At 32.1% G+C, this 144,179-nt stretch overlaps 7 protein-coding genes and 1 pseudogene across 24 annotated transcripts; 4 read left to right on the forward strand and 4 right to left on the reverse strand.

Annotated features, from left to right (window-relative positions):
* The first annotated feature begins 9,438 nt into the window (after positions 1–9,438).
* Positions 9,439–20,170, forward strand: LOC100790686 (lycopene epsilon cyclase, chloroplastic). Its single transcript, XM_003533727.5, has 11 exons — positions 9,439–9,965; positions 11,211–11,376; positions 13,467–13,602; positions 13,730–13,840; positions 13,918–14,020; positions 14,652–14,795; positions 16,888–16,995; positions 17,271–17,367; positions 17,447–17,575; positions 17,827–17,959; positions 19,861–20,170. Exons 1-11 carry the CDS (start codon positions 9,660–9,662, stop codon positions 20,024–20,026), a joined length of 1,599 nt encoding a protein of 532 aa, XP_003533775.1. The 5' UTR covers positions 9,439–9,659; the 3' UTR covers positions 20,027–20,170.
* Positions 20,171–21,502: 1,332 nt separating this feature from the next.
* On the reverse strand, positions 21,503–32,305 carry LOC100802177 (serine/threonine-protein kinase tricornered). Its single transcript, XM_006586960.4, has 13 exons — positions 31,818–32,305; positions 30,488–30,662; positions 28,534–28,617; positions 28,161–28,402; positions 27,833–28,076; positions 27,282–27,361; positions 25,893–25,977; positions 25,378–25,509; positions 25,161–25,274; positions 23,537–23,584; positions 22,980–23,070; positions 21,965–22,021; positions 21,503–21,888 (listed from the first exon to the last, which is right to left on the reverse strand). Exons 1-13 carry the CDS (start codon positions 32,126–32,128, stop codon positions 21,860–21,862), a joined length of 1,692 nt encoding a protein of 563 aa, XP_006587023.1. The 5' UTR covers positions 32,129–32,305; the 3' UTR covers positions 21,503–21,859.
* A 7,566-nt stretch (positions 32,306–39,871) lies between these two features.
* LOC100802708 (protein ALP1-like) lies at positions 39,872–41,802 on the reverse strand. The gene has a single exon (XM_003534881.5). It carries the CDS (start codon positions 41,654–41,656, stop codon positions 40,073–40,075), a length of 1,584 nt encoding a protein of 527 aa, XP_003534929.1. The 5' UTR covers positions 41,657–41,802; the 3' UTR covers positions 39,872–40,072.
* Positions 41,803–43,254: 1,452 nt separating this feature from the next.
* Positions 43,255–58,199, forward strand: LOC100803232 (uncharacterized). Of its 3 annotated transcripts, XM_006586963.4 has the most exons (16): positions 43,255–43,588; positions 45,289–45,835; positions 45,914–46,187; positions 47,119–47,414; positions 52,055–52,231; positions 52,769–53,076; positions 53,209–53,518; positions 53,598–53,692; positions 53,789–53,848; positions 53,936–54,024; positions 54,474–55,010; positions 55,254–55,328; positions 55,580–55,650; positions 55,744–55,801; positions 56,462–56,720; positions 57,104–58,199. In XM_006586963.4, the coding sequence occupies exons 2-16, from the start codon at positions 45,423–45,425 to the stop codon at positions 57,829–57,831; spliced, it is 3,750 nt and encodes a 1,249-aa protein (XP_006587026.1). In that variant the 5' UTR covers positions 43,255–43,588; positions 45,289–45,422; the 3' UTR covers positions 57,832–58,199. The 3 variants fall into 3 exon arrangements, with proteins under 3 accessions (XP_006587026.1, XP_006587024.1, XP_006587025.1); XM_006586961.4 differs by having other exon boundaries at positions 43,256–43,588; positions 52,769–53,518; XM_006586962.4 differs by having other exon boundaries at positions 43,260–43,588; positions 52,769–53,518; positions 53,601–53,692.
* A 6,994-nt stretch (positions 58,200–65,193) lies between these two features.
* LOC100803764 (protein phosphatase 2C 53) lies at positions 65,194–69,394 on the forward strand. 3 transcript variants are annotated; one of them, XM_006586966.4, is made up of 6 exons: positions 65,194–65,471; positions 65,561–65,630; positions 66,133–67,048; positions 67,151–67,486; positions 67,763–67,868; positions 68,529–69,394. In XM_006586966.4, exons 3-6 carry the CDS (start codon positions 66,263–66,265, stop codon positions 68,867–68,869), a joined length of 1,569 nt encoding a protein of 522 aa, XP_006587029.1. In that variant the 5' UTR covers positions 65,194–65,471; positions 65,561–65,630; positions 66,133–66,262; the 3' UTR covers positions 68,870–69,394. The 3 variants fall into 3 exon arrangements, with proteins under 3 accessions (XP_006587029.1, XP_006587027.1, XP_006587028.1); XM_006586964.4 differs by having other exon boundaries at positions 65,561–67,048; XM_006586965.3 differs by lacking the exon at positions 65,194–65,471 and having other exon boundaries at positions 65,478–65,630.
* Positions 69,349–77,030, reverse strand: LOC100804295 (mitogen-activated protein kinase kinase 2-like; annotated as a pseudogene). The gene is made up of 9 exons (XR_005886517.1): positions 76,779–77,030; positions 76,560–76,650; positions 75,063–75,197; positions 71,533–71,757; positions 71,256–71,438; positions 70,943–71,172; positions 70,515–70,559; positions 70,300–70,425; positions 69,349–69,726 (listed from the first exon to the last, which is right to left on the reverse strand). The product of XR_005886517.1 is annotated as a mitogen-activated protein kinase kinase 2-like (transcript).
* Positions 77,031–84,280: 7,250 nt separating this feature from the next.
* LOC100791216 (cleavage factor CFIM-25-like protein) lies at positions 84,281–88,835 on the reverse strand. 11 transcript variants are annotated; one of them, XM_041004802.1, is made up of 9 exons: positions 88,417–88,835; positions 88,258–88,303; positions 86,293–86,386; positions 86,131–86,204; positions 85,965–86,051; positions 85,779–85,889; positions 85,218–85,288; positions 84,627–84,648; positions 84,281–84,505 (listed from the first exon to the last, which is right to left on the reverse strand). In XM_041004802.1, the coding sequence occupies exons 1-9, from the start codon at positions 88,596–88,598 to the stop codon at positions 84,485–84,487; spliced, it is 708 nt and encodes a 235-aa protein (XP_040860736.1). In that variant the 5' UTR covers positions 88,599–88,835; the 3' UTR covers positions 84,281–84,484. The 11 variants fall into 11 exon arrangements, with proteins under 11 accessions (XP_040860736.1, XP_040860732.1, XP_040860731.1 ...); XM_041004798.1 differs by having other exon boundaries at positions 84,281–84,521; XM_041004797.1 differs by having other exon boundaries at positions 84,281–84,524.
* A 33,177-nt stretch (positions 88,836–122,012) lies between these two features.
* Positions 122,013–125,970, forward strand: LOC100791750 (uncharacterized). 3 transcript variants are annotated; one of them, XM_014761971.3, is made up of 6 exons: positions 122,077–122,280; positions 123,204–123,249; positions 123,938–124,054; positions 124,288–124,414; positions 124,493–124,610; positions 125,637–125,970. In XM_014761971.3, the coding sequence occupies exons 2-6, from the start codon at positions 123,240–123,242 to the stop codon at positions 125,697–125,699; spliced, it is 435 nt and encodes a 144-aa protein (XP_014617457.1). In that variant the 5' UTR covers positions 122,077–122,280; positions 123,204–123,239; the 3' UTR covers positions 125,700–125,970. The 3 variants fall into 3 exon arrangements, with proteins under 3 accessions (XP_040861340.1, XP_014617457.1, XP_006587030.1); XM_041005406.1 differs by having other exon boundaries at positions 122,013–123,249; XM_006586967.4 differs by lacking the exon at positions 123,204–123,249 and having other exon boundaries at positions 122,079–122,280.
* Positions 125,971–144,179: the final 18,209 nt, after the last annotated feature.

Below are 144,179 nucleotides of genomic sequence, written 5' to 3' on the forward strand. Positions count from 1 at the left end.
TCTATTTCTTTTTCTCCCCTCAATCAAACACAACTTAAAAGTAATTTTTTAAATACTACACACTATCGCCATGATGATAAAAAGTAAAATAAAATAAAGAAAACCATAAACTTTATTTTATTCAAAGAGAAACATGAACTTTTAAAGCAATCGATAGATGTTTGTAACTTGTCGTGCATGGTGCCATCATGGTTCGGTGATATCCTTTATTGTAAAGAAACAAACAAGTTTAATTAATGTTATCATATATCAATCAATTTTCTCTCTCCAAATTTTGTAAATCCTATATAATCTTCTTCTTTTATCCAAATCTATTCTAAAAAAATCAGAAAATGTCAATCAAATGTAGATGATAAAACATGAGATCAACTTAGATTAAATTTAAAATTATAATTAAATAATATATATTTTTAGAAATGTTACTAACATTATTTTGAATACACTCTCTTTATTGATTAAAATTTATTAAAATCACAAAATTGTATAGATGATACCTCTTATTTGATGACTCTGTCTTTTAATTGTGTAATTTTTAATAAGTTTAATTCATGAGGAAATGTGTTATTTTTTATTTGAATGTAATAGAATCATTATAACCGATTAAACTTAAATATATATCTTATATCTAGGACTTGAATCAAATATTTGTAATTAAATTAAAATAATTCTAAATCAGTTAATTCACATGCTATGATATAATTAAATCATCTAAATTCTACACTTCATTTTACGATCATATCAAATTATTACTCTTTTCCTAAAATTTTATCAAAATCAAATCACAAACACCCGTATGAATAATTTCTAACCAGAAAAAAGCGGTGAAAAACAAAAACAAAAGTAAAAAATAGAAACTTTATCCCCGTCGTTGTTGTACGTACAAACAGCACACAACACAAGCAAAGTTCGCAAAGGCACTGTTTGGAGTTTGGACCACGAGAATTGTCAATATAAAACTGAGGCCGTTGGATGCGACTGTTTGGGTCGACAGTCACACACGGTTTAGTTTGGATTGTATCATGGCTTTTTATTATTGATTAAATTAATTTCTTTTGTCTTCTAATTTATTTATTTTTGATTAATTTAATTCTTTAGTTTTATTAGATCTTCGATTAAAGTCCTTATTATCAATTTTGACTAACAATGCTAAATGTGGAATCATGTAACAATAATGTGTTATTCTATTTTTTTTACATAGATAAAAATTTAACATTGTCAATCAAAATTTCTGTTAAGATCTAATCAAATGTATTTTATTAAGACGATTTAGATAAACTTAAAAAAAATTATCAATCAGAAAAAAAAGATAAAAATTAAGAAAAATGATATGAATGTTATTTTTTTTAATATTATCAACACCTATTATTTTTTTTATTTCTCTCCCTTTTTTCACATCATATAATTTATAATACTTATATCTTTTTCCGTCTCACTACGTGAAATATAACATCTATACCATATATTATTTTTCAAACTAGGAGGCTTTTCTACCTTTACTGATTTATATTACATTATCTTAAGTACTATTGTTTTTATCGTATTACTATTTTTACTTTTTTGTTGTTTAAAATACAAGTGACTCGGTGTCATATTGGTATCAAAGCTGTTATTTAGTTTTGGATAGACATAATAATAACAGTTTTGTTAACAAACTTTCGATAAAATCTTTTGAGGACTTCTCTTGAAACTTTAGATAGCCTAACAAAAACACAAAATTTGTTGTTTAACAAAATACAAACTTTAGAAAATAAAGTTAACGACATTTTGAATATTCTTAAATCTAAAGAACAACAAATTCGTTTTTCCACAAACAAACTCGATAAAATTACAATGCAGCTTTCTAAACTTGATTTAGGAAAGACAACAAGTCAAATCTCAACCAAATTCGTTTTAGCAAAGCCTAGAAAATGAGGACAATACCTTTTACAGTAACCTCACAAAGAGTTTCAGGACACAATTCTATTACTGAATCTATAAACCAACATCCTGGAATCTTTGATAGATTCTTTAGAAGAACAAACTCCTGAACCAGACAACTGGAACAAATAGTAGGTATAGAATCCAATATTGATATTGGATCAAATTCTAGGATAGACTCTCTGAATCCTAGATAATTATACAATCTAAATTGGTTGGCTTATGATAGAACTAGCTTATACAGATACAGAAGGATTGATGATTTTCATCTCCCTGACGGAAGACACAAGATTATCAAATTAATCTAAAAACAAACCTAATGACAACTCCTTAATACAAATAGAAGATATGTACACCTAGGGTTAATTGTCATAGGCGTCAGGTCTCTAACAAGATCTTTCGTAGGAGCTACAACTTTTGTAGTCCTTTTTGATCAAAGGTTCAGAGATAATAATTCTCAGGCCATAATAGGGATGATAGAAATAGATCTAAACCAAACCGTCTCCCTAATTTATATTGCCCCTAATTACACAATGAATCATAGTGATTTCATACAAAACATAAACCTAGAAGTCCACACAATAGGTTTTAGAAGAAACTTTGAGGGACATAACTTACACTTGGATATTACCTTCACTGGCAGAATAAGTGATCAAATATCCCCTAGATATAGGATAAACACTAATCCATTAGTGACAACCTTTGATGGAATCCAATTTTTGCCACCCGAAATCTTTGATTCCTCCAGAAACCAAAACAATCAATGGCAAACACATATTAAGGCTGGATCTTCTAGGAGTGCAATAACCACTCCTGGATCAGCTATAATAACAAACAAAAGAAATAGTCTTTCAGTAAGATTTACTGATTATGAAGACATACAAAATCCCCCAAGAGAGGAAATGGAACCCTCTAGAATGTTTATGATGAATCTATGACATTGTTCATATTTCGAATCATATATTCCCTATGAGGAACATAAACAAACTGAAACCTCTTCTTTAGAAAAAACTTGCCTTTCCCCAAAACTCCTTAAAGCAGTTGAAAAATGGGAAGAAGACAAGAAGTGTGAAGGACAAAGTTTTATAAATAATGAAATAGATTCCGATGACACTAACGAAGAAAACGAATATGTTTTCAGACAAAGATTATTCTCAATGATAGATAAAGAAAATTCTGATACAGAGAATATTCAAGATTTACTTGAAAAAATCAATTTACATGAATTTTATGAAAAATAAATAAACTTCAAAAATACTTTAGAAATAAACTTTGAGATTGATGAAACAGAATCACTAGTCTCTTTTCCTGAAACTCATAAAGGTCTCATGGCTGATGCTTCTAGCTCAAATTTTACCCCTCAATTTGATTATATTACGGAAGACTACAACATGGGATTTCCCCCATGAAAAAGTTATCACCCCAATAGATTTAACTCTAGGAGATAATATAAAGTCAAAAGGGAAAAGGCTACCTATAGAACCGACATTTAATATGCCATCTCTTTTACTAAACATAGGAAATATTGACCCCCAATTACTTCTGAACTACATAGAACAGTGGACTTCTGCTGTTATAAGAGACTATAGAGTAAACCATGAAAGTCATGTATCCAATAATCAAGATATGATAGCAAGAGCCGAAACATATCTAGGAGATATAGCTAGAGCCTATTGGAAATGTTTCAAACAAACTTTCCCAGAATAAATCAAAACAAACCTAGTAGACCCTGGTCCAAATATCTACAATTTCTGTAGCCTAATACAAAGAATTTTTACAGCCCAATCTATAAATGATGGAAATACCATCAGACAAAAAATTTATCTAGGTAACCTAGAAAGACTCTCTATAAGTTATTTCGGTAAAATAAAAGAATTTACCCAAGATTACCTAATGTATGCCTCTATAGCGGGAGGATTTACAGATAAATCTTTAGAAGGAAAATTATTCTTAAAACTCCCGGGTAAATTAGGATAAAAAAATTAGAGACAGTTGGAATGATGACCAAATTGACCCAGTCATGAATAATCTAACGGTCAAAAGCCAACACATAATGAAAGTGATGGAAGATACATGTACCAACATAGCCATTAACAAACAAATAAAAATAGCTGATTCAGAAATTTGTAAACAGATTTACACTCTTCAACAATACCATAAAGAAATTAGGAGAAAAAGACCTCAGTACAGACCTCCCAATAAACAACCTTCTAGGAAAAAGAATCCAACCCGTAGGTATTCAATTAGAGCCTCTAATTCTAAAAAACCTACAGTTAACAAAGAAAGACATGTTAGGAAACTTAGAGATAATAAAACATATACAAAACAATTAGAATGCTATTCTTGCCACCAACCAGGACATTACTCTAGAGATTGTCCAAACAAAACCAATCTATTTACAAGAGAAGCATAATTGATAAAAAGCTATAGGATGAATCTTATTCCTATAGATGAGACAGTCTCTACTGACTCAGAAATATATTCAATAGTTAGTTGGTCTGACTATACTTCTGAAGAAGAAGAACTCAATAAAGATTATAAAATCTTAAACGAATTCACTAGAAATGAGTATGTGAATCTATACCCAGTGGATGACAAATACAATCAATATGGAGAAATCCTTGAAAATTTGGGATATAGCCTAATGTTCAAAAGAGAATTAAATGATTGTGAACATGAAATACAATTCCACATAGGACCAGATTGTAAGGAATGTCATTTCTGTAAAAGATATCCCCACAAAACGTTAAGAGCTCACATAATTTCCTGATTTTAAGAAGGAAAATGGTTCTAGAAACAAAATTATGAACAATCCGATTTCAACTTTGGAAATCAGATTAAACCAAATGAAAAAACAATAGATTTTCTCTACGAAAATTTGAAAAAAAAATAGAAATCCAAACTTTTCTGAAGAGCATACAAGTGGGCTTATGGCACTACAAAACAAAGATTGCATCCCCATAATTTGCAATAAAAAGAAAAATAAAAGCCTACATATTTTGGTTAAAATAAATTTTCCTAAAATAAATAATTTTGACCAAACCGAAGTAATTTTGCAAGCTTTGGTAGATATTGGTTGTTCTTTTACTTCCATATGCCAAAGTATTGTACCCCAACACAATTGCTTTAAAAGTAATATAATAACTAAAACTAGAACAATGTCTGGAGACATAATAACAAATGATACAGAAACTAGAAATTTCACCATTCAATTATCTACAAACTATGATATTTTCGATAACAAAATCTTTATAAATAAAGTAGATGTTGTAGACTTGCGACCTACCAAAGAAACAATGATTTTAGGACTTGATTTTATCATACATGATAACATATCAGTTACCATTACAAAAGACTACTTATTAATTTCTACAAACTCACAAATGTCACCTATAATAGACGAACTCACATCAGAGTTATGAACAAAGCATGGTGATGCCCCCACTAATGTTAATGTTAGTGATCAATGTCCTTGTGACACACCAGGAAGCAGCAAAATAAAAGAATCAAAAAATTATGGTAGTATAAACGCTCCAGAAACATGTGACACATCCCATGATTCTTATCATGAAAGTATTTTAAAAAGCATAAAAACAGAAATTGAGCTACAATATGAATTATCTATAGCAGAATTTGATTATAATTCTGTCAAAATCATCAAAATTATAACTTTTGATAATATGCAATAGATTATAGGCAAATTAAATAGAACAAATATAATAGGAGAAGACCCTACAAAATATTGGAAAAAAGATCCTGTTATGTGCAAATTAGAAATCATAAACTCAAATCTGATAATTAAAACTAAAGATATTCAGTATGGGAATTTCGAACAAGAAGAATGTAAAAACCATATAAAAACCCTCTTGGATCTAAAAGTTATAGTACCTAGTACTAGTCCTCATAGAAGCCCTGCTTTTATTGTTAATAAACATTCAAAACAAAAAAGAGGGAAAACTAGAATGGTCTATAATTACAAAAGGCTTAATGATAGCACTTACATAGATGGATACAATATTGCTTCTAAAAATGTGTTGATAAATAGGATACAAAAAGTTATATGGTTTTCAAAATTTGATTTAAAATCAGGATTTCACCAAGTAAAGATGCATCCCGATTCAATAAAATGGATTGCCTTTTTCTGTTCAGAAGGATTATTCAAATGGAAAGTAATGTCTTTCGGACTAAAAAATGCACCACAAATTTTTCAAAGAAAAATGGATAATATTTTTGGAAATTACAAAGAATTTAATTGTACATATATATATAATGTACTCGTCTTCTCAAAAACTAAAGAAGAACATTATCTCCATCTCAAACAAGTTCTTCATTTATTTAAAAAATTTGGCCTAATTATCTCAAAGTCAAAAATGGAAATTTGCAAAACTCATATTTCTTTCCTGGGAACAGAAATAGGAAATAGGAAAATAAGGCTTCAGCCTCATATCTCCCAAAAAATTCTTGGTTTCCCAGATAAAATGGAAGACATAAAAACCCTGAGAGCTTTTCTAGACCTACTTAACTATGCAAGAAATTTTATTAAAGACTTAGGGAAATACATAGCTCCTCTTTACAACAAAACATCTTTGATGAAACAGAGAAAATTTAATACAGAGGATGTAAAATTAGTTCAGAAAATTAACAAAATGGTTAATAATTTGTCATATCTTTCTTGACCATTAGATTCTGACTATTTGGTCATAGAATGTGATGGTTGTGAACAAGGATGGAAAACCATCCTAAAGAAAAAGAAAGATAAATATGAAAAAATTCATGATGAAGAAATCTGTAGGTATACTTCAGAAAAATACCACACAAAACTACAGGTATACTCAATTTCTACAAATTACGAAGTAAATGCCATAATAAATGCTTTAGAGGGATTTAAACTCTTCTTGATTAATAAAAGCGAAATTACCATAAGAACCGATTGCGAAGGAATAGTGACTTATGGTAGCCAACAAATAAATACGGATATAAAACCTCACAAAAGATGAGTTTTATTCCAAGAGTATGTTTATCATAACGGAATAAAAATAAATTTTGAACACATAAAAGGAGTTAAGAATGTTGGTGCTGATATTCTTTCTTGTTTTGCAGGGATACAACAAGATGAAGCCTTGTAAGGTCTCTTACCAAAATATAAAACAAAAAATGAAGTTTGGCAATCAGGATTTACCTGTACTTACAAACGAGTTTCACTACCCCGGTAGGGAAGCTATCAACGACAAATTCAATTGCCTTATTGATAATATTTGGAATATTCCAAAACATACAAACAATAATGAGCAATTCATTTGTTCAGTGAAAAAGGCATAATTTGTGCCTTATACAATTTCTGCATAGCAGATAACCAAGGAGTCCCTCTCCTTACAAAAGCCTCTCATTTTGGGAAAGGTTATACAACTTTTGTCCTGTTATCAAGGCCCTATAAAGGTATTTATACCAATTTTAAAGACCTTTCCCTTGTAAAGGAGGGTATTCAAAGCCCAATTTACAAAAGGATTCTATTCAAGGGAAGAAGCAGAAAAAACCCTTGAACTAAATACCACAGATATAAATAAAATAAAAAAGGCCCTTGAACCAAAAAACACGACTATAGTCATAAATGCTGACCAAACCAAGACCAACCACAAAACCTATAAAGACTCAGTCAACCCAAATATCCTCGGACCAATAAATGGCTTGAACATAGACAATTTCAAGAAAATACAAAACTTATTGTTTAAGGTACACAACAATCAAACCCAAATTTCGGGTCTCTGTATAGGCGTGCATGCTTATTTCAACCAAAAATTTTGTATGCACCAACAAAACCCCATTCTGCGAAGACAAAACCAATTGTCCTTGCAAAATAAAATTCCTTTTCAGAAAAGCCATATTAGACCTGGACCAGTTTAAGTCCTTTGGATATGAGGACTTAGCGATTTCCACAAAGAGTCTACTGGATTATGGATGTTTGGAATCAATCTTGATTCCTCCATCAGATAGATTTGAAGGATTTAAGCCCTCAATTAACGAGGCTATTAACCTAATATAGGCAGAAATGATGGATTACATTGCCATCAAAATGATAACCTGCCTGAGCAATTTTTTTGCTCAAAATTACCCCTGCCATGTCATGAAACTCCTACCAGAGGATCATATGCTCAAAATTACCCCTGTCATGTCATGAAACTCCTACCAGAGGATCATAGAAACTTTTTTCCTGTTTGTTCGATGATGAATATGAAAGAGTTGGGATGTACAGGGTAATACACAGTATTAATACAGACTCATGAGGGCACAAATACAAGGATACCAATGGTTCTCAGAATTAGACAAATGAGAGTTTGACCTAATAAGAGAAACTCATGACACACAGCTCTTCCATCCATCATACAATGGGAAGTTCTTCATTCCTTTCCTGGTTAATCACAACAACAAATTGGTTCAATTCTTCCAAGAAGAGAAGAAAGATAAAGAGATTTAAGAAGCTAGTGGATGTCATGGACAACAAACTCCTCCTTTTCCATCCATTGATCTCTCAATGGAAGACTCATCAGACATTTTCTGTTCTGGAAATATCTAAGACGAAGAAGATGTTACTATTACAAAATCAGCAAAGAGTTAAATACAGAAGCATCCTGCCAAAAATATAGTTGTAAATTCAAGGTGGGAATCTTTACTGTTGCAAAGACTCTGACACTAGTGAACAGTAAATGAACAGTAACTTTACCGTTCTTGATTGAAGGGGCCTTTGTCTTTTTCTTTCCGTTTTCTCTATATAAAGGGTCTTCAATTGTAAACACAAGATAGATACTAGGAAGACTAGTGAGAGAAACAGAAAGGAAAAAAGTTTGTAATAGTGTTTTGAGCAATAGTATCCAACTTATTTCGGGATCTTTCCCCTTTCCCCCCTTGATTTTTTCGTCAATCTGTAAGTATAATATCCACCGTATCTGGCTAAATTCTTCGAAGGCACCCTAAAGGGGGCCTTAGTTATCTTCATTTAGAAAATGTGAATATAATTTAGAACCCAAATGTTTACTTTACTTTTGGAATTTTTTTTGCTTTGTTTTTCGAAACCTGAGATTTGTAAGCCTGCAAAGGTGTGTCCTTGATACCTGTTTTTGGAAAGCAATGGAAATCCTTTATGGTTAGACTCGTGCTTGAAGGAAAATAAGATCATCGAAAGACTCAAAGAGTGTGGACTAGTAAGGATCTTTAGTACTCGGCTGGTATCATTATATTTTATATTTTTCTTAAATGAGATAACTTATAGTATCAATTGAGGAGTCTTCTCTATCCATCTAATTTGATATTTTCTTTAGCTTGCTTACTCTTAACTATCTATTTTATTTATACCATATATTATTTTCCAAAAAGTAATTTAACCTTTATTCTTTCTTCTCGTAGACTTTTCACTCTTCCAACGAATCGTTTCCGATAAGGCTAGCATTCTTCAAAACCCGCCCAATCAGAGAACGCCACGTGGAAGTTTCGGATGGCTGTTAAACATGTACGCAAATTAAAACGAAGCATCGCATACCATATCCCTCTGCAACATAAACTCAAACTCAACCGTTCACACACACACTTAGCGTGACACCAAGGACGTCGTCGTTTTAACCCTCGACTTGCCGTAACGTAACTGCAGAACGCAACGACTTGAATGAATGCCATGGTGAGGAAAAAGGAGTGACAAAAAAAGTATTATTACTATAAAAAGCAGTGTCGTATACTGAAAAAACGACAACGAAATGGAGTGCGTTGCGGCGAGGAACTTGGCGGCAATGGCGTTCTGCGTGAGTCCTTTGTCGTCGAGGTTGAGGCTGCGGAGGAAGAAGCTGTGGAGAAGACGAACCGCGTCGTCGTCGTCGTCGTGCGGCGGCCGCGGCGTGCGGTGTCTGAAGGTGGAGGCGAAGGCCGGGAGCGAGAGCTGCGTGGCGACGAAAGAGGACTTCGCCGACGAGGAGGATTACGTGAAGGCCGGTGGCTCCGAACTCGTTTTCGTCCAAATGCAACAGAACAAAGCCATGGAAATGCAATCCAAGCTCGCGGATAAGGTTTTTTTCGGTTCTCTCGCTTCTGTTTCTTGGATTTTGATTCTTGTTACTGTGTGTTGAATGTGGAGCTTCGTTATGATCGGTTTTATGAGGGTTGGATGAATTTTCGTGAAATGCTTTTAAATTTTTTTTGGTTGAAAATTTAGTGGATATTGTTTTAGGCTTTTTTTTTTCGCTGTTAGGTTACTGTGGACTACATTATCAGATATCAATATATACTATCCAAACGGCAATATAAATTTTACAATTATTTTAAATATATGTAGGTTACAATGACCTGTAAGAAGTAAGATTCTTTCTTTTTTAAGGCGATGCAAGATCGTCTTGATATGAATAAAATTTCATAAAACATAAATAGTAAGTATATAATTATAATAATCCGAATTAATAACATACTTTTTGAATATTACTAAAATTAAAAATAAAATATAAATCATTGTAATGATAAATTACTTCCTATTAATTATACAGATTGAAATATTACTATCAATTTCATTTCTTTCTCAAAATCATCTACGGAAAAGACAATTTCCATTTTTAGTTCATCAAGGAACAATGTTTTTATGCTTTTATATTATACTTGTATTGTAGTATTTTTTTTTTAAAAAAAAACTTGAATACTTCACCTATATGTATCGAAGTATCCGAGAGTATTGGTATGGGATAGAAATACATGAAGCAAATTAAGTAGGTCATCTTGAGAAGCTAATAATAAAAAAGTGATTGAGTTTTTTTTTTAATATAAGGAATTGCGTTAGATTTCTTTAGTACATACTGATATTTGAGTTGTGTGGATGAAATTGAGGTGTGATGGGTTTGGCTGTGATGATCTTTTTGTTTGGTGAGAGTGATGCCATTGTTTAGTCGTGTGGATGAAGTTGAGGTGTGGTGAATTTGGCTGTGATGATCTTCGTGTTTGGTGATAGTGAAGCCATTGTTAAGTCTTATAAGAAATGCTAGTAACACACACTGTTTCATTGGCTGAAATTTATTGAAAATGATAAAATTTGGTAGGTCTCATGTCATATTTAATAGCTCTATCTTCTGATTTTATAGTTTTCAGTGAATTTTAACCAATTAAAAAAGAATGTGTTTGAAAAGAGTGTGCTAAAGACTCGGTTCCTAGCCCTCCTTTTAGTGTTATACACATGCACCGGTTTTGATGGTTATGAAGATGCTTAAACTAAATTGTGTTTTTGGATTTATGTTTTCTTACCGAGAACCTGTTGATAACCACTCTTGCAGTTGCCACCTATAGGAGATGATATACTGGATCTAGTTGTGATTGGTTGTGGTCCGGCTGGTCTTGCTCTTGCTGCTGAATCAGCCAAGTTAGGACTGAAAGTTGGGCTTATTGGTCCGGATCTCCCTTTTACAAACAATTATGGTGTGTGGGAGGACGAATTTAAAGGTATCGTTCTTGCTGCATCATTCTACTGATATCATCTTTGTATCCGATATGCTATTTATTTAAAATATTGTCTCGGCCAACCCGAATCAGCCCTAACCCATATGGAATAGGGCCAAAATGCCTCGTGGTCATGTGGGTTAGCGATATTAAGAACAATAAAAAATTAACAACAGACTTGTCTTTAACAAGGGAGGTCGGTTACTTGTATCACTTAACATCAATGGATTAGTCTCCTGATCCAGCTGGTTAGTAAACACCGTATTCTTTGACTCAAAAAAAAAAAAAAAATCAATAGATCCGATCAAAACCAAATTCTCATAAATATAAATATTATTTACAAATAAGATTTCCTATAACATACTGGTTGTTGTTTTATTGGCTTCACATGACTAAAAACCATACAATTTTATTCTCTTCGTGTGGCTATTTTTTTGTGCATGTTCAAACTGCTCTAATAATTTTTGTCATTTTTACACAAAAAGTGTTGTAACAATATCCCTGTTGAAATTATTCTGTATCCCATCCTTTCTTATGCTGCCTCACAACCATATTTTCTCATCCTTTCTTGTTCTTATGCTGCCTCACAACCATATTTGTTTTTTTAATCCTCTGGTACATTGTTTCTGCTAAAGATCGAACTCGGATAGTACCCGAACGATCTAATCTTAACTTCAACACATTAACCACTTGTGTCCAATCATTTGGTTCTTCACCACCTTCTTAACATTTTCATCTTAAATTCCATCTTAAAATTCAACATTCATTACTATAAAATATAACCCGGTGTGTAGTATTATGATAAAGTTTCCCTTTGAGCTTAATTAGTACTTTGTGGTTGCTAATATTCCTTTATGTATTTCTTCCTTTTAACAATCCAATTTGTTATATAAAAAAAAATCCAATTTGTATCTTGTACGTGACATCTTTATTAAATTTCCTATTGTTTTATACTATTGATCCCATATACTTAAACTTAAACTTGTGGGTATGACATCTTCTATTTTTACCTCCAAAGCATTTTTCTTTTGTGTCTTGCTAAAACTTTAATGCATATACTCAAACTTAGAAATTTGTGATATCACATCTATCTAAGAGCTCAAGCTTAGAGCTAACTTTTTATTTTCCCTTGAACCTTCAATTAGAATTATATCATCTGCAAATGACATACATTTAGGGATAATCTTTTGAGCTAACTTTTTTAATAGTAATTTTGTAAACTTAAGTTATAAGTTATATATGTCTAACAAATTTCATTTAGGTGGATAAACTTCACTATCCACTTATATGAAAAGAGAATAGGGTAAATTAGAATTTTGTTCCTCCTAATATTTTAAATTCTTTGATTTTCCTGAATTTTAATTGTAACATTTTGATCCCTTAGTTTGATAAATTGGTAATTTGATCCTCCTGATAGATTATTAACATATAATTTTGATTAGTTGAGTTAATTATAAATTAATTAAAATTATTAATTATTTAAAAATTAATAAAATATTATTAATAATCCTAATTCTCCACTACACTGTGCTCCTCTTCTTGAACGCAAATATCTCTTCCACCTTCATTGTCACATGCAATTACCACATTAGGGTTAATAGTCTTCTATTAAAATTTTCTAAAAGATTAATAATTTTTATTTAATTTATAATTAATTTAATATCTCTAATAATCATAATTATTATTTATTAGTTAATAATCTATTAGAGGAACTAAAATCATAAATTTATAAAACTATAGGATCAAATGTTACAATTAAAAATTAAAATGACCAAAATCATGGATTTAAAGGAACTAAAATTACAATTTAACAAAAAAATAAAAAAAGTAAAATACATTCATAACTAAAATCAACTTCTCCGTATTAACTTGTGGAGAAGTTAAATGAATAAAGCTATAAAAGCTCAATTCATTTTAGTGGAATTTCTAAATGCTTATAAATTCTGATGAGCTGTAAAACTCTGATTTTTTTAGGTTTTCAATTTGAAGTTTTGACATTTTGCCATAAAAAGCAAGATTTTTGTCTTTTTGACAGATGCATACTTGCTTAGTTGATATAATGCATTGATGAACACAATTCATTATAATTTCAGATCTCGGACTTGAAGGTTGCATTGAGCATGTTTGGAAGGATACCATTGTCTATCTCGACAATAAGGACCCCATTTTTATTGGTCGTTCCTATGGACGTGTCAGTCGGCATCTGCTTCATGAGGAGTTGTTAAGAAGGTACAACCGTCTAACTGTTGATGATATATTTACTATCACTGTTAACTTGCTACTTGTAATTTAATTTCCTAATAACAATTATTTTATTTATTTTTGTAGATTTTTGATTCATATTAATTTTCCCTAGGTGTGTCGAGTCAGGTGTCTCGTATCTTAGCTCAAGAGTAGAAAGTGTTATTGAGACGAGTAATGGTCATAGTCATGTTGTCTGTGAATATGACGTTGTAGTGCCCAGCAGGTATGACAACTCACATGCTTCTAAAAGTTTTATCCATTTATCTATTATATATGGAAACTTCTGACATGTTATTATAGGCTTGTTACTGTTGCATCAGGAGCTGCTTCAGGGAAACTGTTGCAATATGAGGTCGGGGGTCCAAAGGTTTCTGTCCAAACAGCTTATGGTGTGGAAGTTGAGGTTGGACGCTGGCTCTATGTTCTGTTTCTAAGTTTAGTTTATAGGTTAATGCTAGTATCGTTAAAAATATCTTGCATATTAACATTAATTGTTGAGAATCCTTTCTCATATTTCGTGATCATGAAGGTCCACATTTGTCCTCTCCTGCATCTTTTTTTATTTTTTAATATGTGACCTAAGAAAATTGCTTGTTTTGTGTAGTTTATATTAGTGAATTGTTTTCATTTCCATTTTTGGTAACAAGCTACTGTTTTCATTTCTTTGACTATTTGGTGTCTATACATTTTCATTAATAACACAGTTTATAAGTATGTTTAAACCAGACCAAAATTGGTGCTTCTTTTTGTGATACCTTTTTAATGCCGTTAAATTAATTAATATAGATCTGTTTAAGCAAATCAATTATTGGAGCTTATTTGCAAAGTGCAAAAGGGCAATATAAAAAATAACAGTAGCATTTTTGGTAACAAATCAAGAGGGACTGTTCCTAGGTCAGGTAGTATTTAAATATTAGTTTGTCTTCTTCCCTCTCTCTAACCATATATCGTGTTTATATTTTTATTAAAAAAAATCTAAATACATATGACGTAATAGTTTGTAATAATGATATTTTTTTTTGTTACAATATCAGGTGGAAAACAATCCTTATGATCCAAATCTGATGGTTTTCATGGATTACAGAGACTACATGAAGCAAAATGTTCAATGTCCAGAAGCAAATTATCCAACATTTCTTTATGCAATGCCCATGTCCCATACAAAAGTGTTCTTTGAGGTTTGCTCCATGTTCTTAAGTTTAGTGTTTTTTACATTACGTGTTACAGTTTTGTTAACAACAACAACAACAACGCCTTATCCCACTAGGTGGGGTCGGCTACATGGATCAACTTCCGCCATAATGTTCTATCAAGTACCATACTTCTATCCAAATCATTAAGTTTGAGATCCTTTTTGATAACCTCTCTTATAGTCTTTTTGGGTCTTCCTCTGCCTCGAATTGTTTGCCTTCTCTCCATCTGGTCTACTCTCCTCACTACAGAGTCTACCGGTCTTCTCTCTACATACCCAAACCACCTAAGTCTATTTTTCACCATCTTCTCTACAATAGGTGCTACTCCAACCCTCTCTCTAATAGCTTCGTTTCTAATTTTATCCTGTCGAGTCTTACCACACATCCACCGCAACATCCTCATCTCCGCTACACCTACTTTATTCTCATGTTGGCTCTTGACCGCCCAACATTCTGTTCCGTACAAAATCGCCGGTCTTACCGCAGTCCGATAAAACTTTCCCTTTAGCTTGATCGGTACCTTTGCATCACATAACACCCCCGATGCTTTTCTCCATTTCATCCATCCTGCTTGAATGCGATGATTCACATCCCCTTCAATTTCTCCATCATCCTGTATTACAGACCCAAGATATTTAAAACCGTGTGACTTGAGGGATAATATGGGTCTCCTATTTTCACCTCTGAGTTAGAAACCCTCCTTCTTTTTGTTGAACTTACATTCGGCATTCTCCGATTTGCTTCTGCTTAGGCGAAAACCATGTGTTTCTAGAGCTCGTCTCCAAGTTTCCAACCTCTCATTCAACTCCTCCCTCAACTCTCCAAGGAGGACTATGTCATCTGCAAAAAGCATGCATCTCGGCGCTATCTCTTGGATTTGTTCCGTGAGGACATCCAGAATTAAGGTAAAAAGGTAGGGGCTAAGGGTTAACCCTTGATGCAAACCAATTGTGATGGGAAAATCGTCTGACTCTCCACCCTGTGTCCTAACACTAGTCGATACCCTATCATACATATCTTGGATAGCTCGAATATATGCAACCCTAACCCCTTTCTTCTCTAGAGCTTTCCACAAAATCTCTCTAGGCACTCTATCATACGTTTTCTCCAAGTCAATAAAAATCAAGTGCAAGTCTTGTTGGTCCATGCGATATTGCTCCATCACCTGCCGTAATAAATAGATCGCTTCCATGGTCGACCTTCCCGGCATGAAACCAAATTGATTCTCAGTAACTTGAGTCTCCTTTCTTAATCTCCGTTCGATCACTCTTTCCCATAATTTCATGGTATGACTCATGAGCTTGATTCCCCTATAATTTGCACAATTTTGTATATCCCCCTTGTTCTTATAGATTGGCACTAACGTGCTTCTCCTCCATTCCTCCGGCATGCGTTTTGACCTCATAATTTCATTAAAGAGTTTGGTGAGCCACTCAAGACCTCTATCTCCAAGAGTTTTCCACACTTCAATAGGTATGTTGTCTGGCCCCACCGCCTTACCGTTACTCATTCTTTTCAACGCTTCCTTTACTTCCTGTTTCTGAATCCGACGATAGTACTTATAGTTTCGGTCCTCTTCTCTTGTGCCTAGATTGCTAGAGTCATATCCATATCCATCATTAAATAAGTTGTGGAAATACGCCTTCCACCTCTCCTTGATATCTTTTTCATGCACTAAGACTTTGCCTTCTTCATCCTTAACACACTTTACTTGATCCAAATCTCTAGTCTTCCTCTCTCTACCCTTAGCAAGCCTATATATAGATCTTTCTCCGTCCCTGGTTCCTAGAGCTTGGTATAGTCCGTCAAAAGCTTGGGCTCTTGCCTCACTCACCGCCTTTTTGGTTTCATTTCTAGCTATCTTATACTTATCCCAAGTTTCAGAATTTCTACACCTAGACCACTCCTTGAAACACTCATTTTTTACTCTAACTTTGCTCTGAACACTTTCATTCCACCACCACGATTCTTTACCCCTAGGTCCAAAACCTCTAGATTCACCCAACGTCTCTTTAGCCACTTTAATAATCTCTTGTTACAGTTCTGTTAACACTTTATGTAAAAATGCCAATTGCAGGAAACCTGTTTAGCATCAAAAGATGCTATGCCTTTTGATTTACTAAAGAAGAAGCTCTTTTCGAGATTAAATACAATGGGGATCAGAATTAAGAAAACTTATGAAGAGGTAAGATATTGGAAATGCTAGGCTTGATTGTGTTGATTTTACAGATATATATAAAAGGAGAACACTTTTGGAGTTGAAATCCTGTTCTTTCCCTTCTTAGTTGTGTTATCCTCTTAGGCTCAGTTTTCAGCTATCCTTTTAGCTTGACATTATAATATTTAAACAATAATATGATATGTACAAGATCTTCTAGTGCATCTAAAGCATCTTTTGTGCCTGAATCTGAATTTTGAGTGCCCAAAAGAAATTTCCTTTCATCAATAAATTTTATGTAGGAATGGTCTTATATCCCAGTTGGTGGATCCCTACCGAACACAGAACAAAAGAACCTTGCATTTGGTGCAGCTGCCAGCATGGTGCATCCAGCTACAGGCATGACTTTATCACATTTTCATTTCATGGATATGCTTAATTTAATTTATTGCCATTCAATATCAGTTTTTATCCACAGGGTACTCCGTTGTGAGATCTTTGTCAGAAGCTCCAAAATATGCTTCAGTAATTGCTACTATTTTGAAAGATGGTCATGCCAAGGACATCATTACTCAAGAAAGAAGAAAGGAGAATCTATCTATGCAAGGTAATCAAGTATAGTCATTATCAAAGCCTTAGATGTAAAAGTTACTCAGTTTCTCTGAAATTGCATAAACTATGCTTATTTTTTTCTTTCCTCAATCAGTTACTGTCTAGCACAAAATTGTAGATTATTTTTATTTTTATGATATAGATTGTATGTATATTACCAAAAAAATTGAGAGCTGACACTCGGACTTGATGACAATGTGAAGCCCTTTTACTTGTATATGCATTTGAATTTTCTTTTCCTTTCAGCTTGGAATACACTTTGGCCTCAAGAACGGAAACGGCAGAGAGCATTCTTTCTTTTTGGATTAGCCCTAATTCTGCAGCTGGACATTGAGGGCATTCGAACATTCTTTCGTACTTTCTTCTGCTTACCTGATTGGTATGGTCTATTTTTTCTCATGTTTTTTATTGATTTCTTGGAATTTGCTTTATAATGTTTTCCAAGTGTAATATGACTAAAAACACATGCTTAATTTTTAAGGAGATCTATATAAACGAAATTCCCTAAGGCCTATATAACCTCTTTGGATCTTCATAAGGATCTAAACTTACGTGTGGACAAGATGGCCCAAAAATATAAGGAAGGTAGCAAAAGAGACTCATGCTGAAATAAGAGATTGTTTGCCTAAGAGGAAAGAATCTTGGTTTTTGACCGCAAATGTGTGCGATAAAGTTAAGGTTAAAAGGAAATGTTATGAAGTGGGGTCTTTAGGTAAGAATGCTGAAAATTGGAGAAAATATAAGGTATCTAAGAAAGAGACCAAGAATGAAGTGAGCTAAGCAAGAGCTAGAACTTTTGTCAGGTTTTAGGTACCAAAGATGGAGAAAAATATTTATAGGCTTGCTAAATGTAGGGAAACAGGGACAAGAGATTTGAATAAAGTGAAATGCATAAAAAATGGAGAAGTTAACTTCTTGGTTACGGAAGAAGATATTAGGAAAAATGGAAGAGTTAATTCCATGTGCTATGTAATTGAGGACATGAATTTGATTTTCACTCTAATAAGCTAAGCGCTAGAGATAGGACCAAAGTTATATATTTCATTGTAGAATTTTCAGGAGCATGTGAAGAGGACAAATAATGACACAGCAGTTAAACGGGATAATATACATAGTGACATATGGAAAGACCTACGAGAGAAAGGCATTAGTTGGCTCACAAAGCTGTTTAACGGTATTATGAGGTCTAAGAGAATGTCCGATGGGTGGAGAAGAAGAACTTTAATCCCTATCTATAAGAACACAAGAGATACACAAAGTTGTGCAAATTATAATGGATTAAGCTCATGAATCATACTACGATATGTGGGAGAGGGTAATTGAGCAGAGATTAAAACAAGACTTATATTACCGAAAATCAATTTTGTTTATTATCTGGGAGGTCGACAATGGAAGCAATATACTTGCTACAATAATTGATGGGGTGATATTTGAGAAATAAAAAAGACTTACGTATGGTTGATTTCGAAAAGATATACAACAGGCTGCCAATGGTGGAAGGCTCTGGAGAAGTGAATCATATATGTTGCCTATATTTGAGCAATCAAGGATATCTATGAGAAGGTTAAGAGTATAAAATATAAAATAACTACAGATTTGGATCAAGAGTCAGTTTTGAGCCCGTTTTTTTCACCTTCGTGTTAGATGTGCTTACTAAGCATATTAAAAGATGGTGTCACGAGGCATGCTTTTTGTGGATGATATGATACAGATACAGACACAGTCCTAGTTGGAGAGTTGAGAGAGAATTAGCGAGAAGTTAGAGATGTGCAGACAAGTTTTGGAAGCACATGAGTTTCAATTAATAAGAGGTAAGGAGAGTGTAATATAAGTTTAGAAGTGAAAATTGAAGACTATGCCTTACCACAAGTCACCCTTGCCGGAGTTGACGTTTTGTTTCAGTGACCAGAATTTGTCGCAAGGATTAAACTTCATTTGAAATAGAGGCTACAAAGTTAAAACATCAGTTTTGCTACTTCATTGGTGATCATTATAGATGATACTAGAATGAAAGCCACATGTTTAACTCATTTAGATAACTCTAATGGGATTAACTGGGAAACATCTTGTAAGATGGATTATGGTTATCCCATCTCAGTTTCTAGCAAAACTTGTATTAATCTACTTGAGATTAGATTTTGCTTTCTCGTATTACAACTTGAAAACCTGATTTCATTGCTTATTGCTTAATCCCCCAACGCCCTCCCTAAACTTTTGGGATAGAAATTGCTTTCTATATCTACTATAGAATTATGGTTAAATGTTTTTTTTCCCTCGCAGGATGTGGCAGGGATTTCTTGGCTCCTCCCTCTCATCTACAGATCTTGTATTATTTGCATTCTACATGTTCATAATAGCACCAAATAACTTAAGAATGGGTCTAGTCAGACATCTACTTTCGGATCCTACTGGTGCAACTATGATAAAGACTTACTTAACGATATAGTACGTTTCTATAACTTATTTATTCCCCACCCTAGGTACCCTGTATTGGGACACGGGTTAGATTACTATAGGAGCCTCAATAGTAGTTCGTAGATTCTTGTATAGACATACATATTTTATTAAAACCAGAGATATGTTCTTATGATTTTTATATCCCATCTGATATTAAAGTGCACTACGTTTATTTATATTTTATACGCTTCTTTTAGCTCTTTCGGTGATAGATTACGTTCTCATCTGTCTTTTTTTTTCCCCTCTGAAGAAGAACAATCATTTCTGGTTTATGAATAGATAATTTGACAATTAACTTTCACAGGGGTGCCTTTACTTCGCTATATACACATCCCAGTATTTATTGTTATGACGAGCATGAACTAATGTGCAAAACAAATTATATCTTCAAATCTAAAACTAAACTTACGATAAGCAAATCGGTCAATTCATGAATCCTTGCTAAGTGCTAACTCCACATCCCCGACCAGAACTTAGCTTTATACCTAAAATAATAATAATCTACTTCTAATAGCTTTAGGAGTTGCAAAATGTCTATGAACAGACTTCGTGATCATGAAGTCGTTACGAAGAAAGCAATGCGTGTCTGAGGCTTTAGCTCACCTGTTCAAGATGAGTCACCCATAGCACACACTATATGAGGGGGATCATCTTCCTCCCTCAGGTATGCAAGTATTTCTACATATTATTACTCTAATCGCGTCCATATAAAGGATTTTGGTCCTATGTGACTTCTCTTATTGGTAAAAGTAGTTTCATAATATTTATTAATTTACTAAAAAAAATGTAAAGCACTCGTAAAAAATGAAAATGAAATTGTTAATGGATATTTAAAAAATTGCAACATATTTATGTTGCAAAATATATTATGTTCATTTTGGGAGACGTCTTTTCCAAGTACATTAAACAGTGAAGTGCTGTAAAATAAATGGTAAGGAAAGCAATCGAGCCTTTAGAAGTTTAGATAAAGAAAATTTTGCACACCATCATTTACGTTGACGTGACACAAGCAACGAAATCTGAAGTTGTACATTGCCGCCAAATTAGGATTTGTTTGGATAAATTTTTATATTTTTATGAGAAGAAAATAAAAAAATAAAATTAATATTTCTATAAGCTAAAATTTATGTATAAGTTAATTTTAACTTAGGGAGAAAATTTATTTCATTTCTTTTTATTTTCTTCTCTTACTAGTGTTTAGGAAGAAGTCTATCCAAACAAAGCCAAACGTGAATATAATAATTTCATGTAACATCCATTTAATCAAAATCATAAATCAGAACAAGAACAAACTTGATATAACTTGATTTGGTTATTATGTCAGCATATTACATTCTCATAACAACTTGACCTGCATCTAATTTGATGGAAGCCAAATGTAGTTTGAGTCAAGATACCTTTGGGGGAGTAAATAGCTTGCTGAACTACTGAAAAAGGAGGATTGAGGGAAAAAATGGTCAGAATATGCGTGCCACAAGGGATTGCAGATGTTTCTTTGCTAACCTTAGCACAAGTGGTCACAACCTAGTGACAAGTTTACAATTACATGTACTTTAACTTAAAAACTTTCACATATACTAGAGCTACCAGTGATGCATATATCCCTGTACACTAAGGTGGTTGTTGGCACTGAAAGTAAGGCAAACCTGATTGAAAAATAAGCAGGCTTGCCCACCATCATGTCCATCTATTTGCTGCACAAGAAGGTACTATACATGAAAATGGAAAAAAAATAAAAATAGCTACTAGGGTCACTGTTCACAAGCGAAAAGGTGTTCCAAGAGGGTGCAACCATCTATGATTTTGTGATGTCCATTGAGTATCAGGCGGAATAGCTTACTCCAGAATCACCTAGAACAAATGGTTCAGGTAGAACAGTTTAATTATCATCCATTGAGGAGGAGTAATCAAAGTTAGGTCCCCTTACTCTGCGTGGAATCCACAGATGTCCGTTTTGGTGACAAGCTCCCTGGATCTGTATCGCCTTCAACAAAAAGTCGTATAATCTTTTTTAGCTATAAAATTTGTGTAAAATGAAATGAAATATCTCATCCAACGTTTATGCTTACTTGCTATGCATACAATGCATGTTGAACATGCCATTGTCATTAATAGGAAAACTTGGAATTTGGAAAAGAAAAGTCAATTCAGCTACTTGAAATAAATAAAAAAGCTCAATGTAGCAAGAAGTAATTCCTATATGGCTATATATGACTATATCACATTAACACAAGTTCGCATGTAGTTGTCAAATTTCATTCACTTATGGACCAATTTGATATTACATAACCACTTTGATGATATTGACGTACAACCTTGATGTTGCAATAGACAGGGGATCAATGTGATATGAGTATTCTTTAGGGAGTGTTTGGAAGTGGGATTTTGGAGGAACAGAAGGGGAAGGCAATTTTTTATTCGTAAATTAAAAGAATATTTATTAGAAATGGAATTTTACCCTCCCCTCCCTTCACTAAAAAACTCATCTATCAAAAATACTACCTCACTGCCTTACTAATTCTCTCTTATTCCTACGAGTATAAACTAGTAGGGCACAAATGTTACTGGACTGAGCTTGAGCCGTAACAAATCTCAACTTCACAAGTCCTATATTTATTAAGCTGAATGCCACCCATCACCATAAGATGCCGTGTATCTGAATTCCAGAACAACTAAAGGTTAACTGGGTTACATATTCATACACTAGTTTATTATGTAGGTCTGAGGTCTCTGAAGCATATTGCTATACTTGTAAATCTAAGAGTCATTTTTGGCAGATAAGATTCATCAACTGATCTCATGCACGAATAGGAAATGTTACAATTGATAGAAACAGAAGATAATGCAGCACTATAAATTGATAGCAAGTGGTATCAAAGATTAGGACATGACAAGGGAAATGGAATTGTAATAATTATACTTCCGGAGAAAAAAATACCTACCATTAATAGATTGGTGCATCATCCCCTTGACAGCAGCAAAATTCTTATATGTATAACCAACAAAACTGAGATCTTGAGAAGTTAAGAGCTTCTGCGAACAAAGATGATACAATAAACTGTAAAGGAGAGAACATAGATCGATGTACATATAGCTTGGAACAACTATAACTAATGTTGTCGACCAGGGAAAAGCGTAGGAGCTAATGAATTAATGGAAAGCCACATGAAGCAAATGGATCATTAATTTATTAGCATTTTTTTTGAAGAATCATCAACCTTGAAAAATATGCCACATATTTAGAAATAGAAAAATATTGAGATGTATTGTTCCTTGAGAACCAAAACAAACATCCCAATGACTGAATTGGAACTAAATGTTATGTGTAAGTTCCATGGAGGACCAATGATTATTACGATGGTATAAATATTCTAAAGGAGATGGAATTTTCCACTTCAAATTGAATCATACTTAAAACTTAAAAGCATACATCAGAGGCAAGTTAATTGACTATTGACTAACAAGTCTTACTATTCTTTCAAGTAAATAAAGTGTCTACCTTTCTGAAGGGTCCAGATCCAGATCTAGTTGATTTTGGTTGTTCAACCTGTTAACACAATTACAATCATGTCAGAATTCCATTTTAAAAAATGGTAATCATCTCAGGTAAAAGCAAAAGATATGACAATCCATGCACACATAAATATGAAAGTATAAGCGAGAAGGTAAATTAACTAACAATTATTTCATCCATACTGTTTCTGAAAAAGCTCATTCTATAAAGGCTTATACATTAAACAACTGAATTTAAATGATTAAAACTTACATACCAAAATACACAGACAAAACCTCTTCTACAAATATCAAGCATGCAAGCATATTATCATATATCATACAAGCATGTCATTCTAAAAAGTAGGGGCATGGTTATAACTTCAATTTTGTTAACTGGAACTGCAATTAAACTATTAGTCCAATTGCATTTTCGCTATTGGTATTTTGATTTAAGCATATTAATTCCTAGCCCTTTGTGATTTTATCAAAAATGGAGACATTGCAAACAAAAGAAATGGTTAGGGGTTAATATGCTGAAATAAAAAATATCAACAGCGAAAACGCAACTGGACTAAAGACTAGGGCAATTGCAGTTAACGAAATTGAAGATATAGCCATGTCCCAGGTCTTCAGAATGACATGCTTGTATGATATTTGATATTTGTATACGATATGTTTGCATGCAAGGGGCTCAGCCTGACGGGGGGGTAATGAGCACATGTTGAAAGATCTAATGGAATTTGAGTAATATATCAGAGTGGGGAAATGCTTATCTTTCATTACTTGTTTACAGAGACAAGAAGAAAGGGAAAGAAACACCATATAACCCTTAGAGGGAAAAACATTAGACCTTATTGTGACATCTCTAATTCAGGGAAGATCAGAGATGAAGATAGCCTAGGTGCAAAAAAACAAAGCTGCTAAATTAGGAATGTCTACCTGCTTATTTATGAAAAAGGTTGTTAAACTCATTGTTATGTGAATATGAATAGAAAAGGAAAGTTAGTCAGATACTGTTAGTGAGGATTTTATGCTGTTGGATAGCTGCCTATAAATAAAGCATGTTGCTGTATTTTAAACAGAAAGATTAAAGAACTGAGTAGTGCATAAAATCCGCTCAGTTCTATAATCTCTTTTTCTCTCGTGTCTCTCTCTCTATCCTTTGTGTTCTCTTATTCCCTCTTCCCCATTTTCTTTCTCTTTCCCACCAAATTCCTTTATCACCCATCCCACAATAAGCTAATTGACAAGATAGTACAGGCTGAATGCATCATGAAGCACTGTAGGTACTAGGTAGACAACAAAATGTGACCAATGCATATTTTATTTTCAACAAAAAAATGTTATATTTTAACAGACAAACTGAGATTAATTTGCTGTTGTCTGAATAAAGTAGAAACATAGCTCAAGGTTCATTGATAATCAAGGGAATAGATAGGCACAACTGTAGAATAAATAATGCATAAATCATTATAAGCCCACCACCACTTCAATGGCACCTACTTCTCTGGTTAGGAACAAGCTGAAAGGATGAAGCAAATTCATAGAAGTCATGGATACAAAACATACCACTGGTATAGACATGGCACACTGATCAAAAAAGGAATTCAAAAATCATAATATCTTACCTCATCAAATTTCATAAAATTCTGAGTGTCAAGCTCTCCATTGACTTGTGGTTTAAATGCTGCCTCCATTTCATAGAGCCTGTCCCACATGACATCTTTGAACCAAGGATGAGCCTGGTCAATTAAGAACCGGTAGTATTATCAAGGAATACTATGACTTAACAGTGAAGTATTGCAGGAGAAAAAAAAGAAAGAGAAAGAGACACATTTTACACACTTTAATTTCTTCTGCTCCTCTAGTACCAAGCCTATGTGGCACACCGGAAAGCAACCTGCATATTAGATCCTTGGCTTCGGGTGTCAATCTGACCTCCTCTGGAAATTTCAAGTGATTTTTCCAATGCACAATCTGAAGATACTCATCACCAAGGCAAATGAAGTAGAACATAATTTCAACTGTTACTGTTAATGCTTCTAAAGAAAATAAGGCACTTAAATGCTAATGAGTACCATGTCAAATATAGTGAAAACAAGGAGACCGGCAAAATAATTATAAGAAAATCCCAAGACAAAATTTAAGCAACAATATTCTAAGTCAACAACATAGAGTAAGACTTGAGAATCTACGCCCAAAATTTTAAAGCATAATAAAGAAAAAAATACCCATTAGTAGAGTTTATGGTTTAAATTATAAAAGTCCATTGAAATGTCAAATAACTAAATCATACAAGACTAGGGAAATAAGAACTATAAAGCAGAATCATGCTCTTTATATGTGTGCAGTTTTCTCACCTTTCTGCATGTTGATACAGGATCATCAGAGTAAAACGGAGGATATCCAACTAGCATTTCATACATTATAGCACCAAGAGACCACCTGCAGCAAGTTAGAACTCTGTCAACAGCAAGGACAACATTTCATTCAAAAGGACATTATTCTCTTTAAGCAAAATATATTTTTACACGGGGCACAATTTTTTTTCAGGTAAAAAGAACTATAAAGAATATAATAATCTAAGATTAAAACCAGTAAAACATTCTTATGAATAATAAAATAGATTAAATCTCGAAGAACAGCAGAACATATAGACCAAATCGTTATAGTTCTTGGCCCATAATAACTATGGAAATGAAAAGAAGGCAATATTGATCAATAAATTTGGCGCTCAGGCTATTTAATGTTTATTCAAAGCAAGTGAACCCGGTCTTGAACAAATTTTTCTTACTAATCACCAAGCACGTAAGAACAACTAAGCAATCAAAATCCTTTTTTTTTATTCTTTTTACATCCAATTTATGTGGTAGAAAATCTTTATCCTCTATTAACTGTCATCTTTCTAATTATCCAAAATTTACTTCCTTCTTTCCATTAAACCGAGTTTAATTCCTACTGGGAATCACATAAACTGGCAAAACATTCATATTGTTAGATAACAAGCCAGCCAAGTCCACATGCAAATGATTATCCTTTTTATATCAGCAGGAAGATTCAATTTCAGAACTTGATAGTGAATATTACAAAACTAGGAGGATCTGAAAGCATCATGCCTTTTATATAAGATTTGTACAATCAACTGCAGAAGTGGTATCGTTAGTGGATTTATATGCCAATATCAAGTTTCCTTTGAATAAATATGAATAGTTCATTGGATCTATTAGACATGGACAAGGCCTTATTCAACCTCAAAAGAAAATTCAAGAGAATATGATTCCCCAAGCCTACTATTTGGAATATGCACATAAAATCCCAAATGTCATGACAAATTCTTAAAACTGGACAGGAAAGTTCCTTTTCTGAACTATTTGGAATTTAAATAAGAATAGAAAAAAAAGGCTACATAAAAAATTATGCTCTCAAATTTTTGCCATTCATAGATCATAAGGAGCTTCGCTGATTGCACTCTGGTTTAACTTTCGTCCCGTTTACATATGCTAATAAGCAAAAACATAGTGCTTGACACATTAACTTATTCCGGAACAAGCCATTCTAGGGTCTTTAATGTTTGGAAAGAAACTTAGAACCTTGAGCTTTTCTACTTCTCTTAATCACATAAAAATAAAAAGGTAATGCAAAGTGATATCTGCATTCACTTCAAAATGACAAAACTATTAACACAAAAAATGGATAGATGTAACCCAAATGAAATATATATATATATATATATATATATATAAACATACCAGTCGCACTCCACACCATAACCCTTTTTCAGTAGTACTTCAGGAGCAATATAGTCTGGAGTTCCAACAGTGGAAAATGCCTGCCATGAAACAAATAAATAAGCTGGAGAAGGATATGCATGCAAACAGATAAAAACATGATCAAGGTGGTAAAAATGCAATCAAAATTAGCATTTCATGCACGATTACTGCACAAATTCGCTGACCATGAATAAGAAACATGAGACTTCTATGTAGTTAAAGAGCTAAGAATTTTACCATTATGCACGACATCTGAGTGCCAAATAAACAATTACAAATCTTTCATTCTTTACTTTGATCCAAAAGTCTACATATTGACTAAATTGTCCAAGAATGGTGCTGCCATGGGGTTAGAATGCTCATGCAATAGATGGCACATGTTCAAGTAGCTATTAGTTAAATATACTATCATTTTGTATTATAGATCAATTAGATATTGGCATATTGCTATTACGAATTTGTAAGAAATCAGAAACAAGAACCAGGAAATCATCAAATACAACTTCTGAGCATGGGCAGACGGAAATTACCAACTTCCTCCTGTTAATTTGCCAATGTTGAAGTTGTTCAAGGGGACTTTTCCAGCGCCTACCATTTCTGCCATTTGGCAAGGCTCCATCAACATCCATGGTATCGTTCAAGTTCTCATCATCCAGGATTTCATTTTCACTAATAGATGATAGACTTGAGCAGTCAAGTGGCTTGCAAAGACCAAAATCAGACAGCTTCATGTGACCATATTGGTCCAATAGAAGGTTGTCAGGTTTTATATCTCTGGGGGTAAAATCAAAGAAACTTGTGATGGAAAATTATGATTTTAAGAACAAGACTTTAATTTTAAGATGTAACAATACCAACCGATGAATGTAGTTATGTTTATGAATAGACTCTATGGCAATAACGCTTTCAGCAATGTAAAATCTAGCCACAGTTTCAGTCAAAGTTTCTTCCCTCATCAACAAAGTCATTATATCACCACCAGGCAAATATTCCATTATGAGATATAAGTGTTCAGCATCTTGAAAAGAGTAATAGAGTTTCACAATGAAGTCACACGCAACTTCTGCAAGTACATTCCTTTCAGCTCTAACATGCTCAACCTGTGATGGAAATGAACCCGATGAATTAGAAAATGTTCAAATCAGATGATGAAACTTAAAAAATTATTCTAATAATAACTTGAATGAAAAGAAAAAAATTTCATTCAATTAATGAAAATATGAAAACTCACCTGTCCCCTGCTGAGCATTTCAGACTTTTTCAACTTTTTCATGGCATATATATTACCTGATTTCTTTTCACGGCAAAGCCTTACCTGTGAAACCATAAGGAATCTATGTTTTATTTCTAGCGTCCATGATTAGCTGTCATTTAGAGAATCCTAAATGTATTGGGGTAGGAGAAAAGCATAAAGAAATCCTAAGTTATTGCTGGAATGCATAGCTTTTATTTGTTCATTCTTTTTATAATACCGTGATATTATTTCCAAAAGAAAGATTTCTGAACTAATAAGAATAATTGACTCTCCAATTCCAATGAAAATTGAAGTTTATACAATCCTCAGTCTCATAATTTCTGTTAGATAAATATTTGTTACTAATGGATAATTGAATGTTTCTGATAAGCACTTGGGGAACTCTCCCTTAAAAGCTAGCTGTCAATGGAGAATCAAGCCTCTTAAGTACACTCCACTAAGCATCTCATACCACTCGATGTGGTCAGTCCCTTCATAGGTAGCTCTTAGAATTTGGGTTTGTACCGAACTCAACCCTACAAAAGTGACTCAGAAGATGAGGGTTGTCCCTACTTATATACTTTAATTTGGTCATATCATAATCTGATGTGGGACTAAATCACCACCCTCAAGATTGAAAATTGCAATTAAGGCAACTCCCGATGAGGCCCCAACTAAGGCGGGCTTGGGGGGGGCCTTAATTAAGGCAACTTTTCAAAAGTAGCTCTTTCTAAGACATTGGCAACCAACTCTAAAACCAATTGATAAGCACCCAAGCACTTGGGGAACCCTTCCTTAAAAGCTAGCTGTAAAGGGGGAGAACCAAGCCACTTAAGAACTCCATCAAACATCCCATACTACTTGATGCGAAACTTAGGCACCCCATAATACTCAATTTCCTATCAGTTTCAGTGTTCTTACTATTGTAGACATATATTCTTCTTGTTTTCTTTTTTCCTTTTCTGCATGTATTAATTAATGTACTTTTGTGCTTTACCTTGTATTACCATACTACTTAGTAATATAAAATAGGGTATTAGAGGATAGTGTAATTTCAGACTCCTTCACACACATTAGGGTTTCTATGGCAATGATGATGATAGCTACTGCTTGATGCAGCTCATCTTCATTTAGTCCTCAAGTCAAGACACTTGTTTCTTGGAACATTTTACCATAAATGACTTTCTGAGTGCATCCACATATGTTAACAATGGAGTATAAGGTTGGTTGGGTGGTAAAAGGAGAAGGGAGGGAGGGAAAGGTTGCAGGGTTCGATTCCGCCCGCTAACAAAAAACTAGCAATTAACAATTAACATAAGCCGATAAAAAAAACATCCACTAACAACGAGAAACACCCTGATTTTGCATCAACATTAGAGAACATCCTTGCCATCGCTATTGTAACCGATACACCTTCAACACCGTGTATTAATTATCTATTTTATGCCTTTCAGGTTTTCCAAACTAAGTGATTTCTTTTTTGTTGAGAGGATAAGAAAGATAAAAAACAAAAACAAAATTGCATGAGGAGGGAAACATCATTGCAAGATCATGACTTTCTATTCTCTGAGAATGTAGAAAAAAATGGAACCTAAACAAGGTACAAACTGAAGTGTAATTTGATACATTGCTATATACGAAATGCATGTACAATGGCCCACACGGATGCTTTTGCTATGCAGCCCGTCCCCCATAATCAAACACCATATGAGAAATTTTTTATTCCTAAGAATATTGATTGCTCAGAAATAAACAAAGGAAACACATAAAAAGGGTTAGCTCTTTCAACAAGGAGAACAATATGGTAAGCATTTTATTTTATTACGATTCAGAAACGTTTAATTGGGTATTATCCATTATCCAGATTATAACCAAGTTACGTCAAATACCATGTTTAAACGTCAACAAAAAAATAAGGCCCTACTATTAATATGATTGTATATATTTCTACCTCCCCAAAGGCTCCCCTGCCAATAATGGTTAGAAGGTCAAAATCATCAACACATATTTTATGTCTTTTTAACCGCATATACTCGGTTTCCTTGAGCTCTAAATCCTTCAATAGATTGATCTGTTCATCTTCTGGTACTTGAGAAGATGCTAACTTCTTCTCTAGCATTAACCGCCTGCAAATAATAAAATCATGCCAGTATCTTAACAGGGTACTTAAACAAATAAAAGGCAAAACAAGATGACTAAATAAATGTAAGCCCCTTCATTGAATGTATGACTACTTTAGAAAAAAGAAATACTTGAATGAAAAATAAAGCTTCATATAAAAGTACACTGCAATAACTAAAATCATGTTTGTGTGTGCATATGCATGTACTAGAGTGTCTGTCAATGAATTGAGAAAAAATCGCAAGTCTTGTGTGTTTAAGTGAGTGCAAGTACACGTGTCTGTCGAAAATAAGACTCTGCCAGAGGGCCACAAAATACACAATTAAGCACATGGCATGGGCCACACTAGTTATGTACAGAAATTATGACTTATGAGGACATTATACACTGAAAATCAAATTTTATAAATGCCCTTTCAATATATAAATGAACATTTCGTGGCGACACAGAGCATGGGAAGAGAGGACGCATAAATGCTCATGATAATCCATGCTAAAGTGCTCAGAAAGACAAATTACTTTTTCTTTCAAAAAAAAAAAAATCCCAGAAAAGCTGCATTCTCCTCCAGCTCATTCATATAATAATGAGCTGCAAGATTCCTTGTATGCCAAATTTATCAACAAAACCATTTCACAATTACAATTAATCAACAATATTAAGCGTGCGGGGATCACAACCTAAAGATGTAACGATTTAACAAACAGCCACAGCTTCCACAAACACATACACATTGGCATGCTGGTATTAAAAAATTTACATTAATAAATCAATAAATATGACAATAAAACTTTGTCGCCCTTTGCGGTACTACCTGACAGCCCATAGCTGTATACTATTATCTGATTCAAACAAGATTGTCTCTTCTCTTTTAAAAGATACGCATGATCAACACAAAAAAAAAAAATCAAAGAAGGGTGCAAAAAGGAAAAAGAAGAAGAAGAAGAAGAAGAAAAATTCCATCAGAACATTTCCAGCATAAAGCAAGGGCAAAAATAGAAAGAACCAAGAAGCCCCCCACAACATGCAATGAAATAGAAACGATCTTAGCATAAAAAACAAAATAACAATGATAATATAAGAAGGCTTGTTTGGCAAATAAGAAGAAGAAGAAGAAGAAGCAGAAGAAAAATAGAAGAGCATGGTGTTTTGTTTATTACTACCTCTCCTTGCGTTCTTGGATGTGCTTCCTCTGAGACCTGTAATGATTCTCAATGAATTTCTTAGCTGCAGCGACCCTCTCCAAGGTCATGCTGGAACCAACATCAACATCTCCTTGTTGTTCCTCCTCTTCCTCCACCGCCACGTCATCCTCCTCCTCCCTCACATGCACCGATTCCCCCGCCTTTTGATTCTCCATTCCCCTTCTAACCCCTTTTTTTTTCTTTTCTTTTCTTTTCTCTCTCTTTTCTTTCTGGTTTGTGAATTGTGAACACAAATTGAGAGAGGCTCCAAAAAAAACACACACACGCATGAAAGGGAGGGAGGGCTATGTGTGCCTGTCTCTGTGTGTTGTGTGTTGTGTGTTGTGTGTCAGACAAGTGTCGAGTTTTAATTGGGACTATGTTTTTTTGGGTGGCTTAGTTTGGAACAGACCGTGATGTCGATGAATCCGAGGTCTACAACGTTGGATTCTCTTTCTCAGGTGCTACAACTGTGGGAAATTCCGTACCGTATTTTTCTATCGTTTTTATTTTTATTTATTTATTCCTTTTGATGTTGATGCTTTGTTTTATTTTTTCCGGAAATATCTCGCAGTTGATATCAAACGGAATTTTTTTTGGGTACACATATTAAACGGAATTTAATGTAACATGGGGTAGGTTACCAATGCATGGGATCAGTTACTTGAATAGGGTGTTGAATTTTATAAACCCTTACTACAGTACTAGTATATTGCTTTTTTCTTATTTTTACGATTCACAAGAAAAAAATGTGCTTTAATTATTGTTCGAAACATAAATAAAATTTAATAAAAATTTATTTTTACTAAAAATCTTTGATTCCTACATATATAAATAAAGAAAAAACATAAAATAGATTTAATAACAAGAGATATAAGTAATATATATGAAAATTTATAGGCTTAATCACTGTTATTGTTATTGTATAAACAAAATGGAAAGTGATGTTTCCAACTCAGCAGACCAAAATATGAGAAAAAAATGTAAGAGTTTTTTTTTCTTTCTTAAATTTGGCTTAATTTAGATAATGCAAGTAAATTATCTTTGGAAATAATCACTTAACCGGTGTGGATTGGCTATGTGGGGTTTATTTTAGTTTAATTAGTAAGTTCAAAAGAATTTTATTTTACTCTTTAAAATACATCTTTGTCAACTTAAGTAGAATTGTTTCCCTAATATAAAATATGATTGGGTCTCGTGGACATATTGGTGAGTAGGTGGTTATTTTTTTCTCTCCATAATGTCCTTATTATAATAACTAACTGGAAAGATAGAGGGAGTTGTTTGGGGGCAACTTTTTAAAATGCCAAAAATATGGGAAGATATGGAAATAACCTTATAATCTTAAGATTATAATTTCTTCTCTCAACTGCATGTCTAGACTGAAAATACTTTATAAAAATAAAGCATCTCAAATAAAATAAAACCAAAAAAAGTTACACACAACAATAATTCTCAAACAAAAAGCTTATTGTATACTTGATGAAAGACATGTTTTTACTTTTGTTTTAAAAAAAAATTGTGCAATTGTAAGTATATTTATTGTATTCTTAATAAAAAAATGTTATGTAGACCTTGAACATACACTCTGTATTGTATCCTTTTAAGTTGTAAAAATAATATTTTAATTACATAAATAAAAAAAGTTAATTTTTAATTCAATTTTGTTATACTTTTTTGAGAAAATAAAATGATAAAAAAGAAGGCATACAATTTTGTTAAAAAAGAAGGCAATTGCTTATTTGGAAGATTTAAAATTATCTTTATCTACACTTTATTAAAGTTATATATATATTTTAATTTAATGCAGTTCAAAGTATATTTTTAGCCCTATAAAAAAACTAAATTTATAGTTAACTTTAATATTAATGTTAATTGAGCGTATCATAAATTAATTTAAGTTTACATTTTAAATGTTAATTCTTTTTCTCCAATCTCTATTTATCATGAGATATTTTAATTTCACACAATTTTTTAAAATATTTAATTAAGCTGTCTGAAAAACAAATTATATTAGTGTACACATTAATGAATGGTGTCGATTTAGACAATGTTTTATGTATTTTAATAAGGTGAAATTCATTTTAAAATTTAATTATAGTCTTTATTTTAATTGAAATAATATATTTTTTAATTTAATACAATTCAACGTATATGAATAATTCACTTTAATTTTGACACATTATAACAACTAATTAAATCAGCGTTGTATGAAAATGCCAAAATGGTATTTTAATAAGTTAATTTTGTTAATTAAATAAAAAAGGCATTCATTTGAAATCTGGGTTATTGTATGCTTAATGAAAGGTATATTTCTACTTTTTTAATTTATGCAATTCAAAGTATATTTATTATATCCTTAATTTTAAAAACATGTTATATATATCCGAACATACACCCTGTATTGTATTCTTTCAAGTTGTAAAATAATATTTTAATTACTTAAATAAATAAAATTTAATTTCTAGTTCAATTTTTAAATATTTTTTGAGAAAATAAAATGATAAAAAAGAAAACATACAAATTTATGAATTTACTGATTTCTGTACAAAAAAAAAAAGAAGTCGATTTGCTTATTTGAAAGATTTAAAATTTCCTTTATCTAAATTTGATTGAAGTTATATTTTTTAACCTAATGTAATTCAAAGTATATTTTTAGCCCTAAAAAAAATAAATTTTTAGTTAACTTTAATTTTGTTTCAAATAAAAATAAATGATTCACTTTAACTTGATTTATTTTTTTAAAATAATCTAATAAAAAAACCTGAAACTTTTGTATTATTACATTTCTTTTTGCTTAATAGAAGAGATTATTAGTTTCTAATTCAAATATTCAAATATATTTTTTTTAAAAATAGTCACTATTTCTATACTGATAATAAAATAATAAAACATCCCAAGTAAAATAACAAAATTAAAAAATAATTTGCACACAACACAATCATTCTCACACAAAACGTTTATTGTATGCTTAATGAAAGACATATTTTTAATTTTTTTAATTTATCCAATTCAAAGTATATTTATTATATCCTAATTTTAAAAAAATGGTTAAACATACACTTTGTATTCTATCCTTTGAAGTCATAAAATAATATTTTAATTACTTAAATAAATACAATTTAATTTTTAATTCCTTTTTGTTATTTTTTAGAAAATAAAATGATAAAAAAGCAAACACACAAATTTATGAATTTTATGATTTCTATATAAAAAAATTGATTTTATTATTTGAAAGATTTAAAATTTCCTTTATCTACAGTTGATTGGAGTTATATTTTTTAATTTAATGCAGTTCAAAGTGTTTTTATCCCTATAAAAACTAAATTTTTAGTTAAATTTAAAATTGAATGTTTTTAAGTATGAGGTGAAATTTTTGTAGTTATAAAGAGCAAATAAATAATTAAACTAATTTTTTAAAATCAAGTAAATTAAAGATATTTAAATTTACGGTAAAGCTTAATTTTATTGAAATTAAAAATTTGCTAATATCAATGTTAATTGAGCGTATCATAAATTAATTTAAGCTTGCATTTTAAATTTTAATTATTTCTCTCCAATCACTATTGATCATGAGAAATTTTAATTTCACACAAATAAATTTATACCGAAAACATTTGTCAGCATAATATTTGTATATTGTATATTTATTTCTTCTTAAGCAAGGATATTGTTTCCTCATTTCACAAAATTCAGTTTTTGGTAATCTCTTTTAATTCGGATACTTTATTTTCAAGTTGGCCTAATTTAAGAAAAAGAAATAAGATCTCAACTTAATGGTATTCTTGTTCCCATTCTTCTCTGTATTTATCATTTTGTTTTTGCTTAATATTTAACACTCCATCTTATTATTGTTAATCTGTGAGATTATATGATAGATTATAATGAAAAATGTGTACACAAAATAAAAGTAAAAGTAATTGTAATTATATATTGTTATAGATTATAGATATATATGATAAACATTTAATATACACGTGAATTGGATATATCAAAATAAGCAAAATATGATTTATATTTTAAATAGTTTGATACTTGTATTAAATTGTTAATAATTTCTTGAGAGAATCAATTGTGGAACATATGTCAATCTGGTTGTACTTAGTATTATTTGACGTGTGAGTAGTATTGCTTATATAGATTCTTTCTGACTTATTTATTTATGTTGTTCGTCTTTTAGATAATTTATTTTATTTTTGTTATATGGTCATTCTTTATTTTTTATTTCTTGTATTTTGTCTTCATATTTATTTCTGTCCGTTGATTGTTGATTTTCCATATCTTTATGTTACCTGTTGAATAAAGAAAAAATAAAAGATATATAAGATATAAAGAATAAATTGAGCAAGAAATAACTCACCAAAAAATGTGGTTGATAAAATCTTTAATTCTCAAATTGGAAAACTCTTGTTGCTTGAAATAGGTGTAGTCTCTCATTTGAAGCAATGACGCAAGTGCTGAACTAAAAAAAAGGGTCAGGTTAATGAGTTTAAAGAAGGGGATAACTTGATTTTAAAGGAGAAATTAAAGAGAGACTCAAAGAGAACATAAGATATATAATAAACGGAAAGTACAAAAAAGAAATTACCCCCTATATCCGTTAAATTCCTTTGGATTTAAGATTTATTGAACTATTTTAAGAAGGTTATGATATGGATTAAACTAAAAATGCACCTAAAATATCAGCAAAAAGATGTAACGAATGAGGAAAAATAAGAAAAATATGACATGGATTAAATATATAACAAAAGCCACATTCGATTTGGTATCCTACAACATTCAAAAAGAAAGAATGAAAAAAAAATAAAAATCAGATATGATCATGCTCGCAAGTTGCAGCATTTGCATGTTCTCTTATTGGCTTCAGCAAAAAATAAATTGCATGTGCAAACTAAGGCTTCAAATTATGCGTTTTGCTTCTGATATATATAACAAAAAAGAGGAAAAAAAGTGCTTTTCAAGTAAGAGAAGGTTTGTAGTGATAAGCCATGAGGACATGACTAGTTAAAATCAATTCAACGTATGGTAGTGGGCTAGTGGCAGCAGCATGACATGTGAAAAGGCTTTTGTACGTGTGACAGTTTTCAAAAGTATTGAAGGGTGAAAGTGGTTGTACGTTGTGTGGAAAATGTAGTTATAAAATATAGAAATAAAAGAGGATTAATTAATATTCATGTAATATTTAATATTATTAAGGATAAAATAATGTTAAAAAAGTGGAGATAAAAAAATAGTCAGTGCAAATGATATTTTCTTTATTTATTGTTATAGATTACAAAAGAAGAGTTATATCACTATCAATTGTTATTTCTGTTTTTAATTTTTTTGTTACATAATTTCAAAGGAAAATGTTATTTGTAGATTAAAAAAGAGATAAGTATAAGGTATAATTAATAATCTAATGAAAAATGATTAATATAATAAAGAAGAGCTATATTACTATCAATTGCTATTTCTGTTTTTTTTCCTACATAATTTCGAAGAAAAATGTTATTTGTAGTTTTGTACAATAAAAAAGAGACAAGTATAAGATATAATTAACAATCTAATGGAAAGAGATAAAAAAAATACTTTATGATTATTATATAAATAACAGTTAATTTCAAAAATCTAAAAGTACTTGAAATTCTCTGACTCTCCTTACCCAAAATTTGAAACAACATTGAGGTCAAAAAGGTAAGTGGACTGTGCTTGGTCAAGCTACCTGCACTGGCACTGCGTCACAAACACAAAATCTAGTAGTGTGTGTATTCTTTTATTGGTCAAATATAGATTTTGAAAAACAAAAAAGAAACTTCACATATGCAAGTGTACAAATTATAGCTAAAATTGCATCAATAACACGGTGATTACAGTGTGGAAAAAGAAGCGTACCAAAACAGCAAAACAAGAAGCCTACCATTTTGGGATTTATCATGGAAATAAAGTTAAATTACCTTAGTGTCCCTGTATAATACATTTCACTCCTTTCATATACAGCTTGGTTATATATACATATATGATATGCCAAACACATCTATGTAATAAATATCGCTGCAACTATATACTCGTATTGGACCATAAAATATGGTCTAGCATGTCCAAATTCATAGTTTCGTAAAACCATGTTAACAGGTTTAAAACCGATAACACAAAGAGGTAGGATGACCCTTTAAAATAGTGCAATGGTAAAATATATTAAAAAGTATATAAATTTACAATCTAAATAAATTCATATTTTTGTTAAAAAAAAAATTATATTGATTTTTAGATTGAAAAAATGGGGGATAGAAACATTCAGTTAAATTACATTGGCATTTAACAGCAGTAATAGTCAACATGAAATTAACTAACAGTAGAGTCAAAATGGCAATGCACACGGACTTACTTGCCATGACAGGATCAGAGACCAAATCATGACTTCCATACTCTAAGATGCAAGAACTAGAAGCATCCACACCCTTCCACACTGAATTTAAATAAATACAAATATTCATGCACACAATCGTATCATGTACAACTATCAAATATGAAAGTATAATATCATACAAGCATATCATGATTCTGAAAAGTTGGGACATGGTTTTTTGTTTTATTCAATTACGAGGTATTTGGAGTTTCTATTTGACACAGTTAATCTCCTTTTATTAGATTCATCCATTTTAAGATAAAATAATACTTTCAATTATAACTTCATTTTCAAATTAAGAATCTAACTACATAATTTGATCAAGGAGCTTAAATACCGAATTATTTATGCTAGTAACTTTTTGGTAAGTTGAGACATGATATATATCTTCAATTTTGATGACTGTAATTGCCCTAATCAAATTTGCTAGTATACTACATCATACATATCATTCAGAAAAGTTGGGGAACGGTTTTGGTACCCTTCTTAACTCAACTTGATTACCCCTTTCTATTGTATCATATGATTACCGCTTTATTGGTCCAATTAAGAAGGGACCAAGACCCCTTCAAGTGTTAGGGTACCAAGAAAGAATTTACCACTTTCGAAATGCAAAGATGCTCCAAAAACTATATCACCATACTTTGTAGGGACCAATTCAGGGAGAGCCAGAGACACAATTCACATGTTCAAGGCATTCTCTAGAAGACAAAGGCTGCAAGCAAGAAGCTATCAGTGATTTTTTCAACAATAACTAATCAATTTCATTGGAACTTCCTTGAAGTGAGTTTGCACCAATCGTGAGTGGCAAGATTGCTGAGTCACGAGTGATTGGTCCCCGCACCCCCAAGTCCCAACAATACTCCCTAGTAGACAAAAGTCAAAAAGCACAAATCGAATCTTTTTGGGTCAGACATCATTGTGGGACAGCACAACACGTATTATGTACATGGCAGTTCCAAACATGGAAAAAAAGAAACGCGGTGGGATCAATCAATAGGACATAGTAGCAGTAATTCATGACAATTCCACAACAGCCGAAAACAATTAATTTGCGGCTTAAGCGAGAATAAGTACGCAATATAAGACCAAACCAAACAAAATTCCGCTAGCCATTAATATTGTACTATAATCTTTGGTGGTTATTATGCTATTTTAGTGTAAGAAGTTTGGCGAGTCTTGTCATGCAAGCTTACCATGGTTCAAAGATGAACAGTTATATTGAAACTCATGTATCCATGAAATATGAGTCTTGGGTTTACTAATTGAAGATTACTTTGGTTTTGAATTTTGATTCACTTAAAACGATATTTTTTGCTTTAATTTTTTTTTAAAATTCATTTCAATATATGATACTGTATTACTATTTCAATATGTTCTGTTTTGTTTAGCCCATATCATATTTCAAAAAATATCATCCTGATCTCTAAGTCATCAACGATCATTTTAACAGAAATAGAAACTAAATTGAACAAAAAGCATTATTAAAAAAATTAAAAGAAAAGAGAGTCAGGTCTCATAGTAGAAATTGAACAAAGTTTTTGAATCTTCTTCACTAAGAAAATATGTTGATATTCAATAGCTCAAATAGGTTTAAAAAAGAATTGTCTAGATATATGTTGACATTTAATATTCCAACCATGGCTCGAACATAATTGATTTAATTCCATTTCTCATCAGACAAAAATTCTCTATACAATCAATAGTTGTTGTATACAAATGACCATATTTCAATCTATGCAATCCAGTTAATCTCTAGTTATTCAACGTGACATAGCGAAAAAGAATGAGATAGTAGTAAAGTTCTAAAAAAAGCAAGAAAACCCGAAAAGAAGAACCTAGAAGACTAGAAAAAGCCAGTCCCAGCCCTCCCATGGTGCAACAAATAGTGCGCAATATGATCCCTGGCCTGAAGGGAAGCAGAAGATCGTATTCCATTTTCCGGCAGCATCTCATCATCGAAAATCTGAAACCTCCACTCATCATCCATTTCTTCATTCCTCATCTCACAAATATTATGCAAAACGCAACACGCGCCAAGCACAACGGGCAAGTCCTGAAGCTTCACTTCAGTTCTCTTCTGCAGACACCCCCACCGCCCCTTCAATCTCGCAAAGGCCTCTTTGGCTACGCCTTGAATCTCTTCAATCTTCTCATTAAACGCGTGCTGGGTCCACGTCAGATTCGCGTGCGTGTACGGCACTAGAACCCAGTCCATAAGCGGATGGCCTGAATTTCCAACGATCCAAACGCCCTTTAAGTTCCCTCTGCTCGCTCTCTGGAACAACGCGCTTTTCTCCAGAACGCGATCGTCCGGCATCGAACCTGGCCAACCGATGCACACGTCATTGAAAACGCCTTTTGAATCAACCACGCCTTGAACCGTTATCGAATAACTCGTCTTCTGGTTACGCTCCGTGTGGCGCTTGTTGAAATACGCGGAGACGCTGATTTTCGGAGCGATTATTGGAACGTGCGTTGTGTACATTGCTCCTCCTACGTTAGGTATTCCTGAGATTTTCTCGAACTCGTCTTTGATTTGCTTCGTTTTTTCCTCGTTCGGCCATTGCAGGAACTTCGGCATCAGAACGGTGCGTATAGCGGAGCAGACTTCGAGGACGAGCTTGTGACACGTGGAGATTCCTAACCCGAAGCGCTTTGAGACTAGCCGGAGCGGATCGCCGGTGGCGAGCCGCCAGATGCAGACGGCCACGCGCTGCCGCACCGGGATCGCGTCGCGGAGCATCGTGTTTTTCTTCGTCACCGCCGCGTCGAGCTCGTCGCAGATCATGTCGAACGTGCTTCTGCTCATCCGGAACCACCGCCGGAACTCCTCCTCCGGGAAGTCCTTCCGGCTGATCTTCTCCCACCAGTCCTTCGACCGGTCCTTCACCCATAGTCTCCTCTGAACCGTCGAACCGGGTTCCGAATCGGTTCGAGGTTGAACCTGAACCGAACCGGATTCATATAACATAACCGAACCAGTTCCTGTAGCAGCAGCAACCGCGCGACGAGCTTTTTTGGTTATTGTTTGTTCGAACTCTTCTGACTGCGCGTAATGGGCCTCGAATTGGGCCTTGTAGGTGTTCATGGCCCGGGTCTGGTTCTCGAAGTTGGCGTTGTACATGTTGCGATGCTGTTCGTACTCAACTTTTCTGTTCCGTTCCTCTTGAATTTCTTCCTCGTCTAACATAATCAGCGAAGCAAGTAAGTCCTTCAAGTTACTTTCACTGTTCTCGTTATTATTATTACCATTATGCCCTTTTTGTTCTGCACCTCCACCACTACCTTCTTCTTTTCTGTTGTTACGCTTTCTCTTGTTGTTGCTGTTGTTATTGTTGAGACTGTTGTTAGAGTCTGTGTCTTCGTAGAGGTTGTAGAAGTGAGAGTAGTCCTCTTGGGTGAAAAACGGGATTTGGCTGATTTCCATGTGGTGTGTTTGGTTATGGAGATTGTTTTTTTATGAAAGCATGAGATTTAGCGTTTGAAGGGTTTGGGGGGATTTTTATAGAGGGAGAGAGGAAGCGTGTGCGGAAGTGTGAACGCGATGTGTGGGGTTGCTTTGACGGTGACTCTGACCTGGGGCTTTGGATTTGGGAGCATAAAACAATGATTATATGAGTCTCGGGAAGCGTGGTTTTTTACGCGGTTGGATTGGTTTGGGGGGTTCTTTATTGAACAAAAGGGAGTGTTTGTTTTGGAATTTTGTGGATTTGAAAAACGTTGGAGAAAGGAAAAGGTGCACTCGGAATGGAAGGGAAGTGGAGTAGTTTGGCTTTCTTTTTTTGAGCTTTGAGTTGCCACGAAGGAAGCCTTAGAAAGAAAAAACAATAAAAGCACCAAGCAAGCAAGGGAAGGAGTTGAGAAACGAGGGACTTTTGTTTCTTGATTTATTTAATTTATGTGAGATTCGATCAGGTTAAATGGAATGAGAGAATACAATAAGAGTAAATGTATGAGTAAGACAATTTTTTATTCAATTATATATATATATATATATAATTACAAAAAGTAATGATAATGTTGAGAAAATAAAAAGGTGATGGTAGGATGATGCTACTAGTAATTGTTGCAGTGATAAAGATAATAGTATCACTAATGATAATCAAAATATTGATAGTATGACATTAATTATTATATTAATAATAATGATGGTCACGGTAATAGTTAGAATAAAATAATTAGTAATAATAATATTGATTGTGACAACAATAGTAAAAATGAGCTCAGCAAGGCTATGCAACATCTTCATCTACATTGGTTATTTTGGATGGACTCTTGTCCCGTGGGAATGAAACACCACTTGTTGTGAGATGCTAGGGGTGTTTCTTTTGTTAGGGTGTAATTTCTTTTCTTGCTTTCTAGTTGTTTAATTTCCCAATCATAAAAAATAGTAATTTCTTTTTTTAGGATGCAATTTCTTTTCTTGCTTTGTAGTTGTTTAATTTCTCAATCATAAAAAATAGTAATATATATAAAAATAGTGGGACAATGATCAAAGACGGATGTAAGGGGAGAAGGGGGCCTTGTTCCCCTCCCTCACCACTTTTATAATATATGACATTATTATGTAATATGTATATACATTCTTGTATTTCTAATTCTATATATGTATACCTTTTTCTTTCACATTATATATGTATAATCATGTAACTAAAAAAATTATCCATTAATCTTTTATGAGATTGTATGTTCTAAAGTTTTGTATAAAAAACATATCCACTTTTACATTTGGATCGATGGAAGTAAAATTTGGATCTAGTTTTGTATAAAATACATCTCTCCTTGTCTGTTCCTCCAAAAAGTTAAGAATCTTAAATTTAATTTTATCAAAAACAAGTGCATGAGCTCTTGCGTTGTGTTTGAAGGATTAGCATATGATTACTCCACCTTAAAATCCATGGCAGCAAGCATAGGAACAATATGCTCGGTCTTATTATAGAAATTCTTAAGAAATAGTTATTACATTTCTTTTTATAAAAATTATTTTCGTGATGAGAAATGCTAAAGAGGCCGACTCACTTCCTCCGGAAAAAATAGCGACCCAGTTAAAATAATATTTTAAAATATTTTTCATTTCCAAGTTTACCCTTCTGCCACACAATCACACCCTCTCAGCCCCGAACCCAAATCACACGAATCCCTTTTTGAGAAGCCGCAGAGGAGAGAAGCGGAAGATACAGTCAGAGGCGCCGACGAGCATTTAACCCTTCTCCATCCACGCGTTGACGAGCTCAGCTCAGCGAGAATCGTTGTTGGTAACGAACAGAGCCGCATGATGTCGCCGCCGATGTCGTCGACGAGAGGAGCGGTGAAGGATTCGACCCAAACCCCACATGTTCGATCTCAGAATTGTTGCGAGGTATTGGATGCAATTGTTTGGTGAGCTGAGATAGCTTATTCGGTCTGGGGTATATCAAAAGGGTGACTAATGGTTCTAGTTGTTGTTAAGACTAAATAAATATATTACATCTGGTGATCCCCCCCAATAAAACTAGCAAATTTGACCCTATTCTTTCTTCATTAAAAAGTAACTAAGATAGTTCAAGTAAATGACAAGAGGGGTAATGTGCTATGAAGTTTTTGTATTATCACTCTTAAAAAGTATATATTTTATTAAAATGATATTTTGTCCTGGAGATTAAGTTTAAAATTGAGGTGGTACACTGTACAGCGAGCTGATAAGATTTGTGATATAATAACGAGGACAAGCTCCTCTATAGAGCAGAATGGAGAGGTATATATAATGTAATTTTATCCAATTGTTTCATACATTTAATGTAAAATGGTGCTAAGGGCAATACTTGACCATGAAGCCTTTTTCTTTAGTGAGTGTATATTTTAAGTAGCTTATATAAGAATGCTGGTTCTGATGGTCTATTTTTTTCCTCTGCATTTGGAGATTTCTGTACACTTGTTTTTGTCAGATATGTAAATAATTAGTTTACATGCCAAATATAATAACATATTATTCCTTTTTAGTTGTTACTTTGACGTAGATGAGTTGGACTAGGATAATGATAGATTTTTTTTTTTTTGATCAGCCAAAATAGATATATATTAATTAAGTACCAGGGGTACTAGAAAATACATAGACAACTCAGGATTGGTCCCTATGCAGTTTGAACCAATTCTGAGAAATTAAAGATAATACAAATATTTGCTTGATTAAGCTATCCTATACTATTAGAAATCCTTCTCTGATATTGGATGACCATTGGTTGAAATGGATACTGAAATCCTTCTCCAAATGTGTGAGCCATGTCCATAGCAAGAAAATTGCATCATCTAATATTCTGTTAGCATTGAACTTCCCGTTGGAGAAAATCATGTCATTTCTTTGCTTCCATATGGTCCAAGTCAATGCAAGCCACCACCACTTCCATCTACTAGACCTCTTTCTGTTTTTTATTCCATGTATGTGATAAAGAAAGTGTTGCCTTGGGTGATAAGGGAAAGCCCCCGAGAGATTCACTCAAGACATTGATTCCGACCAAAGTGGAGATATTTTGGTACAATGAAAGAATAAATGTGCTGCGTTTTCCTCCTCAAATCTGCAGAAAGGGCACCTTGAGTCGTCTACCTCGATTTGCCTCCTCCGCTAGTTTGACCTCGTCGGGAGCCTATCTCTTATGAGTCTCCATGTGAATACCGAAATTTTTGAGGGAATTTTAAGCTTCCACAGTTCCTCAAAAGCCCCATCCAGGTTCCCATCAGCCTCTTCCTCCCATAGAACGCAATAGGCAGATTTAGCCGTGTATTGGCCACTCGGATCTGCCTTCCACACCCACTGGTCGCCTTGCTGAGCCTGAATCCTGATACAGTCTACCACCCTTAGGATAATGATAGATAATTGAGTCATTCAGACAAACTCTTTGTGCTGTGTTACAAACCCTTAGCCTTCGATGAATTTTAAAATTTTGTGTTCATCATACAAATTTAGGGTGCTTCTGAGCATGAATCTTGACTTTCTATCCCAAGTCTTTTACTGTGCACATGAATATTTCTACATTACAGCCTGTACAGTTTGATTATATCGTGTTATTGTTTTGATTCTTTCAGGTACACGTCCAATTGTTTCCCTTGTAATATAGATTTGCCCTTTATGTGCTTTAGTCAGTATAGTGCTACGTCTTTGTCATGCACCAATCTCTGTTCTGTGTATTTGGCTCAAGAGATGTGTGGGAATTAGTGCTATGGCAACATCCACCAAGTTTGATATATCTTCTAGCAGCCCAGATAGACCATTGTACTCTGGGCAGCGTGGATCCCACATAGTTCCTTCATTAGATAGATCAGGTAGCTTCCGTGAAAGCATGGAAAGTCCAATTTTGTCTTCTCTTCCAAGCATGTCAAGAAGCAATTCTTCAGCAACACAAGGGGATGTGGTGAGCTTCTTCAATTGTGTTCGTTTTAATCTAAAGTTGGTGGCTCCAGAGCATAAGTCTAATCGTCAAATAGATTATAAACGACTTGTCGGTGCTGCTTTTGGAATTTCTCCTGATGAATCTCCATCTAGTTCTGCCAAAGGCAAGCAACTATCATCCCCAGTACCAGAAGATATCAAACGACTCAGGGATAGTTTACACACAAGTTTTAGGAGGGCAAGGTAGTTCTCTCATTCTTTGTATGTTTTATTACTGGCATTGAAGTTAGAGCTGTTTAATAACATTGTATTCTTCAACAGGGATCGTGCTAAAATGTTTAGTGAAGCATTGTCTAGATTCAACAAAGATTTCCAAAATATAACTTCAAAGAAAAGGTCTCGAGCTGAAACTTTTTCTAATGAACGTTCTAGTTTCGCGTTAAATGATCGACCAGTCTTGGGAACAAGTACAGGTAAGGTTGGAGTTCAAGGTCATGCAGTCACAGGTGGTTTTGAACATGACCAACCAAAGTTGGAAGAAAGAACCAAAAATGTTCCTAACAAGCGCACTCGAACTTCTTTGGTTGATGTAAGGGTATGTGTCTTTGTTTTCTTTGTGCTTGTGTGCTAGTATCAACACAATATTCCATTTCTTTTTATGCCTCCTAATATAACTTATTCAGTTTTGTGCTGTTCTCATGTAAATAAGTTGTGGTTTTAAGTAGTGTTTAACTATTTAGACATCCCTTAGTTGTAATATTCAAAGTGTTTGTTACATCTGTGTGATATGGAGTCCTGTTTCAAATTTGGTTTAACAAAAGTTGCTGACTCGAACATTTTCCTTCAATTCTTAGAGATACCACCTAATGTGTAGAAATCGATTATGAGTTCTTTTGAACATATACATATAGGGTAGGGATCAGTTACTCCAGGATTATCTCCTACAGTTACTTTGTTCAAAAACTCTTTGTATATATATTAAATTTCATTAATCTAACCATTAAATATTTTGATAATTGATATTATCTCAACAATTATGCACACATAATTTTAGATAAATCAGACTTATAATTGACATTTTCTTATATTTTAAAAAGTGTATATGTTAAATTGAATTTACTTAATGAATTACTAAGTGCTTTTTAAAATCTTATAAAAAATTATAGACTTGATCTATTTAGTAAGAACTTTTATTTTTAATGGCTGGATTATAGAAATTCAATATATACAAAGACTTATTGAATGGAGTAACTTGATCCTCACCGATATATTTATATATATATATATATATATATATATGTATGTATGTATGTATGCATGTATATTGGATGTCTTTCATGAACTCTAGGTTTGTTACGCGTGTCTCATTGCTTCTATGAAATTGTCAAATTACAGAGTATGGCTTGTAGTTGTAACTTTACAACTTCATTTTTACTTCTCCTTATATGGGAGAGTCTGATTTCAGATTACCTTGGTTTGCTTTAAAATCTGTTGAGCAAAACTGACTTGGGTTTGATAAATTCTAGATGGATATACGGACTAATTCTCTTGTCAGGCCATCTGGGACTGTAGATAGAGATAAAGAAATACGGATTGCCAATAGTGTTGTAATTCAGGGTGAGGAACGAACTTTACCAATTGGAGGTGATGGGTGGGAAAAGTCAAAAATGAAGAAGAAGCGTTCTGGCATCAAACCAGACGGGCCTCCAAATATAGCATTGACAAAACCTGTTAACCTTTTCCTGGAAACTAAACATGGAATGCAACAAAGACTATCCACTGATGCTCGATCAAAATTGAGTAATGATTCTCATTCTTTCAGGTATGAATCACAAATGTATTTTGTATGCATTTGTACTGTTTGACATAATTAGCTTATTTGTTTTTCTATCTTGTGCAAGTTTGCACAGGCTAAGTAGCATTAATTATCTACTTTTAATTAACTTTTATCAATTAATTAATTATGTTTTCTTAAAAGAATCATGAATGTATACTCTAATATTTATTGACCCATCTCTTTATAATCTCTCTCTTTCCACTAAAAAGTTATCACTAATTGTTTTTATTTTACGGCATCTCCATTAAAATGTAACTAGCTCTTTAAAGTTTTTCTTTTCAAATTTTTAAACTCATGTGCCGAAAAAAAAGTAATACTAGTATACTGGATTAAAAAACAAATACTGCAATCTCTATCTACGGTTTTTTGAAAAGTAATATACTGCAATAAAAAGCAAAAAACCAATAATGGCTGAAACCTATTTTAAAAAGTAAATATAAAATAATTTTTATCTTGAAAAGTCTACAATTTTTTTTTTTTATCGTACAGGAACAACGAACAAATTAAAATATTCTAAAGAAAACATAAAAGAACTAGTTACATTTTTATCTCTTGACAAGGAGATGTAGTAAAATAAAATAAATTAGTTGTAATTTTTCAGTAGAAAGAGATAAATTATAAAGATGTGATTCTATAAAATAAATAGGAGAGATAGATTATAAAGAGGTGAGTTTATAGTAGTAAAGTAAATAGGAAAGATCGGTTATTACTTCAATCAAGAAAACATAATTAATTAACTAATCAATGTTAGTTAAAAGTGAATAATTAATTCTACTTAACCTGTGCAATTGCACAGGATAGAAAAATCCTTAGCTTATATACGCTCTTTTGCTTCCGTACAACAATTTATTAGTGTTGATTTTAATCAGATATTTCATTTCCTTATTATTAGCCGTTGATACAATAATTTACTTGATCGAAAATTGTAGGATCAAGATAAGATTGGTCTATCTTTTAGATAGTATATTACTTATATATATATAGGTACACATGCTGTAAATCATTCATTCAATAATACAGATTTTAACTATTAGCAAGTAAAATGATAAATAAATTAATTCATGGCTTTTATATATGAAAATGAAAAGGAAAAACAAAAAGATTAAAAGGTTTGAAGATTTAGGGAAGTAGCAAGACGTGCATAAGGGGAATATGTACTTATTTCTTTTTTTCCATTTATATATTTATGTATCAATAAATATTCTGCCCCATTACCCATATCTAGATTTGAATTTATGTAGCAATATATATATATAGATTTTGGTTAAATTAAAAATATGGTCTCTATTCCCAACACAATTTTTATTTTAGTCCTTATATAGCCCTACAAATTGGTTCCTACAAAAAAAGAGGTTTACAAATCTATACTTGCTTGCCAAAGTTAAAATGGTGTCAAGATTTTCTTTTTTCTTTCTTTCATCTAGGGACCAAAATGAAGTGTTAACTTTTTCTAGGGACTAAACCTTGTCAAGGCCCCCCCTGCTTGCCCCCCTTTTGATCCGTCCCTGACAACGCCATTTGGCACGGCTATCACTCTTGGCCATGCATATGGAAAATATTTTGTTACAAGCGATTGAGTGACAAAACTGTTACGAAGAAGGAACTGAAGGGTGAACTAAAGGAAAGGCCCAACAGAAAGAGCACCAAACCTGGGTACCTCAAGGACTACCTCTAACGGCCTTGATAACTGACCTGGCTACCTTGTCTCCCTCTTGCCTACCAATTCCATTTCCACTACATTCTGTTATTATCCTGTTTCTGCAAAGTTCCAAATTCTGTTATTTGTAATTTTGCTATAAATATAGGACTTATGTAATAAGGCAAGACAATGAAAATGACCAAGTTATTCCCTGCTTTTGGTTGCGGGAGGTTATTGGCCCTCAAAGTCCAGGCTCTATCCTTGTGCTCTAACATTCTAGTGCTCTCGTTGAGCTGTTCTCCATGGCGGAATTCACTTGTTCAAAGGTGAACTCCGACCGATTGGAGGATGCCATCACCAAGCTTACAACCCACCAATTATCCCTCAGCGAAACCCTGCACTCCATGACCCTTAAGCTCAATGAGCTCATCCACAAACTTCATACCCCTGATTCACCTAGCCACTCACCCTCCTCGTCCACCGCTATTCCAACCCCTGTGTCTCCATCTTCTGCGCACCGCATGAAGCTCGAAGTACCAAGGTTTGATGGTACTGAACCCTTGGGTTGGATATTCAAGATTAACCAATTCTTTGAATATCATTCAACCCCAGACCATGAGCGCCTTACTATAGCCTCCTTCTACGTGGAATGTAGAGCTCTGGCTTGATTTCAGTGGATGACCCGTAACAGTCAACTCACTTCTTGGCCAGCGTTTCTTCAGGCACTTCAAACCAGGTTTGTCCCTCTCAATATGAAGACCCTACTGGGGCTTTGTTCAAATTAACACTGCGTAGTGATGTACAGTCATACCTGGCTGAGTTCGAGGATCTGGCGAACATAATTGTCAGTCTTCCGCTGCAATTTCTTCTAAGTTGCTTCATCTCAGGCTTACACCCCGACATTCATAGGGAGGTGCAAGCTCTGCAACCTCTGACACTGGTGCAGGCGGCGAGCTTGGCGCGGTTGTAGGAATAGAAAATTGTGGATGGTCGTCGTTCTTCCGAAGTAGACCACCTTAATTTCCTTCCTCCCCTGTTCAATCGTCTCCTTCTCCTTCTGCCACAACTTCTTCCTTGTCATTGTTACCGACACTACCGAAACCACGTGCTTCGCTACCCATTAAGCGGCTATCGCCCGAGGAGCTGACCTTGAGACGCGAACGTGGCCTTTTCTTCAACTGCATGAAAATTTCATCGGGCCACAAGTGCGCCTCCAAGGCCTTTCTACTCATTGCTGATGACGGTGAGTCTTTTGAAGACGACAATCCTTCATTGGAGCCCTACTCGACCCGCCTGATACCGCGACCCGCTTCAGGCCCAGATCAGCTTACATACACTTTCGGGCTATTCAGCTCCCGAAACATTACGTCTCGTGGGCCACATTGCACTGCAACCAGTGGTGATCTTAGTGGATGTGGGGAGTACCCACAACTTCATCCAAGAACAACTGGTGCCCCAATTGGGCTTGTCACCATGCCCCACTGCCCCTCTTCGTGTGATGATGGGAAATGGGCATCAACTTGACTCTCACCTACTTTGCAAAGCTACTCCAATACAAGTCCAGGATATTACCTTCGTTGTTGATCTTCATGTTTTGCCATTGTGTGGTGCAAACCTCGTCCTAGGCGTACAGTGGCTTAAATCACTTGGCCCAGTGCTTACGGACTACAATACTTTATCTTTGAAATTTATTCGCGATGGGTGCATTATTGAATTCCAAGGGGAGACAAACTCTTCTCTTCATCTTATCACACCACCATAACTTTGCAGGTTGTTCCGCAAAGAGGGAGCCAATGCATATTTCCACATCCACAATACCTCATCAAACCTTCCTTCAACCCAAACAAACATTGACCACCTACCATCGACAATCCAGAACCTCATCGCCAAGTTTGCACCCCTTTTTTAGTCACCATCATCATTACCTCCATCACGACCCACAAATCACCATATCCACCTACTCCCAAACTCTGAACCAGTGAATTTAAGGCCATATCGCTATCCTCATTTCCAGAAACAGGAAATTGAAGCACAGGTAAATTTGATGCTACAAAAGGGACTTATTCGTCCTAGCATCAGTCCCTTCTTGTCGCCGGTACTCTTGGTCAAAAAACATGACGACATTGACTCTTAGGGGCGGTGCAATGAAAGTGACTTGGGTATGATGTTGTGTCTAAGTCTCACATTAAGTTGTATGAGATGCTTGGTGGAGTATTTAAGTGCTTGGCCCTCCCCCCTTGCATCCCATACTACCCGATGTGGGACTTAGGCACCCCATAATACCCAAGTCCCTGTCATAGGGCAGGTTCAAGTATTGCCTTATAGTGAATGTAATAATCATATATTCATATGTAATTGTTGATTATATCTTTGATCTTTAATTCTTTATGTCTCATTTATTCAATGCCAATATTTAGATTAATTAACGGAGCAATTTATATCAACAATTATTGTTAAAAGTTTGTGCTTTAGAATTTAGATTCAATATAATGATGTGCAACAATGCCTTTACTCATTCATTGTAAACATTGTATTTTGCAAATTAAAATTTTAAATTACTTGTTTATCTAGTATCAGTATTAGCAATTTATTACCGGCACTACACACATCTAATGCTAGATAATAAGTACTTGAGTTGATGTAATAAGAATCACATATCATGTGTTAGGATAGATTGTAGCTCCCTTATTCTACCAATGATAATTTATTGAATATAACACAAAGATGGAAATGAAAGAAAATAAATGAGCAAGTCGGTGGAGTTTTATCCACATATTGTGTTAAATGGTGAAAGGCTTCAAACCCATCTGTAGCTGAAGTAACAAGATAATATAGTTAGGAATTGTGCTCAATTCTCTCTGATTTCAAGGATCTTTGATGGAAGATCTCATGTGACAAGATTTTTTATTTTATTTTTAATTCCTGTTGATTATCTTTTTTAAATATAGGCTATCATATTATACTGTCATGTATCTTTGGTTTATAGGTCGGCTAATGGAACTGTTGGAGCTGTAAAATCAGATGGTGTCTCTCAACAATCAGGGTTGGGCATACGTGTCTCTACCCCAAGAAGTGACCTAGAAAATAATTCTGCTGTCAATGATAGGCGGGATCGTCCTGTTAATTCAGACAAGGAAAGGGTGAATTTCAGAGCTGTTAATAAGTAAGCAAACTGGAGCCCATTTCTTCTTTTCATAATTTATTTCTTTCAAAAAGAAAATTACTTTTATCATTGTAAACCTTTTTCTTTCTTTCTTTCATGTTGCTTTCTCCTTGATTTCTTTGTTTTGATGGTTTGTTTATTTGCTCCGTTTCTATTAAGGATCCTAATGTTTTATGATTAGTATTCATAGCTCTTTCTTTGTCTTGAGATGTATCGTATAACTGATAACTGATTAGGAGTTTTGAGATAAGCAACTGCTTTAGGATAAGATTAGGTGTTTGACTTGCATATGATGTAAAGCACACGGTCTTTGTAAAGGGGTAAAGTGGTACCCCTTACAAATATGATGAAGGATGGGGTAGCTTTATTATGTTGATGTTTATCATTCGTTGTTTACTTTTTCTTCTCTTTTTAAGGATGATTTCTTATCCTGCTTTCCCTTTGTAATTTTCTAATTGACTTAATAAATTTACTCTTGATAAAAAATGTAATCTATAACTGATTTTGATTTTGTCTCTACAATTGTTCTGTGCACAGGGCAACTGTTCGCGATGAATATAACTCAGCGAGCCCTAATTCAAGTGCAAAAATGAATACAACTATTCGGGCGCCACGAACTGGTTCAGGAGTTGCCCCAAAGTTGTCACCTGGTGTCCATAGAGCATCTGTTCCGAATGATTGTGAGCCCTCGCAATGTATGACCAAGCCCCCTGCCAGTGTTGGCACTAACAATCGCAAGCGTGTGGCATCCGCACGATCATCTTCCCCACCTGTTGTCCACTGGCAGAGGCCACAAAAGAGCTCCCGTACTGCCAGAAGAACCAATTTTGTGCCCATTGTATCAAGTAATGATGACTCCCCTGCTTTAGATTCTGTATCTGATGTGACTGATAATGATCTTGGGTTGGGATTTGTCAGACGTTTGGCTGGCAATTCTCCTCAGCAAATTAAATTAAAAGGTGATTCTTTAACTTCAGCTACCTTATCTGAAAGTGAAGAGTCAGGGGTGGCTGAGATTAAACCAAAAGAGAAGGGAAGGAAACCAGAGGAGATAGATCAGCAAGCTGGAAAAAATGTTCAAAAGGTTTTTAACTTGGTCCTTCCAACAAGAAAAAATAAGCTTGTCTCTGGGGAAGAACATGGTGATGGTGTTCAAAGGCAAGGTAGGACAGGACGCAATTTTCCTGCTGCAAGGTCACCAACGCCAGTGACATCTGAGAAGCTTGGAAATATAGGGACTGTAAAGCAGCTTAGAAGTTCAAGACTGGGACTTGAGAAGAGTGAAAGGTTAAAATACTTGTATTGCTTAGGTTTGACAATTTGTTTAGGCACACATATTAAAGCTAATGTTTGTGATTCCATGTAGCAGGGCAGGTCGTCCACCAACCAGGAAACTTTCTGATCGTAAGGCATATGCACGCCAGAAACATTCAGCAATTAGTGCATCAGCAGATTTTCTTGGTACTAGTTTCTGCTTCTAGAAAAGAATAATGATCTCAAGTTTTCATGTGTATAATACAAGTATATCATTAGTCACTTTTGGGTTCACTGTTTTAGTTGGGTCAGAAGATGGACATGAAGAATTATTGGCTGCTGTAAAGGGTGTTATCAACTCTGGTATGAATCTTACTAAATATTATCTAGCTGTGTAGCCTAAATACTTTTTATCTGATGGAGTAGTTCTGGATTTTCTTATTACTGCAGCTCGTGCTTTTTCCAGCCAATTCTGGAGGCAGATAGAGCCTTTCTTTGGTTTGATAAATGAGGAGGATATTGGTTACTGGAAACAGAAGGTACTAATTTTTTCCCTATCGGTGATTATGAGTTTTGCTTTTCTTTTTAAGAGTATGTGTTAGATCAGTGATTGGCGTGACTCTTGTCACACTTCAATTATGGTGCTTTCGTTTGAAAGAAAAGGTAGTTTAGTAATGCTTTGGATTTGTGCTGGTGTCCATAATCTTATAGCCCTGATGAATCCTTTGGTTGATTATGGTTTAGAATTTATTGTTTTTACTATAAGTGTGTGCTGATTCTGTATGGAACTATGGCCATTATATTATCAGTTTGATACGCACACATGCACCCATGGTTTGATATATATTATGTAATTACCAACCAATCTTATATAAATTATAGTTTCATTAATACTGGAGTTAAAGCATGATTTTATTGATCTGAATTTCTTATACCTATCATGGGAATAAATTATTTAAATTTCTTTAATAATTCATTCTTCTTTCAGATAAATCTTGAATCAAGTGGATTGATGCCAAGTCCAGTTCCTTCATATATAGATGATTGTAAAGCTGTTGCTAATGGGTTTGGGTTAACTGGCTCTGAAAGAGATTTTGAACCTGGTGATCAAATGGGTGCTGCAATTGTAGCAGAACAGTTACAACTAGCTAAAGGAGATTCTAATGGAATTTCCCTCTGTCAAAGGCTAATATCTGCTTTGATTTCAGAGGAGTGTAGCAGTGAAAGTGAAGATATCATGTTTGATGCATGTGATACTGAATCTGAGGCAGATGGAGACTTGGATCACCATTCTCAATCTAATTCTCATCTTGCTTTTCATTCTCCTTATAACGGTTATAGGATAACTAGGAAGTCAGGACATGATGAGACTGAAAGTGATATAGTTGATATCCCATCAACTAGGTTAAATTCAAGCCAGAACATGCCTACCTTGATCTGTTCAGAGTTGCAATATGCCACCTTGGGTATGAATGAAAAGCTTCTCTTGGAGCTTCAAAGTATTGGAATTTCCCCAGAATCAGTGGTTAGCTTACTTTCTTAAGAATTTTTGTGCTGTTTTTCATGAAATCTCGATATTGGGGAACTAATACGAATCTATATCAAATTTGATTAAACTATTTTGTTCTAGTTTATTCTGTAGTTCCTTCAGCAGTCTACTCATCAATAGACCTAAAGAATTTATTTCAAGATGTTTTGTCTGTTATTGTATAATCTGCTGCAGATTAAGATTAGTATGCACTTATTGTTCTTACTTTTGTTTTTCAAGCCTGAAATATTGCAAACAGATGATGAAGGAATTTGTGAGGATATCACTTGGTTAGAGGAGCATTGCCAAGGACAGGTATCAACTGATGCTGAAACCAAGCTATAATGTTCTGACTTCTAATCGTCTAAATGTTCTTTCCCCAATGTTCTTTTTTTCCATCTGTTATGTAACTTCTCTGAAAATTTACATGTTGCTTTCCAAGTATTAAAGATACAGATCAGGTTAAGATCCTGATATCTGATTTATAGATATAATATAGAACCTAATGAAGTTGTTTTTGATCTTACATAATTCGCCTTTTGATTTTATTTTCATATATATTGTAGATCTCCAACAGGAAATGCTTGCTAGATCGGTTATTGAAATCGGCTTCAGTGACAAAAGAACTTCAAGAAAAGTAAATGTCTACCATTTATTCCCTGATTATTTACTTAATTTTAACTTATGTGGCTCATAGGTCTTATTGGAAATTCAATATCTTGATTAACAGGGATTTTGAACAAAATGCTCTTGACAAACTTGTGATGATGGCTTATGAGAAATACATGGTAACCTTCTCATTGTTCAGTATCACTTTTTGCATATAATCAGGTTTACAGTTTTGGAATAAATTTTTTGTATTCTAGTCAACTATCTCCAAGAGCAAGAGTTTTGTTACACTGTTACCATAGTTGAAAAGGCTGGAGATCTTTATACAACAGTACTGGACAGGACAGTATTTATAGAGTTGAGCCATGGTCTATAAATTTGATTATCCAGGTATAAAAATGGAGGAAGTAGGTAGGACAGAGATCAACAAGTGTATAGGACCATGTTCTGTTGTATAGTTGTGTGTGTAGCCTTAAATGCAGGTGCTAGAATTTATCATACTCATAATAGTTTGTGATCTAGATTTCCTAATAAGACTTGAATGGGATGTTGAGGTAACAGCAGCATGAAAACTTACCATACAACTGTAAATGTCATACCCTGCCTTTTTAATTCAGACTTGTGATATCTTTGACCTATTCTTATTTTAGTGTTCACTTTTATCAGAGAAACCAAACTCCATGCCCTACCTTATTATCTTGCACGAAGTAATTTGAATTGTCTAGGAAGAAAAGTTGAATACTCCACTACATTAATAGATGGTACTATCATATTATAAAGTGTTCCTACTTTATAAATAGGTTGCATGGCTGAGTGAATTGACAATAACTGATTGGCAGGCTAGCCGGGGTCCTAGCTCATCAGGTGGGAAAAATGCAAGCAACAAAATCGCCAAGCAAGCTGCATTGGGATTTGTTAAACGAACATTGGAACGATGCCAACAATTTGAAGATACAGGCAAGAGCTGCTTCAATGAGCCTTTGTATAAGGATATGTTCCTTGCTGCTTCTTCCCAGCTAAGTATTGTTCGGCAATTAGATGGCATAGAGGCTGAATCCACAAAACCTTGTGCTTCCTTTTCTCTGGAAGCAAGAACTGGTATCATCCTCATTTCCTTCTTGAATAAATATTCTAATATACTTTTTCTATCTTAGCTGTGTTCTGTTTGAGCATTTTAGCCAAATTTCTTAGATGGCTAACTTTATATGCCATCTTCTTGTGGACTTGAACCCTTTGTCCCCAATTCTGTCTAATTAAATACTGCCAACTAAAGCAAAAACATACAATGTACTGCCAGCTAAGAGAGAGGTAACTGCCAACTGCCAATATTTTATTGGGTACAAGATTGAGGTGGGTGTGGAGCAGCAGATGATTGGAGGCCCTTCTTTATCTTAACTGTTATATCAAGTTCCATGCCCCCTACTTTTGCTCCTGAGCACAGCCTGGAATTTGATATTTAATTCGTGTTTTTCTATCTGCAGCTTCCATGGGTTCACAGCAGAACCCTTCACAATTTAGTCAGAATATGAAAAATCATGATCTCGATTCATCAGATATTCTTCCTGCTATAAATGGTTCATCTGAACAAACTAGTGGGAAGGAAGATCTGTGGTCAAACAAGGTGAAGAAAAGGGAATTGTCCCTAGATGACGTTGGCGGTAGCATTGGTAGTTCAAGTGCTCCATCAGGTATTGGAAGTTCTCTATCAAATAGTACAAAAGGAAAGAGGAGCGAGAGAGACAGAGATGGAAAAGGACAGAGCAGAGAGGTGCTATCCAGAAATGGAACTACCAAAGTTGGTAGGCCAGCAATATCTAGTGCTAAGGGACAAAGGAAACTCAAAACAAAGCCTAAGCAGAAAGCAACTAAGCATTCTGTTTCTGTAAATGGCCTCCTTGGCAAGCTATCAGAGCAACCTAAAACAGCTTTGCCTTCCGTTTCAAAGTCTAACGAAATGTCTACTAACAGAACTCCCAAGGAGAAAGATGAGTTTGGCATGGGTGAATTTGATGACCATGAACCTATTGATTTGTCCAACTTGCAACTACCTGGAATGGATGTGCTTGGTGTTCCTGGTGATCTTGATGACCAAGGTGCTGATCTTGGTTCATGGTTGAATATTGAGGATGATGGATTGCAAGATCATGATGACTTTATGGGCCTTGAAATTCCCATGGATGACCTTTCAGACTTGAATATGATGGTTTGAAACTGCTTTCTTTGTATAGTACTGTTCATTATACCAATGACAAAGGAAACAAAGTACCTTTAAGAAATGACTAGTTACGTAGGATGGTTTTATGGCTAATCCTGCTCTCAATTAGGTTAATATATATTCTTTGGTAGACTTCCTTCTCCAAACTGTTTCTAATGACAGATCCAACTGTTTTGGATTTTGCTAGTATTGACGTTCACGACTTCCACTGTAAAGTCTTTTTGTTCTAGGTACAAGTTAGTATTCCTAGTGATTGTATGTTAGCAAACACTGTATCCTGGTTGTAGCTCTTATAAATCAGAGAAAAGCCTTTTGTACATACATTTAATTTTTCTAATAAAATCAGCTTTCATTTACTGAAATGATCTTCCAGGCTACTCTCCATATAATCCCCTCCCCCTCCCCCTCCCCCTCCCCTGCAGTTTATTTTGGTACTTGTGTTTTGCAGGTTCAGTTTCTCAACATGATGCTGTTCAAGTTGTTTACTGGGCTTCATCCAGCTGTTCGTGCAGATTTCCCTATGAGGCTTTCCTGGAAATTTTGGTATATATGATGTAAATGTGACCATTTTGTGTTTTCATCAGATAATGAGTGCTGCTCTTCACTCTGGACAGTTGCTGTCCTGCTTATGATTTGCATATATGACAGTTTTTGGCTATCTATCATCACTATGGCTATCTAGTGACTTATTGTTTATTGGCTGCAATTCCAAAGCTCTTTTTTCCCTGATCTTGAAATAATCTATTTGTAGAAGGTTGTGCCGAGGAACTTTCGAAGATTGCAATGACATTTTGTTGAAACTTCAAATGTTCTTGATAAGATCAACCTTTTTGAGAAATAACTATGCCAGGGAAATCTATCTATCTTCTACAACTTCTACAAAGGAAGTTTTTTTTACCTATGATTTGTTTTTTTTTTTTATAAATAGTAAACACTATTATTTTTTTTTGTATTGTCAACATAAAGTATATAAGTGGGAGACAATTCTTATTCTATGAGTTAACTTTTGGAGTTGAGTTAGGTTCGAACTTACATTTTAAGATGATATCAGAGTTTATTTTAAATTTATTAAATAAGTCATCCATCATATTATTCACAAACTAAGTCCTAAAAAATGTTATTAGGTTTGTATTGAAAAAAATCAAATTTCACGGTTAGAGACATTGTTAAGATAAAGTGTATAAGTGAGAGATAATCTTAACTTTTTGAGTTAATTTTTTGAGTTGAGTTAGATCTAAATTCATATTTTATTATTTAATAAATAATTATTTTGAACAGAAAATATAATTCATATTTATTATTTAATTTTATTCAAATCTTAAATACTAAAAAGTTATAATAATAATATGAATTAATTACATAAATCTTTTCTTTATATTAACACTTATTACCCTCAATATCATTCCTTTTTTCAACAGTACTTTGGGCCTCCTCCTGCAAATGACACTAACGTTCTGTTTGATTACTATTTCTGTTATAAAAAAAATGTGTAAATTACCTTCTTGTCCTATTCTTGCAAGTTCCACCAGGTAACCTTATTCTCTTGACCATCTTCTACACTTCGTAACTTTGGCACACTCTTCTCGGGGATGCATTTCCCTTATCTTCTTTCCATGGTAGCAATGGCCACTGCAACGCTTAGTCCTACTGATGTTGATAAGTTCTCCCACCTCAAATCTGTCGTTGTTGCTTTGAGCCAAATTCAGTCCTTACTCTTTCTCTTTTCCAATTTTCTGCATCGCTCATTTGCATCCTCCCAATCTTGAATCTGAACCTCACTTTTTTTAATTCCTTTTTTTTTTGTGTTCAACGCAAGGAAGGAAAAGGGAGACATGAATTTTAAATTCGAAAAAGGTTTCTCCTCTACTGGCGAAGTCAATGTTGCCACCACCGGCAGCACCGCTGACGATGTAGTGATGAAGGGAGGAGTGATGAGCTTGTAGAAAATGTTATTTGTTTTTGTTTAGGGTAATATGAATTCAATTTGCAATGTTACTTTTGGTTGTTTTTTCAATCATTTGTTTAATTGCATTTGTTGAATGGTTACTAATTGATACACTGCAGTGAAGGAAAGCATGTGTATTTGGTTCCTGATTGATTATGGAGACAAATTATAAGTCCTGTCTTTTTTCCCCCCCTAATTTGGCTTTTATTATATTTTGGTTTTTGCCTCTCTTGAAGAAAACACAATAGAGTTTCAACTTGCAAAGTTTTTAGCTTCAACATGGAGAAGATGAGAACATTTTTGGAATCATATTTTATTAAAACTCAAGTGCACGTCACATGGAAGCGGCTCTGTTAACTAATTGGACGAGGTTAACATGACAGGGATGTTTGCAAAGTCCACATTTTAGATTGGTCGACTAAATCCGGTCTATGAATTAAATGAATTTTATTTTCAAGTCTGTATCTGATAGGGAAGCATATAGCAGCAGACAAAGTGCAGGAGGTGCAAGCAGAAGCAGTGGCAGGGAAGCATATAGCAGCAGGAAACAAAGTGCAGGAGGTGCAAATAGAAACGAACAAGAATAACCAAATAGCTGAATTCTGAACATTCTAGAAATCACAAAATGCCAAATTAGTTACATAGAATTCAGTATATATAGGACTATGTAATAACAGCATGAGGCATGAATGAAATTAGCAAATTAGTCTTCTCTCTGCTCTTCTCTGCTCTTCTTCTTCCCCCCTTGTTTCTGGAGGTGCTGGCCTCGAACCCAGCATTATCAGCTTCTATTCGTAACAATTAGTGCTCTCGTTTGTCCTCATGGCCTTCCGCAACCTCGACAAGGCCCTTGCTCGTCTTGACAATGTCATGCACTCTATGAACCTCAACCTGGACCAGCGTTTCGTCCGCCATGCTCCTATGCCTTCCTCCACCATGCCCAAACCCACACCGATTTCTCACCACACCATTTTTGTTCCTGCAAAACCCTGGTTCGCCCCATCACCGTCTGAGGACCCCGCCGGTGCCCTGTTCAAACTCACTCAGACGGGTTCAGTGCTCACTTACCTAAAGGAGTTTGAAGACTTGGCTAATAGAATTATCGGCTTGCCAGCCCCTTTCCTGTTGCCTTGCTTCATCTCAGGTTTGACGCCGAAGATTCGCCACGCAGTCCAGGCCCATCAGCCTATGACTGTCGACCAGGCCGCCGACCTTGCGAAGCTCCAGGAGCAGCAGATGACAGACCTTTGTCTGCCTCCACATCTGTGACCCCCACCCCCTCGTTCCACCACAATTCTGCCTCTTTTGCCATCACCACCATCTCCGCCACCCATGGTGAAACGCTTGACGCCGGAGGAACCCACTTTCCGACGAGAGCATGGGATGTGTTTCACTTGTGATGAACGATACCTTAGAGGGCATTACGGCGCTTCTAAAGCTTCCCTTCTGGTTGCTGAAGATGAAGATTCCAATAGCCTTAATACGGACCCAGTTGACCCGACCTTGGACCTGAAACCCACACCTAACCCAGACCCAAAATTCACACCTGACTCGGACCCAAAACCCACATCCAACCCGGACCCGATCCATTCGGCCCAAATTAGTTTGACCTTCTTCTCGGGTGATTTAGCACCGAGAAATTTGCGCCCCGCCGACCTTATCTCCGGTAATCGAGTGGTCATCCTTGTTGATGGGAGAAGTACCCACACCTTCTTTCAGCCTCAACTATCGATCTCTTTGAGCTTACCTAATCGGACTGCTCCAACACCATTACGCGAGATGTTCCTTCCTCACGAGCACTTTGTGGAACTGCAGGTTCGTCAGAATAAACCTTAGGATCCTGGTATTATTTTTGGAGGCTGTAGTTTGAATGCCCAACACCTTGAGGACAAGGTGTTTTTGATGGGGCAGGGGGTGATAGGGAAGCATATAGCTGCAGACAAAGTGCAAGAGGTGCAAGCAGAAGCAGTGACAGGGAAGCATATAGCAGCAGGAAACAAAGTTCAGGAGGTGCAAACAGAAACGAACAAGAATAACCAAATTGCTGAATTCTGAACATTCTAGAAATCACAAAATGCCAAAATTAGTTACATAGAATTCAGTATATATAGGACTATGTAATAACAGCATGAGGCATGAATGAAATTAGCAAATTACTCTCCTCTCTGCTCTTCTCTGTTCTGCTCTTCTCTGCTCTTCTTCTTCCTCTCCTTATTTCTGGAGGTGCTGGCCTCGAACCCAGCATTATCAGCTTCTGTTCGTAACAGTATCTATGAAGCATGGACACCCAGTCCCTTGCCGTGTCCGGTGTCTGACACGCGTCCGTGTCGGTGTCGGACACTGACACGACTCCTGTATTACGTTCTATATTTTAGACATTACAGATGTCCACATATCCGTATCGTGTCCGTATCGTGTCCGGTGTCCGTGCTTCATAGGTCCGTATCAGTTCCATAAAAAATAATGAATGTCTCAGTATACAAGCTCAATTTATCATGTGAAATAAAAAAACACAAGACAACATCATTCTGAATCTCCTTATCCTTCACTAACGTTCTAAAGGAGGCGCGAGTTAGGGTTTTTTTGATAGTCACTGCTAAGTGAGAGTGAGCAGAGACTGAATTGTGAAACTGAAAAGGCTAAAAATCCCTCTCCTCCTCCCTCGTCAAAACGCACAACACAACATCATTATAGGAGGCTCACGAACTAAGTATGTGAGCTCGCAGATTAAATCCATGGGCCTAATGGACTGGGCCCAAATTTTTCGTATGGTTATACAGATTTTAAAAAAATAGGTTCATTTTTCACACTATCCGCAAACTTGAACCCGTATAAAAAAAATATGTTTGTAATTGACAATTATCATAATAACATCAATAATTATAAAAAATAAATGTTTTTAATAGTCAAATATTAACTCAACTTTCACCAATATTTTATTGAAAATATGAAGAACCTAACTATCAAGATTAAAAATGTAAAATAGATTTAATAATGAACGTACCTAATTATTTAAAATTAACATTTTGATTAAATTAATTAATTACAAAATATTCATGAGTAAAAGATATAATTGCAATACATGTACAAAATTTAATATAATATTAAATTTATATAATTCTTATTGGAAAACATATTTAAAAGTTAACAAAATATTATTGCAATCATTGTAACAAGGGAATATAACTTAGTTGATTGAGTAAAATGTGTGTGTTGTAGATATTTTAGTATTGTGTTCAATTCTTACAAGTAAAAAAATATCATTGTACCAATAATAATAATATTAATACATATAAATTGTTATACAATTTTTATAATTGAAAGTTAATAATATCTATTTTAAAATCAAAAGATGATAGAAAAAATACATATGTAAACATTAACATTTAATATTAATAGGGATCTTCAAGTTTATTTATTTTTAAATTAGTTACTTTAAAAATATTTCACAAACAATAATGATTTTATAAATATATATTTGAATTTAAAATAATTTATAATACTTTTATTTTAATTAATAATTAATGATAGAAATTAAAATAAATAGAACTTCAGAGATTAATCTAAAAAAATTCAAAAATGAATTCACAATATAAAATGTCTCACATAATATTGCAAATTAATTGAATGATATACTAGATGTATGCGCTAGATTGTCCTAGTTGAATTTTTAGGTGTTCGGATCCAATAGAATGTGAATCTAGACATATGCAATATGAATTGTTTGCTTATGTTTTACTTTTGTTTTAGTGTTTTTAAAATTTAAAATATTTTTTTTTTCAAATTCATTGATCCAATCTAAACCAACTTGGTTCTGATTAGGTTGATTTAGGTTAAGTTTAAAAAATAAAATAAAATAAAATATACAAACTTAGTGTAACCAACTTATAGAATTTTGATTGAGTTGGATCATAAATTTTGTATACTCTAACTCAACCCACCATCAAATCCTCATTGGCATATCTAAATCTACATGCCGGGCAATGAGGACAATTATTGGCATAAAGTAATTTTTTTTACTTGAATATATTAAATATTTTTGCTCTTATAAAAAAATAAGTGTTTTCCCCACATGATAATTTTCTTAAAAAGATAACTATAAGAAATAGTACAAGATAAAAGAGAAATAAATCGGTACTAATTTTACATACTTTATCCTTTGAATTTTTATTTATTCCATTTTTTAAATATTCTTTTAATAAATCTTATATTATTTTTCGTTTGAAAAAAAATATTACACTATTTTTTGTTTTCACTGAAAAATATTTCTAGATCATTGCATATTTCCCTCCCATTTGCTCTCCAAGTTCTTGAAACTAGCTAGACTTGCTTATATGGACAAAAGCAAATGTTTTTGGAACCATTTTATCAAGGGAATCATTAGCAGCGATGATGACATTATCAAATGGCATGAGTTGCTTGATTCATCATTAATGTATACTGGAAGCTTTGAAGTGAGACCACTATTCTCATTGTTCTTATCTATGTAGGCTTTTCCCTTGGCACTGTCTAGGCGATCAAGCCTTTTGCTCTTTACCTAAAGGAGGTGATTTATATATGTTAATTAAAAATATTAACAATATAAACTTTTGCAATACATATTAATTATTGATTAAAGTGTATTATAAAAGTTTTTATGGGAACGGAGTGAGCCAAACTCATTCTCGCCTTGTTTTGTTATTCCTATCTCTGTTACAGTTCTAATTTTATTATTTTATAGTATATATAATTTGAATCTTTTTAGTCACTAATATCACCTGACCCATATCTTCCACATGTAATTGATTAATTACTCAATTATATTCCATGATTTGTTGTCTTAGTGCATCTCCCCTAGGAAATGGGGATCTTCCCTTGATCTTCACGCACATGTTCTCAAACTCATCCTCTCTTGCGTGCCCTCTTTTTATTGGCTTTCACCAGTTTTGCTAATTATTATCTTACATAAATACATAAAACAATATGAAAAATGTTAATCAGTATTCTATTAAAAAAGTTGGGGCAAAAAATTGTGTTATGTATGATATTTTTGTATTTTTCTATGATTTCTTCAATGAGTGTTCTCCTTTTTTTTTTATTTCTTAATTAATATTATAAGGATGTTGATCAGGGAGACTCAAATAATATTATGTTGGCTATGGTTCAAGCTTGATCTCGATTATAGTAAAATCTAAGCACGTTTGTAAAAGATACGAATGGATGAGATATTAGAAAGACTTTTCACGTCCAAAATCTTGTGGGGATATCGGTGATATTAAAGAAAGTGTTCCCTTGTAGATATTTGTTAGGGAATGATGTAACCTAACCAAACTGACCAACTAAAAAACGAAACGAAAGTGCTACGTGTCAAACTCTTGCATCATTAAGCAAGGGAACAAGTGTGAAGCCTCCTACAATTTTCTTTTCCCATTTTCTTTGGTTGGTGATGAAAAGATTTTGTGTAAGAAAGATTTTTTTTTTCTTTTCTTTTTTCTTAAAGATAAAAAGCAATCAATCATGAGTCATCATAGTTTGTTTTCATAGGTTGAGAGTTGAGTGTCCTTTTTACTTTTACTTTTTTTAAGCAAAGAAAATACTTCAAATGTTTCTTGTTTAAAGTTTGATCCAAAAAGTCAATAATGGCATTGGCATCTACTTGTTGATGTTTTGGATCCTCCTTTTTATTCCCTTTATTTTCATTTTTTTTAAGGTAAGCAACATCTCTGTGCTTTTACTGTTTCAAGAAATTAATAATCTCAATGCACTCAAGAAAGAAATGAAGGGCAAAATTTATTATAGGTAGCAATGGCATAGAGTAGGTGGAAGTTGACATGAGGATGGGTGGCCATGCGTGAAAGGAACACAAGAGGTAAACCCAGAGGAATTAATTTTCAATGGTGGATGTTGTTTCCCTCAGATCCAAGGAACTTCTCTTCCCATTTTGTACTATTTGTTCTTGTCCTTGTTTTCTTGTTTATTTTTTTTTGTTTTTTAATGACCCCATTTCCCTTGTCTCCTTGTTTGCTAGAGAGAGACAAGGCACGGACTTTGACAATTATTTGGATTTGGGGTGGTTTTTCTTGAATCATCTATTGCCTTCTGTCTCAGGAATTAATCAAAGATTGGTGAGAGAGGGTAGAGAAATTAAAGATTTTAGAACACACCACCTGTTTCCTGTTCACTGTTTTTGATTTAAATAAGAGTCCAAAACAGGTGGATTAAGAAAGGGGTCTAGAGGGTTATTCTAATTATAGTTTATAGCTTCACTGTTTTCAATATAACCTTTGATTTTTTGAATTTTTGATGCCTAAAACTAGTATTGTTACACTGTAGAGGAGATTGTTCTAAGATCTTTTGGTTTCTTGCCGTAGGAGTCTTCTTGGTGGTTATATATATATGCCTATTGAACTTGTCATAGAGAAGAGGGTTGATGAGGTTAGCAGTTGTAGGATTCTAGAGGATAAGGCTATTTTATGCTACAAAGCAAACTAATAAAAACCTATGGAGGAAATAACTTCGACTGTTGCAGTGCCATTCACACTAGAGAATTTAATACAAAAAGAGCCAGCAGTGACAACCCACATGGAGATAACTGGTCTCAAACTCAGGGCAAATACATCACCACCTTTGATATTAAATCCTTCAATTGAAATTGAAAAGCACACAGATATTGGTCCACAACCCCAAATTAAAGCGTCTTCAGAGGGAACGGAGAATCTGGTTGGAGCTGGCCTTGTCTCAGAAATGGTTAGTCAAGGAGACAATAATGGTTTGTATTCTGAAAGTCTAAAGCAGGCAAGAAAAGAGAATGAATCATTGCAAGCTAAGGATTTTCAGTGTGGTGGCAAAATTGGTCCTTGTAGGGAGGAATCTTCTGTTTTGAGGACTAATTGTGAAAGAAATTCACCTATTACCATCAAGGTTGGTGATAACATAATTGATGGAAAGTCCGGTTCGACCAAGCCGCCACGTGCTAGGGAACATGAGAGTGATAATGGAAGTGGACCAGATGAGTCTAATAAGAAAACATTTGCTGTGCCTTGTGCGATGCCAGAGAAGCCAACATGCTTGGAATTGAGTGGTGGTACTAGTACTAATTGTACTACCCCACTTTGGGGTTGTTCATCGGTTTGTGGAAGGAGAGAGGAGATGGAAGATGCTATTGCTGTTAAGCCTCATCTTTTTCAAGTCACTTCAAGGATGGTAAGGGATGATCATGTGAGTGAAAACACAAAATACTCACCAACCCATTTTTTTGGTGTCTATGATGGGCATGGGGGCATTCAGGTATGCCTTAAAATACTTCCTTTCAATTATACAATTTCTTGTATCATTGAAGTTACTTTTCATTCCATTCCATTTCACATAGAGGGTATGATGTTTTCATAGGTTGCCAATTACTGCCGGGAACATCTTCATTCGGTGTTGGTTGATGAGATAGAAGCTGCAGAATCAAGTTTCGATGGAAAGAATGGGAGGGACGGCAACTGGGAGGACCAATGGAAGAAAGCATTCTCCAATTGCTTTCACAAAGTAGATGATGAGGTTGGAGGAGTTGGTGAAGGTAGTGGTGCAAGTGTTGAACCTCTTGCTTCTGAGACTGTTGGCTCCACTGCTGTGGTTGCCATTTTGACTCAAACACACATAATAGTTGCAAATTGTGGAGATTCAAGAGCTGTCTTGTGTCGCGGAAAACAAGCACTGCCTTTGTCTGATGACCACAAAGTAAGGCATTTGTTTCAAGGACTATAATATTACTTACATACAGTTTCTTAAGTGTTTTTAGTATTGATCTTGGAGTTTCAACTTGGTAACTCAGTTCACATGAAGTCAACATTGAATATCGAGGTGAAATTCCAATTTTGATTGGATAACGATACCAAAGCACCTAAAGAACCATAACTAAGTTTTGTCCTTATTTCAATTTGTTTATTGCACTATTAGTTAGAAGTTCAAGCTATCTGATGGAGGAAATTTTTAATTTTATTTCATCTTTTGCAGCCAAATAGAGACGATGAATGGGAAAGGATAGAAGCTGCAGGAGGAAGGGTTATACAATGGAATGGGTACCGAGTTCTAGGTGTTTTGGCAGTGTCAAGATCCATAGGTATGTGTTTATTGTGTTGTTTTTGAGCACCAATTTATACAGGTACAAAAATTTATTTATGATTAATTCTGGCTTATTTGATTTTGCATTTTCCACGACAAAAATTTTCTACAAAAATCTACATAGAATGCAGTGACAGTAAATTTTTTCTCTTGATATAGCATTGTATCTTCATGTAAACATTACCGATGTTGGTATAATATTATCTTTTGATAACAAATCAATTTGTATGTCAGGCTTTTTTTCCTGAAGTTAAATTCACAGAGGGGATGAGAACACTATTTTCTGTTCATTATTGATTCAATGAGCCGTGATTTTAGGATCCAAAAGCGCTCTGATAAATAATAATACTTCAAAAGATTGCTTGACAATTTAAAGAAGTGGAGAGGGCTAGCTCAAGCCAAGCTTTTACTTAATCTAATTTGACTTAAAAATAACATTAGCTTACTTAATTATATTAATTAATAAATTATAAGATTACGTAATTTTTTTTTTCTTTTTTTTACATTAATGGGGGGTAATCCGTTCCCACCATCTTTTATGGAAAGATTGTGAGTGCCTTTTCTTAATACTTATCATCCATTTTATGTATAAGATTCTAGTAATTTTTTCCCCTTAATTTACTTAAGTTTAAATTTGCTTCTTGTTGTTGATTAAAAGGTGATAGGTACTTGAAGCCATGGGTAATTCCAGAGCCAGAAGTGAAGTGTGTCCAAAGAGACAAAAGCGACGAGTGCCTCATTCTAGCCAGTGATGGTTTATGGGATGTCATGACAAACGAAGAAGCCTGCGAAATTGCACGAAAGCGGATCCTTCTTTGGCATAAGAAGAATGGCAACAACTCAGTATCATCAGAACAAGGCCAAGAAGGAGTTGATCCTGCAGCTCAGTATGCTGCAGAGTATCTTTCTAGACTTGCCCTCCAAAGAGGAACCAAAGATAACATCTCTGTCATTGTTATAGACTTGAAGCCTCAGAGAAAAATCAAGAAAAAAGAATAATATAGATACCCATAATCTAGAATAATTGTCAGATATATTTTATTATTTTAGAATAAACTATCAATTTGGTCCCTCGAGCTCTCTCCTAAGTAGCCCTTAAACTAATGAAATTATATAAGTAATCTCTGAAGTATTGAATATTCATCAGTTTAGTCCCTAAACTGATATACTATACTAACATTCAGGGACTAATTTGAAGAATTTTCCGATATTTGGGAGACTATTTAGTATGATTTATGATACTTGAAGGATTACTTGTACCATTTTTACTTTGTGGGTTATTTAGGAGAGAGTGTAATACTTTTAAGGATGATATTGATGGTTTATTCATTACAAGTATTTTTCAGTCCATAACATAATTTATTTATTCTATTAGCCCTTTTTAAACAGGGCTATGTAATGTATGCTAAAATTTCTTGTGCACAGTGATGCCTCTGCTTAAGAAGCGATCGAGGTGTCACTGTTGTGCTGCCCCCATCAGAAAGTTAAATTATTTTTTAATGAATAATGATGTAAAAGTTTCAAGTTGTCTACTCAAGTAATCAAAACAACCACTATTCAATTACATTATTATCTATTTGACTGTATCATAACAACAAAGTACATAATCTTTGACAAAATTTTAGAAGCTGATTTCCTTGGCTCCACTCTGCAAATCCTGGTCATAGGCAACTGGGAATCCTCTTCAAGTAAATGAATACAAATTGAAGTTACATATGAAGTGACAGTTGTAGTTTCCATTTGCCAAGTTGACATAGAATGCCATATCTTTCACTGTTCAGATAGTCCAGAATATTAGTATGGAAAGAAGGTTGAAAACGAGCACATCCCACGTTTACTTGTAGTTTAGGTAATATCTGTGAATGATATTGACTTTAGAAGAGAATTCCAATCTCATAAGTAGCACAATACAAGCTCTAAACACAATTCATTTTAATACAAAATTGGAAATCAGTCATATAATTTCTAAGCACCAAAGCATGAACACCTGTACTTGTTACCAAGGTTTTAAAAAAGAGGTGTGCTGCTAGCAACACACAGTCTAACTAAACACCTATTTTATAATTGGTTAAAATTTATTGAGAACTACAAAAATGTGAAATTTTTTTTGGATCTCTTTAAAAAATGGTCCATGATTGTGATTTAGGCCACAATGTCAGTTTTTGGAGTCTCCAAACTACATTGAAACCACAACTTCAACCGCATTTGTCAGTAATTCTCTGCAATATTAAGGATCTCGACAAAATTGCAACTGCGGCCACAATTTAAAACCTTAGTGCTTACAATTCACACTAATAAATCACTCCCTCAATATATAGAAACAACAATCCTGACAGATCAAGACATTCTGACTCCGTTTAAATAGTAATTTAATTCAAGAATGCCTAGTGAACTTGCACACAGCGCAAATTCGAATGACCTATTATTACCTTTGGGTAAAGTCCAGGATTGGAACAGACTAAGTTCTATATGGTTGCAAGTGTACATCCCGCATTGAAGAAATACGCTGAAAGATCCACATTCAAGTCCTCATAAATGTTGATAAAAGGATGATTCTGAAAATCAAATCATAGATAGACATTGTAAGAACGACTATTTGATCTATTTTACATGGCATACGCATATAGTTAGGATAAATGCATACTATAAGGTCCAGAGCTGACGGTCTATCCCCTGGATTTTCTGTAAACTAAACACAGAAGATTGAATGAGGATCAGAAGCCTCATAAAAATGCAGTGACATAAAATTCATACAGAATAAGTGATTGGTTAATGATTGAAGGTACTAACCTTTTAGATTGGTTTAAAGTTTAAACACAGATGGAGGTTCGTTCCATGAAATTATACAAGATATCTCAAAATTTAAGGCTTCACACACAATTAGATAGACTACATGTTTCGGCTACATACTCATTCTGCTTTTGAATTGTTGACTCATCAAGTATCCCAATCAATTTCAGGATGAGAGAGTAGCGACTATGTGTGCATGTGTGTGTGAGTTTTCATTTTCTTTTGGTGGGCCAAGATTCTTGAGTTATATGATTTAGTTACTGAAGCATACTTAATATTTACCATGCTGAGATAAATGAGCAAAATTCTGGAGAAAAATCATCTGATGGAGCACTGGGAGAAGGTTTTTCCACAATGACTTCAATAAGCTGGAAAATATTTTCCCATCCTTCACGTTGATCCGGTGGTGTATATGGAAACTACCCTGTAGCACACTTGAGTAAAATCAGTCCCAAGCTCCATATATCACTTTTGTAGTTGTAACCATGCAGGTTACCAATGATTCTCTCTGGCTGAAAAATGAGCATGATGAACAAGTTATATTCCATGAAATGGTTAGAGCAAAATGATAAATATACTTGCATTTGTTACTCACAGACATATAGCTGTATGTGCCGACGAAAGTATTTGCTTGACCAGATGTGTTTTCCATGATTACACTTACACCAAAGTCAGTAATCTTTACCTCTCCTCTATGATTTATCAGCAGATTAGAAGGTTTTAAGTCCCTATGGATAATATGTTTTTGATGGTGAAGATGCATTAAACCCTTCAGCACCTAATACATTGTAGTATTAAAACAAGAGTCTAGTTAGGCATGCGGAGAAAAGAATTAAAGGTGCAAGGATGAAGTAAAATATCTTATTCCTCACCTGCTTGCAGATGGCAGCAAGATATGACTCTGGAATTTTTTTAACTTTGCTCAGAAGATCTTCCAAGGACCATCCATCCATTTACTCTAAGATGATTGATATGAAACCATTATGATAGAATCAATGGTAGCAGACAACAACATAAGGACATTGTGCTGATTGATTAATTTTTAGCTCTTGTGCTATCTGCCTGCGGATAGGCTCCTCAATAGTCATTTGAATTTCCTTAATCATGAACAACACATCATAAGATACGAAATAAAAATGTGGAATGGGAGTACATGATTGGATTTCTGTTGCCAACAAACATATCAGATAGGACAAAACTAGATTAAGATAATGATACAGATGCAGAAGAATTTCAAGCTAATAAATTCATATTGTTAAAGTAAACAACCACACAAAAAAAATGAAATTTGAAAACACTAAAAGCAGGAAGAAGAACCAAAATACTAAAGTTATTACCCCAATTACAAGTAAATGTATATATAGTGAATGAAAAAAAGATTTAAATATATTTTTTATCATATAGTTTATCTCAATTTTGATTTTAGTTCTTGTGACACCCTCTACCCCTCACATATATATTAATAAAGGAATAAAAATTCAAATATTAATTAAAAGTATTTTTAAAACATTTTTAAATACAAGCTTTTCAAATGGGTAAAAGGCTCACATTCACTTTCTTCTACATCATATTCAAACTTGTCCAAATAAATAATAAAGTCATCTCGACTCAAAGAAAGTCATATAAGTCTCATACAATTAATATAGAACATATATCCTAATGTCACATCCTATCAGAGCGTGGTGTTCCCGTGTCCTCTAGCATGAGGTTCTTCATAGTCATCCACCTATTCATCTGATCCCCCGAACACAAAGTTCAAGATCATCACAGGATCCAAACACAAACAGCAAACTGGGAGTGAGTTATCACATTGCTAACTACTAGAGAGAAACAACACAACATATAGTAGCCAAATACAATTTACTTAGCATATCTCACATTATTTCATCACTTTGTCATTCATCAATCACACCTTTCAATCATCAATCATTATACACAGGAATCACACACTCCGATCAAGACATAATAACACATCAATTTCATAATAAACAATTAGCAAGCGTATGCGACAGTTATGCTAAGACTCAAACCTATATGCAATGTGGTATCATGTCAGTGAAAAACCACCCTGGGGCGCTTAGGAGTACATAACAAGACACACCACACAATGGGTTTGTCAGGTCACTCTCACTAAGTAAGATCATAGGGAGACCAGTCAGGGTCACGATGTTTTGCGAGAATGCTCCAATCATATGGGATCAACATAGGCTTAAAGGAGCACTCAAACCCGGTGACCCCAAGGCCTACACTCCAAAGAGTCCATCAGGGCCTCTCCCTCCTGATTCAGGTCCAACCCCTAAAATTATTTTAGCACACAGACTCTATCTATGAACTGTACAAAACACACGACTCCTCAATTGTTCTCAAAATAATTTTAACTCGTCGCCCTTTAAGGGTCTTATCATTAACTCGTCGCCCTTAAAGGGACTTACATTAACTCGTCGCCCAAAAAGGGACTTAGCATCAACTCGTCGCCCTAAAAGGGACTTAACATCAACTCGTCGTCCTAAAAGGGACTTAGCATTAACTCGTCGCCCTTGAAGGGACTTATGATCGTGTGCTTGTACAATTCATAGTTCACAACTCAATGCACATATATATCTCAATCATATACATACTCAATTTATCACATACACTTAATCTCAATCAAAATAGTATAATCTCAATTTAACATGTTATCACACCTCATGAATCATGTACACTTTACCTATGAACTATGCAATACACACATCTACTCAATTGTTTTCAAAATCATTTTAACTCGTCGGGTTCCCACAGTGGATCCCATCACAATACTCGTCGCCCTTAAAGGGTCTTACAATTGTGTGATTGCACAGTTCATAGTTCAGAACTCAATACACACATCTCATCTCAATACACATGTATTTCATCATCCATCACATGTTCAATTTATCACATACTCACAGTTTGAATCATCATTTCATAACATCAACATAACAATTTATACAAAAGGTTTCATCACAACATGGGATGTAAAATCCCTGAAATAGTTTCTCACAATTATATCAAAATCAATTAATCAAATTCATGGGTTAAACACAAAGACATCAAGAGCACTCAAGTTTATCAATCAATTCTCATCAGGACATCAATTGGTACATAGAACACAATAATATTATATTTATAATCATAAAGAGAAAATTATAATTCAATAAACATCCCAAAATAAACCCAAATTTAGTTCTCTAAGGATCCCTACACATGTTCATTCTAATCCCCAATTGCGATAAACTCATCCCTTACCTCTGAGCGGACTCACGTGTCTTCAGCCAGCGATAGCAACATCTCTAGCGGTTCCCTGAAATTCTTTCAATTATTCATCCGACTGCTCCGATAGAATTCCCAAACGTCAGAGAGACGGAGAAGAGATTGAAACCTCCACTTGTATTCTCTTCATGCGATTCCTTTTTCTCTCTCCACGAATATTATTTCGCAAATCCCAACGGTGGAAGCGTGTGGAATTGAATTTCGAACAACATATCCAAATTTTATGAAAATCCAACGGCTAACGAAACTGAGATCGTAGTTTTACCAAGACAGTTTTGAGTTTCTACGGGAAATTAAAATGCTACAATGCGAAGGGTTTTCCTCTAAGCTCAGATATGATTTTGAAATTCCCAACGGTGAGAATGTTCGGAATTGGGTTGTGAAATACTTAAATTTCACGACGATCCAACGGTGAACGGATTCAAGATCGTCGTTTTTCTGAGACAGGTTTGGTGGGCTGCGGGAAAAAGAAAGGGTTTTGAGAAGAGTAGGGGAAAAACGAAAATGAGGCCAAAAAGGAAACAGCTGAACATAACTATTTATACCTACGGTACTTAGTCTCTTATTTGCTCTATATTTATATATTTATTTATTTTTTACTAAAAAGTTTTTTAAATTTATTTACGAAAAAATTGAGATGTTACAGTTCTCATATGCTAAAAGTTTGGATTTTGATCCTTATACTTTTATTTAGTTTAGGTTAGGGTCTCTCCTACCAACAATATAGCATCACATGTACCCTTCAAGAGACAACCATCAAAACCAATGTCTAGTAAAGTTATAGGGTCAAAAACCTATAACTTGAATACAATGAAACTAGAGAGCAAAAACCTAAACAAACGAAACTATCTGAACCAAAAATTAAAATTTTAAACCAAATTTATGTTCCTGTGACTTACAATGATTGCATGGAGATTTTTTTTTTAATTCACAAAAACTAAATTAGATTGAAAAATACCTGATTGCTCAATGAAATGGATTTAATGGACAATAGGAATGATTTTACCTTTGAAATTATGATTTAGGTTGACATGCCAGTACAAAAAAAGGAAACTAGGAACGAAACAGAAGATGCAAACTCAAAGCAAGGTGTGTATGCAGCCAGCAAGTATACCTTTAATGCAAAAAACTGATTAGTCCATTTGTGTTGCACCCATTGCACTATAACTCCATTTCCTTTTCCAATCACTTCGATTGTATCAATGTCTGCCAAACTTAACTGGTCATCTTGTGGCCTGATTGGGGGTGGCTGAAAATAGCACAAATATTAAACTTAAATACAAAATTATCAGAAATTCAGCCTTCATGTAGTCTGTTTTCAAAAGTATAGTGACCAAACACAATATTGCTATACAAGAAGACGAGGATTCAAACCTCTTGTACCAGAAACCACAATGGTTGGCTGATACAACTGATTTTAGCTACAAATGTATGGAGATTTAGATCATAATTCATAACAATGCATAGGATAAAGTGTTATTTCTTCACTGTGCTTGTTACAATTCATTAGTTCTCTATTTCTCTCTACCACATCACTCATTTTATCTCGTACCTTTCTTTCTTCTCTTTATATCTCTGTTGTTAAAAATGTTTTACAAAAGTGTTTTTATAAATAGAATTTTTCAAAGCATAAGAGTTTTTCCAATGTAAAACATAGATTTGTACTAGTTTTTACCATGATTGGCAGGTTAATTAACAAACTAATAGAGGCTTAGAAAGAATGAGGCCATGGTACATTCTGTTGATTCTAAAAATTCACACAACACTCTGGTCATTACAAGCACTCACTCAAAGGATCCCCAAGGTGTGCCAAGGAAGAATGGAAAAAAGGTGTGTGGGGAAAGAGGGTCCAACTGATGTGAAAGCATAATACTCATGATTACGAATACAAACATATACACTTCTCTTTCGAGTCTAGACAACACCAAAACAATTTTGTTTTCTACCATAAACCTTGGGAGAACCACACCACTTAAGTGACATATCTTGCAACTGGATCCTAGCAATAGCATCTTAAATGGAATGAAAACGAAATTATAAGTTCATTTATTTAGTAGTTCATGAAGTGGATGATATCTCCTGATTCCTGTACACCATACTTTTTTTATTTGTAGGAATCAAACTCAGGTAGTAAGAGATTTACAACAACTCACTCACGTACAATGTTCGATCAATTCAGTTAAACTCCCTTGGTTCCTACTTCATCAGCTTATCCTCCATTCGTTTATAGAGAAAATGAATGTAAGATAAATAAAACCATAAATTAAATTCATTAACAATTACTATCCCACCCCCTTTCCCTCTCTTTCTAATCCAAATTTTCTAATAAATATCTTACTATAAGGCTGAAACACCAAATAAAACCAGAAATAAAGTCTTTTATTTCCTTTTAAACAAATAGTGCTCCTCTTTGCTTTGGAAACCAGCTGAAAGTAGTCTCAAACTACAGAAAATTCAGCAACCCCTTCTGGTCAAAGAAAGCATTTCATTAGTTTCAAAATACCAAATCCAAAAAAAGAAACAATTTACCAACCCAATTGAATATATACATACTTCAAAATAAGCAACTAAACAAGTGCAAAACATAAACAAGTTAAGAGAAACATGTTACAGCTTCCACTTCAATCTCAGAGACAATTCGAACTCCTTCATTATTGACAAGCAAATCACCAGCCTTAAACGTTCCACTTTCTGGCTCAGACCTGGCAAATACCCATAATTCCAATTATCCAAAAATAAAAATAAACCATACACAAAACAAAACACATTATTCATTCACACAAACAAAAAAGAGAGGCTCAGAACAGGAACTTGGTAAATGAACCACGACCAGATGCAGCTGGAACAGTGAGTTTGAGACCGGAGCTTATGCTCCGTGCTGCTTTCTTCACGATTATGATTATGTGCTCTTATTGGGGTTCTCCAGCTACAAGAGAAAAAAAACTTCATATATAGTAAGATTGTGTATTAATATAATGAAAATATGTGTGGAACTAAGTGTGGTTATATTATATACTATAAAGTATGTGCAAGTATTTTAAGTTGAAAGTGAAAGGTCTATTATACTTTGAAGGATCGTGGTACGAGACTTTTAACTTAAGGAGTAAAGCAACTAAGATTTGAAGTTTGAAGGCGAAGATTGTGTTGACTATTCAGACATTTTATTTACCCGCGTCGCATGCTCTCTCTTTTGTCTTTTTCTTCTCCGCCTTCTTGTGTTATATGTAACATCTCTTTGTTTTAATAAATAAAAGAGTTTTTAGAAATTAAATAAATGAGAGAAAAAAATTTATGTTATTTAAAATAAGGATTTTATAGTATTAGAAAATAAATAGATTAAAATGATGTTTTAGAAAATAAAGAGATATTTTAATTAATTATTTATTTAATTAAAGAGTAAAATAAAGTTTCTTTTTATAAAATAATGACATAAAAAAATAGAGTAAATAATAGGTTCAGGATATCCTATAAATAATAGGTTCAGTTCTTACATACTTACAATATATGTCATTCTTACATATTCTCACCATTGGGAATAGCAAAATAACGTTTGTAGAGTGAGAAAAGTCTCTTGCACGGAGATAATGAAATTGAGGTTTCAATCTTTTCTTTTCTCTAATGCTTGGAATCCTAACATGACAACCAGAGGAAAAACTCGATGAATCTTAGGGAATCGTTAAAGACATCGCTATCATCGTCATGCTACACACGTGAGTCTGCTTAGAGGTAAATGATGAGTTTATCGCAATTGGGGTTTGAGTGAACATGTGTACTAATCCCTAGAGGATAAATTTTGGGTTACTTTGGGTTGTTTTATGAATTTCAATTCTGTTCTTATTCTTTTATTCCTGAATTGACTTTGTTTGACAGACCAATTGATGTCTCGATGCAAAATTATTGTGAAATTGATATGTTCTTGTAGTGTGAAACCCAGAAATTAAGCCTTTTCTAATTAGTGTGAATTGATGAAATTAAGTTAGGAGAGATTTACCATAAGAGGGAGTGAGATATTGATTTTGTATTTTCCCCTTTTCGTGTTTTTTAGGGATTTTTTTATATATAGTTTGGAATTAATATTATAATATGAAATTAGAATAGGCTAACAAAATGACATTCTCGATTATTGTTTTAGTTTTAATATTTAGTATAAGTTTATATATTGTTTCATATTGTTATTCTTTAAAATTGACCAAAGTCTATTAAACTATAAGGTTCTTCAAAAGTTTTAGTGAATCCTTGATGCAGTTTTGTTTGATTATATTTCACTTTGTAAATTCATGATTAGAATATTTGTGTGTTTAGTTATTTATATACTATGTTTGTTTATGTATGTAATACTATTTGTATATTATGAATTATGATTGAGATTGAGTATAAGTGGTAAGTTGAGCATGTGTTAATTTGTAAGATACACGCGGACATGTGATGATGGATTGTGACGTTGAAAGGTGTTAAATTGTGGACATGAGATATGATTGTGAATAAGTATGTGGTTAATACTTGATGTGATATTACTTGTGTTTTGAGTTGTGAATTATACAATAATCTGACTGGTGTTTACCTTGAGAAAAATGTTTATGTGCAAGGTGATAAAAGAAAAATGTAGGGTTCCAAGTTAAGAACCCGAGGTGTTAAATTATAGCGTAATGCGCAAGGTGTTAAAAGGAAAGCGTAAGGTTTCAAGTTAGGAACCTGAGATATTAAATTGTAGCGCAATGTGTGAGGTGTTAAAAGAAAAGTGTACGATTCTGTTAGCTCTTTGGCAAGTGTACCAAATCGCTCGTAGTAATAATTTCTCGGTAAGCCGAGTGTCGTACCACAGGGATTCTGTTGCACTTATGTGAAGTACTTTTCAATTTGCAAGTTGTAAAATTCGTGTGTAAAATTAAAGGCAATCTAAATCTAAGAAATTTAAAATAAAAGATAAAGATAATAGATAAGATAGAAGATTTAAAGATAAGATTAGAAGATAAAATATTTAAATTGCGATAAAGATAACTACTTCTACGAAATTCAAAGAAATAAAATCTAAATCTACTAAATCTAAGTACTTACTCCTAAAACCCAACAGTAAAATAAGCAATAACTACTTCTTAGAAAAACCAACAATAAAAATAGGGAGTAAGATCTATATATTAAAATCGTTAAAACCTGACAAGTCTAATTAGCCTAGATATATGGATTCTGGATTTGTCTATTATCAATACCAGTGAACTAATTTTGCCCCACATCTATCCATCTACTTGCCCCTGATGCCTCATGATGACAAGCCTACCTTAATTACCCATCTTCTAAATGCCCTTTGCGAAAACTCAATAACTAAGATGCATTAAGATTACGTTCTAGATGTTTGCTAAAGCATGGGCATTGAGGCATTAAGTCATGCTAACCCAATGATTTCTTTCTTTTATTATTTTATTAAGCGTTACCCTCTCCTGAATGGCCTAATCCTTAAAACCGATTCACGCATTCATTATTTATCCCTACTTAGGCTTTACCCTCTCCCGAGTGGCCTAAAGACTAACAGAAAACAAAGTCCGAGATGCAGAATAAGCAAGAAAGAAAAGAAGATAAAAGAAATTGGAAGGAAAATCCTCTAAAAGATAACCCGATAATTTCCTCCTTTTAGTGTTCTCTTAAGCGTTACCCTCTCCCGAGTGGCCTAACCCTTAAAAACAGATTCAAGTATTCATTCCTTACCTCTAATTAGGCTTTACCCTCTCCCGAGTGGACTAAACCCTAACAGAAAGCAAGTTCAGAGATACAGGATGTAAAAAGAAAGAACGGTAAATAAATAAAAGAACCTGGAAGGAATTCCTCTTTTTATTGATAACTCTTGAAATGCTCCATACATCATTGACTTTTTAGGCCTGCCAGGCCCTAGCTAGGGGATTAGCCACTCATAGTCATGAGGGCTTTACAATGAGAAGGGGGGGGGGGGGTTGAAAGAAAGATAATAAGAATATAAGAAAAGGGAAGGAAAAGGAGAGAACTGAGTGCCAGAGGTCTGAAAACTGAGCTCTCAGGAAGTGTGTACATTTTCCTAGGCTGACCCTCTTATTTATAAGTGCAAACTTGGGCTTGGGCTTTCCTAGTCTCACTGAGCGCGAAGCCTCGCGCTCAGCGTCACGTCGCGCTCAGCGCGTGCCGTGCGCTTAGCGCCTTGCCTTCTTGCGCGCTGGGCACGTCTTGCGCTTAACGCCTTGCTGGACTTGGGCTTCTTCTGATTTTCTTATTTTTTTTCTTTATTTCTGCTCCTTTTTGCTTGTTGTACCTCCCTTTTTCACATCTGCAATCAAAATTCGAATTTAATTGAATCTTTCCAAATTAAAGCATAAATAAATCCTAAATAATTAATTCTAAGTTAATTTTAGACTGATTTTCCACTATTAATTCACTATTATTTAGCAGTTATCAGATTTCAAGTTAAAAACCCGAGGTGTTAAATTGTAGTGAATTGTGTTAAATGTGTTTGAAAATAAGTGTGAGGTCATGAGTATTGTATAATTCATGAATAGTGTCTGCATGCAAAAGTTATGAATTCTTCAAAATCTAGACCTTAGGGGTAAATACATTCAATTTGAGTGTTTCCTTAAGTCTATATTGATCCCATATGATTGGAGCATTCTCTCAAAACAAAGTCACCCTAACTGGTCATCTTATGATTTCATTTAGTGTGAGTGACTTGATATACCCATTGTGTGACGTGTCTTATTATGTACTCCTAGGCACACTTGTGTTGTTTTTCACTGACGTAGTTTCACGCTACATATAGGATTGAGTCTTGGTGTATATGTTGCATAACGTCCGTGTAATGATTATTGTGACTTGCTACGTGATGGTGGGTAATGCATTGTGTGAGTGTGAGAAATTGTGTTGTACTTAAGATTTATTGTTCTAAACATGTGATTAATGTGAAGGTGTGAAATGTGATTAAGTGATTAAATTCTTGGGACAAGTGATGGTACACAATGAGTAGTAAAATGATGGGAATTGTGCTAAGTTAAACTTGTTATACTTATAGTATATATATATTTGTATTCTTTTATCTCTACCTGTTTAGGAATATGATAACTCACTCCTCATGTGTTATTTGTGTTTGAATTCAGTGATGATCTCGAACCTTGTGTTCGTGAGAGCAGATGATTAGGTGGATTACTTTAAGGAATCTCGTATTAGAGGACATTAGAACACAATGCTCTAATAGGATGACATTGAAACATAAGTTTATATTTTAATTGCATGATGTTCCAAACATGTCATTTTACTTTATTTTTGTTACTTATTTAAGTTCTTTTGTAAACTTGAATGACTTTGTTTTGAGCTGAAAATATTCCTGAAAAGTTTTATTTAATAACAATGAAACAAATATAGACCTTTTACTCATGTGAATTTACTTACGATTTTATTGAATAAAATTGATTTAATTAAATTTCACATTTTATGTTTTTCTCATTTTTATGCATGTTAGGATAAAGGGTGTCACATTCTCGCAATTGCAAATAGTAATATTAAAGACCAAATTTTCATTTCATAATTATTTGAAAACTATGAACACACATCTATTGAGAGTTATCTTCACAAGAAACTTCTAAAAAAAAATCATCACAAGAAACTAATATAAATTATATAATTATACATAAATGATGAATAATTAATGTTATATATGTAAATACCCACACACACACACAATATATATATATATATATATATATATATATATATCAAGTATTACCTTCTAGATAAATATGTTCGACTAAAAATTCATTTTCTTCTCGATAGAAATGTCCAACTAAACTTATATTCTTTACCAATAAAAAAACTTAATTATTCCTTAATTTCAATTATAATAAAATGTAATTATTCTCATATTATATAAACAAATTACTCTTGCTGGATACATTTTCAACAAGTTATGAGGTAATTACAATTTATTTATTCTATTAATGTTTTATACTCAATGATTATAAATTCAGACCCTTTAAAATGTTCCTCTCACTTTATATAAATAAAATCTTTTGTCTTGACTGTGTGATAAGAGGAGTGATCGATATGCACATATTTTTATTATTAATTAAAAATATTAAATATTATAAAACTATGAGTGAAATTCATTAAATAATAAGATGTAAGACTTACTTTGTGATTTTTAATAATTTTTAGTTAATATATTACTGGCATTTCTCTTGTAACAATAACTAACTCACTATAAAATAGTATGAGATAGAACATTTTCATGATCTTTTTGTCATTTTTCTCTCTCTCTTTTTTGTTATTAATTTGCCATTTTTCTCATAGATATATAATATCTACCTACTCCACTGTTTAATACACTGCCAATGTTGCTTTAAGTTGATTTTCTAATTTCTATATCCAAGAAAAGTCAGCCCGTTGACAATATGAAGAGTACGTTATCTTCTTTTTTTATTGTTCCCTCCTCTCTTGTGAACACAAACACAGATCCTGTAAATTTTATTCAATAATTAAAACAGCTGTTATTATACTATATTCATTTCTGGTTTTTCAACGTTGAATTGCTTATATTTTATTTTATGGGTGGGCTTGGCTGACTATATTTAAAACTCGAGTCCGATGATAATAAAAAAAAAAACTTAGGTCAATATATGATTATGAATGATTCCGAAAAATACAAACCACTCTATAGTTTAGATTTTCATTGTTGAAAACCACGGCCGAGAATCTTGTATGGAAACCATTGTTGTTTTCTCTTTTCAAACTTCATCGCAACACAATAGGACAACTGTTAGAAACATAAGGGGAGAAAAAACACGAGTTAAAAAAAAATCAAGTTGGTGTTCAGATTAGATTTGGAAAAAAAAATTAATTTCAATAGTTGATTATATTTTTATTATAATTTATTGTTATGTTTGAATGTAGATATGTTGTAAGTAAAATTCATTTTGTTTGAACTACGTAAAAGAATAACTTTTATATTAAATTTACAAAAAGCATGAAGTTATATGAATTAGTTGATTCTGTATTTGATCTAATCAATTACTAGAAATACAATGAAAACAACAGATAAAAACCTATTATTTTTAAGCATAAGTTCCAAAAAAGATTATTATTTGAAATAACAAAGAAGAATTCCTTTGTAATAAAAAATAAAAATTGAGGAAAAAATAATAAAAATATTTATAATATGGTTTTCTTATCAGACAAAAACATATGAATAGTGCTCAAATAACATTTTTCCATGTAAAGATTTTTCTCCAGATGTTTTAATCCTTGTCAAATACAAATGAAAGGAACAGTACAAAGAAGCACGTGGTTGGGAAAAAAAATAGAAAAAGGAACCATGCATGATCTGGATTAATATTTAATAGTCTAAAGACTGACTTTCTTTATGTTCTGTTCTGATCCAGATAATGAGTATTTTAATCATTTTCTTTGTCAATTTCCTTTGATGCTGCAAGGATCACCGACGTTGGTGATGGGCAACAATCAATTGTCATAAATCAAATTGTTACCATGTTTTAGATGTACACATGAATGCCAAAAGAGAGGTGAAATTTGCAACTGTGTCCAAAATGTGCCCCCACAATTTATATCACAACAAGACCTTATCTTTCTCCTACCAACTGTATGAGTATATATTACTTTTTTTTATTGTGTTTCAAAATTTAAGTGTGTTATGTCTCTAGAAATCATCAGGTTAGGATAATCTTTAATACTTATTGAGTATTTACAAAAATATTATAAATTACCTATTTTTAATACTTAAGTACTTACAAAAATATTTATAAATTACCTACGAATAAGATCTGGATTTTTTTGCATTTTAATTTTTCACACATTCATATATTCAGCAATTCAAAATCAACCGTCTGATGAAAATCAGACTGTTCATATTTTATTTCAATAAATCAGAGTTAAAACAAACATTTAAAATCTGATGATCCGTCCGATCTTCATCCAATGGTTACGAATACCGCGACTATGTGAGAATGCTTATAAATTTAACTGCGCTAAATCCACCTCCCACGCGATGTCATTCCTGGTTATCCTATTCCAACTCAACTCAGCAACAAACCAGAGACTAAAGAACAAGAAACTAACCTCCAACAGTCAGTATTTTCATTTCTTTTTTGGTCTTGTTTATGGAGTTAACATATTGGAAATTGTCAAGGAGACTAATGATCTGATTGATGAAAAACCAAGTTAAGGATAAGGTTGTGCAAGAACAAGCACAAAACCAAGTCAAATCTTAAGCAAAAGCATCTGAAACAAAATTGGCAAAATTGTACAGGAATACATATTGTTATCTATTATAACCCATCTGCATAAATATATATGAAAAGTACCAGTAAATTTTGACAAATGCTAATTATTTCAACATTGTGTACATGAGTTACATAAAAAACTCTTCATGACTAGTCTATCTCTAAGAAGTTCGATCCAAAAACAGCCTCCATTGCAACCAACTCTATTAACATTACTTCCCTTCGCAGCATCAGTGATCTCCTCTCTAAACCGTCAAAATCAGTCGAGACTCTCCTTTTGGCATTGTCAAGATCAGAAGCCCAAGCATTCTTTCTAGCATCACAGGATCCTTCTAGCATTCAAAACACCATTTCAAGTGCCAAAACCTCACGAGGTGTTTGGTATTGTTATAAAATAAGCGTAACTCACAAAATTAAAGGAGATGAATGCATACTTTTCTTGTTGAATGATCATATCTGTTTAAATATATAGATTTATTATAAGCAATAATAATGGACTTCCTAGATAATAACCAACCACGCTTGGTCTAACAATTACTAAAAAATAACAAACTAATACTAAAAACTTGTTCAAACAATTAATAGAAAATAACAAACTAATAGGCAACTATCCACGTTCAAAACATGTATGTCTTATAGATTCTAAGCCAACAAGTCACGATCTCGCATCACGGCCATCAAAGAGACAAGAAAAGTACAAAGTCTTTTACTGAATACACTAGCATGGCATCAAGTAATATGCTGATGAACTAGCTGTTATCTCGGTCAGCCAGTTCTTAATGAAGACCTAACCTCCTTACCTTCTATGTTTTCCAAGAAACTTAGAAGCATAATGCTAACAGTTATATGATGCCTATGTTATCAATTATCATGTCAAGTGAAAACAAAGGCAAAATTAAAGAACCAATCGAACTCCATTACTCTGAAGAAAATTTCACACTAACCATGCAAGTATGATACATGTAGCTATTTTCAACATTACAGTATAATTTTTCGTATAGAAACTAGAAAGCCATGATATATACAAGTCTGTGTCTGGAGTCTGGACGCGACATGAGGAGAGGATTCTAACGAGCAAAGCCTTAGTCCCTTCACCCTGGATGATAAAATAGGTTGCAATCAGGTATCAAGATTCTATCATGTTGAAAGAGAATTTTGACAGCAGCTGTGGGACCCCTGATATAATTTGCCCATATGTCTGTAAAATGCACAGGTAAAGGGGTCAACCCAATCATCAACTGAACACTCCAGCATTTCTCATAGGAAATATTGGATAAGACAGACCATAACCAACCAATGTCCTTACAGTTTTCAGGAAAACAAACTAGTACTCCGAGATAAAGTCAACCACAATCACCATAATGAGGATCAAAAAGGAATTGTTATCCTTGAATAATGTCAGTTTGACCATGTTATCCTAAAGTATGTTTTAATTTATAAACATAAATGAAATAAAATATATAAACACCAGACTGGCCACATGTACTAATTTCAATACTGTGAAGTGTGAAGGCTTAATGATATCACTTATCAGAGCAACATAGAGCTAGATACTTTCCATGTGAATGGATTTTCTTAGTCTGTACCTTGTGATTTTCATGAACTTGGCACAACGGAACTGCAAGCACCCTCATGTTTTTAGGCACAATGAACTTTCTACTCTCTGGCAGCTTCACAAGGAAGACTTTGGTACACTCCTACACCACAAACCAAGACTGTGAAACTAGGACATCTATCAGAATTTGTATAAACAAGCCATTGGAATTATGTACCTTTGGCTTTTTTACATTAGGTGGAATGAAGGGATACATTAATGTTTCAAAATCAGGCCTCCACCACATTCCAAGGCATTCACCCACCTAAACCAAGTAAATTATAGTTCAAATGCTCACGTGATGTGAGGTTGTAATGACAAGTACAAAAGGACAAGTTTAATACCTCCCATTCTGACCCGTCCCCATCTTCATTCACAGAGAGCTTCCTTGCCAGCTTACGCTTCAACCCATCAGTATCTAGAAATTCACAATTTAATCTTCAGTAAAATATCACAAAAAACATTCCCAAAGCTTTTCATTTCAATGTTTGAGCTTCCTCTAATACCTGATTCACCTGGCCTTAATCGGCCACCAGGAAGTTTATATATGGAATTTCTTATTTGCAACAGCAACAAATGAGGATGTTTGAACAATTCAACCTGATAGAAGAACATTTACATTCTCACCTCTCAGTTCAGAATCATATTGCAAAGCTTAGGTGTTTGACAATATCTATCTAGCACTTCAGCAACAAAATCAAATGCCCAATTGCTAAGATGAAGATTACGAATATAACTTCAAGAAAAGTTAAGTCAATCATGTCTTCCTCAATCTCAATTTTCAAGAAGAATTTCCATAAGTTTACTTGCAACAGGAAGTTTGGAACAAAAAATAGACCTCAAGAGGCAATAGAAGATATCTATCTTGGGTAAATTTTCAATTAACAGTAGGCATGATGAAATTAAACATATATAAAAAGTCATTTAATGGTGAGGAGATTGTGTGGTAAGTCTCGCCATCATAAGCGAATCCCACTATGTTTAAAAATTAAAACAGTATACAAAAGCTTTTTAGCTAGTCAATGAATCTCTACACCAGTATCAGTGTGAATTTGATACACAGCAAAATCAAGAACACTTTATGATACAACAGAAGTTTGTATAATTCCCTCTATAGGAGATTGGGAGACACGCTCTGCCTCCAATATCTGAGAATTTAAATATTAATTGGTTCTCCATTTAAGTTGATTAAAGTATTAAACTGCTTTACTTAAGGTCTAATATGTAGTCTAAATATAGCTAAATACAAAGTATTGGTTTGAATCCTTGTGAATGTCCAATCCATCTTAAATTTTGAATACATAATGATCACAATGATATACTTGATGTTGAACTGCCAAAATTTATGCTCAATGGATAATCTGTGTTCCATTCCACATCAATACAGACATGACGCGGAAGCTTCAAACTGTTGCCTCTGCATAAATATATATATAAAATACTATCCTCATACGTGATTTTATTGCTGGACGTGAGTATTGGATGTGTGTCCAAACATACACCAAGTGAATAGAGTAAGTAGAACTATACAGACAAAAACATGATACATAGAGTAAGTGGAACCACACAGACAAAACATGATATGGACAAGGCTATTCTAACGAGAATTTATCTTTAACAAGGTATCTACTCTTAAATTTTGGCTCGTTAAGAAGATGATAATGCACTTTAATGTAAAGTTTGACCACTTTTTTTCACCCTTTTCTTTTCTTTCAAACCAAACACATTTTCTGAAAGTTTTATTTAAAAAAAAAAAGAATTTAATTTTCATACACATGTAAAAAAAATTATCTTGTCAACTAATAAAAAATCATGGTTTTTATCAGTTAACAAATTATGATTAGATAATAGAATAAATATTCTTTTCTTTATACTCTCAGTGTATAGATTATTTATACACTCAAAAAACTAAGTACCTTAATTCTTATACAATAAGCAACTTAAAAAAAACTAACTTCTCTTTTCTCTCCCCCACACTCTCTGTTTTCCTGTCTCCTTGCTCTGTTGTCTCTCTCTAGCCTATCAAGTCATCTTAAAAGAAATAAAAATTGTCAAAATGTTTCTTCTTCTTTTTAAATTCTTACTTTTGAGTTTAAAAAAAGCTTCTATGGAAAAAAAAAAAGCTGGCCGAACATAGCCTAAACTAAATCAAACCTGAATACACCTTTTTTGTAACACTATAAAAATGGCAAGGCTTACGGTCCCAGAAACTCATTCAAGAAACTTGGCATAATTATTACCCGTCCCTCTTATAATTAATTATAATTTTAACTTTTTAATGTAACATTAATTATAATTAATTATAATTTTTCAGGTTATCTCTTAACAGTGAACCAACAAAATCTATAAATTATTTTTTATAAAATTATTATTTTCTTTCATTATTCTAGAACGGAGAGAGTAAGAAATGAAATTAAAAATAAAAAAAATTGCAAGAAGCTAATGAATGGCTAAATGAATAGCCAACGAACCAGTAAGACAGCTTCCACGCAGGTTCGTATTCCACTGGCAGCATAGCTAACAACACGCAAAATCAAATTAAAGAAAGAAAGAAAAGTTAAAAGAAGAGAACAAAGAGAGAGATTAAATTGCAGTAAAAATAAACAGAGAGGAGGAGAAAGAAACCGAACTTGGACTTCATCCTGAGAACACGATCAACTAAGGTGAGGTCTTTGGAGGGAACAGCATCTTTGGATCCAAAATAGTAACTGCTCAAAGGATATATATCGAATTCGAGGCTCTGATCATCGTTTCCGCTGTTTGGATGATGCAAAGCGGTGACGCTCACTTCTTCTTCTTCTTCTTCCCCCATGTTTTTTGTCCAGACGCCAAACAGAACCGAGTGCACACACAACGAAGCAACAACGCAAAAAGTCAAACACTGAAATAAAAGCTAATGATAAAGTAGAGAGAGTAATAATTTCTCGTGAAGAAGAGCCTGTTCCTTCCAGAGAGAAGAAGAAGAGTGTTCTGTTCTCTAACGTGGCACTTCACAAGCTTCGTTTAACTAACGCCTGTCGACTATCCACTGGATTAACTAATTTCAACCGACGTAGCTCTTTTATTTTTTCTTTTTTTTTTTTAAAGCTGTTATGATTTTTTTCCAGTGATTTATTCCATCTCTCGTAAGAAGTGTTGCGTAGGAAAAAAATATCTTAAATTAATTACTAGTATTATTCAAATTTTTAGATAAAATTGTAAAATTGATCTTCCACCTTATATTCAATTACGGATTTATAATTTAATTCACAAATTTGGTTCACAGTTTTATAAATCCTTGTAAAATTAGTTATTAAAAGTCTGATTTGGACATTGACCATTAACCTCAAACATTAAGTGTCACGTGTCAATGTCACGTGTCAACGTCTAATTATATTTTTGGTCCCCCAGTTTTACTCCAATTTCGATTTTGGTCCCCCTATAGTTTAATTTTCACATTTAGTTCTCAGTTTTATAAATCTCTTCATAAATTGTTCCTGCAAAATTGGTTTTTTGAATGGTTTAGGGTGCTAGAGACATGGTAGGTCTTGATAAATCCCGCCACTTCGTTTTCATCGCAAGTTTTTCACTCACTTGGAATCTAGAGAAAAATCATTCTTTGTCTCTCTCTCACTTCCGAGGTTGTTCAACTTGAGAAAGTGGCGCATGAATCCCAACGTGAGCCTAAAATTTTCAGATCTCTTACTTTAATAGGTTCTGTAATAACCCCCTATTTTTTTTTTTCTTTTTTTGCTCCCCATGAGGTATTATGTGTATACGACTGTTTAAAATATCACTTCTCCCGTAATGAAATTTGGGATACCAGTGCCTATGTATGACAATGGTATTTTTGTTTGAAATTTAAGATACCACTTCTCCCGTAATGAAATTTGGCTGAATTTATAAAGGGATTTATAAAATTGGAGGGCCAAATGTGCGAATTAAATTATAAGGGAACCAAAATTGAGATTGGAGTAAAACTAGGAGACCAAAAGTATAATTTTACCTACAAAGAATAAAGCCTTTACAGGGAATCACTCAGACGTTGACATGTGGCATTGACATGTGACAATCACACGTGACATTGACAAATGACAGTCAACGTCTGAGGTTAACGGTCAGGTCCAAATCGGACTTCTAGAACCAATTTTGTAGGGATTTATAAAACTGGGGATCAAATTTGTGAATTAAATTAGAGAAGATCAAATCCAAAATTGGAGATAAAATGGATAACTAAAAATACAATTTTGCCAAATTTTTAATATATTATACTATTTGATTTTCAGTTACTAGTTTTTTTACTCTGTTCCTTTTTATGTGTTGTTTTAGGTTGTTGTATCAATAAAAAAAGTTATTCTATTAAAATAGTTACGAAATTTTTTATTTTATCTATTTTTCTTCTCATTCAATGATAAATGTATATGAAAAATAAATAATGATATAATTGATAAAAAAAAATAATTAATATGATCCTAACATTTGTAAATGATAAAATAAATAATTTTTTTTTCAAAAATCCAACGATTAAAAAGAAACAAAGAGAATAGTAAGTGAATTAATGATAATGAGATTAAGGTTATATTTGGAAAAAAAATAGGTAAAAGTTGAAAAGTATTTTATCGAAATCATAAGTATTTAGTAAAATGATATGTTTAAGTGGTTGGAAAATATAAAATGACATAAAGAATAAAATAATAAAATTTTACTTTAAATAGAAAAGATTAAAAAGAAAATCTAATAAATATTTAAGGATAAAAAATAATAAATATAAAAAACTAAAAGTTAATGCTTTTAAAAATGTTACTTCAAGTAAGTCTCAAAAAATATTAAAAGCTATTAAAAAAGTTTTTTTACCAAATAATTAATCAAGTTTTTTCAGCTAGAAAAAATATTAAAAAAGAAATCTAATAAATATTTAAGGATAAAAAATAAAAAATATAAAAAATATAAAAAATTCGAAATTAGTGCTTTAAAAAATGTTACTTCAAGTAACATTTCAAAAAATATTAGAAACTACTAAAAAAGTTTATTTTTCAAACAATCAAATAAGTTATTCAGCTAGAAAAAAAAATTAAAAACTAACTGAAATATCATTCCAAACACACTCTAATTCTATAAAATTTTCACTTTTTATTTATATTTATTAGGGTTAAATTGATATGGAAATTTTCAATAATTTTCTTTAACTTTTAATTAAATTCTAACTCATTATAGATGAAAAAAAATTAGAACATGTTTAGAAGAAAAAAATAAAAGAAAATAGTGTACAAATATTTTATGTATAAACTACTTTTTTTGTTCTTCTAAAAATGTTTTATTTGTCATCAGTCCCCCATTGTCACCATAACAACCACCGCCATCATTGCTTTCACTACTCTCACTATTGTCTCCACCATCATCATCGTCACCACCACCACCACTATCACCATTATTGTCACAACTCGTCATCATTATTGTCACCACAACCACCACTTCTGCCATTGTAGTCATCATTGTCACCACCGCAATCACCATCTCCTTCATTGTAACATCCCAAAAATAGTAATAATATTTATTATAAAAAAAAACTAACAAGATAAAAAAATGCATATGTATAGTTTAGATAAGACAAAATAGAATATTTATTTTACCTTCTATTTTTTAAATATATTAGTTTATCTTATATTTATATATAAGATAAATAAAATAAAATAAGATATTAGATTTATTTTATATTTATATAAGATAAAATGTTAGTTGTGTTTTATAGGTAAGATAAAATAAGATAAGATAAAATGCAATCAATAATAGATAATTAAGTTGCTAAGAATTAGTATAGATAGATATTACAAGAATCAATGGACATCAAGGGGAAAGAGATGTAGAAACAAAGAAGAAGAAAGTGAGATCAAAACAATTGAAAAATGTGATGCTATGTAACTATAGAATACGTTGTGGAAACATCTAGTCTAGAGAATTAAGAAAGTCTTCAAGAGATCAGTAAAACATTTTATTTTTCCTTTAAAACCGTCATGGTATATTCTTTGAAGATTATTTTTTACATAAAGAATTTGGGATATTATAAGTATTTGAGATGGACCGTGATTGTGTGGTGTGTGTTTATAATTGATTGAATTATGATAAGTTCTTTGTTGGTTTAATTAATCTGGATATGTTTGATATCATGTTTTTGACATATGATTGTTTGGTATTATGAGATTTAGTTGGTGCTTCATATTACAAGAGATTGAGATAACTTCTTTAAGGAAGGAGTATGTCTCCACATGAAATTGAATTGGTGCTCCACACTATTGATATTGAGGTAAATTGTTCAAGAAATGAGTATATCTTCATATGAGATTAAACTGATATTTCACATTATTGAGAATAAGGTGACTTCTTTAAGGAATGAGTATATCTCCATATGAGATTGAGCTAGTGTTCCACATTATTGAGATTAAGGTAACTTCTTCCTTGAAGAAGTCATATTATTAAGGTAACTTCTTCGAGAAAAGAGTATATCTCCATATGAGACTGAGCTGGTGCACCATATTATTGAGAATGAGGTGACATCTTTGAGGAAGGAGTATATCTCCACATGAGATTGAACTAGTGTTCCACATTATTGAGATTGGGATAACATCTTTGAGGAAGGAGTATGTCTCCACATAACACTTAGATGCCATAGAATTTAATTGATTTAGTGTTGTATAGATTGATTGTGATATTGACAATGATTAATTTTTATTATGTGGAAGGCATGCATGATAATTCTATAATATCTATGAGACAACTATTATTTTAAGATATTTATTACTAGTGTTATTTTAGAAGAATGCGGATATCATGGTTGATTTTCCATATTACCATAACGGCTGAGAACAACCCTGTTTGCAAACCCTTTTAGAACTTGTTTTATTCATTGGGATTATTATCTCATTAAAAGTGTTGTTTTGAGAGCACAAGAAAGAAGTTGTTGAAACTAAGGAGACTAAAAGACTTATTTTCTTTTAACGTTTGTTTTAAAAGCCCATATTTGATAATGTTTTCACTTTGTAATGATTCAATCTTATTTATAATATTTGAGATATTTCAAAATTGGAGTTTCCAAAGGAAAATCATATTATTGATATTTCAAAGAATGTTTTTATTATGGGTTCATTATAATGAAGGATGTTACAATCACCATTATTATCATCACCACCACCACCACTATCGTTATCATAAAAAATGTTACCATTGTTGCTATCACCACTCACCGTCGCAAACATCATTACTATTGTCGTTGCCGCCACCGCAACCACCACCATTATTGTCTCGTTGCCACCATCACAACCATCACTAGTGTCATTGTCACCACTATTGTCGTCTTTGCAACTATCACCACAACCGTCACTGTCGTCGCCACCGCCACCTGCTATCATTATCTGGTTTATATCATGGTGTACTTGGATATCGTTAAGGCTTATTCTAGTTTTATCCTATCATGTTCGTATAAGTTTCTATAATTTATATTCTAACATATTGTTGCATCTTACTATACCCTAAACTAGGCGTGTTCAAAACTGAACCAAATTGAGCGTAAAACTAAAAACTGATCCAAAAAACCGCAAACCACAAAAAACTCGAAGGGCATCAGTTTGGTTTTGTTTTTGTTTTTCCTATACCATACAGTTCAGTTCAGTTTTCGATTTGGTAGTGGAAATCAAACCGAACCGCACTCATTAGTTTAATATAGAGTTCATATTAGTCATATATGTATACGACAATATAGCTTTAAACTTATATGAAACAAAAACACTTACACTCAGCCTAATCTAAGACTAAAAAACACTTAACACCAAATCTCTCACTTTGTCCTCTCTCGTAAAACCCTAACTGAAAGCCTAAATCACTCTTCTTATGACCTTTTCTATGTTTGCGGCGACAACACTTATTATTATTTTTTAAGTTTAGTCATTAGAACTTGGAAACAAATATTACGTATTGTTTTTAATTTTAAGTTTAATGATTTATTATTTAAGTGAATGATTATTATTCAAGTAGAAAGTTTAAGTTGACCATTTACATAGTTGATTGTTGAATTAGTTATTATTTAAATTTTATTCAATTATAACAAACTTTTAAGCATTATTTTAATACTCACCAGCAGAATTTTCAAATTGTAAAAGATTTGTTTAGTTTTGTTCGGATTTCATAAATAATCTAAATCAAACTAAACTATATTGCACTTAATTTTCTTATTTGGTTCAAATTAATTTAAAACAAAACCGCACCAAACAACATCATGAACACCCCTATCCTAAACTTTTGATTAAATTATTATAATTTTAGAATCTAAATTTATTTTATATTGAAAAGTATTTAATGATTTCAAAACTTACTATCGTAGAGATTTAATTTTTAATGTGTGACATCCTCAATTTTTATATTATAAACCATATAATTTATTTTTAAAAAATAAATTATAAAATTTTAGCTGAATATTATTTTATTTTCGAAATTCTAGTGCTTCGGGGGAACGAATAGGGCATTTTCTAATGCTGTTGGTGGTGTTTTACAGGATCTATGTGTGTCCATTGTGTTTTTTTTTTTTTGTTAAAAAAAATTATATTTATGATTTTAATTTCATAAAATAGGAGTGTGATTTGAATTTATATAAGCTTACAAATTATCTTTTTTTTGTGTGTGCAAGCTTACAAATTATCTAAGACGTTAAATTGGATTTCGACTGATAATTTGATTTTTTTTATACGGTGAAGGGCATTCATTAATCATTAAGATTACAAGTTTATGCTAACAATTTTGGGCTACCACTGATGGACTTGGGCCACCCTATTTTCAGGTCCAGAAAGCCCACTAGTTTAGTCCACTTGTTCTCAAAAAAAAATAAAATTAGCATATTGAGTTTCTTGGCATGTACACGTCCAATACACTACGACTTTTTTGTTGTACACTAAGGCTTTGCTTGTTGTAGGCTTAATTATAATTTTAAACTCATAAAATTTTAAATTTTTAATTTTAATTTCTATATTTTTAAATCAAGATATTTTATTTTTTTATTTTTCAAAATTAACATGACACTTATGTGAAGAAAAAGTAAATAAAATAAAAAATAATAAAATATTTTAATAGGAATTAAATTCATGAAACAAAGCAATAAACCACAAGGACATTTGATTTATTTAATTAAATACATCAATATTATTTGATTTATTTAATTAACTACATCTATAATTATAATATTTTATGTGTATCATTAGTCAAGAATTATTAATTTTTATTAAAAATTATCAAAAATTTACATATTAAAAAATATTTAATATATAAATATTTTTAATTTTATTTTATATCAATTTATATGTTTTTATTTTGAATAGTTTATATATTTTTATTTTACCGATTTATAATTAAATTTCATCAATTAATAGGTAAATTATTGACATAATTTTTTGTAAATTAATTTTAATATGCATATTATTTTTATGCTCATTATTCATAGACAAAACAATAAAACACTTGTTTTATTTAGTTATCAGCATTATTCTTTATGTATCATTAGTTTAGAATTATTGATTTTTTCAAATTATCAAAACTTATAAATTAAGAAATATTTAATATAAATATTTTTATTTTACGTAAATGATTAGAGTAAAAATAATCTGTATATTGAAATTAATTTACAAAAAATATGTAAATAATTTCCATATTAATTTATGAAATTTAATTATAAACTGTTAAAATAAAAATAAAATTATGTAAAATATTCAAAACAAAAACATATAAAAGGATATAAAATTAAATTAAAAGGATTTATATATTAAATATTTTTTAATATATAAATTTTGATAATTTGAAGAAAAAAAACTAATGATACATAGAAAATAATGTTAATATAGTTAACTAAACAAAGATGGTTGTGACTTCAACTCCTATTTAGACACTTTTTATTTTTCGTTTCATCTAATCTTTTTCAACATAAGTATTATGCCAACAATCTAATTAAGTTTCACGTCAGTACCAATATGTCATATCAAAGTCAGTGCTTGACGTTAGATGATCAATTGACAAAATGACCAAAATTACTTATACTAAAAAATAAGGAACTTTGTCTTAATTTAGAAATAGGAAGATCAAAACTATGGATTTAAAATTGTAGGAAACCAAAATTGAAATTTGGCCTACAATAAAATAAAAAATGATTTGCTTCAATTTTAAATTTTTTAGATAGGATTTCAAGTTTTTCTTTTTGGTTGTTTGGATTTTAACACCCTATCATTAGAGAAGGCAAAATTTATTAGGCCTATTAGGGCCCGTTGGGTCAAGTTGAGTTGGATTAAAAAATGTAAGTACAAATAAAATGGGCCTATTTTGGGCCAATAGTTTTTTTTTTAATTTTTACTTATTTTTCCTTTAAACTTGTATAAGTTTAGACTAAAAAAAGTGAAATGGGTCAATATAGATTGGCCTGACAAATGATTGGACTTCAAAAAATAAGGCCCATATGAAAATAAAGGCTGACTCGATTGAGTTCATTTTTCACACTTGACCTGATGGGTCGGGCTAGACTAACTCGTCAATTTTTCTAGCTCTACCTACAATTAATACCAAGTGTGAATAGATTTGAGTATTCTCAAGAGCAATGCCAAATAGTATGAATATAATAAGTACAAATTAGGCATGAAAGGGTGTATTTAAGTTTAATTGGATATTTTTGAATAAAAAAAAGTTAAGTAAAAGCAAATTTGATGGAACTCACGCTATGTGTTATTCCCCTAATTGTCAATTTTTCAGCGGCTCACATACTATGATACTTTATAGATGACACTTCTCTTAACTTTCTTGTTGATTAAAATCCCCCACCGATCAAAATTCTTCATAGGTAATCCTTTCTGAGACCTCGACAATATGTTTCGGCTACTTTCAAGGTCCATGATTGTCCCCACAAACTAAGACGAGATTTTTCAGCGTATTTTGTCCTCTCTCACACACTTCCTGGGAAACTTCTCATAATGTCACCTATCCCGTAACTACTCCAAGCCAAACACACTTAACTATGAAGTTCTTAAGTGATAGGATACCGAAAAGTATATGCATCTTATTAGTATAGGTAATATCAATTAATTCTTTCAAGGCATCCTTAACGTACAGTTTCATACTTGTACAAAATTCGTTTGAGATGTTACATTAAGAATTTGGAATTGGACAAGGGGTTGTGGAGAATGCGGTGGTTGTTGAGTGTGGTGCCTTAGTATTTGGGGTGATAAAACGGGTTAACCAGCCCCACCTCATCATTGACCAACCAAAAATGGGTTGTCCCACTTGTCCTACATAAGAAAAGTGGGTTGGGAATTCAAGCTTGTGCCGTATATACTCGGGTTAATGGGCCAAGACCAAATATAGCCATCCTCCAAAATCCACTTGAACTCCATGATGCTGGACCACAAGTAACTTGGTCTAAAACCCTTATTGGCTTCTCGGAGGGACTTATTTGGGAAATATATTGCCTTCATAACCCTTGCCATCAAGGATTGTTCACTTGACATTACTCTCCACCAATGCTTAGTCAGTAAAGCTAGATTGAAAGCCTTCATAAATTGAAATCCCAACCCTCCTTCCTTTTTGTGCCTTGCCAATTTCTTTAAGCTCATCCAATGTAATTTTCTCTTGCCAACATCCCCTCCCCAATATAATTTAGTTTTCATACTCTCGAGCTCCTCACAAATTGCATGTGGTAGAAGAAAACATCCCATAACATAAGTGAGAATTGATTGGACCACTAATTTTATGAAAACTTCTCTTCCAACTTTAGATAAAGACTTTTCTTTCCACCCATTCAATTTCTTCCATGCCCTATCTCAAACAAACTTGAAAACTTGGTTATTTGACCTCCCTATTGTGACACCCTCTACCCCTCACATATATACTGATAAAGGAATAAAAATCCAAATATTAATTAATAGTATTTTTTTTTTACATTTTTAAATACAAGTTTTTCAAAGGGATAAAAGGCTTACATTCACTTTCTTCTACATCATATTCAAACTTGTCCAAATAAATAATAAAGTTATCTCGGTTTAAGCAAGACCGTCTAAGACTTCATACAATTAATATAAAACCCTATACCCCAATGCCACATCCTATCAGAGCGTTGTGTCTCGACGTGCTTCAGCACAAGGTTCCTTAAATCAATTCACCTAGTCGTCTGCTCCCCCGAACACAAAGTTCAAGATCATCACAGGATCCAAACACAAACAACACACGGGTAGTGAGTTATCACATTCCTAACTAATAGAGAAACAAGACAACTAGATATACATATCATATAAACTAAATAAAATTTACTTACACGTAATTCACGTAATTCCACCACTTTGTCATTCAAAGTTTACTTTTCATCCATCAATCACACTTTTCAATCATCAATCACATTACACAAAAATCACATTCTCTGATCAAGACATAATAACACATCAATTTCATAATAAACAATTAGCAAGCGCATTAGATAGTTATGCTAAGACTCAAGCCTATATGCAATGTGGTATCATGTCAGTGAAAAATCACCCTGGGGCGCTTAGGAGTACATAACAAGACACACCACACAATGGGTTTGTCAGGTCACTCTCACTAAGTAAGATCATAGGGAGACCAGTCAGGGTCACGATGTTTTGCGAGAATGCTCCAACCACATGGGATCAGCATAGGCTTAAAGGAGCACTCAAACCCGGTGACCCCCAAGGCCTACACTCCGAAGAGTCCATCAGGGCCTCTCCCTCCTGATTCAGGTCCAACCCCTAAAATCATTTTAGCACACAGACACTGCTAGTGAATTATACAATACCCACGACCTCACACTCGTGTCTTAAGCACGTACAACATATTGCGCTACAATTTAACACTGGTTCCTAAATAGGAACCTACACTTTCTCTTTAACACTGCGCATTTACACATTTCTCAAGATAATACTGGTCGAGTTATTGTACAATTCACAGCTTACAACACAAATAATGTCACATCAAGAGTTAATCACACACTTATTCACAACCAAAACTCATTCACAATTTCACATCTCATAATGTCACAATCTACCATCACATGTTTTCACATATCTCACAATTCAACACCTGTTCTACTTTACACTTTTACTCAATCTCAATAACAATATTATAATCTCAAGGCAACATATCATTCCACAATTCATCACATATTTCATTTATAAGCACTGCTCATGAATTATACAATACCACGACCTCACACTCATGTTTCAAACATGTTTAACACAATTGCGCTACAATTTAACACTGGTTCCTAACTAGGAACATACACTTTCTCTTTAACACTGTGCATAAACACTAGTCGGGTTATTGTATAATTCATAGCTCACGATATAATTAATGTAACATCAAATGTTAACACATCCACTTATTCACAATCGAATATCATGTCCACACTTTAACATCTCATAACATCACATCAACCATCTCATAACATTCCCAATGATATTCATAAGGTACAACATGCACATGTTCATAAAATTTAACCATAATATTCTCAAACTCCAACACTTAATAATTTTTGGAATCATACTATAACACTCTACAATATTATTTACATAAATTATTAATATAAATAACTACCTCTATATATATAAACTAGCATACATCATATTAAATCACAAATTTCAAAGTAAGCTTTCAATGCACAAATTCTAAATAATTATATGAACACTTTGGTCTGTTTCAATTATGATATTAATTTTTTAAATTATATATAAAAACCTAAACAACAAGAAAAAGAGAAAATACAAAATCAATATCTCTCTAAATTTCTCCTTACTTTATTTTATCAATTCATATTAATTAGAAAAAGTACTCAATTTATAGGGTTCACGCTCAACATAATAACATATCAATTTCACAACAATTGGTCTGTCAAACATATATAATTCACTGTAATAATTATAAGGATAAAATGAAATTGCAAAAACACTCAAAAACACATTCCAATTGATATCTCTAAGGATCCCTACACATGTTCTCACTAGTTCCCAATTGTGAATAACTCATCCCTTACCTCTAAGCGGACTCACGTGTCTTCCGACAGCGATAACAACATCTCGAGCGGTTCCCTAAGATTCCTCCAATTTCTCCTTCGACTGCTCCGATAGAGTTCCCAAACGTCAGAGAAACGTAAAAGGGATTGAAACCTCCATTTGGACTATCTTCATGCGATTCCTTTTTCTCTCTCCAAGAAAATTATCTCGAAAATCCCAACGGTCAAAGCGTGCGCAATTGAATTTGGAACAACATATCCAAATTTCACAACAATCCAACGGTTAACAAAACCGGGATTGTAGTTTTACCAAGACAGCTATGGGTTTCTGCGAGAAAGAAAAAGGCTTCAATGCGAAGGGTGTTTCGCTCAGTTCAGACATGATATCGAAATTCCCAACGGTGAGAATGCTCGGAATTGTGTTTCGAACATGGTGCTCAAATGTCACAACGATCCAACGGTGAATGAGTCTGAGATCGTCGTTTTTCTAAGACAGGTTTGGTGTGTTACGAGAAAAAAGAAAGAGTTTTGAGAGGAGAAGGGGAAAAACAAAAATGAGGGAAAGAAGAGACAGCGTCAGTATGAAAACTGACCTAACACTACTTATAGTTAGGTTTACTCTATTTATTTATTTATTATTTTATAAAGATAAACTCTATTTTATTCTCTATCAAACAAATAAATAAAATACCCTTTTTATTTTCTCTCAAATCATTATTTTAATTAATAATTATATCTCCTTATTTATTTATTTATAGAATCTCATCATTTTTCTAAAACTCTATTTATTTATAAATAAAAATTATTTTTTTAAATTAGCTTACGAAAAATGGGATGTTACACCTATCAAGGTAAGAAGACCTTGATAGCTCTCATACTTTTCCAGTGCCTTTACTTAAAAATCATCTAGATTTTCATAAATAAATAAATAAAAATATTTGTTTAATTTTTTTCCTTATGTGCAACTTTTCTTGATAAAGTAGCATGAATACAAGTGTTATAAAAAATATATATAAATAGCATTGAAAAAGTAGATTGCATCACTATAGTGTAACTAAAGAGTAAAATAAAATTTTGAGTTTATCAATTAACATCATGTTTGGGCTAATTAAATTTTTTAGTAATATTAAGAGAGCCTCATATTCGTGAAACTCAGACCTTTATGATACTTTCATCTATCGTAGAAGAAGCTTTATTGAGCCAAATATATTTGTCAAAAGATATAAAAATAAATATTCATTTTGCATAAAATTTACTTTTCAATAGTAGAATATTTTTCCTCATCATTATTGGAAGTTGCTTTTGTCTTCTGATGTTAGCGGTGGTTCCCTTAAGTTCGAGACTAAGGACAGTCTCCAAGAGGAAGAAAGTAAATAACAAACTTAAGCCTGAATGTTCTACGTTTTATTTAGTGCCTCTTGATATTTGAAGGCCTATCAAATATGTATAATAATCGCATTCCCACTACGATAACCGCTACAATAACCACTACAATAACCACCACAATAACTACTTCTAGAATGACAACTACCCCTATGGCAAGTTTTCATGGCAGAGCATCTTCTTCTTAACATTTCCTAGCCCATCAAAAACACCTTGTCCTCAAGGTGTTGGGTGCAGAAAACAGAACCTGAATCCCAAATGAAAATGGGTGTAAGAATTAGTGCCTGAAGATGATTGCGGAGACAAAGCCCTTTGGTAGCGACGAGAATGGTGAAGAGGAGGAGGAGGAAAGGGTGGTTGAGATTTGTGTCCCTGACCGTGGCAGCACACACGATAGAAAGGGAGAAGCGAATGTCGAAGAGAAGGATGCTGCGACTAGATGGCTTTGTGTGGGATCGGTTACTGGCGGCTGGGAGGGGGTCGGAGGAGAGTGTGTGGTGCTTGTTAACGGGAAGGTGGGAAGTTGCCATGGGAAGGGGAGGCAACGGGGTTTCTACTGTTGGTGGAGGCAGTATGATTTTTGCTGTTGGTGGTGGTTTAGCAGAGGAAGAAGAAGGGTTGGTTACCTTGGGAAGCAAAGGCGGCATAGGTGGTGACTTCGCAAAGGCAGAAGATGGAGAGGATTGTCTGGGTACCATGGTATTCAGTATCCGGAGAATGTCATCAAGTTTGAAAGCAATGGAAGTTTGGGCTACAGTAGTGGAAGTTTGGATTGCAGCGAGTTTGGCCATGACGGCCTTAAGACGATCCACACAGGCAGTGGAAAGTTCGGTGTCCGCCATTGAAGAGTGGCAGGTCAGACCAATTGTTAGCGGTGGTTCCCTTAAGTTCGAGACTAAGGGCAGTCTCCAAGAGGAAGAAAGGAATAACAAACTTAAGCCTGAATGTTCTACGTTTTATTTAGTGCCTCTTGATATTTAAAGGCTTATCAAATATGTATAATAACCGCAATCTCACTATAATAACCGCACTCCCACTACGATAACCGCTACAATAACCACTACAATAACCACCACAATAACTACTTCTAGAATGACAATTATCCCTATAACAAGTTTCCATAACAGAACATCTTCTTCCTAACATCAGATCATTGTTAGACATATCCATTTTATGCTATCACGGGTGTCAAAAATGATAAAAATTGTATTGACAAAATGTATGAAGGCAAATTCTGCTAAACAAGTCAATCGTATAAATTTTTCTAAAATGTATCTTTTTAACGTAGCCTCTCAAACAACGTACGTAGGCATTAAAGGTGCCCATGAGGATTGACAATTAAATACATGTAATGAAAAAGTAACGGCACATTGAAAATAGAGAAGTGGAATAATTTTGTTATTTTTAAGCAATGAAATCAACATAACAATATAAATGAAGAATAAGCTGTAACAACATATTCTTAAGCAATTAAAGGTGTCCTATAAAAAAAAAAAGCAACTAAAGGTGCCGATGGTTTATAATGAACAAGTAACTGTACATTTATTATTAAATTAAAATTAAATGCATTTGAAATTAAATTGATGTAAGAATGTTTTTTATTTCTTAAGAAAAGTTTCAATTGAACATATGATTCAATTTTAATATATTTATATTTAATAAGCTACTAAATACTTACAAAATATTTTTATTTATGTACATGGATATATATATATATATATATATATATATATATATATATATATATATATATATATAATTAAATACAAAATAAAAATATATATTTTAATAATCATGTTGTATTTTTGATTTGATGTGCATAACCATCCTTTATTGACTATAAATTATCATAATTTATGAGATATTAAAAATGACTTTTTCTTTAATTTTATCATATAGTAAAAAATAATATTTTTTTATACACACCATTTATTCCTTTGTCATATAAGCACCATCTCAAAGGACATCACTAATAAGTCATATTAGTTAGAGTCAACATTTGACTAGTCAACTAATAGTGATGACCAAAATCACTCCTTCCATTAATTTCAAGATTCACCCTCTTCTATATTAATAACACACAAAGAAACACAATTTTCTAAATATACTTTAAATTAAATTGATGTGACTGTGTTTTTATTTGTTAAAAAAAGTTTCAATTGATCATCTCCTCAATTTTAATATGTTTATATTTAATAAGCTACTGAATACTTAAAAATAATTTTATTTATGTACATGAATATATATATATATATATATAAATACAAAAATAAAAAAATATTTCAATGATCATGTTGTGTTTTGATTTGATATGCATAATCATCCTTTAATGACTATAAATTATCATAATTTATAAGATTTTAAAAATGACTTTTTCCTTAGTTTTATCATATAGTAAAAAATAATACTTTTTTTTTACACACGCCATTTATTCCTTTGTCATATAAGCACCATTTCAAAGGTCATCGCCAATAAGTCATATTAGTTAGAGTCAATATTTGACTAGTCAACTAATAGTATATGACCAAAATCACTCTTTCCATTTATTTCAAGGTCCACCCTCTTCTATAAATATTCAAAAGATTAATAATACACCAAGAAATACAATTTTATCTTTACACACATTGAGTTCAAATTTCATCATTATCTTGATATCAACATTATTCCAAAAAATCTTTAAATTTTCTTACTGACATTTAGTCTTAAATCTCATCCTTATATCTTAAGATTGCAATCTAGGAGATATGTCAAAAGCTTCATTCAAATTAAATTTTTTGTTTGTCATTCTTGCCGTAGAAGCTTATCATGGTATATATTTATATTGCATCTATTTCTTTCATGTTATAGTTGATATTTTAATCACATATGTTGCTTATATTAAAATCATATGCTGTAGGTCTTTCATCCTCAAGGATATCAGAATCGAAGACTGGAGTGATAGATTCAGCTCAATGTTTTTCTAATAAAGATTGCATTCCCTACCTTCCATATATGGATTGTAATGGATTAGTAGCTGTTTGTCAGCAAGGTGCTTGTTATTGTAATGATGAACTTCTTGTCACCATGAACCATAATGAAACGCCTTAAAAAATATATTTTCAAGTTCTAAGAATCAAGTGCTCAAGTAAGCTAGTCTGTTCTAGAATAATTGTGTGAACATACATGGTTCATGCTTCAAATGTATTAAATTGAAGAATAAAACAATGTTTCTCTTATCAACTTTTATGTGAACATTTTTTAGTATTTTGTCATCAAATAATAGATAATTGCATGAAAACTCTTGCTAGTTAATGTTAGGATTTCATTTCACATTAGATTCAACTGAGAGGTCAAATGTAACTCAATCATAATGTAGTATCTGAACTATCGTTTAGGTCATCTCCCAAAGGAATAAAAGAGAGATTTCATGTAATTATTTAACTAAGAACTAGTTTTTGGTATTTTTTGTTTTGTGAATAGATAACATCAAATAAATTTCAATAAAAATTAAATGACAATAAAATAATTAAGTAAAAATATAAATACTAGACTTAGATGGTAACGTCGATCTTGATGAATGAATGTCTATGTTTGGACTTGGAATTGTAACTTCACAATTATATACCCATCCCTCTTGTTCATCCCCAATTCACTAATGTATTCTACCCTAACTCTCGCATGGTCGTAGATTCTAAACTACTTGTCTGATACTCAATCCCTTGGACATAGAGACACAAACAATCATGATCAATGGTCGAGAATTAACGAGACTTAACCAAGATTATTATATCCCGAGAGATAAACTCAATTAAGTACTTGATTCATGTTCGAATTTCAACAAGACTTACCAAAACGCAAGTCATTTCCTAAATTCATCTATAAGATGGTTAATCAAATAAAAGCATTAAGTACCAAAACAAATAAAAAACTCAAGATGAAGTATTAAATTGATAGAATTAAAGCAAAACAATGTTCATCATTTCCTCTCTTATGTTGAAAGAATTGCACTCATAAAAGTAATACAATGAAACCTAGAGTGTCTAATGGAATAATGGAGGTATCCAGTAGGTGGAAATCTAAAATATAATTCAAAGAACTGTTTGAGACTTTTTCACTGTTACAATGAATGTCTAGTCTCATACTTATAAAATTATAGCAAGGTTTAATTAAGGAGATATAATCACAAGAAATTACAAATAAGTAAAGGGGTGTTTGGTTTGCCTGTTTTCTGTTTTCATTTTCATTGAAAACAGAAAATGATGATGAAAATGTGTTTGGTTGGATTTTTGAAAACATTTTCAGTGAAAATGAAAACAGAAAACAACCAGAAAATAAAAACAATAATTTCGTTTTCAGTGTTTTCAGTTGAAAACAGAAACCTCATTTTGGGTAAAATAAAAATGAGATGACAATGAATGTAATTTTAAATAAATTTAAAAATACAAAAAAGACAAGAAATTAATATATTATAAATTTTCAGTGTTTTTATTTCCTAAAAACAGAAAACAAGAAGTGAAACCAAACATATTTTCAGACTTTTAATCTTTTGAAAATGAAAACAATTTTCAGAAAATAAAAACAGGAAATGAAAATGCAAACCAAACACACCCTAATATCTCTAATTAATTCAAGTAATTATCTTCTTCTTTAGTTAATTTATTCTTAAAAAATATCTTGTTCTTTGATTTTCCTAATTTTTATCTTCAATTTTCGCAATTTCTCCTTCCACAACTTTTTGCTAATTTTGGGTTGAATCCAATTTTAGTTCCCCAAATTTAAACAAAATCAATTTAGTCCCTCATATTTAAAAAATACATTTTTTTTCTCTCTTCAAATTTAGTTTTCGAAGACTAAAAATGATTTTGAAAAAGTTATTTTAGTCCCTTAAATTTAATACTAAATACTAAAAATGATATTTTATTTTTAAATATGAGGGACTATAATGATTTTTTATTTTTGGGGACTCACATTTTTCTCAAATTTTAAAAATTAAAAACATAATTAAGCTATTTTTATTGAATCTTCAGGACATGATTTCCATGATAATAAATAAATATCTGGTGGTCAGTATTTTTGTCTTTCTGATATTGAATGACCAGCTAAATGTTTATTAGTAAATTTGTGCATCAATTTTAAATGACTAAACATGATAATATATATTTGGAATTTTTATTTTTTTAATATTTGAAATATTAATGTTTAACAAGAGACCCCTTTCTTGTGTATGAAGAACCCAAACAAGCAATAGCAATATGCTGCGAAATATGGACAATCCAATAGTTTGACGACACATAATTCTCAGTAAATACATTACATAATGTAGCACAATACAATATTATTCCTTTAAAAAAATGTTGTAAAATATTATATTATTAAAAATATAGGTTCAACGTTATTGTTTGTCTAGGTCACACTTATTTAATGTATTTATGTTATAAGCAACCACCTCTGAAATACTTAAAATATTATGCGATTAATATATTATAAATATATTATATTTAATAAATTTCAAAAATATATTATACTTAATATATTATATGTGATTAAGAAAAATATTAGGATAAATTATATTATTTTCATCCCTGCACTCTTTTTTATTTATGATTTTATTCCTTAAATTTTTTTTCTAGCAGTAAATTTTCTAGAACCTTTTTTTTTCTAATATTCTAGTTATTTTTTTTTATCTATTTTAGTCGATAAATAATGATGTGACACTAATTTTATTTTATGATACTTTTTTATCCTTAAAAATTATATTTTTGAAAGGATTAAATAATTTGTGGAGACTTTCAACTATCATTTATCATTGCTTCATCTTGAATAATTAAGATGATTTTTGCACACAATTGAGCTCATTGGAAGCACAAACAAGAGTCAGGGGTGTTTGCTTATGTTTCAATAAAGATCCTAGAGTTAGTTATGCTTGGTCATTGGGTTTCGGCTTCATAGAATTCCCTTTGCCACGGGCTTCAATCGTTGTCTGGGTTTTTTTAATCATTAAATTAGCTTTTTTACCTCTAATTTATTATTTAAGTTTAGTTTGTTTTTTTAATTATTTTAGTCTTAATTTGGTCTTCTAAATTATAAAATCGATTCAATTTGATTTTTTAGTTTTTTTTTTAATTTGATCTTCTAAATTTTAAACTGATTTTTTTTATAAAAAATATATATTTTATATCATTTAAAATTACTTAATCATGATTTTGAATCATTTCAAGTGTGATTTTATCATTTAGACCAAATAATCAAATTAAATTGAATTAAAAAATTAAATTGAATGGATTTACAAAATTATAGGATCAAATTGAATCCAATAAACTACAAAACTAAATTGAATCTAAAAAATAAATTAAAGGATTAAAAAACTAATTTAACCTTTTTGAATTAGTTTTGTTTTTGAGTTTAATTTTAGAAAATGAAGGAAAAGTCATTCCTCACAGTTTTTAACCGTTTGAAAAATAAAATAAAATAAAATAAAAATATAATTAATGACATATCATCACTTAACAATTAAAATAGACAAAAATAACTAAAATTTTGGAAAAAAATTGAAAGAGATTGATGGGTCGTCAAAAAGTTTAGAGATCAAAATTATAAAAAAATGAAAAGTTATTTTAGAAAAATATAATTTATCCAAGATATTAAATACTATATTTATTAAATATAATTGGTACTGAAATTGTTAAATATAGAAAATAAGACATAAAATGTTATTTGATTGTGCCACCATTTGCGTGCGGCAACGACATTGCAAAATCTGCATCTTCAATAGCACCTTGATCTACAGTCGACCTGTTTCCGCAACTCCTTGATCTACAACCACGAAGCCAGATATGGGGAAAGAAGGACTAGAGAGAGAAACATGAAGGGGCATGTGTTGTCAATTATAATTTGTTAAATTTTAGGTCTATTTATGTTAATTACTAATTAACGAGGCACCACAATACTAACACACACTAAAGCTTAGATGTAAGCACAAGTTAACTATGCATTTAACATACAATTAAGGCAATTTAAAGGAGGAACCCAAATCGCCAATTTTAAAAATCAAGAGTCAAATGTTACAATTAAGATGACACAAGATGAAAATTTTGGATTTGTAAAACTAAGAAAATCAAAATTACAATTAAGTAAGAGTATACTGTGTAAAAATTCTTAAAGATTTTCCTAGACTATCAATGATAGGAAACAACAGGATCTTGAAAGCTATGGTTCTCACAAACAATCAATAAACAACAATAGATAATGATGTGTACCTTTCTCCATAGGAAGACTTGTACCTTTCTCTATAGGAACTTCTCTCCGTTACTTTGATTTCCTTGAAAGATGAGAGAAATAAGATTTCACTTCTTTTGGCCTTTCTTTTCTGCCTCTCTCCGTTAGTGATGGCTATAAGTGAGAGAGAACACTTTTCTGGTCAGGAAGGGGACCTTATTTCATGTTAGTGGGTATTAAGCCCCTTTTATAATCACTACTCCTATCAAGTAGCAGTTAATCCTAGAAACTTCTCCTATTAAGCCCAATTACAATTTAGCTCTTAATCGTTAATTATTTACTTATTAGTCCTTACATAAGTCAAATGTCTCTCACATGAGACATTAATTCTTACATTCTCTCACTTGGCTCATGTGACATTAATAAACATTATGGACTAAATAAATAAATAGATTAACTAACATAATGCGCATTAAAAATTGACTAAATTGTTCTATACATTGAGTACTTCATAATTTCATGATTAAGAATAGGAACCAATTCGAGTCATGGCGATTGTACATCATCTAATCGACATAGTCCCTTCCATGTACTACAAATTAGTCTTCTCCTTAATATGACCATAAGTTAGGAGTACATAATTGGTCCAACATAATGTCTTCTTTCAAGACAAAACCTGTTAACATTACTCTAACACAAACATGCATGCAAACATAGAGAACAGGTAATCAGAAACATATCATAATTGAGCTCAGAGTGTCACTAAAATGCATAAGATAAATTACACTTAATGATCATCAATAACAATAATGCTCATACTTTCAACATGTTCTATAATGTCTTGGGCAGTAATCCCTTATTCAAAGGGTCAACTATCATAAGGTTTGTGCTAATATGTTCTATTGACACTCTTTGTTTCTGAACTTCTTCCTTCACTACAAAGTACCTCAATTTCATATGCTTAGCACCCTTAGAGTACTTGTCGTTCTTACAAAAAATATTGCTACAAAGTTATCACAATACATTTTCAGCGGCCTAGCAATACTGTCGACAATTCCAAGCCCTGAAATAAAGTTCCGCAGCCAATTAGCCTGAATTATAGCCTCAAAACATACTACAAATTCAGCTCTCAGATGCAACAACAACTGATGCATACAAAATTACTTTCATTTGTTTTCGTTCCATATCATTTCTAGGACATTGTGCGAGACTAACTCTGTCTCATTTCTAAATTAGAATAGGTGATGTTAAACACCTTTCCATCTTAAATCTCTCTAGCACTTTATCGATATATATACTTTTTGAGATAAGCCTAACAATCCTTGTGATCTATTATGGAATATTTCTATCCCTATCACATAACTTACCTCACCCATATCTTTCACTTCAAAGTTTCTAGAGAGAAATTTCTTAGTCTCATGAAGAAGACCAAGATCGTTTGCTGCAAGCAAGATATCATCAATATACAGAATTAGAAAATAACCTTACTCCCACTGACCTTCAGATACATACACTGATAAACAATATTTTCCTTAAATCTAAAGGAAATAATGGTATCATCAAACCTCAAATACCATTGGCGGGAAACTTGCTTTAAGACTGTATATTGATTTCTTTAGTATGCACACCATATGTTCATTTCCTTCAACTGAGAACCCCATTGGTTGGTCCATACAAACATTCTCCTCTAAATCTCCATTCAGAAAGGCGGTTTTCACATCTATTTGATGTAGCTCCAAGTCATAATGGGCTACTAATGCCATGATAATCCTAAAAGAATCCTTTCGACAGTAAAATGTCTCTTTATAATCAATGTCATCTTTCTGAGTAAATTCCTTAGCAGCAAGTCTAGCCTTGTAACGTTCAAGGTTGCCATGAGAGTCACGTTTAGTCTTGAAGACCCACTTACAACCAACTCTCTTACAATCCTTTGGTAATTCTACAAGGTCCTAAACACCATTATGTTCCATGGAATTTATCTCTTCTTTCATGACATTTAACCACTTCTCATAATTATCTCAACTTATAGCTTGTGAAAACAAAACTGGATCATTATCATTAATGCTTAAGTTTGTTTCTGTTTCATGTAGGTATACCACATAATCATTCGAAATAGCTGGTCTCCTTTCTCTTTGAGACCTCTTTAATGCTACTTCTTGTGGTTCTTCCATAATAGGTTCATTATGCATCATGGGTTCATTATTGTGTTGCTCCTCTTCATTAATTTTGTAGCAATAACTGAAGGAGCAATCACCTTACTGTTAGAGGCATAAGCTAAAAGGGCTTACACTCTAACTTCTTTAATTTCCATTTCTCGTGGAACTGTACTCCCACTGATTTCATCATTTCCAATGAACCTTGCATTTCCAGTTTTGACAATTCTCATACTATGATTAGAACAATAAAACATATACCCTTTTAACTTTTCTGGATAACCAATGAAATATCCACTGATTGTTCTTGCATCCAATTTTCTTTCTTGCGGATTATAAATCCTTATTTCTGCCTGGCAACCCCAAACATGCAGGTGCCTTATACTAGGTATCCTATTTGTCCACAGTTCAAAAGGTGTCTTTGGAACTACCTTACTAGGAACCCTGTTCAACAACTACATGGCAGTTTTCAAGGTATACATCCACAAGGATACGGATAAAGTCTAATTGATTAACATACACCTAACCATATCCATTAAAGTTCTATTCCGCCTTTCTGATACACCATTTTGTTGTGGTGTACCGGGAATTGTGTATTGCACACAAATGCACGTTTATGAACAAGCTTAGCAAATGGACCTGGGTGTTGCCCAGTTTCATCATATCTTCCGTAATACTCATCACCTCTATCATATCTAATAATTTTCACATTTATGTCTAATTGCCCTTTTACTTCATTGTAGTAAATTTCTAAGGCATCCATTGCCTAAGAAATCTCGGGCAGTAAGTAGACATAACTGTAACGTGAATAATCATAAAAAATGATGATAAAGTATCATTCCTTTCCGAAAGAACTAACATCAAAAGGTCCACAAATATCAGTATGCACAATTTCAAGAAGCTGAGTGCTTCTTGTAGCTCCTTTCTTTGTATGTTTTGTTTGTTTTCCTTTAATACAACCCACACAAATATTTAGATCCGTAAAATCTAGATAAGGAAGAATTTCATTTTTTATTAATCTTTCCATCCTTTCTCTAGAAATGTGACCTAAACGTTTATGCCACAAGAAAGCAGATCGTTCATTCACTAAACTATGTTTAGTGCCAACATTATGATGCAGAGTTAAAACAGTTTCAGCATACAAACTGTTTATTTCCAATTTATATAAATCATCACAAGAATACCAGTACCAATGAGATGATTATGCTTAAATAAATTGAAACATTCATTACCAAATTAAAAGAGTATCCAGTAACATCAAGTTTAGATAATGAAACTAAATTACTAGATAAACTAGGTACATAAAGAGTTTCCAGTAAATCTAAATGATGTCCAGTGTCGAGTTTTACGCAATAAGTCTCGACTGCTTACACTGGAGTTTCACTCTATTCCCCATGAAAATGAACTTCTCATTTGAGTTTATGGTTTGGATTGTAAGGAATCTCTGCATAATGTTAGAAACATGAGTCATACATCCAGAATTAATCCATCATGTATCATGGAAAACTTTAGTTAAGTTTGATTCAAAACATACACGAGCATTAAGCTCACTTTTCTTTTCGAACCAAGACTTGCACTTTAGGTAATCCTTCTGGAAATGTTCGGATTTCCTACAAAATTAACAATTATTTCCCTTTGATACCTTCCTTTGGATTTGCAAAGAGTCGTCATTGTTCTTTAATGACCCTTTGCCTTTATCATGCTTCTTCATAAATTTCTTTTCAAGCTCCTTGATTTCCTTGGTGGCTTACATAATGAACTGAGTGACTTCCTTGATTCTTAAGCCTTATTTTTTTCCTGAACTAACATACTGTGCAATCCATGCACATTCCATTTATCTTTCATGGTATTATAGTTTATTTAGAACGGGCCAAACTCAGACGGTAATGAGTTTAGAACAAACTGAACAAGAAAGTTCTCATTCACAGCCATTATATTCCCAAGGTCTTAAGTCTTGCTGCAATGTTTGTCATCTCAATGACATGTTCATACATAGTACGTGAACCATCAAACTTCATGGTGGTCAATGTACTCATTAATGTCCCAGCAACAGACTTATTAGCTGTTTGAGAGCACTCTCCCACTAATCACATAAACTTTTTAGCACTTTCGATTTTAGGGAGAGTTGTCTTAATACTGTTTGCAACAGTCATTCTCATCAACATTAGGCTGAGTCTATTAGATCTTTCCCAAGTTTTATAATGGACTTTCTCTTCATTGCTACTAGCATCAATAAAAGTAACAAACTTCTCTTCCAACATAGCAAGATCATGATCCAAAACACTAAGGTGAAATTGGACTTGCTCATTTCAGTCAGAGAAGTTAAGCCCATTAAAATTGGCTCAGATGATACATAAGAATCCAATGAATTCAAAACATGTATTACATAATAAAGTTCACATAAGTGTTTTGAGACATAAAATACATATCATACATATGATTCATTCAGATAACGGTTAATGTATATTGATGTTCTCCTTTGGGTGATACACCAATACACAACATACAAACATAATGATGCTAATAAAATTTTAACATTATTTGACAATTAAATATGCACCAATTAGTAATATCTATTTCCTTTGGGCATATAAATAAAACTAATGATACACACAAATTGCCTACAATTATATTCATTAATTATAAGAACAACTAATCAACCTTTGGGCGATCCATAAATGCCTTATAACAATGAATTTCAATTACCCATAAACCAATAATCATATAATTTAGCATCCATTATTCTATGAGTAATTGGAATAATCATTAAGTTGGAATTAAATAACCTTACAAATTTGGTCACTTTGGTGACTAACAAATTCAACATACATTTAATTCCAACCAAGTATAATTGAAATAATCATTAATTTGGAATTAAATAATCTTACAAATTTGGCCACTTTGGTGACTAACAAATTCAATATGCATTTAATTCCAACCAAATATGTATGGTTTGCACATACTTATTGCTATTAACAATTCATAGCCATTCTATTAATTTCATTCCAGGCCATAAAATAATATTTGCATTTATTTGTGTTTTTGCATTCAAACACGTTCAAGCAAATATGTAGCATATACATATATTTACTGCTACCAATAATTGCAAAACATTCACATTAATTTAATTACAGAATATAAACTTTCAATCTTTTAATCACCTTCAACAATAATTTTTCGAAAAAAAAAAAAGATCAAGTGGGATTGGAAATAGCAAACATAAGGTTACAAATAGCAATTTCCAAAATTTCATATTCTTCCCTACAACGAACGTACCTGCGCAGCTTTTCAAAATTGGAATTGAATCTTTACGTTAATGGCACATTTCCTTTCTTTCACCATTAGAAGTAAAAACTTTCTCCAAATTTAATATATACATGTCGTGTAGCTTTCTCTCCGATAATCATAAGTTTTCAAATAATCTTTCTCCAAAAATTGGTATTCAACAATAACAAAATATTGCCATAAAACAATACATGCAGCGGAAAATAAAATTCCTAAATTTCATAATTAGGATTTATGCATAATTGGAAGAAATTAAATTATCCCTAAATTTCATAATTAGGGTTCATACATAATTGGGAGAAATTAAATTATTCTTGGAGAATCATAAATTTCATAACACATGCTCTGATACCACATGTAAAAATTCTTAAGGGTTTTCCTAGACTATCAATGATAGGAAACAACAGGATCTTGAAACCTATGGTTCTCACAAACAATCAATAAACAACAATAGATAATGATGTGTACCTTTCTCCATAGGAAGACTTGTACCTTTCTCCATAGGAACTTCTCTCCGTTACTTTGATTTCCTTGAAAGATGAGAGAAATAAGATTTCACTTCCTTTGGCCTTTCTTTTCTGCCTCTCTCCGTTAGTGATGGCTATGAGTGAGAGAGAACACTTTTCTGGTCAGGAAGGGGACCTTATTTCACGTTAGTGGGTATTAAGCCCCTTTTATAACCACTACTCCCATCAAGTAGCAGTTAATCCTAGAAACTTCTCCTATTAAGCCCAATTACAATTTAGCTCTTAATCGTTAATTATTTACTTATTAGTCCTTACATAAGTCAAATGTCTCTCACATGAGACATTAATTCTTACATACTGCATATCTGGAGTGTAACTAAAGATTAAAATAAAGCTTGAGATCTCTTCATCAATTAATATCATGTTTGTGTTAATTATATTTTTAATAATATTAAGAGAGTCTCACATTTGTGAAACTCAAACCTGTATCATACTTTCATATCTACCATAAAAGAAACCTTATTGAGCCAAATATATTTATCAAAAGATATAAAAAAATGTTGATTTTGCATAAAAATTTGCTTTTCAATAGTAGAATATTATTACTAACTTCTTCATAGTGTTGCTCAAGTTTCCTTTGTTTTTTAATCATTGTTGAGAGTAGCCCTTGTTTCCTCATCATTGTTGGAAGTAGCTTTTGTCTTTCGATTATTGTTAGAAATAGTCATTGTTTGCTAACATAGGTGTAAGAAATGATAGAAATTGTAATGAAAAATGTAAGGCAAGTTATGTTATACTTAGTCAATCATATAAAATTTTCTAATGTATCATTTTAACGTAGCCATTAGAGGTGCCCATGGGGATTGATAATTAAATACATGTAAAAACACATTGAGAATTAAGAAGTGGAGGAATTTTGTTATTTTTAAGCAATGAAATAAACATAATGAATAATAAGTTGTAACAACATATTTTTAAGCAATTAAAGGTATCTAAAAAAAAGCAATTGAAGGTGTCGATGTTTTATAGTGAATAAGTAATTGTACATTATTATTAAATTAAAATTAAATTGATGTGATAGCGTTTTTTATTTGTTAATAAAAAATTTCAATTGATCATCTTCCTCAATTTTAATATTATTATATTTAATAAGCTACTAAATACTCTAAAAACTAATTTTATATGTATACATATATATATATATATATATATATAGATAGATAGATAATTAAATACAAAAAACATAATGTTTAATGATTGTTGTGTTTTGGTTTGATATGCATAATCATCCTTTGATGATTATAAATTATCACAATTCATAAGATTTTAAAATTGATTTTCCCCTTAATTTTATCATATAATATAAAATGATATTTGTTTTTTTTTATTTCAAAAAATGATACTTGTTCTTACACACCACTTATTCTCTTGTCACATAAGCACTATTCAAAGATCATCACCAATAAGTCATGTTAGTTAAAGTCAATATTTAACTGTACATAGTCAACCAATAATATATGACCAAATTCATTCTTTTCATTAATTTCAAGTACACCCACTTCTATAAATATTCAAAACATTAATAATACATTAAGAAATACAATTTTCTCTTTACACACATTGAATTCAAATTTCACCATTATTTTGATATCAACATTATTCCAAAATCTCACCAAATTTTCTTACAAAATATTTAGTTTTAGATTTCATCTTTATATCTTAAAGACTGCAATCCAGGAGATATGTCAGAAGTTTCATTCAAATTAATTTTTTTTATTTGTCATTCTTGTCGTAGAAACTTGTCATGGTATATATTTGTATTGCATCTATCTCTTCCATGTTATAATTAATATTTTACTCTCATATATTGCTTATACTAAAACCATACACTTAACTTTGCATGTCTTTCATCCTCAAGGATAACAAAAGCGATGAGTGGAGTGATAGATTCAGCTCAATGTTTTATTAACAAAAATTGCATTCCCTACCTTCCATATATGAATTGTAATGGATCAGTAGTAGTTGTCTGTTTGCAAGGTGCTTGTTATTGTAATGATGAACTTCTTGTCACCACATGAACCATAATGAAACGTCTTAAAAATATATTTTAAAGTTCTAAGAATCAAGTGATCAAATGGGTTAGTCTATTCTTGAGTAATTGTGTGAACATATATGATTCACCCTCCAAATGTATTAAATTGAAGAATAAAATAATGTTTTCCCTTATTAATTTTTTTTATCCAAGTAATAAATTACTTAAATAAATTATGCTCCTGATTGTAGTGAGATTTGTCTATAATAATAATAATAAATAATTATTATACGTTTTAGATTTTATATCTTGTATTTTACTTATAAGGATTATTTATTTATATGAATTATTATTTTTATGTGTTACTAATTTTTAATATGTTACTAATTGTTTCATGCTACTTTTTACATTTTACTAACTTTGTTCACATTCTAAAGAAATTTAGAAAGACACCAATTATAATAATAATAATGAAATTTACTAAGGTTGTTCTCATTCTAATGAAATTTAGCAAGACATAATAATAATAATAATAATAATAATAATAATAATAATAATAATAATAATAATAATAATAATAATAATAATAATAATAAATTAAGTTAGTATTTGTGAGAATTGTAAAATAGTATTTGTCAATGTAATCACTTTAATCTAATTCTTTACTATAATTGAATAACATATATTTCAAAACCAAAAAAGATAATTAAATTAATTATTATTAATAATAATAATTACATTAATGACATACATTTTGTGGTGTAGCAGTGAATGGTTCCTCCAAATGAGGGCGTTGATGCTTCCTCCTATTAGAGTGTTGCTAGCTCTAGACAATGATTTCGCTTCTTTGTAATAGTACTGGTTTAATTTTCTATTACATAAAAAATATCAAAATTATATAATAATTAATGCAAATAGTTTATTTTTTAGTACACAACAATATCAGTCGTGTGAAATGAATTGAATAAACAAAAGAATTATATATATATATATATATATATATATATATATATATATATATATATATATATATATATATATATATATATATATATATATATATATATATATATATGATTCTTGAAAAGAGAAACAACAAAATAATAAAATGCACATAATAAGGAAATTAAAGTTACATAATCAGCTGTGATATAATTACATTGATATCATAGATGTTGTCCATTTAGTGATATTTGAATTTTATTATTTTTTCTAGTAATAACAGTGATGCAATATTTATATGAAAGTTAAAAATAAAAATAAAAATATAATGCATATTATTGACATCTATTTTTTGTATCTCTATGTAATTTTTTTTTACTTTTCTCGCTTCAACTATGAAATTAGAGATATTAAAGTAATATTATGCTGAAGTTAATATTAAATAAATGAATTAAAAATATAATTTTTTTTACCGAAAGACAAATAGAAAGAGATGACAATAAGTAGACCAATAAAATAAAATAGAAAGAGAAAAATAAAACTACTGAAATAAAAATAAACGAGACTAAAATACTTTAAAAAATTAATTAAAAATATAAAAGATATATAATATAAATAAATCTATGTAACACACATTGGTATAAATCTAGTGCTTTTCCATGATACCCCTTCTCTACTTTGAGCTTTATAGGGTGTGGCCATGTAAAGTTGGTGTTACATATAATTATAATACACATTTCAAAATACTGAAACGTAAATGTGTAACCAAATTTCAGAAACCATTGTAAAATTAATGTATTTGAACTTTGAAGAATTAATTATGATAAAGATACTCCCAAGGAATTTTGCTTAATAAAGCACGGCCCTTCTCAACAAACTTTAAGGGAAGATGTGCATCTTTTTCAAATTCCAGCATTATAATCAGAAACTATAGAAATCAGAATAAATAAGAAGCACTTAGCTAAAGCTTATATAGAGAGAATTTTATATAATGGTTGAAGAAATAGTTCTCGATCAGATTTCATTTATCTTTGGATTAGTCAAGATGTTTATCCCTGAATAAACTAAAGATTAAGAAAAAAAATATGGAGAGAATTCAAAAGAGTTTCAAACAAACCCAATATTCAAAGGTAGAAAAACTAATAATTAATGGGTTTTTTTCTTCATCTTTTCTATCTATTTTCTCGAGTTTGATCTAAATTCAACGTGGCTAAGAAAAGTGGAAAGGAGAGAAATTTTTTCCAGAAGCTCAAACCAAGAATTCTAATTAAGAAATGATAAACTCACAATTCACAGCAATTGTTATCACACTAGCTTGAACAAATTTCAACACCATAATAATATCTCAAACAATAATACTAAGCCAACAACCAAAATAAAGTTGAATTCAGTGTTAAGAAATTGAGAGGTTTGTTTTGAAGTCTTCTCTCTGTTGTAAATGATCATGAGGAACATTTCGCGTTTCCGCGAGGGGAATACTTGTGCAGATACTTTGGCCTCTCTTGATAGTAGCATTAAGGGCTGTTGTTGGTGGGATTACACCCCTAGTTTTATTTCTATTTCCTGCCATTTTGTAAAGGATAATTGAGCCCTTCCTACCTTTAGATTCAAGTAGACTTTTTGATATGGTGCTATTGGGTTTGGTTCTTGGCCACCCAATGCTTTGTTTGTTCTTTTTTTTTTTTTGGATTTAATATATTTAATATATTTGAGTGTTGACTTTTGTGTCTGGTGGTTGTTGGGTGTCAATTTAGTTGAATCTGTTCAACATCTAACATTTTGCTTTCATCCCCCTTTTGTCAAAAAAAACAAAACAAAAAAAAAGTAAATTATCAACGTTTATGTATTCCTTAGGAATCCTTGGCTGTTGCATGAGGTACAATTATATTGATATGTACATACTCCACAAAAAATATTGATGCGTGTATTAATTTAATGGTCAATTGTTTAAAATGGCACTATCATATTATTATATATTATAAAGAGTATTATATTTTAAAACAAATTTATTTTTGTGTTTTTAATATCATTAAATTCTAATTTAATATAATTAAATTCATTAAATCTGACTAGGTAAATGATTTAGTAAAAAAAATATTTACAAAATATAAATTTAATGTTATTAATATATAAGTGCAGTAATAATAATAAGTTTTTAGTTCCTTTAACGGAAATTATCATTGAAATAATAGTTAAAAATTTAATTTTGAAAATAATTGTTGTTTTATTATTTTGTATAAGAATACATTTTTTCTTATTTTAAGACATTATAAATTTCCTTTACTACATTATTTATTATTTTTCTCTTATTCTATTTAATAATAAATATATAAAATATAGTAATTGTAAACATAACAATATCTTAAACAATACATAATTTCTATTAAATCATATTTTCAGATTCCTTTTTTTAATACACCTATTAAGAAAAAAGTTTAATTTACATTTTAAATAACAATCATAAATTTCAAAATAAATCATAAGAAAGTAAAATTAAATAATTAATTTAAAATTTTAAATTGATATTTCATTATGTCTTATTTTATTAGTTTTCTTCATTTCTATTTAATAAATATACAAAAAATAATTATTATAATTATAATAAATTATTATTTTAAAAATTAATAATCTTTCATTAATGTTGTATCAATTAAAATTGTATCAATGATTATTATTAATTTTAATTTTCGATCAATGGCTAAATACGATTAATAAATCAAATCAAAGATTGTTATTAAATTGAAATTTCAATCAACAGTTATAAAAGTTTCAAATCTCCCTTATATATACATAGATGTAAATATAGATTTTGATCTAGTTTCGGTTGTAGTAAAATTAAAATCTCAATTTAAGGATTAGTAGATGTTCAAGTTTCCTTTACACAGATTAAATAAAATTAATGATTGTTAATTAAAATTTTGATGTAAAGGTTATTGTAAAATCAAGATTTTAATCTAAAATGATTATTATTAAATTAAAATTTTGATCCAACAACTAAAGAAAACTTTTAATTTATTTTATATATAATATATAGATAAATATAGATTATGTCACGTGTTGAATGGTGGTGCATAAATTGGAAAAAGTATATTGTGGTGCATAATAAAAATCTTCCAATTTGGCCACTTTTACATTAACATTAATGGGGGGCTAAGATTGATTAAGTCAACAGATGACTTGGGCGAAGGCAAATATTCAAAATTTCTATGTTTAGACGTAGAGAAAAGAAAAAAGTAATATTTTTTATAATTATTTAATAATTAATATTTTTTAAAATAAAAAAGTTACAGACTGATATGAATTTAAAATAATTTACCTTACTAAATTTTATTTATTTTTATAAATATTATATAATTTTTGAAGTATATTATTTCCTTAATATATTGCTTACTTAACACTAGCGTTTAAAGAGTCTTTTACTCTATTTATTTATGTTCTATCTTTTATCATAAATATAGTACTTCTTAATTGAATAAAAACTTAAAAAGTATTCATTTTTTAATGAAAATAACAATTGAATTATAAAAAAATAAGAAACAAAAATTTAAATTTTATTTCGCAAACATTTTATTCAACAACTTCTTTAAATAAATAAACGTTAAATATCATGTTAGAGGTTAAATTCTTGAATATACAACGTAAGGCTTGTATCGATTAATCTGGTCGGTGTATATTTAGGTAGTTTCCATTTACGTCAAATTGCAGTAATTACTCTAGAAACGTGTTTAGTTATCCTACTCATGTAAATCGAACTTAAATCATTTTCCACACAAATTCAGCTATGTTGCTAATTTTTATATCTAAATTTTAAAAAATAAAAAAGCACGGTATGCAACCAATGTGTGCCTCTATAGCCTTTCCTTTTAAAGGGGTGCCTTGTAGCTAGTTACTAGTTATCATGATTTTATTTCAAAACAAACGTTTGACTTTCAAGACTTCTAAAATGTCTTTTCACCAAACGCAAATGCAATAACAATTAGTCATACTTTTTTTTCTTTCTCAGAATTGTTATTCAATTATTTATTATTTATATCAGAATTAAATTATACACATAAAATAAAATAAGAGAAAAAAGTTATTCCACCACCACCAACAAGCACTGGCCAGGGCTGACCATTGACCAATCAAAAGACTGTTTTATGAAGAATAAAAAAACAGTGTCAAACAAGAGGCTCAACCCTTTCAAAAAAAAAAAAAAGAGGCTCAATAGTCAATTACAATTTGGTTTCAATGGATTTTATTTGCAAGCAAGTTATGGTTTACGAAATGAGTAGCATTAGCAACAACGTCATTTATGTATAAAAAAAACGTCATTTCTAACATTTTTTTAATGCACATTCTACATTTGTTAAAATTTATTTAAAAAATCATAAAATAACGAGTAAAATTGGTTAAGTATAAATTATGATTTTTACTAAATTTTAACTGATAATAAAAAATACATTTAAAAGAAGTATTAGAAAATATGTTGGCTAGCATTTTCCTAACAAAATTAATTAATCATAAATATATTTTTTTCGATAAATATTAGGAGTTAGTTTTTATTAACATGAATTCAATTGCATACACTTTTTCCATTGTTTTTCTTCTATTACCATCAACTAAACTTGTTATATATAATTAAACACAAGTGTGAAAGCAAGTAAAGACAAGAAAGAAGGCTGCGTAAAAAAACTGCCATCCGTTATTTAAGAATTGCAGAATTTACTATGTGACGAAGACAATTTATACCACCAAAAAATAAAACAGACAAGTTTTATTTAATATTCAAATTGATGTATTAAATTAAGGCTCCTATGATTTAAGAAGACAAAGACATCGTCAATTCTCTTAAGCTTCGAGCTGTTTTAACTTTTATTATGTTTGAGATTCGATTATAATAATACAAGAGAAAATTGGGGTAACGAAAATGGCTTATCATGTTTGAAGAACACCTCTCCAATACAAAGAAGTTCTCTTTTTTGAAATTATTTTATGCTCTTTTCTCCATTCTGATCAGTGGAACTTCTTGTTGCTTTTCCAAGGCAAGTGTTTTGTTTTTTTTATTTTCTCTTGTTTTTGGTGTTTGCTCAATTCTGTTTTTTTTTTCCCCTTTCATTTTCTTAATGGTTATTCTATTTTGCCTTCTAGGAATTCCTAAATCCTTCTTATGCATAAAAGCTTTTTCCTTTTTATGTTTCTTTTCCACCTTTAAAAGCCTTTTCTTTTTTTATGTACAGTATGATGTTGGTCCAATTTTGGATCCTCAGTTGAATGAAATACTGAATTTCACTTGAAAAGAAATAATAATATGATGATTGATGATGACGATTTTTTTATGTTCCATGGGTTGTATGAGCTCAAATTCTAAACTGGGAGATGTTCTGGGAATCTGGATAACTTTAAGTGGATGTTTTCTAACTTTGGTTCTGTTTTGGATACCCGCTGCAGTACAATGCATGATCAGCTTCTTAATTTTGATGATTGGGGTTTTAGTCTTTAAGATGAGTAATAGTTTTTCTCATTTTATGTTGTTGATTCAAATGGTTTTGTTCTCACTAGTTATAAATATTAAACCTTATATTTCAAAGCCTCTCGCCTCTTAGGGAGCCATGAACAAATGTAGAATACTAGACTTCTGAAGCATTCTAAAATACTAGAATTCCCCTATTTTCTGATGTCAGAACGTTGAAAAGTATATGTATTTATTTTGGTACTCTTTTGATAGCATTTATGTTGTGACTGAATTTTGAATTTTGAATAGCTACACTGTCACTCGAGTTCTATAAATCATTCATTCAAAATTTGCTAAGCTTTAAAGTCTTCAAAACTGTCATACCATATCTTGCAACTGCTATGGGTTCTCTTTTATCTGCCTCTAAAGCAAAACATGTTTCACATATAATTATTTCATCTAAGGTGTCATTAAATTCTGTGAAACAAGGATTTTGAGTGTTGTTTTGAACAGCTGAAGGGCTGAATCAGAAAACTAGTTCTACAACAAATGGATAAAGGTACTCAAAAGTCGAAACATTTTCTTATCGATCTTATTAAGCTGCTAATTCCTTTAAAAACAATTGTTAAGCTTATTAGTTTGTAATATGGAAACAGCTTATCAATGTGCAGAAATCAGAATGTGGTGTTATACATTAACTATTCTGATCATATAAGCCAGTGTGAGATTTTATTCAAATCATGTATTGGCACCAGCTTGATATGAATGAGATATTTGAGATTTGAAGGGTATCCTTGTTTGGTTAATTTGAGAACTATGTTAGGTGATATCTCCTAAAGCTGCAATTTGGAAAAATTGTTACTATTATTGTTGACTACTCAGAAAAAAAGAGTGTGAAAGTTTCATGATATCATGGTTCCTTCCTTCTGGTCCAACTTGTTGACATTAATCCTTTATGTAAGAAATTTGTAAGGAAACACAATTATTCTGTCGTAGGGCTATAATGCCCATGCCCCAACATAAATTAAATTATCTTGGACAGAATGGTTTTCAAGGAAACAGGCTTTTTTAATGTTGTCTTTACTTGAATTAAAAAAAAAATGTTGTCTTTACTTGGCATGTTCATATGCTTGATTTTACACAATGACAATGTAACTGCATTCATGACTAGTATAAGGAATTTGGAACTCAACAAAAAACATTGCAACTCAAAGCACTTACCTGAATGAGATTTGGTTTGACTACAGGTTGTGGTATGGAAGAAACTGTTGATTTGAGAAATGGTGTGGAATTGGCAACCTCAGTCTCTGATAAGCATCTTGACCTTCTAAGGCCATCTGCACGAAATTATTCAATTTTTAGAGGTAATGATTTTCTATGAAAATAATGATCTATCAGCATACCTGAAATTCAAAATTTGTTTCTACTTTCTAATGTTACTTTGTTTCAAAAATTTCAACCAGTAATGGCTTTCATATTTTAGTTAAAGTGGAAAGCAAGGATTAGTTAAACAATACACTAGTAAATGTGCCTCTTTACATTCATCACTAAAATTGTTTAAACATGTTTGTTCTAACAATTTTTATGGCCATGACAGGTCAAGCAATGGATGTTGCTGACCATGAAAAGGGCAACTATACACTAATTAAAGGTCCAGAGGATTTCCAAACGGGACTTTATGATAAACCCCTTCCATGTTATGGTTGTGGAATTGGATGGTTCTCGTAAGTAATTGATCTACTTACTCTCTTCCCAAATAATATCTTCTTCTTGTCTTTATGGTTTTGTGTATTTAATTTCAGATTTCTTTTTGGATTTCTATGTCCACCTCTGTGGTACTATGCAACAATCCTCTACTTTGGAAATTATTACAGGAAAGATCCTAGGGAACGGGCAGGGTTAGGAGCCTCTGCAATTGCTGTAACATTTCTCTCCCATCTCTCTCTCTTGTTTAATTGTTTGTGTGCTTACACTTGCATTTGCCATAGTCAACTTAATGCATTAGAATATCACCAACCAAATAATTACATTACATAATTCTCTTAACAACCCAGCGTACTGAATTCACCGTACCACATATTATTAAGTGTGTATATTTTTCTTTCTTTTGTCCTGAGCCAGAGACTATGATGTCTCCCATCCCACTAAATCAGAGATTAATCCTGCTCACAGTGTGTGACTGTCGCTGGTTCAAAAGAATTTTGTACACGGTGGAAATTGAACACAAATTTTTCATTAAATAAATCGTTCTCATCCATCCCTTTAAGTTATATTAAGTGTGCATATACATCAATGACTTGAGTGTGAAGTTTGTAGCACTAGACATTTACAACTAATTTTATAATGTCTCAATAATGAATAGGTTGATAGACATAATAACAATCATTAGAATAAGCTCTCATACTATCTTTGAATATGAGTCTAATTCAACCCAAAAACTAGATTATGAGATGGGAGTTGTCTTCACTTATATATAATATTTTGACCATATCACCAGCCATTGAAGAATCTCTGACAAAACTTGGATGAAGCTAAAAGAAACCTATTTGGAACTTAAAAAGCAAAGCTTCCACGGATTAAACATATTTTTTTACCATTGAGTGTTTGGATCAATTAATGTAGAATTTTTCCAATTTAACCAGTGATCTTAAAGTCTTGTGTATGAAGATACATTAAGTATTTGGAGAGAGTTCTACTGTCCATAATAATCCTACCCGACTCGATTAAGATGTTCTCTGGTAGATACGTGAGGTGTCTACCAAAAACATGCATTTTCTCAACTTGAACAAGCAAGTGAGCTTGGAACAGCTATATATACCCCTTTTAGTACTCATCATGGATTGCTCTTCTTTATAGTTATCCTTATCAACCTAGTTGCAGATACCATGAATTATTGTATTGTTCACTTTGTTTCTTCATTTTCTGAATGCTCTGGTGATCTTGCAGGCATTAATATGCTCAGTAGCATTGCTGATCGTGGGAGCTATTCTTATGTTACGCTACCCCTGATGCTAGTTCCAGTAATAAAGTGAGAATCCAGAAGCGATTAAGATTGGATATCAGAAACAATTGTACGTGTATATAACAAAATATGAAGAAAAAATATGCTTGAAGATACTACATAGGGTGTACCATTAGAGAAGGATGAAATATCACAGCCTTGGTAAATTTGTGTATACAAAAGAAATATATCTCACGTTAAGTTATTACGAATCTCACATAATTTGTACTATTGATCTTTTTTCGACTAAGAGTTTCGTATTGGAGAATACTTAGGCTACTGATTTTGCTATAATGTTATTTTTTTGTACTCACCATTATATTAATAGAGAGTAATTAAGATTCGAATTTTGAATTACTTAGTTAAAAAATATAAATCATTATTACTTATATTAATCATTGTTGGTGCTGTAATGTTATTTTGAATAAGAGCACATGTTGAGTATGTCATTCTAGCATCATCCTCCAAACACTGTCTTGAAAGTAAAGCAAAAAAGGAAGTTAAAACAAGAATTACACATGGAATAAATTGCATGATCTCGTCAAAATATTTATAAATCTCACACAATTACACAAATTAAATAAATTAAATGTTCATAATAACCAAATAAAAAATAGATTAAGTTAAGGAATTACATTGACATTCTGGGTGGTTTCTTGAAATTTCACATGATACGCTTGTTACTAAAAAAACACTATATCATAAACTTTTATAAGGAGGTTATTATAATTTATAAGCATTAAAAAATAAAAAAATATCGTGGGAAAATTTAGAAATTACTGAGAATTTAAGTAAAATTTGCTCTCTTTTTTTAATCTTAAACTAGAGTACCGTCCCATCATATTAGAATTATATTTGAATTCTCACGTATTGTCAAGTACATGATATGGTCAAATTAAAGAGAAAAAACATTTTTTTCAAATATAATTAATGAAATATGAATCCTATAATCAATCATGATGGTCCCTTTTTTTATAGTCAATCATGATGGTCCTAACTTAACAAAAATTAGTCTGCAACCCGTGCATATGCACGAGTTGTTTTTCATGGACACCAAAATGATAAGGCTGATTAATAGGGACTTGGTTAGTAAAATTGCAATCACAGTAATATAATTGAATATTAGATATGTATTTATAATGTTGATAAAAGAGAGATTGTTCAAACAAAATAAACAAAATAGAATTACATATAAAATGAAAATTATTGTCACTTCCTTTCTCTTCTAATGACTATTTCCCAAATTCATTCGTGTGACCGGTAGTATAATGATACCTCATCCCCATGATGGAAATCGTTTTCCCTGAGAAACTTATACCATGGCCGGACGATACTTTTATCTTTAATGTCGCGGTCGAGTGTAACGACGTCCCATTGCAGAGGAGGTGCATTCTTCCTTATAATTGTCAAGTGGTTGTCACATTCTTTCAGATATTTCCTTGCATGTGATCGGATTTCCTGCATATCATTTATACAGATTAATAATCTGATTGAAATTCTCATAATAATGCAAGTTAATCTGATTGCATGTTACCAGCGGTTGAGGAGCACCCAGTATACATTGGGTTATTTCTGTTGTCCAGATATGTTGGCGGGAATGAAGTATTGGTCTGCCACATGTTTGTTGATTCAGGGGAGGTGTAAAATGTGGATAAAAAGTGGTGCTATCATCGCAGGCAAAAAAGTTGATGATGATAGACTCGTAGATTTTTAAATCTACCATGACGTCTGCGAGTCCATCTGCAAAAAAAATATCTGCCTCGGTGTTGTTGGACTCCTATTGGGTAGGTTGCTCCATTGTATTTGAACCGAACCTCTTGTGGGTAATTCGGTGCCCATTGTTCATGGTAGAATGGGGGTATTTCTATGAATGTCTGGATACAAAAAAGGAAGAAATTGTATGAAAAGAAATAATATGTCAAAAGAGAAAATGGAAAAAGTTAAAGGAACTAAACCAAAATGATATAAAGTTCCATGCGGAAACTACAGTCAAATGATAACTAAAGTATTTAAAAATTAGTAATATATGAAATGTCAAGAATGAAATGCAAAATAGAGCAGAAATACTATAACTGAAGCATAACTGAAGTATGATGAATATACAACAAAAAAGCAAAGTCAAAATGCTATATATTTAAAATAATAATGTGGTAAATCGAAAAGCATGCAAATGCAATGGAAGCATGGAAGCCAGCAAAAAGAGACAAAAACAGAACAGGGAAGGCAGGAAACAAGGGAAAAAAACCGAAAGAATTGTAACTCTAAACAAATAATATGATCAATCAAAAACCATGCAAATGGAATGTAAGCAATAACAAACAGATGCAAGGGAACGAAAAAAAGCTTTTTCTATTTTAAACTATAACCTGGTCATTGTGCAAAGCCGCTCTGAATTGGATGATTGCAGGTGGTCTTACAATTGCATATCTCATTTGCATGAACACAGGATTTAGTAATGTAAAAAATTTAAAGTGAAAAAATAATCCGTTGGAAGATATCAACTTTTTAAGAGACACTCCTTACTCTGGTTGAAGCGGTGGAAGATGCGATACTCATTTTGGGTTTGTCTGAAGTTGTGAAAGTATGGTGATAGGCTGTTGAAATGAAGTTTCCAGAGGAACCTGTAATATGGCTTAATAGTTGAGTGGACTTGATTAGTTTATTTATCTTCTCAATGCCATAAGTGGGGGTAGGCTTTTGTTGGAAACGGTGCAACTTAATAGTTGCTTCTTCAATGGGAAAGCTAGTGATGATGTGAAGAGTCTGAATGTGAATAGTTGTGGAAGTAACCGAACGGTTTTTTTGTGAATGGTTTCAAAACTGATTGGACTTTAGTGCTGTTTGTGGTGTGCATGTAATAGTTGGGCCTTAAATGGGTTAATTTTTTCTATGAGGTTTTCGCCTTAATGGATTAATTAATAGATTAATAATCTAAAGTTTACCCAATGACTAAACTATTTTACACGTTCCTGTGGTGGTAATTAAATTTCTCGATGATTATTATTTTGTTATTAATAAAAGGACGTGTATATATATATGTATTTTTCTGACTGTGTCTGTGTCAAAGCGGTTATGTTTCATTAAGGAGACACTTTTTAAAAAATTATAGATTGCTTGTTGTTATTGTTGGTGGATTCTTAGTATTTAAAATCAATGGAATTGTCTGCAAGAAGTGATCACAAAAGAGTAGCACCGTTTCAGAAAGCATGACAAAAGAATTGAAACTGATAGTCAATTCTCAATATTTAATATCAATTGAATTATATTGAAGACTATAATAAGTTAAATTATATAATGCAGTCATAATGCAATGTGGAAGAATTGATTATTAAAGAATAGGACTGTTTGAAAAAGCAAGACAATAGAATTGAACCTGATATTAAACAACTGAAATTTATCTTTTAATATTTTTGAACACTTCCTTGAATACTACATTGGTAGTGGAATTCATGCTTTTCTGCTCATCATCATGAATCAGGATTTTTAATCCTTTTGCTGAGTTGACCCTTAACAATGCAACATATAATTGGCCATGAGTGAATACAGGTTTTGGCAAATAAAGTCCAATCATGGATAGCAATGGTCCCTGTGACTTGTTAATTGTCATTGCATAAGATAGCATAATCGGAAATTGTGTTTTCAATAGTTTAAACGGCCAGGGTGATTGTGAAGGCGTCATTGACATTCTTGGAATATAAACAGTGAGGTCAATGTTTTTACCAGAGATAATTTCAACTGCAATTACATATTTTGCCATCTTTGTTACCACTAATATAGTACCATTACATAGACCTTGATTTTGGTCGAGGTTCCTTAACAGCATTATAAGGCTTCCAATATTAAGTTTGATAGAATGAGTTGGCAAACCGGATGTGTTCAATGAATTAAGGAATTCAGTAGTAATTGATTGGAAATACGAATCTTCACTGGCTTCTGATTTATCAACGGAATCAGAGCTTAGATATTCCATGTGATCACCTATGATTTGGAAAATTGCAATTTCAATGATTATATTTTTCACTGAGCAAGTGTCAATTAAATAAGTAATGAGATAATTACCTGGAATGAAGGATAGTACGTAATGATTGATTTATTCTACTGTTTCATTTGTTGAAGCTAGTATTGCCTTGGATTTAAAGAATTCAGGATTATTGTGGTGTTGATCTAAGTCTGGGAATGTTGATTTGACTATATCACTGATTGGATCATCATATTGAGTAATGAGTAGATGAGCAGGAACTTGAATTGTAGCATAACCATCATTTTCATCTCCTATAATTCCATCTCCAATGTCTAGAATCCATTTAGCAAATGTGGCGGTTTCTTGTTGATCAACTGATTCTAGATTGCTGTGTAAGCGCATGTTTTTTGTCAAGGTCAATATTTCACACGAATCTCATAGATAGGATGAATTGATTGCTGCATTTACAATGTCTGAGCGGGTTCCTCTTGAGATGACTGGTAGTATTTGGCGAAAATCTCCACCGAATACTATAATTTTGCCTCCAAATATTTGATTTGAACTTGATTTATTTGTGATAATGTCTCTTAAACTTTGATCAAGTGCTTGAAAACAAAATTTGTCGACCATTGGTGTTTCATCCCAAATTATTAGACTTGTCTGGTTCAGTAATTCTGCTAATTCGATCCCTTGATGGATATTACTTGTTGAGTCTTCAAAAATTGGTACAGGAATTTTAAATCTGGAATATGCAGTTCTGCTTTCTGGTAATAATAGAGAGGCTATTCCGCTAGAAGCAACAATAATAACAATTTGATTCTCTGCTCTCAATGAACTTGCTAATGTTCTTTATATGAATATTTATCCTGTGCCTTCAAATCCGTATAGGAAAAACATTCCACCTTCATTGTTGTTGACAGCTTGCATAATTTTGTGATAAATTGTTTTTTGTTCATCTGTATTGATAGGTAAGCTAATGGAGAAATTTATCTGACACAAAAAATTCATAATTAAAAGAGTCTTTCAGAGTGAAATCTATACTTGCCTCATGTGATCTGTCAGGCTGAGGTTTTTTTTTTTTTTTTTTTTGCAGGATACCTTTTGTATACATTCTGGCTTTACCTGAGATACATGCATTTGCATGTGCATTCTTTTGCATGTTTGCAGTTGATATCAATGAACCTGTTTGGTATATCAATTCACCACAATAAAGATTTGAAATACACAGAGATCAAATTATACATAAAAAACTATAAGCAATAATTTAGCATTATAAAATCTGCGTTTGCTAGATTAAATGTGATTAGACATTATGATAGTTATCATTATAATTTTTTAAAAAATTGAGCATCAAATTGAAATTACAATACAAAATTACAACTAAAGATGCAGGGTAGAGAAAGATAAAAAAGAAAATTTAGCATTAAATTGAAATCACAACACAAAACTACAACTAAAGATGCAGGGTAGAGAAAACTTTGATATCGAACGCTGTCCAATCTTTCTTTGATTGATCAATGTGTCATATTTGCAATTCTCATCTCTAATAGAATCGAAATAATCCTTGCCTTGAATCTGTCCTCACTTAGCACTGATTATACAAAATTTCCAAATTAGCTGTGCAATAGCAATTTCCTATTTTACTGATTCTAATGACTTACCATTAATATTTGAGTTGTCAAAAAACTGAGTTTTTAATTAGTAAATGCCAGCTTATATTTTAGTTCATGTGCAATTCCCTCCAAAAAAACCTTAATTCATGAGTTATCTACACTTGTTAACATTTATCAGCATTCTTGTATTGAATCGAAATAATTCTTGCATTCAATCTGTCTTTATCAGTTATCTTAACTCGTTAACATTAATCAGCTAATTTTAATTGATTACATTCATTAAGTTTTTGACAACAACAATGCACAGATTGGAATTTCATCACAGGGTTAACAAATAAAGTAATGCAAAGTCCCAAAAAACTACTGTTTCATTTAATCAAAGAGGGAAAAACCAGTTTCTTTTGCAACTACAAAATCTATTTAACGAAAATTAATGTTCCAACAACGTCCTCCATGCAAAGAGTTAAAAAAACCACAAAAACTACGACGGGGTAAATATTACAATTTGACCATACGATCATCAAAAAACATCCAAGGCAACATTTCAACAACATAATTCATTCAAGCTGAGAATGCTTGGCTAATTTGTTCGAGGAAACTTCAGCAGGTGAAATCTGAAAGTTTTTTGCTCATTATCCAACTCATCAGAAGATACACGCTTAGTTGTTGTCAATGGAATCCAGAGAAGAGGGTCATGATCCCCGATAACAGACACAATTTACTGCATAAAATATTAATTGATCAGTAAGGTAAATTCTGGTGACATCATCCAAAAATACACCAGCAAAAACACACAACGACAACCCCAACTTACAGATTCAAACTCTGTAGGCAAACTTAAGCCAAGCATTGACCCATCATGATCAGCGGTAATAGACAGAGATTGTTGCATCAAATATTGATTGATGAGTCAACTAAATTTTGTTGCCATCATTGCAACATACACCAAGAAAAACAGAGAAAGACAATGTTAGCTCACAGATTCAAGCACTGTAGGATCGGTCGACTCAAGTATTGAATTCTCGATCTTGCAACATGGCTAGATGATATATAAATCGACAGTTAAAAAACAAATGGAATATATGCATATACTCACAATAACTAAAATAGATTTGACAAAACACAACCTCACTATCGGGAATCATATCTAGCACAACATTGATCAAGTCTGATTCATCTGAATATTTAAGAACAACAAAATTCCTAAACCTTGGTTGCACCTTCACTTTGAATGCAAGGAAACAACCCAATAGTCTATCTAGTGCTTGAGGAGAGGCATTCAAATCAACGTCCCCATCCTTGCGTAGGGAAAAAAAGAATGAAAATCGATAGCAAGGCAACAAATGTTCAATGTAAATTAAAAAACATTGCATGACAATACAATAACATACTTTTATTTTGAGCCTGTTGACTTCATCCGCGGATTGACCAATTAACTGTTCACATTCACGATCCCAGATCAAAAATTTGGTTTGTTCACCCTTGTGATTAACCATCATCTCAACCCGATACCTGCCAATATAAATACCAGCATAAGAAAAAGTAGCTGATGAACGTCATACTAATTAAACAGTGAATCAATCACCTCAGTACATGTTGATCATTCTCTTTGCCACACGGACATGTGAACGGCACAATTTGCATGTAAGCTTTTTTATAACATTGACCACAAGCCGGATAGCACCATGAATAGTTGTCCATCACTATGGTTGTAATCTTGGCGACAGTAACACAAACAAACTCTTGTTTGAAGAAACTGACATTAGATTTTCTACAAAGAAAAGCTACAGATGAATAAGAGCATCACCTCTGAACTGCCATTAATCTGAGAGATATTTTTTACTTTGGTCTTTGACAGAAACACATCTTTTGATGATAATTGAGATGACCCTGAAACCTGTGAACTCCCTTGTCCAATAGGCGTCAAAATTGATCTAACCTCGATCCCTAAATCTAAAAGACTATAACAATACAACAAATGCAAAAGCCCAACAAACATTACTTATATATTTAACAATTTGAAATTACAATCACATAAGCAACACATTTCCAAAATACCTCTCTCTAAATTCTTGGATTTCCAGCACGAGGTCATTGATCATGAGTTTAGATGCCTTGAAAGAATTATTGACCGATGCCGGATATGATCCTACAGATTACACCTAAAAAAATATAATCTGGCAAGCATGGAAATTGAGAAATCTAACATTACACTGACCATGTGCTTCCTTAATCCTAGCATGAGTCAAGAGAATAACGATCGACCTTTCATCTTCAATATCATTCAAATAAGACAAAAACTATAAGCAGTAATTTTCCCAGAGTATACAGGATAGCACCTGTCCACTATCAGAAGGAAACAACAATTAATGTATCAGTATATCAGTAGCTAATCATCATCAGATACAAACAACAATCACACACACTCAAATTAAATTGTAAAAGATAACCTCAAATCCTTTAAATTTAAAACAACCCTCATATTTTTGGATGACACATATCGGAATACCACTTCATCAACCACGCCAATAACATATAAAACAACCACAAGGTAAACGTATCTTACTTCAAAAGCCATATGCAAGTCAATCAAAATCAATCCACAAATTGAAAACAACGATCTTACCAACCAAGAGTCCAATTTTAAAATGACCAGCAATGACACTGGAAAAAACAACAAATCTGAATTTCCTAAAAGGTAACTGTTTCATATCACATTGCCTAACAACATTAACTCCAGTAAAACATAATTTATATTCATGATCACAAACTCTGAATTTCTCATCATTCTTGATAACTTTAAAATTATGCATCACATAACTCAAATTTTCTTTCAAATCAGCCTTGCGAGACTTCAGCAGATCCTGCTTGCAAACAACATGGATTTCGTCTCCCTACAATATAGAAAGCATATAAATACTTCATTGAATGACCAATAATATAATAACATAATTTATAATTCCAAAAAACCGGCAAAAACATACATCAGAATCAACAACCACCATTTCGGCTTGTTCAGTCTTTCCGAGAATCCCAATGAACCAAAGATCAGTAATCCTTACAGAAAGCTTAAGAGCTTCCCTTGATCCATCTATCAATTTTATTTTATCAGCAACACGTGCCATAACTTTATAATCCCAAACCCTAAACAACAACTCCAAGAAAAATAGAACATCAGTAAAAAAACCAAGCATATAGTCAAATGGGCAAAAAACTAAACTACCACCTCAACCACTGCAAACCAAAGCTAACAGCCTGTCACCAACAAAACAAAGAAGAAAATTCATAAAACACATATAAGACCACAATAAACTCCATATAAATCAGTAAAAATAAACATGTGGATAAAACATCTGCACATGTGACTAAACAGAATTAACATATAAAAATCCATTAACACCAAAATTAACAAACCATACAAAAACAGTCATCCTCAACTTAAACCTCAACTTCTTTCTGACAAACCCAAACTTGGGTACAAAAGTATAATTTCCATTTGCCACACTAAAAACTAACAGCCAAACTGTAAAACAAACTACTCAACCAAAGAATCCACAACATGAATATAACCTTAGCTTCTCCCGATCAAACTCAGCAAAACTAAACTACAAAACAAAATTGTCAACCGAAAAAAAACCTACAAAATCACATCCATGCACAATAGAAAAATTAGATAAAGACATTCAACAAAAAAAACATCACTTTTAGTTCTCACAACCAATGGAACACCAGAGTTAAACCAAACTGGGAAACAAAAAGGAAAATCACAGCCATGCACAACATAAAAGTTAGAAAACAAACGACCAAACAAACAAAAAAGTTTTCCTCCGAAACTTGAAAATGAAACAAACTGTAAAACAAACCTCTCAAGCAAAGAATGCACAACATGAACATTACCTTAGTTTCTCCCAATCAACCTCAGCAAAACTAAACTGCAAAACAAACTTCTCAACCAAAGGAAAAATGTAAAATTACATCCATGCACAATAGTAAAATTAGACAAAGACATTCAACAAAAAAAACATTACCTTTTATTCTCACAACCAACCGAACAACAGAGATAAACCAAACTGCGAAAGAAACAAAAATAACACAACAACAACCAACGACATTGCACAAAACCCCCAAACCACGTGCCCAATCAAAGAGTGGAAGCTAGCTTAGCCATTAAACACATGACACAAAAATTCCTTGCTGATCAAAAAGTTAACACGTAAACCACTTGCTGATAAAAAAAATCAACACGTAAAGCACCCACGTGTAGAAGCTCAGGACAAACCAAAAACCGATCAAAATGACAATAAACCCAGCCAAAGGGATAGGTGCCAATTTTCTAAGAAGGGTCACACCAGTAATTTTCCTATACTTCTCTTTTATAATATAGGAGTCATGCACAACATAAAAGTTAGAAAAAAAACGACCAATCAAACAAACAGTTTTGCTCTCAAACTGAAAACTGAAACAAACCAAAATAACACAACAACGGCTAACATCATTCTGCAAAACACCCAAACCACCTGTCCAATCAAACAATGCAAGCTAGCTTATCCATCAGACACATCGCACAACAGCTCCTTTTTGAGGGAAAAAACAAACACGTAAACCACAGACGTGTTCCACCCGAAGAAGAAAACAAAAGGACAACAAAATCAGAACAAACCCAGCAAAAGCCAAACGGAGGAAAAGCAAACCCCAAAAGAAACTTGTCAACCAAAGAAAAACTGTAAAATCACAGCCATGCACAATATAAAAGTTAGTAAACAAAGCACCAAAGAAAAAAAACAACGAAAAAAACTAACACACATACAAACTGAAACCAAACCGAACACAAAGACATTAAACAAAAAAACAGAACAACCCCAACAACAGAACAAAACCAAACTAGAAAACAAAAACGAAAATCACAGACATGCAGATAAAAGTTTGAAAAGAAATGACCAAGGCAGAGCCTCACACCTTCAAATCAAGTTTTACTTTCAAACTTGAAAAAGAAACAAACGAAAATGTCACAACAAAAAAATAGAACAACCCCAACAACAGAACAAAACCAAACTGCAAAACTAAAACGAAAATCACAGCCATGCACATAAAAGTTAGTAAAGAAACAACCAAGGCCGAGCCTCACACCTTCAAATCCAGTTTTGCTTTCAAACTTGAAAAAGAAACAAACCAAAATGACACAACAATAACCAACGGGATTGCACAAAACCTCCAAATCACGTGCCCAATCAAAGAGTGGAAGCTACCTTAGCCATCAGACACATGGCACAAAAATTCCTTGCTGATCAAAACAATTAACACGTAAACCACTTGCAGATAAAAAAATCAACACGTAAACCACCAACCTGTAGAAGTTGAGGACAAACCAAAAACACATCAAAATGACAATAAACTCAGCAAAAGGGACAAATGTCAATTTTCTAAGAAGGGTCACACTAGTAATTTTTCTGGAGTTCTCTTTTATAATATAGTAGATTAGATTGTGTTTTTCTCTCTCTAACATACCATATCATGTCTCAAGATAATCCATTTTTTTTCAATTTTCATATTAAAAAAAAAAGAGTTTCAGCCTTTTGTTAGGCACTTGTACAATTCCATGGTTTCATGGGCCTTTTGGACCCTTCTGTTGGCCCATTAGTAAAAATGAGATATATTAGGATGATCCATTAAGAATGAGAGACGTTATTATACAACCAAATCAATGCACAACTGCATAAAATAATGCCATAACGTAATAGTATCAAATTATCAACAGAAGAATACAAGTTAGACAAGATTAATCACTTAAATGAATATCAGTATCTCAGAAAATTAGTCATTAATTTTCAACTTAGAAATATTCTGGTTCAAAAAACAACATAATGGTTATACTAAGGTAAGAAGAAGACTAAATGGATGGGCAATGTTGCTTCTTATTTCTCCATATCGTCTCCACAATACTCGACATTGAAATCAAACAATGTCTCATTCTCAATTTCGTGTTTTTTCATAATGTACATAAACAGAGAATGACAAAAAATGCTGAGAAAACATCAAAATACTACTTACATGTTGGACTTGAACACGTGTCCAACTACCACATACAAGAATAGTTGTTACTTGTTCGTGTAAATAAATATGTCGTACCCTGTATTTGTATTAATAGTATATAATTTACTATTAAGTATTAACTAGTAAATAAATAAATAACTTCTTCGATTTAGCATGTTCAATCAATTACTTAACTGAGATATAAACAGATGATAATATGTGACAGTTCTCTCTTAAATATACAATCAAGCTATCTTGATTAATCTCACAATTTTTAATTTGTCAGAGTTAATAATACTTAATTAAATCACTAATGAAAGTCACACAAAAAAATCACTAATGAATTAAAAAAATCACTAGTCACTCATTTATAATAAAATCTTAAATCATTTTAACACAAAACGTCTAAGTAAAGAAAACTCTCAATTTTAAGTGAATTTTGATAAATAAACTGAGCTCAAGTGCTCAACCGTAGTCTAATAATTGAAAAAAAAAATCAATATTTTAATCATTCAATATAAGAGAAAAATGATACAGTAATATAGTAAGAAATCATGATATGACATACTAACAACCATTCAAACAATATATATTTACATTTCCAAAAAAATATTTAATTTTAATGACATAGTGAATGTGATAAGTGATAAGATATCGCATACTCGGATTCGCATCACTCCACTCTCCACGTGACACATGGTCAAAAATGAAAAGATTTTTATTGTATGTCACTTTATCATTTTATATGCCAAATAAATATTTTTTCAATAGCACGTGGCATAATTTGAATTATTTAAAAATTATGAATACCAAATAATTTGTAATTATACAAATTAATTTAAATTTGCCAAAAATATATTTACTAAGTGGGATTTTAAATACCATAAAGTTTCATGGTGTTTTGCTACATTTTAAATATTGTTTTGACGATTATGTGTATTTAATTATTTTGTGCGAGAGAGACATATTTCAATCATTTAAATCATAAGAAACGACAATTGTTGTTTCTGAATTTTGCATCCGCTTAGAAAACAAGATTTTACCAAATTAACCTATTTTCAACCATAAGAAACGACAATTGTTGTTTTTGAATTGTGCAACCACTTAGAAAACATAATTTTACCAAATTAAACATGCTTGTACAATTTTGTGTCTTTTTTTTTTTCTCAACTTTCACTTAATTTTGTGTCTTTTTTTTTTTTCTCAACTTTCAATTTCTATCTTAACTTGCACATGTTTTTTAACACGTACTTTCTTCTCTTCATTTCTTATCTTTTTTATTATTGAGTATGTTGATCAATTAGTGTAGGATTGTTTTAGGTTAATTAAAGATCTTGAATGGTATATAATTATGTTAAATACTCAATTTTTTTTTTATCATGACATTAATGTTATCCAACTCGAAAAATATTACTTCTCACAAAGGATATGAGTGATAAAAAAAAGAGGGGTATCTTTTGTTGGGAATTAATAAACTAAAAAAAAAGAGGGGGTATCTTTTGTTGGGAATTAATAAACTAAAACTCTTCTTTTTATGAATTGAAAATAGATACTAAATAGAAATAAAATAAGTGTGAGAATAAAAATATAATACTAAGAATTTTAACATAAAAAATGTTTTCAATGCGAAAAAAAATAAATCTGAAGACCTAATCCACTCTTCACAACTTCTCACATTCTTGTAATAATTGTTATTATAGAAACGTGGTGCTTAATTAATTATGAAGAAATTTCTAACAACTTAGGGTGTGAAAGGGAATTGTTTGCAGTGATGCAAACAGAATTTTACAGAAAAAATTCTCATCATTTTTCTCTCTCTTCATTTCTTCCATTCCTATGGTTTAATTTTTAAAAAAAGTTTAATATTTATACACTAAAATATTTTTACATCATTATTAAATAAAAAATTATCATTAAAATCATTAAAATGACTTTTAAAGTAATTATCATAAAAGTAAATAATTTTATCATATATAATAAATTGTAATTGAATGAAAATGTAATTTTTTTTATATATAATCTTTTTTTCCCTAAAAAATAAATGATACTCTCTAATAAATATGCATCATGTCCGTTTCATTTATCAACTTTCCACATGACATGTGACAAAGCATAAAAGTTTGGGATAAATTTTACCAAAAAATTAAAAAAATGAAGATAAAATTAGTCAGTAAAAAATTTAGAGTAAATTTCACCAAAAAATAAAAATTGAAATAAAAAGTACAATTATTTTAACGTGATATATAAACTCAATTAGAAAAATAAAATTTACAATTTTTTATAAAAGTTAGAAATAAAATATATTAAATTAATTTGTTGTTATCCAATTTGTCAAAAAGTAAAAAAAGAAATTAAGAATTATAAATGCAATTAAGCCTAAGAAGATCATTGTTAACTAAACACGGATTTAAATACCAAAATCTTTACTTATCATTTAAGTAAGGTTATCATTTCATATGTAGGTAAGAATCTTGGATTTAAATTTTAAATATATAACTGTATTAAATATTTTTTTAAAAATATTGTTTTATTAAAATTTTATTTGATTCGATCAAGATATCTTCCGATGAAGAAAATACACTATACCCGTGAATTCCCCTCACTTTTAGGTCCTACGCTTCTATTAATAAAACAAATAAATAAAAGGGGGAAAAACTTCCGTGAAAGCATTTCTCTCCACCCTTTGGATTTGACTTGATTTGACCTTCACAACGAACTATATACACGTTTAAGATTCTTTAGTGAATAATGGTCCTCTTACATTACCTTCGATGAAAATAGAGAGGTCAATTCTTTAATCATGGAATTTCGTCCAACGGATGTCAAATATATGTAGTAAATTAAAATTAAAGTTAAAAAATCCACATTACTTGTTCAATGAGAGTCAATTCACCACCTTCTTAATTCAAGTAAGAAAATGATGGCCGAGATTCTTGCCAATTAATTACTAATACACCTTCAAAATCTTGTGCTCATAAACTCTAATAATAAAATTTCTAAAACTATGAAACATTGAATAATATTTTTTTTTATCACGATGATATTAGTATAAAATAATTTTCATAAAAAATAAATATTTTTATTTTAATATAATTTATTTTAATTTACACCTAAAGTGAAGATGAAAGCAGTAAATAATGTTTTATTATGAACCAAAAAATAATGTCAGTCTAACATCCTATGAACAGGCTGTGTGAAATGGAAGCTAGCTGTTGGAGGCATGGAGGCTTGGACTGGCAGATACCTGAGGGGTCACTTTGTGGGTTCTTTGCCTGTAAGTGTAGGTAAGCCTTCCCTTCCCAACCTGTCTCTCACTCTCACCCTCTCTTTAAAATATACATATCCCTAAACAAAACATAGAATAATGCCCCCATCGAAACACGAATGAATAAACCTAAATAGCTAATCCTAATTTCACTCGTCTTTTGTTTGTGTGTTAGCCACGTACCTAATCGATGAAATCGAGACATTATTTTGAAGATTAATTAAGTGTTTGTGTCGTTCCCCTATATAAAAAAACTGTTTGTGTCGTTTAATGGGGTAGCATATGATAGTGCTTGCCAGGGTCCTCTAGTAAAATGTCCCTAGGAATAGGATAATAGAATAGAATTTCAGCTCTCAATGCCCCTACAAAGCAGGAAAATGGAGTAGATAAGTCTTGTGATTCAAACCTTACGGTTCGCTAGAAAAGTGTAGTTTGGTGCGACGTTATATTTTTTTGAGAGAATGTATCTGTCACGCACCAAGGTTTTTGGTGTATTTGGATGAATAATTTAGCTAATCAGATATTTATTTAATAAATTTTTATTATATTAGATTTAAGTTATAGATTTGACCGTGAGATTTATTAGAATCAGTTGATAAAACTTATTTTAATAAATTATATTTAGAAAGTTATTTAACCAGGATTAATTTGTAATGATTTTCTTTTATCCTAAATGAGAGATCATACATGTGTTAACTCAGAGATTAATCTTATCAACAATACGTATTATTGTTGATCAAATTTTTTTTATATACACCAAATTTGTGTTAGTTTTAGGTAACTTGCATAAGATTTTAGATTTAAGTTTCAGTTTTTTCATTCCATACAAAAACAAATTAACAAAGTTATAGAAATATTTTTTTTTTCAAAAAAAAACTTATGATAATTATAAGTCGTTTTCATTGATTCAAATAAATTCTTTAAAATTCTTTCTAATGATTTCGTTATCAAGTCATTATAACTTATATTCACTTCTCTTAAGATCTTTACTCAATATTAACTAAGATTTTCTTGATGGAGAATAACACAACTTTCTTGAGAATTCATAATTTCACTACAAAGATGCTTCCAATATAATTGTAGAGGTTGAACTAGAAATTTTATTTATCGTTGATCTTTCTTCAATTACTTTATGAAAAAACAAAGATAAGCTTTAATAAGTAGGGATAAGGATTAATTATTTTTTTCTATTTAGATTCATGTATATTATATTGCTTCATCAAGAAATTGGTAGTTAAGAGATTTCTATCCAAAGTCGGGTCCCTTTATATAATTCCTAATATCATATCTTTTCGTTCAATTATTAAGGTCATGCTTTTTTATTTCATTATTGAATTAAATTAATTTGTCATACTCATAATTGTCACAGTCACTCCTCATTCATCCGCAAAAAAAGGGTAAAGAAAAGAAAAGCTTGTTTTGGTAGCATAATTGCATGCATGGATGCTGATGAAAATGGGATTTTCTACATGTTTACTTTTGTTTCATCTTTTTTTACTTTGGTTAATTTCATGAGTATGAGCCAAGATGAAAAGAGAATAAAAAGAAAAAAATATGGTTCAGGCAATATACTTTATGGACAGAAAACGGCATAAAGTTCACTGTTTTTTGTTTTTCTTTTTAAAAAAAAGAAAAGTGAACGAATAGGAAAACAGTGTCAATATAACTTAACTACTGGATAGAGTGTTAATGAATTTTTACAATTTTTAACAAAGGTTCACTCAATATTATTGCGTGAACTTAAACAGGAAGTAATTTTACTCCATCGTAGTCCACCCAAAAGATTATTATATATATTCAAAATCAAATGCAAAATTTTTTTTAAAGTTTGGGTTTACATTCGTGATTTGGCTCCTTTACGCAAACGTTTTAACCGTAGTATATTACTAACTCTTTAATTAGGGACAGATCCACATTAGGTGTTCAAGAAAAATTTCATTGTCTGGGTATAACAATTACAATCTATTACATCTGACTATTTAGGAATAAGCTGATTTTTTAAGATTATCAATTTTCTGTAAGGGAGGTTATTAGCAAGATTAAGTTCCTTATGTATAAACAAGCGTACTTGTTGCATTTGTTTTATCATCTTAATATAGACCTTCTTGTATTAGGGAAGCTTTTAATTTTCTCTAACTGTGAGATATATCTCGTTTATTGTTGTATCATTTTGGATTTAATATAATTTATATTTTTTTCAAAAAAAAATTTATAAATATTTTTACTCGATCGTAACTATTCAATTAGTCTCCAAAGATCACAAGATCTCCTTAGAACGGATTATCCAAAAACAGAATTTTAGTGACTTTATGGGGGAAATCAAATACATCCAAAAAAAATTATGAAAGCTTATTCTAAATCTTTAACTACTTAGCTTAGCTCAGCTCACCTTTACAAATTCATAGTTTCTTTAAATCATATTTTAGATCAATCTATAGGTAGACGAGAATCCAGAATAGAGCCTAGAAGGCTATAGCATGGATAGAGTCGGTGGTAGAGATGGAACACTTTTTGCAACAATTAGTCAAACAGTAAAAGTTAGAAAGAAAAAAAAAAAAAGCCTCGTTTGGGTTTTCGTCTTTTAACAAAGTGCGCTTCCGAAAAGCCAGGTTTAGCGTTCTCTTGTTGAAAAGGGGAAGTGAGTTTCAATCATTGCAACCACGCTCCAATGATACGGGGCAAGCAAAAAATGTAGGAGTACGAGTTCTTAGTACTTTGTTTGTCGTATGACACGTGACCTTAACCCGTTAATTGAGAAAGAAAAATAAATATACACGAAAAAACAAGGACTTGGATTAGGTGACTTAAGCGCGTGTGTGAGCGCCCACAAATATAGCTAGCATGGAGTATTATGGATAAGAATAGTTTAGTTGGGACAAAATAAGAGATTGCTCTAACGTAAGTTTTGTTTATTTATTTATTTGTTTATTTGTTTTGTTTGTCTATAGCTCAAATATGTATTCTTCCCCTTCTTCCTTCTTATTTTTTTAATACGCGTAGATTGAATTGGACGATAAAGACAACGTAATTTACTTTAAGAATAAACATAAAAATTGGATTCAAATTGCAACAAGCAAAGGCATTTCGTTTATCATCTTATATACGTAATATTATTGAGTGAACGTGGTTGATATCACTATAGTTTGGCCCACAAGTTGCAATGATCGAAAAAATTGTCAATCGTGTGTTTGGTTTAGTTTTCTAAAAAATAATAATTAGCAAATTTTTAAATTTTTTTTAAAAAAATTATAATCTTCTTCCACAACAAAGGTGATGAACAGAGTAGCGGATAATAATAAAATCGGTGGGGAAAAAATATTATAATATTTTGTTAGACAAAAAAAATAATATGTTTTATTAAAAGGGTATTAGAAAAATTAGAAACAATAATAATACTTAAAATGATAAAGTGAGTAAATTTAGTATCAATTTTTTTTCTTTTACAACTTATTAAATTCATATTTTTTTAAAAAATTATCTTGTGGAGACATCGTCTATTTTTTTTGGAGACAAATAAGATATTTATTTAATATTTTTCAAGTAAAAAAATTATTATGGAAAGACAATTACACCCATTATCCTGCATGTAGATTTGCCGTTGGATGAACATGAGGGTGGA

The sequence above is a fragment of the Glycine max genome, chromosome 9, assembly GCF_000004515.6.
Source record: "Glycine max cultivar Williams 82 chromosome 9, Glycine_max_v4.0, whole genome shotgun sequence".
NCBI lineage: Eukaryota > Viridiplantae > Streptophyta > Magnoliopsida > Fabales > Fabaceae > Glycine > Glycine max.

What these genes read in the sequence shown, in the direction of transcription:
- LOC100791750 (XM_041005406.1), top strand. An exon ending in TGTGGAATTGGATGGTTCTC is followed by an intron (nt 124,415 to 124,492) that starts GTAAGTAATTGA and finishes ATTTAATTTCAG; the next exon opens with ATTTCTTTTTGGATTTCTAT. An exon ending in TAGGAGCCTCTGCAATTGCT is followed by an intron (nt 124,611 to 125,636) that starts GTAACATTTCTC and finishes GTGATCTTGCAG; the next exon opens with GCATTAATATGCTCAGTAGC.
- LOC100791216 (XM_041004796.1), bottom strand. Translation starts at nt 88,598, where the DNA reads ATGGGGGAAGAAGAAGAAGAAGAAGTGAGCGTCACCGCTTTGCATCAT. An exon ending in GCGTGGAAGCTGTCTTACTG is followed by an intron (nt 86,387 to 88,257) that starts GTTCGTTGGCTA and finishes TTCTTCTATCAG; the next exon opens with GTTGAATTGTTCAAACATCC. An exon ending in AAGTTCATGAAAATCACAAG is followed by an intron (nt 85,289 to 85,778) that starts GTACAGACTAAG and finishes TTTATCATCCAG; the next exon opens with GGTGAAGGGACTAAGGCTTT.
- LOC100803232 (XM_006586961.4), top strand. Translation starts at nt 45,423, where the DNA reads ATGGCAACATCCACCAAGTTTGATATATCTTCTAGCAGCCCAGATAGA. An exon ending in CTTCTTTGGTTGATGTAAGG is followed by an intron (nt 46,188 to 47,118) that starts GTATGTGTCTTT and finishes GATAAATTCTAG; the next exon opens with ATGGATATACGGACTAATTC. An exon ending in AATTTCAGAGCTGTTAATAA is followed by an intron (nt 52,232 to 52,768) that starts GTAAGCAAACTG and finishes TTCTGTGCACAG; the next exon opens with GGCAACTGTTCGCGATGAAT.
- LOC100790686 (XM_003533727.5), top strand. Translation starts at nt 9,660, where the DNA reads ATGGAGTGCGTTGCGGCGAGGAACTTGGCGGCAATGGCGTTCTGCGTG. An exon ending in CATGAGGAGTTGTTAAGAAG is followed by an intron (nt 13,603 to 13,729) that starts GTACAACCGTCT and finishes AATTTTCCCTAG; the next exon opens with GTGTGTCGAGTCAGGTGTCT. An exon ending in CTTATGGTGTGGAAGTTGAG is followed by an intron (nt 14,021 to 14,651) that starts GTTGGACGCTGG and finishes TTACAATATCAG; the next exon opens with GTGGAAAACAATCCTTATGA.
- LOC100802708 (XM_003534881.5), bottom strand. Translation starts at nt 41,656, where the DNA reads ATGGAAATCAGCCAAATCCCGTTTTTCACCCAAGAGGACTACTCTCAC.
- LOC100803764 (XM_006586964.4), top strand. Translation starts at nt 66,263, where the DNA reads ATGGAGGAAATAACTTCGACTGTTGCAGTGCCATTCACACTAGAGAAT. An exon ending in CTTTGTCTGATGACCACAAA is followed by an intron (nt 67,487 to 67,762) that starts GTAAGGCATTTG and finishes CATCTTTTGCAG; the next exon opens with CCAAATAGAGACGATGAATG. An exon ending in GGCAGTGTCAAGATCCATAG is followed by an intron (nt 67,869 to 68,528) that starts GTATGTGTTTAT and finishes GTTGATTAAAAG; the next exon opens with GTGATAGGTACTTGAAGCCA.
- LOC100802177 (XM_006586960.4), bottom strand. Translation starts at nt 32,128, where the DNA reads ATGCGTGTGTGTGTTTTTTTTGGAGCCTCTCTCAATTTGTGTTCACAA. An exon ending in GCAGGGGAGCCTTTGGGGAG is followed by an intron (nt 28,618 to 30,487) that starts GTAGAAATATAT and finishes ATGGTTTCACAG; the next exon opens with GTAAGGCTTTGCCGTGAAAA. An exon ending in TATGGTGTGGAGTGCGACTG is followed by an intron (nt 25,978 to 27,281) that starts GTATGTTTATAT and finishes AACTTGCTGCAG; the next exon opens with GTGGTCTCTTGGTGCTATAA.